Source organism: Anarhichas minor, unplaced genomic scaffold (genome assembly GCF_050575085.1).
Source record: "Anarhichas minor isolate MPS153535 unplaced genomic scaffold, ASM5057508v1 ptg000025l, whole genome shotgun sequence".
Taxonomy (NCBI): Eukaryota; Metazoa; Chordata; class Actinopteri; order Perciformes; family Anarhichadidae; genus Anarhichas; species Anarhichas minor.
In genome coordinates, this window is record NW_027466471.1 from 9,605,712 (window position 1) to 9,749,890 (window position 144,179).

At 41.0% G+C, this 144,179-nt stretch overlaps 4 protein-coding genes across 12 annotated transcripts in view; 2 read left to right on the forward strand and 2 right to left on the reverse strand.

The window, feature by feature from the left end:
* Positions 1–4,825: 4,825 nt before the first annotated feature.
* ntrk2a (neurotrophic tyrosine kinase, receptor, type 2a) lies at positions 4,826–80,104 on the forward strand. Its single transcript, XM_076099583.1, has 21 exons — positions 4,826–5,079; positions 9,075–9,149; positions 10,744–10,815; positions 11,303–11,371; positions 12,168–12,316; positions 19,688–19,821; positions 20,675–20,807; positions 21,040–21,111; positions 21,292–21,522; positions 22,414–22,440; positions 22,652–22,660; positions 22,995–23,006; positions 23,876–23,913; positions 24,207–24,306; positions 57,763–57,948; positions 64,007–64,137; positions 68,644–68,816; positions 69,093–69,248; positions 69,880–69,970; positions 77,348–77,506; positions 79,919–80,104. The coding sequence occupies exons 1-21, from the start codon at positions 4,826–4,828 to the stop codon at positions 80,102–80,104; spliced, it is 2,457 nt and encodes an 818-aa protein (XP_075955698.1).
* Positions 80,105–104,695: 24,591 nt separating this feature from the next.
* agtpbp1 (ATP/GTP binding carboxypeptidase 1) lies at positions 104,696–131,574 on the reverse strand. 5 transcript variants are annotated; one of them, XM_076099686.1, is made up of 27 exons: positions 131,310–131,572; positions 129,917–129,975; positions 128,557–128,687; positions 125,037–125,104; positions 124,427–124,490; positions 123,904–124,050; positions 123,178–123,309; positions 122,916–123,009; positions 122,729–122,766; positions 122,253–122,461; positions 121,950–122,127; positions 121,675–121,716; positions 120,360–120,460; positions 119,677–119,793; positions 118,498–119,249; positions 117,895–117,978; positions 117,667–117,756; positions 117,323–117,471; positions 117,033–117,120; positions 115,858–116,002; positions 115,190–115,340; positions 114,201–114,381; positions 113,854–113,983; positions 113,174–113,305; positions 112,123–112,299; positions 110,734–110,885; positions 104,696–106,828 (listed from the first exon to the last, which is right to left on the reverse strand). In XM_076099686.1, the coding sequence occupies exons 2-27, from the start codon at positions 129,946–129,948 to the stop codon at positions 106,648–106,650; spliced, it is 3,765 nt and encodes a 1,254-aa protein (XP_075955801.1). In that variant the 5' UTR covers positions 129,949–129,975; positions 131,310–131,572; the 3' UTR covers positions 104,696–106,647. The 5 variants fall into 5 exon arrangements, with proteins under 5 accessions (XP_075955801.1, XP_075955802.1, XP_075955803.1 ...); XM_076099691.1 differs by lacking the exon at positions 104,696–106,828 and adding an exon at positions 108,890–109,987 and having other exon boundaries at positions 131,310–131,574; XM_076099687.1 differs by lacking the exon at positions 121,675–121,716 and having other exon boundaries at positions 131,310–131,570.
* Positions 131,575–131,646: 72 nt separating this feature from the next.
* On the forward strand, positions 131,647–140,341 carry naa35 (N-alpha-acetyltransferase 35, NatC auxiliary subunit). Of its 2 annotated transcripts, none has more exons than XM_076099692.1 (23): positions 131,647–131,754; positions 132,699–132,827; positions 132,932–132,965; positions 133,314–133,428; positions 133,517–133,591; positions 134,099–134,266; positions 134,469–134,535; positions 134,658–134,701; positions 134,811–134,861; positions 135,336–135,419; positions 135,589–135,703; positions 136,464–136,642; positions 136,837–136,896; positions 137,082–137,188; positions 137,333–137,399; positions 137,640–137,738; positions 137,927–138,105; positions 138,227–138,363; positions 138,485–138,552; positions 138,645–138,785; positions 138,915–139,037; positions 139,345–139,425; positions 139,562–140,341. In XM_076099692.1, the coding sequence occupies exons 2-23, from the start codon at positions 132,707–132,709 to the stop codon at positions 139,619–139,621; spliced, it is 2,175 nt and encodes a 724-aa protein (XP_075955807.1). In that variant the 5' UTR covers positions 131,647–131,754; positions 132,699–132,706; the 3' UTR covers positions 139,622–140,341. The 2 variants fall into 2 exon arrangements, with proteins under 2 accessions (XP_075955807.1, XP_075955808.1); XM_076099693.1 differs by having other exon boundaries at positions 131,688–131,754; positions 132,702–132,827.
* A 1,350-nt stretch (positions 140,342–141,691) lies between these two features.
* The window catches only part of golm1 (golgi membrane protein 1), an 8,483-nt gene continuing 5,995 nt past the window's right edge, over positions 141,692–144,179 (reverse strand). For all 4 annotated transcript variants that reach the window (XR_012956154.1, XR_012956153.1, XM_076099697.1 and 1 more), the window contains one exon: positions 141,692–144,179. This exon is cut by the window's right edge and continues 681 nt beyond it. The gene's annotated coding sequence lies outside the window, so the exon portion shown is untranslated.

Sequence of the window (144,179 nt, forward strand, 5' to 3'; positions counted from 1 at the left end):
AAGGTAATCCAAGAAAATGCTAAATTGAACCAACCTTTATTATAATGTTTGCATTACTAAAATGTATGAATTGATTCAACAAGATACTTAGTTTAAACAGCTATATTATATTTTCATGTTTCTACAACAAGTTTGTTGGTTTAACTAGTTTTTCAATGTTGCCTCAACTAGGATTAAGGTTTATACAACTTAAAATGTCTTGTTGGTATCACTAAAAAACTTGTAGGTTAAATTTAAAGTATAAAGTGGATGGAACTATTTTATCAGCTTCACCTTTGTCACCTCAACTATTTATTCTAAGTTAAAGGAACTAAAGCTCATAGGTAGAAAAACAAGATTGAAACAAGTACAATAAATATGTAATCACACAGTAAAGGTATAATAAATAAGTAAAAAATGTAAAAAAAACAACAAAAGCTAAAATATGATAGAGTCGGAATGAATGGTTGTTAATATTGCATAGTGGATACATTGGATTTATATTGCACATGAATTAATAAATGAAAGGAATTGTCAGTTTTTGGTATGTGTGGTTTACTGGGAGCGGTGTTGGTTGTGCAGTCTGACAGCGGCAGGAAGGAAGGACCTGTGGTATCTCTCCTGGCAGAGTGTTTGCAATCGAGTCAATTGTTCTCACCCTGTCTCTTTGACAGGGTGAGGTTTCCTGAATTGAATTATTTTTACAGAAAAACTCCCTGGTAATATTGTATTGTTTATTTATAAATGTAGCTTGTGCAAATGACACACTGCAGTCAGAGTTCTTAAGTATCACAGCAGCCACTAGAGAGCACTAGTGTATCATTTCTTAGGGCCTCTTATACGCATGGCTGGTATGTAGAGGTTAGAATAGGTTCATATGAGTCCACATAACAATATTTATTTATATTGGGTGACACATTGGGAGCTATTCAAAGCTAAACACATAACAAATAAGTATCGGAAATTAAACAAAACATTACATCAAATTGCGGTAGAATATAACCTTGGTAATGAAGAACACTTCGCAAAGATTTCTGTAATTTGACGTGCTTGTGTATAAAAGCGTAACATTCTGTGACGCGATCCTGTGAAAAGAAAATAAGCTGTAATAATTAGATATTACTCCCTTTTAGTTGCAAAAGGCCAGGCATCTGTCTTGCATTTTGTCGGCCGGATTTCCAAAAAAAACAAGAGCACAGCATGGAAGTGGTTCCTTTCAACTGAGGTTTGTTTATTCATACGCAATGTGCCAAAAGCCCTCAGAGCTAGAAAAGGAGGAAAAACACTGCACAGTGGAAGATAGCGGTGCAACGGATCATAAAACTCACGGTTCGGACCGTATCACGTATCAGAGTCACAGATCAGATCACAGATCAGGACAAAAGAAAAAAAGGGAGGAAATATGACTTTTAGAGATCCCTAATCAAATTTCTTTGCCGCCGACACTAATTGCAGATGATTGATGATCCATATTGGCAGATACAGATCCCTTTGTTGTTTGATTATAGCAGCCGGTCTACAAGGCTCCAAAGTAGTATTATTTTTTTGCCACCATCCAAAAAATCATTTAAACTGCTCTGACGTCAGTGTAAACCACCAAAGATTCTAAATGTTATCCTTTACTTTGTTATAGTAATTTATTTCAAGTTTCTCACCAACACTACAGTTTACGAGATTACATAGGAAACACATCATGATACGTTATAATACCTTTGCCCGATACTCATTTTCAATGAACAGAGCCTGAACGCATCATAAGGTAAGTGAATGTAACCTTCGTTCGTTGGCCGTTAGCAGTGCTGCCATCGTTATTACCTCTCCTGTCAATTTAAATACGGATTGGTTGTTTACAATGTAACATTATAAGAGATCGGGGACTAGAAAAGCATAAATACCAAAGTCCTGATTGCATATTGTAGTGAATATTTGCGGATAACGATGGTCAGTAAAACTTTATTTCACACTTGGATTGTTAACGTTAAACTGTGTAATTAGTTCACACGCTTGCCGAACCGTGAGGGGGATTCGTACTGATCACGGATCGACAATGATCCGTTACACCACTAGAAGAGCTAATGTGTTTTCTGCACATACTTGTATCTACTCAGGATGTCTTGTGTCCCAATCATGACCCCATCTCTCTGTTACTCATAGCCTTGGGATAAAGCAGGATATAAGCTCCTTTGTGTATTTTTAGGGGCCCACATGAATAAATTACAAAAGTATTCAATAAATGTTTGAACTTGAAAAAGAAAATCTTTTCTTTTTCTTTACCTTGTGTGAACCTGAATCAAGTACTATTAATAAACACAGTATTTGCTAATTTGATGCTGCTATGATCCAACAAAAGTAGATTGTGATGCAACAAACGTTGAATGTGATGCAACTAATCCATTTGTAGTGATAATATTGTTCATCTCAGATAGTAATTGTGATCTGTTTTCATCCAGTAACAAATTCTTGAGCTGCTCCATATAGATGATTGACTCTTACAGGAAACAGGGAAGGGTCTGGTGCTGTGATTTTTGAGGAGCCATCGTTTATGTATGCAGATGCTGACGTTGTACAAACCCGTCCACATATGACAATCATTAAAACGTTGTCTAACTCCAGATATACATGACAATAAACAATGGACTTTGGTTGCTAAGCCAGTAAACAAAAATAAAAAAAGAAGAAAATAAATTCTCAGTATGGACACATTACCATATTTGAATCTCGTCAGTGACAGCAATGCATCCATTGTATGTATGTACAGTATAAATAAAAAACACGAGAAGCTAAATATGCATGGCACACTATAATATGCTCACAGTGTTGGATATAACCCATCCTGACTGATGCTTTGTCTGTAAATGACAGATGGTTCACGAGGGTGATTGCATGTTTAAAAAGTCAAAGACCTTTAACACAGGTTACAACCTCTGTCAAATTTAAAAGGTTACGTGAGAGTAATTGGAATATTCAGTTTGTGAGATGTTTTAATTGGTACGCCCACACTGTTCGGTGCTGAATGCGTACACCCTGATTTCTGAGGGAGGCATCCACCAGATTGGTTCAGACACAGGCAGGGCTCCATAATTAAACTCCTCTATTCAGCAGCTCTGCCCGTGCGTCAGCACAAACGTCATTTTAGAGCTGGGGACAGGGTATTGGAGAGGAGAAAAGAGGAGAGGAGAGGACTCCTCACAGCTGTGATGTGTTGGGGCTGTTGCTGCTCACAGGCAGATATGCTGTCATTTTCTGTCTCTCACATACAAGGTGAAAGATTGAGGAGAAGAAGAGGCTCCGCTCTGTTCTTCAAAGGCTGTACAGCGTGAAAAGACAGATCTACTCTTTTGTTAGAAATGCACCCAGCAGTGGGCAACCGTGGGAGATCTACAGCGGCAGAGTGACTGGCATGCAGCCGTATAGCCTCCACTCTGAGACAACAGATTATTGATTCAGGTCTGGTTTGGCTGGGAGCCTCGTATGATTATGAAATATGGCCGAATGATTTAATAAGGTGACGCTTGGCCTAGTACATGCCAGCTAAACACTTGATGATTGGTGATTGGTCCCTCTTTCTCTCATTCTCTCTCATGTGACGTTTTAGACATTACATCCACCTCTTGTCCTGGGTATTTTGGAAGAACCCATCAGCTCAGCTGCTATTAAAAAAGGCCCGTAGGGCAATTATATATGCTAACACACGCTGTTTAATATGAAATAGCATGCTGTTTTCTTATTCCAATGTATAAGACTGTAAATGCGACGGCACTTCGAAGGACTACCTAAATTCAAAATAAGACCTCCTCCAGACAGCTTTGTTTTCCACTGATTAACTGCACACAGGTGCACTTATGAAACACCCAGCATACCAACAAGATGATAATGATGATTAATAATTCTTAGGACAATTAGAGCTGGTTAATTGATAGCTCCTTATATCTTATTTACGCACATCATCTCAAGCCAGCTATAGATACATTAACATAGAAACCTTTTCAACCTGACCTCTCCCCAGACTCTCTCGCTCTGTTAGCCAAGGACTCTCTGTTCACAACTCAAGGCAAGGCCGGTGAAGCCTGTCACAAAGTCCGAAAGGAACCCTCACCCCTGACTGCGCAAAAGTTTAAACAGATGCTTAACGGTTGATGACCAGAAAAACACAAGTTCAGCAAAACGCCTGGCTACAGTGCCCTTAGCAAGAAACCTCCATCATTTCACTAAAGGGGATCGATACGGTATCGCAATATAAGCATGATATGCTTTGGTGCTGGTACGCGTCCTTCTCTCCTCATACCAGCCTTCATCCCCGCGCGGGAACAGCGGTGAGCACAGCACGGCTATCCCGTCCTGAACTGACATTTGCTCCGTAGTCCACCCACACAACCAGTACCAGCACCAGTCTCTCTCTCCCCCTCTCTCCCTCTATCGAGAATCATTCACACACAGAGAACATTGTGTCGAGGGGGCTCCGGTCGGTGCGTGTCAGCTGAGCAGCTGAGAGAGCGAGCGACCGAGAGAGAGAGAGAGCGAGAGAGAGAGAGAGAGAGAGAGAGAGATCCTCCTTGGCACACACCCGTCAGTGTGGCAGTGTGATTTTGACTGACTAGCGGACTGACGGGGATTCTGGAGGAGACACAGGAAAGGGACGGCACACTCTCCGGTTCTTTTTTCGTTTCTGTCATCGCATAGTCACGACAGATGTTTTTCTAGCCGCGCCGCCTGCATCCACCCCAGACATCGGATTTTGCTTAATTTCTCCTCTCCTTGATTGGCTGAACCGGGACTGAACCCAGCCAACCTGGGCCGGGCAGTGGGGGCTGTTCAGCGAGCCTATTAGCTGAAGTTGGCACCCGAGATGAGCGCCTGGAGACACGGGAGCGGGGCTCTCTCTTCACCGGGCAGAGGGTCTGGGTCGTGGCGGTGCTGGTGGTGGTGGGTTGGGGTTATCGGGGTGTCAGTGAGCTCTGGAGATCCGTGGCTGTCCGCGGAGGCATGCCCGCCCTCTTGTTCTTGCAGCAGCACCAGGATCTCCTGCGTGGATCCGGAGCGGGGTATCAATGCTTTCCCCGTCCTGCAGAGCGAGGCAGAGATGGAGAACATCACCGACATGTGAGTGTGTCTCTCTCATAAACGTCAGATTTAGAAGGGACATGTCGGATTCATAAGTGGTCCTTTTCATATTCATCCCGCTTTTATCAAGTTTGGCTGTATTTTCCAACACTTTCCAAATAAAGGAATGCCATGTCCTCTAACTATCATAGTTGTGTCTGGAGCTGACTGACACGGTCCACAAGGGAAGAGCCAGAACCGGTCCAGATTTTTTTTTTTTGCACTTAATCTTAATCTCATGTATGAATCTAAAGCGAATTTACAGATTTGCCAGTTTGGATATAAATCTAAGACATATTCATTTATTCGGCACGGGTTCGGCTGAGACACGCATCATGTGTAACCTACACTGCATAACAGACTCATTGCCATCATATCATCATATCATACCTGTCATCGCTGGCGTGGAATTAGCTCAAAAAAAAGAAAAAAAAAGCAGTTGAGGTTTATAGACTTTATCTTAGACAAAGCCCTATCTGTGTGGGGGCGCGTGCATGTGCCTACGTGTGTGTGTAAAACGAGACACGCACACAAGACACCACCGTCCAAATATTTGTACAGACACTTCCCAAGATGGCTTATGAGTGTATTTAAATGAACCACAGAAGCTGAGAAAAATCGATGTTCAAGAAAAAAAAAAAAAGGAAACATTTTTCTAGTCGAGTCAACATTTGGCTTGTATTTGAAGACTGGACCCTCCTCCTCGGAACGCTGGCTGATAATACATGCAGCATCTCAGTGTGCATTTGAAATGTATAGGCTACTGGACCCTCTTTTCATAAAACGTCATAGAAATAAATCCAGAATTTATATCCGAGAGCAATTAAAAGAGGAGATTGAAATATTGAATTGCAGCAATATATTTCTTGGCAACAATAAACGGCCTTGTTGATAACGACTTGTCAGAGATGAACTTGGGAGAAGCCTTGGGCGATGTTTCAATGAGCCAGCAGTCTGGTGAATTCATTCATCTAGTGCTTGTCTAATGTAAACAGACAAATTACTGATGCCCATCTAATTCCAGAACGACCTTGCCAAAAACAACACAAAACATGGAAATATAAGTTATCGCATTCTCTGCCTGTGTTAATTGGTTATATACATCCTTATTTTGTAACATCTGCCCACACAGAATACAATTGGCTTTCAATGTCAGTGTGAATTCCTAAATGGATGTGAAAACTCACACACAGCGGTTTGTGTTGATGTGTCATCTCTCTTGTATGGACGTGTTTGGTATAAAAGGTGAGTCAAACAAATCATAATCCCATCTGCTAAAATCCTTCAGTATAGACACACATTAGGAGGTGCTGAATGATATAGATCAATATTCACTCTTTTTTGGGAGGGGTGTTGGCTCTTTCATAACTATTAACACAATACAAACAACAAAGGAAGTTGTTTCATAGATAATACCTTTAATAATGAGGAAATGTATCACAATACTCATCCACAGGCAATCATAGTTCATTAAGTGCAGATGGACACCTAGTGTAAAAACTCAACTCATAACTCCTTCCTGCATACTAAGACAAACATGAAGTGAATTGTACATCAAACCTGATGAAAAACCAGTGATGGATAAACAGTATATGCGCACGCTCTTTGTAGAGAGTGCTGCAGGATTGAGTCCTAAAACCCAGAAATGAGTTAGCAATTTTGCACTTCCGGTATCCACGTCTGGAAGTCAATGGGTTTTTTGAATGTGCTTTTGGTTCGATGCCTGCAATAAGATCCGTGGTTAACTAAAGCTTCAGAGATTTAATTTTGTTCTACGATATAAAATACATCTCTATACCCCTCTCGTGGATTTTTAAGCTTTTATTTGTCTTAAAATAGGCGGTTGCTAACAAGTGGCTAAATGACAAAATGCCATCAAGAAAAATAGTCTGCCTTCACAGCCTTGTTGTTTATACATGCGCTCATGCGACAGTGATATAGTTCGTACATAGACTAATGCTAGCTATTTACTTCTGGCGATTGCATTTTCCCGTGACATAAATCATAAAATTGGGGCTCATTTGTGAAGATTGTCTCGCTGAACAAAACATGCAAGTATCATATACTTGTGTCCAAAAAAAAAAAATGGAAAAATCCCATTGGCTTTTTTTCGAGGGAACCAGTGCGATGCTAACTTCCGTGGTTGGCCTACAAAAATACGCCCTCCCTACAGCACTCTATTTGGGATTGGCATTATTATTCAGCAGTCTTACTTGAACTGGAACATTGCCTGTCTGCCTTTGACTTTATGGCTGATTTAGAGATACTTTGCTGCTACTGTTGAAGCTGTAATTGGCGATTTATTGTAGATTACAAATACATTTTGTGCCTGACAAACATTTAGTCAGAATTTAATTTAGTTGTTATAGTAAGGCAATTCGACTCTTCCGTGAAAGTCATTTTATCCAAGAGTGTGTTGAAGATGCTCCTTTTCAAAGAATGTGTTTAATTCATCAGTGTGCACTGTAAAAATGCTGACATTCTGGGTCAGCTTCTTCAATTATTGAAGGCACATATCAAATGTTATCACTATTTTTTCAACTTCCTTTTTTCCAGGCTTTTTTTTTTTTTTACATTATGCGATAGTGACGGCGGAGGTTTGACAGGAAATGAGGGGAGACAGAGAGGAGAGGTGACGAGCATCAAAAGTCTCCTGCCAGACTCGAAGCGGGGACGTTGTAATTAGTGTGGTGTGGTACAGCATCTTGGAGCCCAATAGGCCACCAGGACACCCCTATTAAATGTTTTAGGGTTAGGTGTTGTGTTTTCAATTCTCATGTATCCATCGTCATGCAGTGACAAAAATGTAATTATTTTGGTAATAATTTAGAGCAGGGGACTATATATATTGTATAAAATTGTGTTTTATATTAAATGGGCCTAGTACAGTGTATACCTCTTTATTGTGCATTCAATACTAAGCTATTCAAATAATACACAGGTTCATATATTCATGTTTTTATTTTAAACATGTGCAAGGTACAGTGAGTAGGGTGGCCGTGCCACTGCCATTCATAAACATACCTTTTCAGCTGATACCAATGCCAATATCAACATTGTCAATTGCATGATAATCATGCACACAAGCTATTCAAATTGATGTTTTCATTTTAAACATAAATATGGAAACAAAAATGAGTAATGGCCTATTAGTGCCACTGCCATGCATAAAGATACCTGTTATCTTGCATACAATACTGAACTCTTAAAATAATGGACAGATTCATGTTTAGAGAAAAAATAAATTACATAAAAAAAAAAAAATGTAATTGTCTTATCAACCAAAAATTTCACAGGCCCCCTGCAGTACCTCCTGCAGGTTAAAGACCTCTGATTTAGAGACTTGGGAGAGGTAAAATACAGCATATCGTATCAAATAATCATCAACAAAAACAAATCTTAGATTGAAGGCCCTTCACTACCGCCAGGTAATGATCTTGGAAATCAATGCATCTAATTAGAGATGTTTTTTTTGTTCCCAGTCTGACCACATGAAAAGATTATTCAATGACCTTGTGATTTAGCTAAACAATGCGTGCAACAGTGAGACTGAAGGTTTTTCTGCTGTGACGGTAGCATGTTCCCTCTGTAGGGGACATTACCCTGGTTTTCTTTATCTCTAAATGTCCTCAGACATGTGGACCCAGAGCTGTGACATTTGAAAAGTACACATATTGTTTTTCAGAATCCGTTCTCACAGTTTTACTCATTCACACGAGGGAGTTTCCCACAATCATCTTCTGTTTGCCCTTGAACGGGTCAAGTGCCTTCCTCCAGTGCAGCTGAGGGAAAAAGGGAGGAGAGTTGTGCCTGTTTCTCAACTTTTACAAACTACCAGTTCCCCTCGTGTGCCATTGATCAGCCGCAGTTCATTTTTTAACTTTGAACTCTAATTATATGGGCTTGTTATGTCCTTTTGTCTTGTTGAAATGCTCCTGTTTATGCCTCCCTCCGTTAACAAATGAGCCTGCTGACACACTTGTATTCCCTGACAGTTACATCGCCAACCAGGGCAGCTTCTCCTCCATCAACGACAAAGACCTGCACTACTACAAGAATCTCAGGAACCTGTAAGTTTCTTTATGGCTTATAGTAACAAGACAAACACTTTGGCCCAAAGCAAATATACATTGTCAATAAGCACATTTGCTAATAAATGATTACATACTGTGTTTTTATGTTACATATTTTGATATTCTGTGGCTGTCATCACACATCACATGTTCCTGTTATACACAATCGTAGGGCCCAATATAAATGCAGCATTTTAGGGCAGAATGAAGAACAATTTCCCTACATTTGACTTATTTGGCTTGTTATAATCCTTTGCCTTTACTGATGATTCTCCTGCTGTGGTTAAGGCAGTCTGTTTGGTTAATCGCATGATTTTGTATTTACTGTGTTTTGCTACGCATCTGTGTCTCATTTTATTTCTTAATCTAAAAAATTGAATTGTCTACCAAGCAGCACTTTCTTACAGTATAACGTGGACACTACCTAATTTCCCCAGCCAATATTCCATTTGGTAGACCGATTAGTAAGCAAGTTATTGCAAGTGCATGCTTTTAATTGTGGTCAGACCCAGTGGGAACAGAACGAGCGCTGTGTTTGAGCCACAATCGCAGACAACAGTCCCATACAGGAATACTTTACACACAGTCACACTCTGTCTTGATACAAATAAGATACTCTTGATGTTTTGACAGTAACATATTGGTGTGTCATGTGTTAAAAATGGGGAAATGAAAATCTGTGCTAATGTCAGATGAGATGAATCAGTTTCAAAACATCTGCCAGACCAACTCTTTCATATCAGATGGTGATGTCTGCATCTGGTTTTACCAGTGCTGAGTAATGGACAGTGTGTAGGGATATTGAAGGCACCTGACTCTTGTAGAAAGAAGCTTTCTATTGAGACATCTGGTAAATTTATGGATTAGTGGGGTGAAATCATTGTTTTGTATGATTCATTCATTTTTGTATTTCTCAAAACAGATTACAGTGTTGTATTCAATGCTTAAATTGTTCCTGAAAGATGATCTGTTGATGTTTGGTACAAACCTCAATTTAGTATTACTTTTACGTTCGGGTTCCGGCAGGTTCACTGGAGAAATAACACTTTGTTTGTTATGTTAAATATGTTCATCTGTGAAAAATGTTTCACCAATGCAGCAGTATTTCATGGTGTCTCATAAGTCCATGTGACACAAATAATAAATGAATCCCAAATGTATCCATAAGATGTACATTATCTTCAGATGGAGAGCTTTTGTTGGCATCATTAGTCTTAAGGTCAGCTAACCAAATCGACTGATAATTGGTTTATTTCAATGTGAACAAAAAACTCTTTTTGTCTCTTTCACAGTTATAACCACACACCATTGACCTACACTTATATAACGATGCTAATATCTGCCTATGTCGGTATTCAGATGCTACATTTAGGATTAGTGATAAGGCAATAATAAGAGCAGAATTTGGGTTTCCTGTGTGTATCCTACTGCATGACCTGTTAGAAAATCCACTGTTCTAAATTGATCGGGAACCTGAAATCCTGTTTTCGCTGTTGCTGATGTTGCAGTTCTTATTAATAATTAATAATTAATAATCGTTTTATTCATGACGGCGACGGCAATGACGCTGTTGTATTTGTTTTTGTGTCAGAACGGTGACCAACAGCAGGCTAACATACGTATCGAAGCTGGCCTTTCAAAACAACATCAAGATACAGTACCTGTGAGTCCATGCTTTCGATTGACTTGACAGCCACAGTGCAGATTTATTTATCACTTTTAGTGAGTGAGTTGTTTGACTTTGTTGAAGACGAACCTGTTAAAAATGTCTCATCTTTTAAAATGTACAGCTATGTTTCAATTTCATTAATTTGTCGGATTATTCATTGTTGAAAATGATGAACAGGAAATGAATATCCAAAGGTGAAAATGTATTTGTGATATTATCAAAATAAAGTTAAACAGGAAGAAAAGAAACAAACTGTGACAGGATCAGGTTCCGACTGAACAGGATTTATAAACGATCAACATGATTAAAGTTTGGTACCTATTATATTGATCAAATGCACCAATTAATTTTAATGACAAAAATAATTCAGGATCATTGGTGCATGTAAAATGAGTTGTTAGTTTCTGAAACAGCAATCTAATATTTTGATGTGGTTCTACAAACGCAAATCTCCTTCCCTGATGTTCAACTTCATTTCCAGGAATCTGAAAGATAACAACCTGTCATCGCTGTCCTGGAGGATATTCAAACACCTCAACATGTCTTATCTGTGAGTTCAGTTCAGCCTTCTCTATCAGTCTGCCCATCTCTGTGTCTGTCTGTCAGTTGATCGGTTCCTGGCTCTCTTTCTGTGGTTTACCTCCCATTTATCATCACAGTATGTAGATAAACTATTGGATCTGTGATGTCACCTATATATATCTGATGGGATACAGCTGCCTGCAATCTTGAGATTTCCTGGAGCCAGAAAAATATTATTATCATTATTTAGTTTTAGATGGCAACAGGGTGAAGACTGAGATTAGCTGAAGTGGGCAAGATGCAATTAACCCCCACAGCGTTGTAAATGTGTGATTGGCTATGACACCATATCGATAAAAGCAAACTTGCTCCACCAGCTAGCCTGGCTCTCTCCATAGTTAACTAAACTAAACAGCACCACCTTGTTTAATCGCTACTATGAACAGAAGAGTAAAAAAGACATTTACACAAATAATATTTAATATGTTAATCAGTGAGCTTTAGACGTGCTTGTTGGTGGATTCTGTTTAGTTTGTTCGTTGTTCTTTTAACAGAGCCAACTATTTCACCCGGTTTCCAGTATTTACGCAAAGCTGAGCTAACTTGCTGCTGTTGGAAGCTTCATATCTAACAAACAGACATAAGTTATATCTGTTTATTGCAGAAAATATGCACATTTCTCTAAATGTTGAACTATTCCTTTAAGTCACTTTGACACTAGCACAATTCAATTGAGCTATTGCTTTGTCATTTCAAATTTACTACTCGCTGTTCTCGACGATTCTTGACTTTGTGTGTGTGTGTGTGTGTGTGTGTGTGTGTAGGATCCTGACAGGGAACCCTCTGCATTGCTCTTGTGAGAACATGTGGATCAAGCTGTGGTTAGGAGAGGAAGCAGACACTCAGGAGCTGCGCTGCATTGAGGATGGAGGAAGACGCAAGCTGCTGTCCAGACTGATACTACCTAACTGTGGTGAGGACACACACACACACACACACACACACACACACACACACACACACACACACACACACACACACACACACACACACTGAGTAACAAGCTGGAAAAGACATTCACAGGCTGTAGCAGAGTGCAAAATGTTGAAGTACCTGGAGGAAAACAGTAATCCTAATGGTTTCCTGTAGAAGGATTTTCCCAAATCTTTATTTTGATTATGCGTTCTCTCATATGTTTTGCATGTGTCTGGCACATCTGTTTTCATGTATGTGTCTGCATAAACGTGTTTGTGTTTGAGTGCAGGATATATACTGTTTAGAACTTGTTCTTGCAGGTGTGCTAAGTGTTTGGTTGGTTCTCACAGGAGGAGTGTGGGGAATGAACAACTGGAAACAGTTTGTTGTTACTGTAAAACCTATGAGAATAGCTGTGAAAGAATATAATCCATGCAATAACTACAGCCATGGCAGTAATCAGCAGCAGCTGGTATATGTCAACTTCAACAGGCTACAGTGAGGATGCTGCACACACTGTATTTCACTTACGCAGTACTCTGCTTAGCCTGTATATTGTAATTTCTCTCGACACCGCGCAGTGCAACGAGCTACAATGTCTTACACATGAGCAAGCAAACAAATGTCCAAATGAACGCTTGCATGCACACACACTTCATAGAGCCCTGCTTTTATAGAGGGCTTAAAAATGTAGTTGGGTTTCTGCGGGGTGTCGTTAAAAGGCCGCCGACACCAAACAGGCTGACGTTATCTGTGTGCTGTAGGGAGTTTTCTCATATGATGTATAGATTAGCCGACAGTTGGACGAGCGCGACATATGTGACCTACAGAGTAGTGTTTCTTTGCACTGTGTGAGAGGTTATGTCATCTTCTAGACTATAGTTACAGTCATAACCAGACATCATTTGCTCGTAGATGTAGAAAGGTCACTGTACAGAACATTAAAGAAGCAGGAAGATGTTTTATCGAGAGGGAGCGTTTGTGTGAACCAACACACAGACGCTGAGTGGAGAAATATCGCTGCATGTATGACAATAAAATGAAGTGTTATAAAGACCATCTGCACTGTGTCCTATGGCACCAGGGACCTGCAGCAGATTTAATTTCCTTTTTCTCTGAATCATCATGTTTCGGTCGTTAGTGAAGGAATTCTTTCTGGACCCAAGGAAAGCTGCAATACTCAACTGCAACAGCAATAATCACCTTTTTACGAGCAATAAAAGACATTTCCTTCAGATTCAATTGCGAAAACTTAATGAGAATATGTTGCATCTTTGTTTAAGTTGCAAATAAACAATATTTATTATTCTCTTAAGGAATAATGTGTTTACAAACCAGAAAATTCTATTTCCAGTAGCAGTGCATACAGTTATTTACAATGTCAAGTTAAGCAGCACGCTTACCGTCACTCCCAGACAGACTTCCACAGACCACAATCCTTTTATGTACTTGCTTATGGGAGTGTTTATCAAGCTTGACTGTATAAATGTCAGCAGTAAATTGATGCTTTAGTCTTCCTCCCTTAGTTTGTCATGAATCTCTCTATTTTGGACTCTCCTCTTTTCATGAACAGAGTCAGATTTCACCTTGAGCCATCAGACTGTCCAAAACAAAGGTCCAAAACAAACAGTGTCATTTAGTAATAATTTAGAGCTTGAGCAAGCCAATGAAACGCAGATAGTTCCAGCCTTCGGGGCAATAAGTTCAGTCAGATCCCGTATGTTACTGTAAAGCGAGAATATAAAAGATTTTAATTTAGAAAACATACAATAAGTAATAAGTCAGAAAAGCTTAATAGGCATCAGTTGAAATGCAATCATCAAATGTTCTCTCTAATAACAACATGGATCTGAAAGTATTTTTGTCATCTGGTCAAAAATAGCTCATAGCATAGGACACAAGCAATAAGTTAGCATGCAGGCAGCTAACAATGTCATTGATAACTCCTATTGATCCGTCCCCTCTGCCTCCCTTCCATTAGTGAAGGTTATTTTTGGCATTAGCACAGTTACAGCAGGGTCCCTGGAGAGGTGGGCAGGGGACCCCCTGGCAGTGTGACATATGAGGAGGAGGACCTGGTGGTGCAGGGGTGTCAGATGATGCCCCAGGGCTAACAGTGATGCACCAAAAGTCCCAACTGCTGCCCTTTTTCTCCCTATCTCCTGCCTCCCCCTCTCTCAGGCTGTCTTTCCTCCTCTTTATTACTCATTTTCCATCTCTCGGTCGGTGGCATGTATGACTGTCTGTCCCTCTGTCTGTCTGAACATTTCTGAATGACATATGAGGAAGGCACAAAGCAGAGGAAGTGCCCAACGATGCCCTCGGGCTGACACTGATCTCTCAGGCCACCCGCATATGTCTCTCTGCCTGTTTCTCTCTGTGGACTGTTCACTGCTGGAGCTCCACTCTGAAAGGCTGGCAAACACATGCTGTTCCCACTGCTGACCCAAACAAAACTTCACTATTACCGCAGTCCAATGTAGGTGGACTGTTTGGGGTTCAAACAGCTGCAGGTAGTATAAACACTCCCAGTCAGTTCTTTGTTGATACAATGATTAAAACAATAAATTAAAAAAACGTTAATGTCAACGTTAATGTCAAGAAATGTAAGCTTTTTTCTACCATCATACTCATTACACTTTACACGTATGTGGCTTAATCTGATTTTTGTTAAATGATCTAAAGATATATAACAGCTTTATTTGAAACCAGTCGTTCAGAGGAAATGTGCCGTGGAAATGACATCCAGCAGATGGATTACCAGACCTCTGCTGGTCACATCACAGCACTGGTGCCCTCTGGATTCATCTGTCTCCCTCCCTCTCTGTCTTTCTGTCTATTTGTTTGGCTGGAATGACTGTCTATCACGTTTCATGTCCCTTTCTCATCCTTTTTTCTTTTGATTATTCTTAAAGACATTTCCTCTGCTCTCATGCTTCCTTCTCTTACTTCCGCCTCCTTTTCTTATGCATTGATATACTGTACAGTGTATCTAGTATACTTGCAAATCTGTCCATGTGTCAAACATTCTGTATCTCTCTGCTCCTTCCTTTTGTGTAGTGTGCTCTTACAGCTGCATATATGAAACACAAATGCAGGCCACAGACTCGAGCTGTAATATGCCAGTAAAGTCCGACCAAAAAGGCCAGATGGCTTCTGTGTCTGTGGGCAGCAGATGCTTTCACATGTGTGAATTTCCTATAGGACTCACCTACTTATTAGATAACAAGGAATTTAACAACAAGACACAAAAGCTGTATAACTAAACCTTTAATCAACACAGAAGGTAAGCAGCACAAAGGAAATCGGCACAGTGCAGATTGACAGAAACAAATTAAGATGGTATTCATGTCTGGCAGTCCTGATGTTTTCTGGGGACTTGTAAAAGGTAATTGACATGACGTTTAGTTTCTGCAGTTCCTTTTAGGCCATGCTGCTGTCATTTAGCAGTGAGGTTTTGCAAAGAGAAGGATTCAGGAGGGTGTAAAACAGACAACAGCTTCAAAAACAGAAGAGCATAGCTGGTCAAAACCATTCAGTAAATCATCTCTCTGGGAAAGGGAAGAAAGTAATTGCAAAGAATTTGAAAGATGTGTACACAAGTTGATGTGTAAAGATGGAATACTGTGCCCTTTTATTTTATTGATTCAACAGTGGTCCTTCATATGACAAGAATGATGCATAGCTGAGCCAGCTCAGCATCATGAGGAATTATGTCAACGTAAGACGGTTATGCGCCTCAAGATTTACGCTCAATGTAAATGCAGGAAGCAGTCTGTCCGTTAGAGGTGGAGTGAAAGGGTGTCGAGGTTGCGGTGATGGATGAGCGTATCTGCCCTTCATGCAGGAGACCAAAGTTTCACTTTTTTATTACCTTAACCAGGTTTTTTATTAACCTAAACATCACCGTATACTGACCCTTAATTAATTTGCCTTAAAAACTATATTTCCCAACCCTAACCACAATAGTTGCCAAGTTGTGCTATAAGTGAGAATTAAAAAAATGATGGAACTGGACATAAAAAAACAGTAAAAGACAGACACAGACAAGGCAGGTGTTGACGGAGTTTGAGGGAAATTTAATCTTTAAAATGATCTGAAGTCATACAGTCAACAGGTGTCAGTTTTTGGGTTTCAAACCTGCTCAGCCAGTCCTGACTCTCATTCTCCTTCCTATTTCCCTGCCATCTTTGAACAGAAATCACTTTGTGAATGCCTCTCATGAAATGAACAGTGAAATTCAGCACATGCTTCTTAACCTTTTACTGTCTAAACTAATTATAATTATGAATTAAATATTCAATTCTTATTGATGTGCGTTATAAAGGCAAACTCACACGTGTGCGAGCTGCAGCAGTTCAGCGGTGTGATCCAGGCCAAAGATCTCTCTCTCTCTCTCTCTCTCTCTCTCTCTCTCTCTCTCTCTCTCTCTCTCTCTCTCTCTCTCTCTCTCTCTCTCTCACTCTCTCTCACTCTCTCTCTGGCCCACATCTCTGTGGTGTGGAAAGGCAGAAGCCGTACATTATAGATGTGAACACTTCTCTAAACACCGATGCGGATGCACCTATTGTGGCCCATAACAAGAGCTGACAACAATGACACCTCCAACAATGAGGCTGAAGTGTGCTGTGGTGTATTGTGCAGAGCTTTTCAATCCAGACCGGATGTTTTGCTTTCAAATATGGTCTGCGAGCAGCTATTCAGCTCCACATCACCAGGGCATGTCGCCGATGCTGTGCTTGTAATTCACAGCGCATTCATAGCACATCCTCATGAAGGTAGTCTAAATTCAATGAGAGCCAAGGACTGGCATATACTCAGTGTCATGTCATAGAATGGTGAAAAAAAAACATCCACCAGGAGGCAGATATATGGGCTAACTTTGACTTAATGAATAAATGAACTAAATAAATAAGTCATGAAATAAATTTCATGACTTCCCAATTGAAATGCCCCCCCCCCCATCTTAGCATAAAGTACAGAGCCACATGGATCTGTAAATACAGATCTAGAGTGACAGTGCTTCACTAAGACAGTGCATATTGGATTTTCCTTTGTCATCTTTCTGTACTGTTCTCCTGTTAATGCAGGTGAACATTAACTGAGCAAATATAGAAAAAATACTGAAAATATGTTGACATGTGAGATCGGAAGTTGTTATGATTTCAACCATTGTCCACGTTGTCCCAGTCCCAGTGAAACGGTAGTTTGAGCGTCTTCAGCTTCCGATGTGGACAACAATGACGACAGAAGCAAGATGATTGGATTTTGATATACAAATACGAAGAAATAGATTTATTTTTACATATTTTTGCATATATTGTTAAATATCTGCACAATATGACTGGGGAAGTGATCTAACAGGGTTAAAAAAGCACTTTTAATTTAATCTTGACTTAAATCATGAAACATAATTCTTTGAATTCTTTGAAAACAATAGTCTGGCAAAACAATTCAAAGCCAAGTTCTGACATTTTTATGAGATTTCTTTTATTTTAAGTGTCATTCAAGCTACTAAACTGGAGTCAACAAATCCAACTCAATGACAACAGGGCACATTCATACATGGTAAAGACATCTGAACGCTAGTAAGCGGGCCTTGAGTTGGGATCATTTTGTCAAAAAACATACATTTTTTACAGCATAGCCTCCTCTCACTTGTCATGGATGTTCTGCATGAGTTGGCTCACCCTCTGCAGACACTCGACTGCCAGTATTTTCCATATGTTTACAACTGGCTGAAGGTGGGTTGTAGCACGGGCCGAACGCTGAAGCACATAATAAAGAAATCTTTTCACGTAGTGGCTCATGTGTCGTCACAGACGCCGGCTGGTCTGCCATGCTAATCACGGTAAATTCCTCTTCGATCCCACTTGTTGAGTCTGAACACATCCTGAAAGATTACAATCACACAGGGTGTCATGGCTGGTTTGACTACCAAAGCTGCGCGCGGGACTAATCTTACATGGAATTTTCTACGTACTAACAGGTCATGACAACTGCACTCACATCAAAACAGACGTTTTATTGTGATCACGGCGCTGTGGGGTGTAGCTTTGTGTGTGTGTGTGTGTGTGTGTGTGTGTGTGTGTGTGTGTGTGTGTGTGTGACCTGCAGATGGCTGTAGAGTCAGGAGAAAGCTGATTTACTGAGAGCCTGTTGTGATATGTGGTCCTGATATGGCAGCTGGCCGGCCACCACTGAAATCACTGGTTTTTAGTGCGTCTCGCAGTGATTGAGTGGGTTGCCGTAGTGATAAGTGGGTTGCCCTGGTGATAAGCATTCTGCCGAAGGACAGAAGAGGTGGAGGAGGAGAGGGAGGGGAGAAGGGGAGAGGAGAGGGTTCGATAAGGAATCTGTCCAGTTTTATCTGCAGTAGCTGTCGACACCCATCTCTTTTTGTCCTCCTTTTCTCTTTCGCCTCTTCTTTCGGTTCTCATCTTATATCCTGCTCTGTTCTTCTCCTCTCTTTATTTTTTTTCTTGTTTTCTCTTCTTCTCTCCTCTTGGTTCTAGTCTGCTTACTTTTTCTTTTTCGTCTCATTGTTCTTTCTCTTCTTTTTGTCTCGTTTTCTCTTCTATTCTCCTCTTCTCTCCTCTTCTCTCCTCGTCTTCTCTTTGTTCTCGTCTCTTCTCCCCTTGTGTCTTCTATTCTTCTTCACTTCTCTCGTTTGCCATCTTGTATTCTCTTTTATTCTCTTCTTTTTGTTCTTGTTTTCTCATCTCTTCTTCTCTCGGTTCTCGTCTTGTTTCCTCATCTTTTCTGTTTTTTCCTCTTTGTTCTAGTCTCTTCTCTTCTTTTTGCTCATTGTCTCTGGTCTTCTCCTCTTCTCTTGGACCTCGTCTGGTCTCTCGTCGTCTATTCTTTTCGTTTTGTCCTCTTCCCTTCTTTCTTCATCAGGGATGCTATTGGACAGGGGATGAGGGTGGCAAGCTTCTGATTGAGTCTGATTGGTCATACCCAGGACACCTCCTGGCCAGCACCAGTGTCTTTGCTTTTGACTGAGGCTTCAGACTGTGTCCAATCAATTTAGTACTTGGGCTGCTGAAGACACGCACTAGTAATCAGTGTAACCATCACTGTGTTTGAACTCTGTCTCTTTGTCTGACTGTTTGATTGGGGTGAGTGTGCTTAAATGAAAGCAAGAGAGAGAGAGAGAGAGAGATTGAATTTGGGGTCTGGGGTAGTTTGTGTGTGTGTGTGTGTGTTTGCCTGCTCTTCCACTCTTATTGTGGAGGTTGTTACGTGCCTTGTGTTTTAACTGAAAATACAAGAGTTGGCCATGAATCCTAAGTTTGCTTCCTCCCTTTTCTCTCTACCTTGGCACCCTCCTCTTCTGCCTCTCCTCCCACCCCCTGGTTGTATGTAGAGGTTCCCATGGCAACGTTGAGCCCATCCAGCGTGACACTGATGGAGGGGAGGCACGTGGATCTGTCCTGTGCCACCTCCGGGGTGCCCTCACCTGAGCTGATATGGAACATGGCGTTGGTCTCCAACTATGAGGTCAGGTCACAGACACGGACACACAAACTCAGATATGTTTGGATTACGCATGTCATATTACATTACACTTCTCTTACATATTTGACAGAAAAATAGTATTAATTGTTAATGTTAATTGTTCCAGTCATTTATTTAACATAAATGTCAAAGGTTTGCTGGTTCATGCCTCTCAGATGTGAGGTGTTCGGGCATTTCTTTGTCATACATGATAGTAAACGGAAGACCTAGGGTTCTTATAGTGCTGACAAAACATGCCAGCTGAAGAAGTCACCTTGGGCTCCGGAAGATTATACTTCTCCTATTTATTTCAGACGTAAAAAAGTTTAAAAAAAGAAAGAGATTTGCAGTCCTAAATGCCTCACTGTTCCTTGATCCCATAGACATTTGGAACCTGAGCTCAGCTATGTCGTCAGTACAAAAGCAAACTCACATGCAAACTTTGGATAATGTAATGAAAATAGTAAAAAGAGAGGGGGGAGAGCTGGCTGAGGGACAGCGAGTGTGATTACTGACAGTGGCAGCGAGTCTTGGTCCAACGAGATTTGGACGAAGCCTTAACGTTGAGTCCTACCTTCTATATAAAGTGCCATGAATGTGATTTCACTTGGTAAATCAGCTGAATCCAACACTTCGTCACCGATCCAAAACATATTTAACTTGTAAATGATCTGCTTACAGCTGATCAAACCATGAGGGATTATTTCTCATGGCAGTTTCACGTAACATCCCCATGACAAATACAATATCTCTGTAATCAAAAGTTATGTGACTATGCGTTAAAAAAAAATCCTTGTATGTGTTGAGAAAATAGCCAAATCTTCATGCTGATGTATGGATGTGTTTACCCGCTCAGATCGAGACATCAGGCCAGGTTTCGGTGCTACGACTGTCCAACCTGTCCTCGCTGGACCACAACAGCAAGATCAGCTGCACAGCTGAGAACATCGTTGGAGAGAAAGAGTCCTCGCTGCTGCTGGATATACTTTGTACGTTTGCCCTCTGACAGGCAGTCCTAATTCAATGTAGATTATTGTGTCAAAGCGTTTGTCAGTGCAGTCTTTAAAACAGAGAATTAAATGATAAAGGAGACAACTGTGTTTTGCATGCTTCGACAGTTTTACGTCTGAATTGCTCTTCGGTCTTATCTTATTTTCAGTCTGAACTGTTTGTACCTCACACTGTTGCTCCTAAACTCTCTATTCTCTCTACTACACTCAGTCCCTCCCAAAATCACTAAACTGACTGATGCAATCCCTGACCATCACTGGTGCATCCCCTTCAGCATGTCAGGTAAGACAGACATCCACATCATGTCCTTAGGCATGAAATTAATCTAAATCTTGAATAGTGTCAGAGTATATAGGAATCACAGCAATGACTACTTCAGCAAAGAAGACAGACTTATAATATAAGAATCTGAAAAATTAAAAAATCATAAAGTCTCTTGTATTGTCTTCATTGCCTTGCCAGGAAATCCAGAGCCGAAGCTACAGTGGTTTCTGGACGATAAAGCGGTGACAGAGGGGAACTTCATCATGACCATGATTCATGACGTCACAGAAAGGGAGTACCACGGCTGCCTGCAGCTGGACAGCCCCACACACCTCAACAATGGGCGCTACAAGCTCTTGGCCAAAAACAAATTTGGGTCGGACGAAAAGGAGGTGGAAGCTCACTTCATGCTCAAGCCCGTATGGGATGGTGAGGAGCTCATTGTTGTTTGTAGAAAATCAAGCTTTTACTTTCTTCAAAAACGTACAGAGCTGAAACAATTATTCAATAACTGCCAGTCGTAGCATATGGATTATTGAGTTAAGGTGACATTAACCTTTGACCCCCACAATCAAATCAGTTCAAGATTAAGTGCAACTGGACATTTGTAGAAGTTCCCTCCAGGCGTTTCTGAGATATCCCGCTCACAAGAATGGACTGGACGGTCGGACAGTCCGAAAACACACCTCAGGCCACGGCTGTAGCCGGCCTGTAATCACTTTTACAGTCACTGTTCCAGGTCTTTTGTGCTGTTCTCAATCGCTCTCTCTTTGCAGCTTTGTTCCTCATTCTTTATGCCAGGATTGTGAATTTGTTACAGAGTCACTCTCGCACAATTACGTTCAGTAAATGGGGAGCAGCTTTTGTCCCACAGCTTGATTATGACAGACTACTTTTTTGCCAAAAATGGGATGCCATACTGGCAGTTTTGTATGAGCAATTAGAGGTAGTCACCAGATTTAAAGAAGGAGCTTTTATAATTATTATTAATTGATTGAACACAGAATGTGGTGGATTTTTGCATATTACATTATGGAGCGTACAGATGATGATAATAAAAGTAAGACATGTGACTTGCAAGACATTCATTGGCATGAAATCATTTGTTGAAGATGCAGATGTTTGTGTGAAGAATCAGTATCAATACAGGTACAAATCTAGAGTATCTGCATATTGCAATAAAATGCCAACAACGTTTCTACCCCCTTGGGTATATCAGGCAAATGGCTAACGTGTCAGAATCGAAAAAACAGCTCGAATCAAGAGTGTGGATACTGTCCAAGAAGTGTTTGATCTAAGTGTTCGTTGTTGTATGTGCAGGAACGGAGAAGGAGCCGTACTATTATGGTGAGTGAAATAAATATTCATTGCTACAAGTGTTTTTAACAAATGTAAAAGTGTTAAATCCAACAAATCCAGTTAAGATGCATTGTGTGTTCATAGTGCCACTGTTCTCAGATCAATGTTTCTTTCTGTTTAACATCTCATCATTTTCATCCTCATCAATTAACACAAATTACATTTTAGAAATCTTTCTCTTTCTCTTTTTTCTTTCAAGTTGCTGAGGGTGCGTTACATACCTACACATCCTTGCAGCTAGGGATTAGGGTTGTTGTTTGTCTTTTCCCCACACTGTGTCCCCCGATGTTATTTGTTTCTTTTTTTCTGATGTTGTGCATGTTAAATATAAGTTGTTTGTTGGTTTGTGTATTTTGTTTGAGTAATGAATATGTTTTTTAAACAAGCTCAGAGAACAGGCATGACTGACAACATTATTTGTGGAGTGCATGTCAAATAATATACACTTTAAGAATATTGATTTGTTTGGGACCTAATTTGTCTCTATTGTCTCTTTTCTCTCTGGCTGCTTCTTCCACACCGCCCCTCCCCCCCTTCTGCAGATCTAACCACAGGTACTGCCACGCCTTTTATTTGCTCACTCCTAATCACAAACATCGCTAAGCCCTGCCCCCTTAAATTACCATTGATATGCCTATCAAGTTTCCGTTCCCGCATAACACATATGCAGTTCACAATGATAATGGTGGCAGATATACCTTGATTTTAGACAGAGGCAGACAAAAGCATCTTCTCATTTCTAGCCGGTGAACATGCTGTAACTAATCCAACGTTAGCCCCTTAAGTTGGTTGAAAACAGATTTTTGAATGCTTCTGATTAAAATGAGAACACTGTAAAATGCTTTTAAATACATTATATTGTTCCAAAGCCCTTAGGCTAAAGCTTTACGTCCCAGGCAATAACTTGATGAAAACATGTAAATAAAGAAACAGAAATGTTGCAGTGTAGAGCTAGTTAGTCCTAATACCGTGGATAACCCTGATTAGCTGCTAATACTTTTACATTTTTTAATTAATTCTGAATTCTTTGTATGTTTAAACATCGTGTTTTACTTTTTAACATTAGAAAAGAAGAGCCTTTGAGGATGAGGGCCAACCAAAGTGTTTGGCACCTCAGATAACAAGGCTGAGGTTGTGGGAACTAAAGGAAATAGCCAGAGCTGCTAACGTTAGCCTTGCCTACACTGTAGCATTCAGGAATGGCTCTCACACATGGCTCTGTCAATTAACAAAGTGAAAAATACTAACCGCCTTGAACTAAATTCACCCGCTGAACAAGCTGTTCAGTGTGAACAGAAGCAGATGACCAACTGATCATATTTAATCAAGAAAGCATACTATTATATTGTCCTTTACTCTAGCTGCAAATCACTTCTCGAGTGACTCTCTCTCTCTCTCTCTCTCTCTCTCTCTCCATCAACAGAGGGCCCCCCTGTAGACCCCCCTGAAGACAGAGTCGCTGTAAGTCACGTATTACTGTTGTACTCTGTCTCTATTTCTTTGCTGATGGCCTCAGTAAGCCATTGACTGTTTGTGCCTGTTTTCTTCTGTATATTTGTGTGACCTGTCTAGAAACACCTGAGATGCATCTTTTTTTTAATGTTTGAAGTAATTGAATGAATCCAGCACGATAAAAAGATGTAGCAGTACTTCAGAAAATCTGCCTGTGGTTTGCACCTTCTGCTGCGGAGTTTATTATGTGTGATTGTCTCTTCAGCATAGGAGATTTATAAGTCTGTTTTCTCATTTTGCAGGTGTACGTGGTGGTGGGCATTGCTGCTGTCGCCTTCACCGGTTTCCTTCTAATGTTGGTTATTCTGAAGTTTGGAGGGAACTCCAAGTTTGGCATCAAAGGTAAGACTCCTGAGTATTGGTGGCTTCCATCTTTTGGGTTGACTAAATGAATAAACTGAATTAATGTCCCAAAGAATGATGGCGATTTGTTGTTTGTGGACATTGATGGCTTCATGGATACATCAAAAACACATTTTAAGATTAATCCAAAATCACATGCGATTGCTTCCAAATTGTCTTTTACGGAGGCTAGCAAGAGACTACCAAAGATAAGTTGTTAATGTTTAACAGCCTTGACGGGCAGATACATTTTTTAGCTTTAGCTAAGCCATAGCCTTGAAGCACGTATCCCATTAATGCAGGAGTATGAATCCAGCTTCAGTCTCACTTATGGGACACCTGGTCATACTTGCTCACATTACGAGGGATATATTGGACAATTTCCTTGCGGTGGCTATTTCAGCTCAACAGGTAATAATCTAGGACCAAAGTCTAACATGGAATAGCTTCATGTATTATGATCAGACAGGTTATGATGACAAAGGAAAAATTATAATTTCTGGGACTCAAAATTTGTGTTTGTGGTTGCACAATAAATCCCATTGAATATGCAGACCATCATGTGTCCATGGATCCATCCCGTTCAGGTGGAAACAGCTGCTGTTTGAAGGAGGTTCATCGGGTGATTAACATGCATGTCGACTAAACTGAGCTCCTGTAGTCTTCGTCATGTTGACGTTAAACTACTGTGGTGACTTCTGCAATGGCTACAAGTGCAATTAATCTATTTTCTCTTCTTTATCATACTGACCTACTGATAACTGATTTGTCTTTGTTTCGCTCATTTTGACGCTTTGTTGAAATGTCCTCATACTTTGTGCACTAACAACACCTCCATCACCCCTTCCTTGTCTACATACAAAACGATGGTAATGCTGTTTTTTCAAACGTAGACGTGTTCGTCGTGCAGCTAAAGAACTGCAAGCATACTGACGATCATCTTTATTTATCACTGGCTCATTTTTGATTGTAAAAGGGATTCAAGTTGAAACTCAGTTTCGAGAAAATCCCAGATACATAAGCTTGGTGTGGGAACTGTTTTCTGTGCCTTCTATTCAGTTGACTTTTGAGTTGCGGAGTTTTGTTAAAAAAAGCATAATGCATTCATGATAAGCAACCCAAGAAATCAACATTCTGAGGATTCATCTTGTGCGGTTTAAACAGTTTCTTTAGGAATAAATAACCGCTTGAACCAATGGCATTTGATGCAGTGAAGGTCCACATGCGCCTGTACCTGTGTGTTGGTGTGTGTTTGTGTGTGTGACTCTTGTTTGCACTGTTGAAGTGCAGTATTTTGGCATTGATTGATTTATGACCCCCCAGAGAGGACGGGTGCAAGACAGATGAAGCAGCTAGCACATACATTGTGTGTGTGTGTGTTTGTATTTATGGTCTTATGTGCGGTTTCTTCTTTCTCCAGGAGAGGTGAATGAGGTTGCTCGGAAGGAAATAATCTCTCTAATGCCTCTCTGCGTCCCCCTATATATCAGTATTTGTGTTTAAGTGTGTTTTCTTGTACGTTTAAGCATTTTTGCACGTGTGTGTGCTTCTCTTCGTGTGTAGGATGTTGGGTCACATTACAGTTTTGCCCTTCTGATTGCTCCCCTCGAGTCTTCATCCTTCTCTTTTTCCACTGTCGACTTCCTCCTCCCATGCCGTCCTGTCCTCATGCTCCGTGCACAGACATCCAGATGTATGTGCCATGCAGCATGTTGACATTGAGTGTGTGGAGAGAGAGGGACTACGACAGCGTATTAAGGCTGAGGGAGGGGGTCATTTGCAGAGAAAAAAAATAACCTTTTGTGATTAAAGTAATATATAAACCATGAGGGAAAAAACCCCAAATAACAGTGGAGTAAAGAACTGTGTTGATGAAAAACCTTTGAGTAATTTTGAGTAATCACATGGCATCACTTTGCAAGGTTGGATGAACCTCATCACACCACAGATGCCACCGTTAAACACTGAGTGCAAAATATATTGTACTGTATCGGACTCTCCATCCATCCATTCTCATCCACTTATCCGTGGCTTGGTCATAGGAGCAGCAGACTAAGCAGAAGAAAAGAAAGAAGATGTTTGTCTCTTCTTTGCTGTAACTTTTACAATATTAGTATTTATTTATGTTGATAAAAGAACACAGAAAGAACATCAAAGAAAACGTGAATAAGTGTCTTTCAGTACATCGTTACCATAATAACACTACATTAGGAGCAACAGAAATTAGACGGATGGTGTTACCACGGTTTTGCACTCCACTTAGTTTTTACTCATAAATGTATGACTTTATAATCTTGCAAATTTGTGAAGTTTTCACATAAATTTACGACTTTAATTTTGGAAAAGTTTTTTGTCTGTATATGCTGCCCTCCCAAGGCTCCATAAGTATTACTTTTTTTTTTTTACTATGCAATAGCCGTATTATTATGTTAGTAGAGATAGTGGTGTCGCAGAGTCAGATGCCGAGAGAGCTGTGAGTAATCCTCAGCATCGGCTGTACCCGCACTGTTTGAAACCTCCACATGTTTCCTATACTGGACCACTGACCAAAATTCATCAACAGAAAAATATATATTTATACATAGTCGCAGATGTCAGCACACTACCAGCGCTAATCAAATCTAACATTCACCCCTTCACACAGCGAAGGCTCAGCCTTCAGGAGCAACGTGGTTCAGTATCTTGTAAAAGGACACTTGAACGTCTGGAGGAGTCAGGGTTTGAGCCCGACGACACGCTCTACGTCTGAGCCACAACTGTGGAGAGAGTGCATGAGAGAGGCACAACTCGCCTCACTGACTCTGGAGGAGTCGCTGCCCGTCTCTCTCTGCCAGTCGAGTAAAAAGCTGTCGCTGGTTTACATTATTTATGTTGACTGCATTATTATGCTCCTCTCTCATCAATAACACATGGGCAACATTTTGTACAGGTTGCGTCTCACGAACTCCTCGCTGCTTCTTGACACTCACAGGATGGATATACTGTATAGTTCTGTGTGTTCTTGGGTTGGCAGATGTAAGATTAACCATGTGGGTATAGCGATGGTGTTCAATGGGGAGTCAGTGTAGCTGAAATGCTGTAAATCTTGTTTGTCTTTGCTCTTGACATGTTAAACCGTTCGTGTCACAGTAACCGCAATATTGCATTACTGTCCTATTGGACCGCAGGGGATGACAAACAACCACCAAAACAGCTCTGTTCACGTATTTTCTTTTTTTAAATTCTTTCTAATGGGAGCGCTACTTATTCACACTTTGCTACAAATGGCAGCAGCGTGACGAGGCGCTGAGCATCTATTCTGCACTGTGCGCTGCTCATTTTGTGTTTTGTTTTCTGGTCGCCAGTTGAAAAATCATACATTTTATCCAAAGAGTACTCTACCATGTGCAGACATTTTTAGTACTGCGGACACCCAAACGCAACAATACCGTATAACACGCAGTTCAGCCAATCAATATCACCGCAGGGGAAATTCCTCGCAACACCCCCTACCAAAGCGTAGGGGTGGGTAAAGTAGCCAAACAATATACACAACTAAGAGTACTGCTACTTTGCAAAAAGAGTTCTCAAGTAGAAGTAAAAGTAGTCATAAAAATAACTACTCGAGTAAGAAAACAAAAGTATTTACTAAAAACAAATACTCTAGTGGAGAGTAACTTAAGAGAATTGATAAAAACAAACAAAAATCCCTTCAGAATACCACATTGAGACATCAATACCTTGAGGAAGGCCTGAGAAACCCCCTTTATGTCAATATACCTTGGAAAGCTACATCTGCTGAATACCCATGTCTCTAGTTTTTGTTATTAAAGGTTCATGAAATTCATCATTTTTAGAATAAGTGAAAATAACAGATTTATACGTTATGTAAACAAGTGCATGCTTTTTGCCCTAAACATTTTGCCCTAAACTTTCTGAAGGGGAACCAGTTTTCATTCACATATCTTGAATAGAGAGGTCAAGGGACCCTTCTCAATATTGCAATGCCAGTTTTCTTTCGCCAAGATTTAGCCTAATTTCGGAGCATTTTTCAGGCCCTTTTTCTGACAAGCTAGCATGATGTGGTTGGTACCGAAGGATCCATTAGGTAGTCTAGTTTCCCGAAACTATGGTATGTCCCGGTCACTCTGGACAAGCCTAGGATCCTGCTGTGAACTATTTGTCGTGGGTACTTTTAAATAATACGAATAAAAAGCAGTGTGTTATCTGGAGTAATGGGGGCATCGTTTCTGGGCAGATGTGTGGCTTGAATCAATGTACACTGCACAGCCAATAAGACCACAAACCACACAATTGATTAGTTGCTTAAAAGTTAAAAAGGTATTATAGTATTTGGATATAAACATGAGAGACTTGAAACAGAAATTCCTCCCATGCTTTATAGTGGGTGGGACGTCAGTATCGTTCATCGTCCAACTTGCTCACAAATTAGGCTAAAACTATCTATACAACCTTCCATTCAGAAGGAGGAATCAACTACACCGCCCGAGTCTTGGCCTAAAATACCACACTAAGGCTGCATTTCACCAAACAAAATGTGGGCTTGTATCCTGGATGAGTCCCATTTGCCACAAATTGGCTGACAATGAAGGGAATCTTTTGAAGTATTTACACTGCCGTGTGTGAACAAGTGAAAGATTATAGCTAAGTTGTATTTATTCAGGAAGTAATCTTGAAATGAAAAACATTTATTTTGTCAGAGAGAAGTACGAATTCTGTGCGATTGTTGAATGCTGCAAAAATGAGAATGATTTGGACTCTGAGAAACATAAAAGGTGATAGCAGGCTGGCTTAAGTTAAAAAGGCCTGTTGGAAAGCTTGACAGTTTCCACAAAATTACACATAACAACCCGCTCAAAGTGACAGCAGCTTCCTGGAAGACAAAACAGATCAGACAGTGAAGGCTGAGAGGGAAGGAGTTACCTCAGCAGCATCTATATGTGTTCATGCCCCTCGAAGCACCTGCAAGGAGGGAAGCGTCAACATAAACCTGAGTTCTGATGCTCGAACAAGACGGAAATGTCAAGACAGGGGGGGGGGGGGGGGGGAGGAGTGATTGAAAGTGAAACAGTAAATGTGAAGTGGAGAATGCTAAAATTGACATTTGACAAGAGAGCAAGAAAAACAGAGAAATCCAGCGAGGGAGTGAGAGAGGAAGAGATGTAAAGAAAGCATAGAGGAGAAAAGAGATGGAGAGAGAAGAGCTAGAAAGAAGATGTTAGAAACTAAGAGAGCAAGACAAAAAGGAAAATAAAACTGAGAAGAAAAGAGAGACTGAAGAAAGTTCTCCCTTGTCCACTTATCAATGATCCATTAGTGCAGGTTTCAGTTTTTATCCTTGTTTGGCGGAGTTACACGCCTCCATCGCCTCCCTCTCTCTCACATGCACAAACAGCTCTTCACTGCTGATCGATCAATATGACACCCTCAAGGTCAGCAGGGCTTCCTTCTGGGGGCCGACCGAGCATGCTCAGCGTACCCACCACCTCCTCCTACTCCTCCTCACCCTCCTCCCTTTCTTCTCCCTCTCCCTGCTGAAAAGCAGCTTTTGCCTCCAGCTCTTGAAGTTTGTTTCGAAGAAAGCTGCTCACCCGCAAAACTTTTGAAAAAGGAAACGAAAGCTGAATGAGTTGAACCACAAACTGAAGAGGCTATTCTATGATCCTGTATTTAGACTTGAGCCGAGTGTCGAACCTCAATGCTTGCAGAGCACTGACCGAAATGTGTCGGCACAACTGTAGAATCAGCATCTGGTCGGATTCTTAGTCTTACTCTTTGATCAAATATGTCTTCATTTAAATCACAATATTGGTCATTTTAGACTGTATTTTATGCAGGCAAAGTTCCTGTGTGGCTGCTTTGTGTTTATTGATACATTCGGCTAAGTTTGACTCATGAAAAGTTATTAGGCCCAGTGGCGCCAGTTTGTCGGGGGGCCTGGTAACCTGACAGCGACAGACTGATAACAGCATTTGAAATATGACTACGTAATGTGTTGTTATAAGTGAGTCATTTATTTAACTATAACAGAGTCTTACAAAGAATCTGACAAAGTAAAGTCTTGGCATGCTGTAATGCTGCACCAACAACAATAAAGAAATTTGTATTTAATTCAAATAAATGACATCAAAGTTTTTGCACTGATTGGCTACTGTGCTAAAAACAACCAGAAGATTCAAACTTGGGAAAAACGGCACTTGATGTCTTAAAATTGTGTCCTCTCTTTCATGAGCACTTTGCGAAAAGACTGGATAGGTGAAAGCAGGCAAAGTAGTGTTTCTATCATGTTGCATTAAACTCTCCATCCTTTCTGGTAGTCCATCTCAGCCACAGGGGATCCATTTTGATCTGCATACAAGCAGGCTTTTCTCTGAGATCTGTCTTGATCTATTGAGGAATAATTACATAAGTACAGTCATTGCAAATTAAAATTGAGCAACAAAAAACGTAACTTTGAAAAGTGCATACCTACATAAACTGCTTAAAGACTAACGGGTGAAAACGTGATAATCACAGCATGTGTTACCCTCTTCAGAAGTCTCTCTCACAGTTCACACGGAGAGCGGAGATCACGTTAAGCTCAGTATTTGGTTTAAATATACTAGCTCGACTTAAAAGCAAACACTTCTTACCTGTCATCACAGCGGCACTGCCTCTCCCCAAACAAAATATACAAGCCGTTGGTGTCGCTTTGGTTTCGATTTCCTCACGGATGGCTTCAGTGCAGGAGTCAGCCCTCCAATTACTGGCTCCATGTCAGGAAACTGACCACAAGGTTCCCCTTCTCTCTACCTAAAACATTCAAAACATGCATATATTTCATACAGTATACCCAGCTCGAAGTCAGATTTATATTATTCAACTATAAAATTAAAGTACCTGATGATCCAGCTGCTTGGTTAGTGACACATACCCAGGTGTGGACTCGCATAACTTGGTCTGATGACTTGAATCTTATGACTCAAACTCGACTTGACTTTAACACCACTCCTGACCTCACTTGGACTTTAGTCTTTTGACTTGAAATGACATGATATCACCCATAAGCCCAAACAGTAAGTTATATTTTAAGAAAAACAAAGCAGCGAATCAGCTCCTAAGTTTCCTGGCAACGAATGTATTATGACTCAATCTGACAGCAGCAATGATGGAGAAGGGAAGTACTATACTCAAGTACAGTATTGAGGTACTTGTCCTATTCTTGAATATTTCTATTTAATGTTAAGTTATACTTCGACTCACGTACTTTTAAAAGCGAAATATTGAACTTTTTAATCGCACTATATTTCTTCTAAAGTTGCAGCAAAAAAATCGCCTAAATGTTCTTTTAATTTGTCAACCATCTATGGTTCTTTAAAGTGTCTCGATTATGCAAAACTTGCAAAATCAATTCAACAGGCACCATAGAAATGTTCAGAAAATAGGTTTAACAATGAACAAAATGTAAAAAAAACAACAACAAAAAACACCACTCACTGCACGGTCATCGGTCTTTAACTTCAGGTTGTAGAACTGGAGAAATTGTTTTGTAAATGTCACATTTCTGCAGTAATTGGGTTCTAAATAAATGGAACTAAGTTCTGTTGAGAAATAACTCGCTTTAATGGTGATTTTCTGTTATTTTTAGAGGCTGCAGAAGCACCCGTGTGTAAAACCAGACAGAGAGAATAATCCGAGAGAACTGGTTTATTTTGAAGAGGGAAAGTGTTGGTGGTCAGAGTCAGAGAACATGAACATAGTGACCATGAGATTGTCTCTCTCTTCTCATCTTTGCCAGGCGAGTCCACAGTGCTGCCATACATTATCTCCTGTCTTGTATTGGTCAGCTTGACCCTTACAAAAGGGTCAGAGTTGTGAGAAATTGGATAGTTGAAACTGGGAGTGCCGTGTGGGAACAGGACATTTTGTATAGGAACAGTTTGTGCAGGGCAAAGATGAAAATGATTACAGAGCAGCTGTAGTTAAAAATAGTTTCCATTTTGAAATACAAGAGCTTTTTTCAATTTAATTCTCTGCTTCGAAAAAGAAAGCACTTTGAAATGTTCAGTGTGACCTCGTTTGATTCTCCCGTTGACAACCCCGCATGCTTATCAGAGAACATAAATGGACTTTCAATGGTCATACAAGGAAACCAGGGGGCCTTGAGGCTTACTCAAAACATGCACTAACTTCATATTTATTTACATATTTAGGAGATTACAGATACCAAAGTCTGGGATGTGAGGTTTTCTGGCGGCATGCTGTAATTTATTAATGGACATCCTTTTACCTTAATGTTATTTTCAGATGGCTGAACATGGATCAATGGTTTGACTGTCATGTGATTGCTACATAAACAGCGCTCATATTTAATTGTTGGAAAGTATTCTATAAAAAAAAAACATCACTGTGACTGTTTCTCAAGTGTACCCTGAGATTCTCTTGGCAGCACAGCTAAAACAACCGGTGCCGGTGTTTCCTCTAAACACCACTCAACCCACCAAAGCAAAAAAAAGGATTTCATATGTGAGAAGAGAAAAATGACATGAAAAAAAGATTCTGCCATTGTAACAAAACATACTCTGCAAATCCCTCACTATAAAATGTACTCTGTATGGAAGCATTTGAGTTGTTAGTCACAAGTAAGTCTTGTGGTTTGGCTTTGAAGTCCCAAGTGCAAGTCCTAAACTTCGTGTTTCAAGTCCTGAAAACGTCATGCCTTCACCAAATGTAATGGTATTTCTAATTTAAATTTGGTAACATTTCAAATTAACATGATTTGGTGTGCCTTGGAGTTTGACAAAATGCTATTAAATGTGAATCTAGTTTTGAATCCCCGAGTGAATCTATTTTTCTTTGGCTTTCAACATTTGCAACAAAAGATAAATGTAAAAAAAAATGCAAAGATTCACATGAGATCCATAGTTTTTGTTGCTGAAAAGTCAGAACTGCACTTTATAGTGGGTAGGTATTTATTTTTTTTTTGATTAACCTGAAAATAAGATGATATTTTGTTCTCGAGTACACACCTGTACAGTTGAGTGACAGCCTCTTTCACAGTTGTCACGGTCTGTCCACAGACATCAAAACACCTGGCAGAGTACTCTAGTGCAGAACAAAGTTCAATATTTCGCTTTGAAAAGTACTTGAGTCGAAGTATAACTTAACATTAAATAGAAATATTCAAGAATAGGACAAGTACCTCAATACTGTACTTGAGTATAGTACTTGAGTATAGTACTTGAGTGTAGTACTTCCCTTCTCCATCATTGCTGCTGTCAGATTGAGTCATAATACATTCGTTGCCAGGAAACTTAGGAGCTGATTCGCTGCTTTGTTTTTCTTAAAATATAACTTACTGTTTGGGCTTATGGGTGATATCATGTCATTTCAAGTCAAAAGAATAAAGTCCAAGTGAGGTCAGGAGTGGTGTTAAAGTCAAAGTCAAGTTTGAGTCTAAAGTCATAAGATTCAAGACATCAGACCAAGTTATGCGAGTCCACACCTGTTTGTGTATGCAGACATTCATACTGCGTTTTCGTGTAGATCACATCAGTGTGATTTTTTCCCCCTCAGACAGTATGACAGTGTGTTGTTGTTCAAGGCCCTGCTGCTCGCTCGGTAAATGCCACTGCTGCCAGAAAGTGTGTACATGCTGCATCAATGTGGCTTTTTCTTGGCAGTCCAGTGAATGTCTTTATGATAGGGTCTATGTTAATGAGGCTTTAGATATCGATCAACACCTAGTCCTGCTGCAGTCAGGCAGATACTCAACCGACCAAGAGACAAACACACAACCACACGCACACACACACACACACACACACACACACACACACACACACACACATAAGTCCCCAGTTTTCCTGAATATGTATGAGAGTTGGCAAAGATGCATGCCAATATCATTTACTGTGTCTGGCTGCTTTTGTGTTGTATATTTGTAGAGCTTTTTCTGCACAGCAGGGAAGGAGATAAAAGAGAGGCGGGGGAGAGAAAGAGAGGGGGGAGAAAAAGAGAGAGCAGCAGTATTGAGCAATTGGGAGCAGCACTATAACAGATAGAGGTTTATTGATTGATCAATTGATCGTTTGCCTCTCCAGACTTCCCATCACTGCCTAATGCTAAGTTCAGCAGCTCTGGTGTGTGTGTGTGTGTGTGTGTGTGTGTGTGTATGTGTTGCATCCAAACAAAAAATGGATGCAAGAGATGTAGGGAGAAAAAGGTGCAAAATAGAAAGAAAGCAAGTCCTCCGTGAATAAATGTGTGTCCTTCTTTTCTCTGACACATAAATATGTTCATACCTGCATGTCTGGCAAAGTCTTTTACTCTTCAACCAAATCCTCATTATTCTAACATGTGCTTGAAGCTCCGGAGACACATCCAACCAGTTACATTCATCACTGGTTCTTGAAACCCAGTCCGCACTCTCAACCTAATCTGAAGCTGACATGCCGAGAAAAAAAATATCCAGCATATTTCCTGAGAACATGCTAATAAAACAGATGTTACACGCAATACAGTCAAAATGATGACAAAAAGGTGTGTATGTAATAATTGCAGATTCAGAAGGTGTCGCATCACACAAATTGATTTGAAGACGAGATATTTACGTGACCATGATCCAAGACCGTGGACTTTATGTCCGACAGAAGATCAAGTACAGGATTAGTCCAAGTACTGTCGAATTACAAAATGATCACACAGAGTCGGACAATCTTGGGAAGTTTGTCAAAAACGATAGCGGCAAGTGTGCTTGTTTGTTCATTTTGCATTTCTGCTTTTCAATTATTGAGCAATAAGCGTCACCGTTTATTTCACTGTTTACAAAAGAAAGTTCAAAAGAAAAGTAGAAGTCACATTAAATATTAAAGATGATGTATTAAAGATTGTATTGAAGATCTTATGAATGTTTAACAACGTATCTAAGTGGCAGGATCACTGTAAGGTGATTATCTTTTTTTAATCATAGAGTATTCCTCATCAAGCAGGTTACTGGAAATTGTTTATTTCCTCAAAGGAAAACAGAGACATTTGAAGTTCACCAACTAGACGTATACTGGGTCTGAGTTCTGCTTGTTTGTATGTTACTTTATTAGAGGAAATGTTTCTATGAAAACCCTGTAGAAGATCAGAACCATCTGAAGTGGTTTGTTGGGACAGCTGCTTTATTTCATAAGTAGTTTTCATGAGAATTTGAGTGAAAAGGATTCCAATTTGAAATTCATTACACTGGCAGGACATGCTTGTGTGTGAGGGGCGAGCAAGAGGGTGAATCTTGGTGTGTGAAGAATGGAGAAAAAACAACATGTATGTGACAGACAGTGAAAGAACATGTGAAAAGCAGAGAGCAAAGCCTTTCATTTCTCCGTGTTTGTGCCTGAAAGAGAACGACCAAACCAGCCAATGCAGAAACAGATACTACAGCAAATGCAGTATGTTAGGAGCCTCGGAGAGGATTTATTACTGTGTTTCTTAAAGTCCAGTCCATGGCCCAGTGCCAAGACGTACCATTTTGCTGAGCTGTCCGTGGGTTTCTTAGCTGACATAAGACAACTGATGAAAAATACTCCCAACCAAGGAAGAAGCAGTCTGGAGCTGACATGTACAGAGAAGCAACCGTATGTCCTGAGAAAATGCAGTTTAAACAGACAGATGGTGCTCAGACTGCAGTCACAACAATAAGGAGAAATATGTGTTGTATATGTAAGCATGAGTAATCTTTATTGCTCAATACAAGTGAAAAAAAACCACATTTCAGAAGGGGCTGTATCACACAAACGGATTTAGTAAAATCCATATTGAAATCAGTTGGTTTGTGCAAATTAGGGCTGCAACTAGTAATTATTTTCATTATCAATCCATCTTTCCATTATTTTCTTGATTAATTGATCCATTATTTGATTTATGAAATGCCTGAAAATAGTCCCAGAGCCCAAGGCAACATTTTTTCAAATAGTTTATTAAAAGATATTTAGAAAACCAGCAAATATCCACAGTTGAGATGCTGGAACCAGAGAACATTTGTCATTTTACTAACATAGACTTTAACAAATGAGAAATAACTTAACAAAAGTATATATATAATAAATAGCAATCATTCAATTATGAAAATTGTTGCCAATTAATCCTCTGTCAATCGAAATATTGTTTCAGCTCTAAGGCATATGAATATTCTAAAATGCATTGATTGTTTTATAAGAAATAAAATATCGCAACAAACGATGATTTCTGTAATTCTCACAGCTTCAACGTCTCCTTAAGCCAGTCAGTTGTTTAAAAAAAATGCAGGACTACAATGATGAGATGCATAATTCACCAAAGGTTTGTCAAAGCCTCATCACTGTTGTCAAACAAGATGAGTGAAGGAAAAACACCAAAGAAGGGAAGTTTGTTAAGTCAGTAGATTTTTGTTGAAATGAGTAAGGTTGAAATGGAAATGTTCAGTGTAGCATGTCGGCACCGTGTGAGGACCAATAGTCTGTCGTTGCTTGTAATGCATGGAGCCCTGTGGGATGTGTGTGAGTGTGTGTGTGTGTGTGTGTGTGTGTGCGTGAGTGTGAGTGTGTGTTTGTGTGCGTGAGTGTGAGTGTGTGTTTGTGTTTAGAGAAAAAGTGAGAGACAACAAATGAATCTGTGTGAGAGATGCAGACAGAAAATGCGTACAGTGTGTGTGTGTGTGTGTGTAAGTGTGTGTGTGTGTGTGTGTGTGTGTGTGTGTGTGTGTGAGTGTGAGTAGTTGTCAGAAGGTCTGTAGTGTGACATGGGGCGACATCCGTTGCCCATTGAATGCCGTAGCCATGGCAACCTGCGTCATTGCCAACCTGCGCTGCTCCAAAACTAAATCACGATCACTCGCCAGAGTCTGGGAAGAGGAGTGAATCACTACCTTCAGACACGCGCTCACAAACACACACATGCGGAGACACGGGTGCAACACCTGGGACCAACTAAAGCCAGCAGACTGAGAAGTGAGCAGACAACCGACGTCAAATCGTAAACCATGGGTTTATTACTGCAGCACAACAATAGAGAGATTGTTTGCCCCATTTACTGGCTTTGTTTAGGAAGTGAGTCATAGGATGAAAAACATTTTCTTTAACTCCTCCCACACTGACGGTGATTGGCTGCCAAAACGTGACATTGACACGGATTCTCGAGGTTGATGATGTAACATTGAGTTCGGGTGGTGTGTTGCTTTGAGATGCTGAGCATCAAGGACGTGTCACATAAGCGATAGAACAGGTGCTGGTTTATAAATAGAGATATGAAGGAAAATATGCCTGCACACATTGTGACGAATACAACTGTACAGTTGATGTTATTTCATGTCTGACGCCACTACATTTACACAACACAACACATAAACAATCATGATTTGATATATTTGTATTAGGGCAGTGATATATATTTGTGTTTGCTTATTCCTTCTGAATTTACAATAATAAAACAATGAATATGTGGTAAAATAGCTGACTTTCAGGTTTAATTTGAGGATGTTTGCATCTATATCAGACCAGCTGTGTAGGAACTGTAGTACCTTCTCATATATAACATCCCATCTTTGGGTGACATAATTAGACAGGTTAATTAATAAACAAATAAAGTCATCATATAAGTGAATACACTTTTGTATCTTCTGTGGTGATGCTGTGTCATGCCAGTGCTACAGCCATCATCATTTCTTGCCTGTTTGGGGGCTTTATTCATTGTTACTGGTGTCATCTTTCTGTAACGTTTCTGGGCTGATCGAGGTGTTTTTGCAGTTGAGAAGTTCAGCCCTGACCCCTTTCTATCTTTTGCTAGACGCACAAACCATCACGTGGAAACCTTCTGCGATACCAATAAACCTCTTTGATGTAACATTCCTCTGTCCCGGGTTTGTTAATCTACTAAACTTCCACTGCGCACCTCCACAAGTATTCAGCTGACTCGTTGTATCGTAGTGTTGGGGTACAAATTAAAGCCTAAAGTGTCTCTGGCGGACTGTTATTAGGTCACTGCGTGACTCTCAAGGAACGTTCCTCAAGGGGGACATCATATTGTTTTGTCTTTGTGGTCACTGCTTAGTGGTAGTAAAGTGAGTGTTACTGACAGGTTTTTTTTTTTTCTTACTCTGCAAATCTCAACATTTCTCTCTAGATATTACACGGAACAGAAATGACTATTGCAGCATAAGGGGGAAAGCAGGTTGTTGTTTTTGGCTCGTCTCACCCCGTCCTTTATCATAAAGTGTCAGCTGAACCTTGAATGGTTTTCTCCTTTACATTCCCGTCCCGACAGACGCCTCAGCCATTACTTGCCTGGTCTGACTTTATTTCTTCTGCACGAGCTCCCTAATTACACATCCTTCTTCCTCAGACCGGCTGCAGTGGTGGAGATATTGTTTTGGCACAGGACATATCAAGCAGCTATACTGTCCTCAGTATTGTGTGTTTATTCACTAGTGCTGTTTTTCAGTTTTAATAAGCAAACAGAGATGCTAACAGAGGATGAGTATCGCCTCTATTCCAGACTGTCTTAACCTCCGGCCCTCATTAGTTTTGTGATAGAAGCTACAGGAGTTACACTGTAGCTCCTACACTAATTATTTGAGTCCAGGGAGCACATGCAGATTTGCATCCATAGATTAAATCTGCATTTTAAGATTTACAAGTGATCTTAACATCCAGTGCCCATGGAGGAAGCAAGAGAGTGTGGTCTTTATGTAGCCAGACAGAAAGTAAAGGAGTGGTGTTGGTTGGTGGTCTGAATTTCATGCAGGAGACTGGAGTCTGTGTCCCGTCCCGATGTGGGAACGTCTTTTAGAAGGGCTCAGGAAAATAGCATTTTGATGCAAAAACATACGTACTTCAACCAAAATAGGAATTTTCGGATTACAATACGTAAGAACCACCACTGAGAAGCTACAGAATGATATGAAAAGTTAAAAAAAAAAGGAAAAAACAGGTCCCGCTCTTAAACTCTCTTGTTTGACAAAACGGTTTCCTCTTTTGAGAGGGACATGCCACGAGTACAAGGAAAAATGACCTCCATTGTTCAACTAAATGTTAAAATCTCAATAGCTCCATGAGTTGGCATATATCCCCTCTAAAACACAGCGGGAGGCCAAACAAGGTAGTAGTCCAGCAGCAGGAAATCAAAAGAAATGTAACTAAGACCCCGAGAACATAAAGCTGCTGCATGAAATTAAATCGAAACCACGGCTGTGACACAACTGGAATTTGACTCTTCTTCTCTCTTTTTTTTTTTACCTCATCTCTATCTCTCTCTGCTCATCTGTCTGATGTTTCACGAGACATGACTCACCTACCTACAACCGTCTACTAACACACAAACTCTGGCTGCAGGTGTTTTGGTGACATTTCTCATTTTTCTCTCAGATATTCGGAATGCATTTAAACCTTAATGCCACATCCAGCAGAGAGGTTTTATTTATTTTGGCTGGCTCAGCCTCTGTCGTAAACTGACAGGTTGGTAAACGTGCACACACATAATCCTCCAACAAAGATAAGGCTGTTATGTTTGGCTGGCACAGACTCCCCCAGTGACATGCCAGGTGTTGGTATCAGTCCGTGGCTTTGACTGTGAAACATGCAGGAGATTATCGTTTGTGTGTGTCTTGCAAAGATGTGACACAAAGATGTGACACAAAGTTAAAACAGTTGGATTGTGCTCACTGGTACGAGGTAGGAAAGTAGGTGTGAGCGTGTCCATTGATCTGGGAGCAGTGGGAAGGTCGAGGGCTATTAAGTGAAGCTCAGATGCGTGTAGGATCGATACGTTTATTGTTCAGGTTTTGGTAAAAGGTCACTTCATCTCTACTGTGAGTACTTTTTTTTTTTAAACAAATACACACTTTACTGGGAAGCTGCTCTTTGTGGATCTGTGTAAAATGTCACAGTGGCTGTGACCTTTACTGCCTAATTGATAAATAAATCCACTCAGCATCATCACACACAGAGACGATGAGGCCTGTGTACCAGTTACACTGTTGGCTTATCTTTGTACCTTATGAGTAAGGTAAAGCTGTTCAACCCTTATTGAAAAAAATCTATCTTGAACTTTCTCTTACTCCCTCAATAATTACCCTTTATAAGATAAGACAAGACATACTTTATTGTCCCACAGGGAGATTTGTCTTGGGCTCCAAGCCGCTGCATCACACAACACACTTGTCATCAACCTCACAATGCACATACACACCTAGAACACAGATCGTACATCCATAATTGTGTCATCAAAGCGTTGAATAAATCGTCATCTTTCAAACACTGTCACCGTCTAACCAAACAGATCTACACATGATGATCCTGAAAGTGCCGTCCAACTGCCCCATTGACTCCATTGTTTCTGTTTCGCCAGTCGATGACGGGAGGTTTGGTCTGTTGTTGAGTGCTCCTTTGTTTCCCACCGTGTGCTCTCTCGCACTAGTCGAGTGTCGGTTTGTGCGTTCAGTTCCTGCACTAATATTTGCACTGCTGCAATTGGTCGCCCTGGTTGGAGATTACTTCTGAGGCCTACTCAAAGTATACCGTGTGCATGCTTAGCCAGGATTTCATTAGACTAAAGTATAGATATCAGAAATGCTAGATTGTATTTCCAAGTACACTGACTACAAGAAGTTCTGGTGCCGCTCTGTTGTGAATAACATTAGCCTAATTTACTAAACCTCTGCTCTAATACCAGATTCAATTAACCTAGAAGATTCTTTACTCACAGTACGTGTAGCTATATGAAGGGTGGAAAAACAACACAAGGATGTCGATATATAGCTCCATTTGAAAGATTGGCATTAAACCTCAAAAAAAGTTGCTTTCCTAAGCAATAAATGACTGAATGATGGTTATTTTCATGTGCAGAAGCCTTGTGTACTTTCTCCATCCTAAAGTGCAATAATACAGAAACAACTTTTTTAACAAATACTAAGCAAAAAAACTTGTTGTGGTTCTGACACCAGCAACTACGCCTCTCTTGCAAAAGCTGTTTGTTGTTATTATTTATTGCCATCATCATCATTATTATTATTATTTTACAGTTGTGTTGTTTTCTTTTGTTACCGTTGTTTTGTTTTTGTTATTGTTTATGTTTTCTGTCTTTCCCTTCAGGCTGTGCGTTGTTTCAGAACATCCCAGTGGAGTTGGTCTCACGCTAACGGAGACGGACACACAAGAGACTAAAAGCAAGGGCGAAAGATTGTTTGTGTCCGTGTGTATTTGTGTGTCTCAGAGAGCGTTTGTGGGAAATGGGAGAAGCTAAAGAAGAGGGGCATCCACATATCCAACCAACAAAACAAAAAACTATGTATAAAAAATGAAGGGAGTGGTCGGGGGTTACGGGGTTGTGCAAACACACACACACACACACACACACACACACACACACACACACACACACACACACACACACACACACACACACACACACACACAGCGGTCAGGTGGATAGTGTCCATTATCAACTTCTAAAGGTAGAGGAACCAGGTAGAGCTCTGGGATGCAGCAGCCTGATCAACCAATCAGAGAGAGCCGTCAGAGACGCATAAAAGCCTCCCATTGGATGAATTATTCAGATCAGAGGGACAGAGACAGCCATTAACCTACATCTTCCCCCAAAACACACATGCCTTCCACCTCTACACACACACATACACACACACACACACACACATACACACACACACACACACACACACACAGACACACTGCTGCAGATTTAAGCTACAGATTTTGGACATTACCACTCAGCCCCTTAGTGCTGATATATACCAGCTCAATATTTATTTATGCACACTACAAAAGCCCATCTTATGTACATCCAATCCTAACTTTGTAAACAATGTCTTTATTACATCGTATAACAACACCAAATCCAAACACCCAAGACATTCAGCCCCTCTACTGGCTCTTGTTGATGCTGCCAAACAGTTTGAAGAAGTTTTGAGGTTCACTAAACTAAGTAACCAAAACCACTTTGCAGAATGGGGAAGAAAAAGAGGCTTTGAAGAGAGCGAGAGCGAGAGAAAATAAGTGATTTTGTTTGAATTCGGCAGCAGCTTCCCGTTAGTGTAGCCGGCGCTGCTGCAAGTCACAGTTAGAACAAGCAATAAAAGTGATAAGAGGAATGGAAAGGCATTCGAGAGAAAATGGCTTCACTTCCATTTGCCTCGCTCTTGCGTGCTATAAATGCTAAAAAGCATAACTATGTGACGAGTTGGGCAGGCTTCTGAAAGTCTTTACCGTTAACACCAGGAGTGGCAGAGCACACTACCTGACTGTTTGGGAGGCACTCTGCACTCAAACTGCTGCGTAACCGTCGAATTAGTTTTGCAGGTATTCAGCACACCTGTCAAAACATCCAGCACATCCGCAGAAAAACTGATTTCTTTTCCACCCCCGCTTCGTACCGACAGTGCAGTTATATTGGAAAATCAGTAGCTCTATAAATCAAACAATGTCGGTCGTGGTTTCTTTGGGGGGGGGAATATTTTTACAGTGAAGGATGTTTAAGATGTTACAAGCCTTGTATGTAATTCACCAGGGAAGACGCACCTCGTCAGTTTCCAACACTGACACACACTCGATCATAAATTGAGGTCTCTGTTAAATGAATCATAGGTTGCCTTCCACCAACCTTTCCTCTCTGAGAGACAGATGCAGTCACGCATGCACATCTGTCCATAATTGTACCCACGTGCACACATACAGGCCCACATAGAAAACCACAACAGTTTGGGCTACATTGGACTTTTTAATGCACTTTTCTGTCTTACATGCTCATTTTGGATACATGGAAGGATACAATGCTGCACGTCTCACTTACATTGTGGAGACAGATAAATGCTTATATTCACAGTTGCAGACATGAATTATTAATTACGTGTGCATGTCAAGTGCTTAGGTGCCTCCCATATGCACATGTAGGTAGCATTTTACTTTATACAGTCCGCCATCTGTGCACATGTCAAGTCAGTATGTGGGATGACTCTCTCTCTCTCTCACACACACACACACACACACACACACAGAGAGGCAGTGCTGGCTGAGATTGAGGTCAGGGGAGACGCATGGGGAATATTTGATTAAGAGGGCTACAGGGTTAAGAAACACAGACACTTTCTGCTGGTGTGGGAGAAGGTTGTTTTTTTTCGAGGGAATCACACTTTAATAGAGTACAACGTTGTTTATCCAAAATCCCAGACAGCCAAACTGGTCAGCAAATCTAATCCGAAGAAGACAAAAACACACACACCGTATTGTGTTTCAGGATAGCTGATGTTTTTAAATCACATTATGTTAAGAGTGTGCACTTGAACAGCCTCTGCATCCATTAATAAGACAAAAAAAGGGGCGGTGCACTTTAACTTATGTGTGAAAAGTCACATTCCAAGTGGTGTGGTAAGCTAGCTGCTAAACTGCACTTAGTGTTTATACTTTATATATACTTCAGTTTAAGGGTTCACCTCTTTGCTGTTAGAGTGATTTTGAAAGTGCCGTGGTTATGGTTTGTATTTTAGAAATCAGTGCCATAAACTACCAGCACACTCTTAAAGCTTTCTCAAGCTTTTACAGTGTGAGAATGATTGAATCAAATATGCAAATTAGGGGGCATTTGTTTGGTTGAACCTTCACAGTCAGTTTAGTCTGTAGGTTTAATTCACTTGTTATTCGTAGAAAAAAGATGAATATGCTCATAATGAGAAGAAGGTCCCGCATTACAATCCCTTTGGAGCTTCGAAATAGAGAGAATTAATCAATCTGCCAAAGTGCTAATTAGGCGTCAATAACTAAAAGAAATAAAAAAAACACATCAGAGTGAAGAATGTTTAAAAATGCAACAAAATGAATAAATAAAAACAAAAGGTTAATAATATTAATTTTTAAAAAAGCCCTGAAGCGACAAATGATGAAAGTGAATGGAGTGGGAAGATTGGGCAGAGTGGGTGTGTCTTTTTGTGTGTCTGCGGTTACTGAGGGTGTGTTTGTGGACGCATGGTGTGTGTTTATAAGAAAGTGAGACAGACTGATAGAGAAAGAAAGATTGTTTCAATTATGGAGGGAAAACTTCAACCGGACACATTATCAGTCTGTTTCTGCAGCTCCATCAGCAACATGAATGTAACGTGTTGTGTCTGTTGCTATTAGTGTGAACTTGCATTTAAACTTAAGCAATGTGTTTTTGTTTTTTACATAAAAGTATAGTATATATATTACAATCTGATGAATTTACAGTCAGTTTTTTTATGCATTCATTACTGTTTAGTGCAAAGTGCAGTTGTATCAACCGTCAAGCCATATCAGTAGAACAGTTGGATAAAACCAACTTCCAAAAGTGACATGACCAGTAAACTTCACTGCTGGAAATAGAGAATGGACTGAACATTGGCATTATAACACCTTTCAATAGTTCAACAGTTTGTGAGATACCCTTTGTATTTTGCACAGATTAAACCATCGATATGCAACATGTTAATTCGGTGCTGGTAGGAGGGTTTTGTTACTCAGTCTCTGTGCTGAGGTAAGCTAACCGGCTGCTGGCTGTTTGTATAAAGGACAGACATCGAGTGTGGTATCGATCTTCTCGTCCAACTCTCCGCTAGAGAACAAATAAGCATATTTCCCAAAATGTCAAACTATTCATTTTTAAAAAAGGGAACAAAAACAAGGGTGAGGCTGATTCCTGTTGAGGCAGAATTTGCTCCAAATCCACATTTAGAGCAAACTTTGGTCTAGAATTGACTTGTATTTCAACAAGCTGAACATTTCAGGCAATCTTCATTCTTCAACTTGGGATTTTGATCGCCAAGATTCCTCTGTATTATTATCATTATTATTATTATTATTATTATTAATAAACAGAATATATAAAGTGCATTGCCGTTCAGAAGCTATATTTTTAAGAAACTGACTTTGTTCGTTTCTTTTATAAACCGGACGCTATAGGCTCATTTTAAGTTGAATTGCTTTGATTTTTTTGCACATAATTGGACATATTTTATGTTTGATCATTCTAAATTGCATATTTACGGTTTTCTTGAAATTGTTAAAGATGTTTAAGCTAAAAATTGACGAAATGCTAACACTGGGAAATATGACAGTATAGTATAGTAGGTTTTGAACTGGAAGTGAATGTTATTTTATGTTTTGTCTTTATTGTATTTGTCCTTTTTATTTCCTTTGTACATACACAATAGTCTTGTTTTATAACTGAAGAAGAGCCTGTTTTAACTTCATGTGTTTGTGACAGACATTACCGTACCTAATGTTTCATGGGTCTCCATCAGCAATGGCATGTCCTCTAACTGCAGCACAGTGCCTAAAACCTTTCGGTAATTGCACAATGGTAACCTTTTTACCTCTCCATCGTTAGCATACAAAAAAATGTCAATTCATGTCATATTTAGCACAAAGGCAAAGCTGAAGAAAAAAAGTGACAAAGTCTTTTTGGTTATTGATCCTCTTCCATAAACTGTTGTTGTGGCATTAAAGCTGCGTTCAAGAGGCTAATTGCTTAAAAGGCTCATTTGAAAACGATATTTCATACTTCAGAGGACAGAAAAGGTTTTTTTTCTTTTCAATAAAATAAATCATTTATCGGTGTCCTTTGTGTGTAAATGTGTCTTTTTCATCCAAAAATGCAAGAGCTTTTAGGTGTGCATCTGTGCATATTTATTCCTGTGTGTTCCCCTTTATCAGTACAAAAGGCTCAGTCAGACACAATTCATGAAACATAATGTATCTGGGACCATTCTGGCTTTGAAATCAATGCCACATTCAACTCTTTTATTGTACTTCCTCTTTTCTGTAAATGTATTTGACTCGGTCCATCTCTGAACTGAAGGCATCAACAATGTTTCAAGTCATCAATGCTTTTCCTTTTGTACTGCAAGACTGTGAGGATTGTCAACAGCCCCACTGTCCCAGACTAATTACAATGCAGACTTTTTAAAACACTTTTATTCATGGAGTTAAAAGTTTTAATATGGTGTGTTGGCTTAAGCTTGAAAACGTATTCAGATCCTTTACTCGCGTAAAAATAACAATACCACAATGCAAAAATACCTCATTACATGTAAGGGTCCTGCACGGAAGCTGTTCCTTAAGTAAAAGCAAGTATGTAGTAAAAGTATCAATAGTAAAAGTAATTCAGAAAGAGTGTAAGCGTTGGGTTATGCTTGAAAGGAACTAAAGTTTGTACGATTTGTCATCAGAAGATGTTGGACGGCCAAAGAGTTCCATAGCTGTTCGGAGGGCTCACACTCCGAGGTGAAAGGGGTGAGCTGCAATGATCGTTTAAACGGTGCACTGTCTCAAGCACTCCCTTCTGGAAGGCATACATGACGTTGCCACTCGTTTGTTCATATGAAAAGTGACAGTCTAGTTGTGCAAAGGGAAGAGGGAAATAAGAAAGAGAAAGAGAAGTTTAAACCCTGACTGCTTCCTAACCTCTGCACACCTGGCCGAGTGCTGCGTGATGTGGGCATGAATGTCAGATTGTAGACAGAGGTGGATTTAACTAAGTACATTAACTAAAGCACTTTACTGAAGCCTACAATTGAGGTACAGTATGGGTACTTCCATTTTATGCTACTTCTATTTCACTACATTTCAGAGGGAAATATTTGCCTTTTTATTCCTCTAATTGTATTTGACAGCTAAAGTTACTATTTGTATTTCATAGTAAGAATTTACATTAAAACATGCTCAAGGCCCTAAGAGTTCAAATTGCCCAATATTGCATGAAATTCAAAGATAAGAGAAAAAGTAAGTAAAAACAAAAACTGCTGCTTAAAAGGTGATGAATGAGTATTAGCAACCTGATTATGGATAAGATCATCTTGGGTTTTGTGTTTGGATTCAGAAGTAAAGCGCCATAAAATGGAAATACTTAAGTAAAAGAACGTCACATTTGTACTTATTTAACTATATGTACTTTGCGACTTTCCACCACAGTGGGTGTGATTGATTGAAAATAGCGAGATCTAAGGTGTATTAAGATTTACTTCTTATTTACCGTTCATTTCAGCATTAACAGGTTAAAGACAAGTTTGTTAATGTAAGATGGAAAAGAAAGGTTGAGATGTTTCTCTTTTGTATGTTCTAATGTGGACATTTTGATATTTGAAGAATCTTTCTCCGTAGTGAACAAGTGCCTGGTGCTATGATGGCCTGATATTACAGAACCGGAAACACAACAACACACAGTCCTTAGTCACACTTTAATTCCTCTCACCTCCTTCCCTGCTTCTTCGTTTTCACATCTCTGACCACCTCAGAGTGCCTTCAGTAGGAGGAACTGGTCTTCCAGTGTGTCATATAAGAAGGTGAATGTGGGTTGAATATTAAAAATAGAAAAGATCAGACTGAGGCTGCTACAAGGAAGGAAGAGAGAGAGAGAGAGAGAGAGAGAGAGAGAGAGAGAGAGAGAGAAGAGGATGTAGGAAAAAAACAAGATGACAAAAAAAAGCGGGGTGGTAGACACACTCATGGAGATGAGAGAGGAGATACGTGACGCGAGACAGACGCAGGAAGACAGAGAGAGACGAGGAAATGTCTATTTTTACCGGTGGTTGGTACAGAGAAGAGGGGAATGTGATAGGCCTCTGCATTAGGCCAAAGAGGAGGATTTTACGCTTGTACAGGCAGATTCGTACCGACATTTACTGAACTGCAACGCAGAGGAAATTCTACCCGTCTACTGAATCCATCCCACTAACTCTCTGCCCTCTCTTCTTTGTTGGCCCTTCTTCCACATTAATGTGATTTCTCTGTCTGTGTTTCCATTGTTTCTCTTTTTAATAACTTTCTGTTTTATGTATAACCTTATATATTAAAATAATTACACATTTATTTCAAATCTATTTACTATCACAAGCTGCCATTTACCCCTGAAATCAAACACACATGCCGATACCTATACAATAGGTAAAACGTACTAATAAACTACTGTGTAATAACATTTAAAGTGAATCGATTCATCGATTAGGTTGACAGAAAAATAACCGTCATCAATTTAGATCATTTATTGATTTTTTTTTCTTCATTCTTGAAGCAAACAAATGGCAAACATGTTCTGGTTACAGATTCTCACATGTGGATTTGCTGCTTATCTTTGTTTTATATCATTGAAAAGTGAATATTTTGTTTTTTTCTGAGTGTTGGTCAAACAAAACAAGACATCTAAAGACGTCAACTTGTGATCTGGGAAGTCATGATTGCCCTTTTTGCCACTATTGTCTTATGTTTCACACACTAAATGATTAATCAATAATGATAATGATTGTTGTTGTTGCAGCTCTAATACATGTGATGAATGCTGTTGGATAAACCCTTTATATCTTTCAACAATTCATCATGTTTTAATCTTATGGAAAAAAATTCCAAAAGCTCCGGGGAGAATTGTATGCCCCCTTAAAAACCTGGTTCAAAATCTGTAGTTTTCTATAACATTAAATAAAAAATTTGAATTAAAATATATACAATATAGAATTGCATGGCCGGTAACAATAACTAATAACTATCAGTTTGTTGTGGCAGATACCGATATAATGGATAATATTAATCTTACAAATGTAAAAACGTTAAGAGAACAATAAAGACCAAAAACATTTGTAAATGAATAACTATATTAGCGATAAGCGAGACAAGCAGAGACCCTTTCAACTTTTTGATGACTAAATAAGCAATAATCTGTTATATTTTGGTAAAAACATCCTTAGTTATTACTTATGAACTCTAAAAACTGCTTCATCAGGACTGTGTGTGGGTGATTAGATCAGATTTGATTGACCTGGAAACTTAGGCAAACAATCCCACAACTGTCATCACAGTTAGATTCAACTAAATCCTGATTGGTGCATGTGTGACATGACCCCTGCCTTACTTTAAACCAGTGAAATACAAAATATGAAATCTCCGTGCCAAATAACCTAAACTGTAGTACCTTTGGCAGACTGTATTTATGTAGAACCTTATTGCTCAGAGAAAGAACCTCATTAGCCAAAATTGTTTTCAGGCTCTAAAAATCTAAAATGTCATCTGCATATTTCTTCTTTCCCTGCATTACTTTGACTCTATTTGTCCCCCGTCTCTCTGCCAGGCACTCAGTGAATCTGCATCTCTGTACGCTCTTCTTTACTCCCCTTTCTGCTGTCTCTCCTCTGTCTGTCTCTCTCCTCTGCATCCTCCATCCCCCTTCCTCCCGGATCGATAGATTACTTCCTGTGTTCAGCAGTGTGACAGCACAGTTTAGAGACCACGGAGTTCAGGTTACCAGTCATCTGTGAGTGTGTGTTTCTACGTATTGTGATGGGCGTAAGGGGTCAGCGAGACCTTTGGGGTCAACAGTGACAGCAGTCCTGTGTTTTTGCCCTGAAGCCTGCGTGACTGCTCCACTGACGTGCTTGGATAAAACGCCCATCAGAGACAAATAGGGAGTTTACATGCATGGGAATTTCTTGTCTTTTTAATTCGTAGTCAATTATTCTTCATCGAGAGGCAAAATGATTATATGGCAGCCAGAGGATCTGCATTTGTGACTGTGAAATTGTCAAGAATACCTCAGTTTCTGCTCTGGTACATGCTATTTACTCAGCAGCTTTAGAGCCAAAAGGGTTGAAGTAAATATACTAAATGGCTTCAACTGCAGAGAGCAAACTAGAGTAGATGGCTTGCCTGTTAAATTTGTTATTTTTGTCAACTTGTACCTGATATCTAGGCTGTCCATCACTACCTATGAAGTGCATCTGAACCCTATATTTCAACCAATTTGTGCTCTGACCTCACTGACTACCGAAAATAATCTCAAATCATAAAATCCACTATTATCTGCTAACAACTGCTCCTTCTGTTGCTATCTGGGCACAAGACAACCAAGCTGTTTTAACAGACTCACTGACAGGCCCTGATGTCCTTAAATCCCATAATAGCCTCTATGCATCCATCGCCCTGGGCAACAAGCAGCGGTAAATGGCTTCAGGTTGTCTGAGGTGTACCCAGAGAGCCTAAGATAGATCAATGCAGTCACTCACAGTCATCGTTTTCACTCCACTCCAGCGTACGCTCCTGCCATAAAACTCCTGCTCAACTCCAGATCCCCAAACCCTCGGGCTCCCACAGCAGCGCCGGTGTCACAGCAGCAACTTAGAGAGCTAAAGAATGGACTGTCCAGGTGGAGTAGCTGTGTAACATTGAGTGTGACTCACAACCATTGGGGAGGGCTGGGTATCGATACTCGAAACCTTTAAGGTATCAACCGAAATAATAACCCACTACCAAGTAGTATCAACACTTCTGCATTCAAATCATACCTGCAATGGATCCTTTTTGTGCCCAGATCTAGAAAAAAAAATGAAATTACTATTTGTAGGCTACGGTTTTACTTGCAGCCAAACACCGCAGGCGTTCTTTGATTTCATGCGACGTGATTGGCCCACGACCGCAGCAGCTACTACCCATACAGCCGGGATTTCCTGCCTGCACATGGCTCTGAACACGGAGATGTCTGAGCCGCCGGCAAGCAGTTAACACTGCGAACACTTTACCTGAGGGGTAACCAGAGGGTGGGCACAATGGTTACGCGACAACGCAGTCCTAACATCAGGAGTCGGGGGACGGCGCTATCAGCGGAAACCGTTTATAATGTTCACATTCAAAATATTATTATTATTATTATTATTATTATTATTATTATTAATAACTCACAGAAACAACTTATCTTCCCCTCTCTGTCACTCTCTCTCAGACACACACACACAGCTGTGCTCAGTTTTCAGTCCAGAATCAAAATTTACAAAAATAAATTATTTCTAAAATTTACAACCTGTTTTATCTATCAACATATTTGTCTTTAATCCATATTTCTTGGCGTTTCACCTTTCAAAAACAAATTTTCACTGCAGTGAAAAACGTTTTGCTCCCGTTTGCCGCACACAAAGAGAGGACGCACCTGTATTAACGGGGCGGGCTAGCAGCAATGTAACAGCACCGTAAATTACATTCATATTACCACAATAACGTATACATGTAACCTAAATTATATTTCCCCCATTTTTTAGGGTGATGACATCGTAAAAGATGATGACAGACAGTTGAAGCTTCATTCAAAAACCTCAATAGAAGCTGAATTTGAATGTAACAGACTGACATTTGGTACACCCCTTTCAACTGATTTCCTTGCACTGCATTTTAGGAAAGAATTTAGCAATTGTAACACAGTAAACACAATCTGATCCTTTGTTGCCAATTAGGAAATCTCTAGACTCCCTTATCTCTAAGAGCAGAATAGAAGGTAACCTAACCAGAGCCGAGTCTACTTCAGCCGTCTAGCTATCTTATGCATAAAAACAAAAAAGCTTCAGCATAATATTTTCACGGCCTGATCATCAGGATATGGTCATATGATAATAATCATTACAAGAAGGCTGTGCTCTATGCAGTAAACCACTCCAGCTTCTACCTGGTACTAACAGTATCACTTTATGGGAACTGGTATTGGTTCTGGCATCGTCACCACGCCCTATTGGTGAGTTGCATCTGTAGCTCATGTAGCTCCACCATCACCCCTTTTCCTTCCAATAACTGTGACATCTCTGAATTTGGATGCTTTATTATAGCTGAATTACAGTTGATTTAATACCCAGCACTCATTTCTCTTCTGTAAATCAGAAACAACTGTAGAAACAAGACGGGTGTCATAAAAATGTCAACGCCTGTTCATTTTTATTTTCACAGTGCAGCACTTAAGTTTCTATCATCCCCTGCACATTCAAAGTGGGGGGATTTCCTTCTATCTTGACAAGGTTGTATAATATTGTATGTCGATGAAACACATCTACTCAGTTTCACCAAGCGTCTAATTTCCAGCACTCTACATAAACCTCTACTGAAGCCCGTGTGGACTAGAGGTCATTCATTTAACAATGTCACTGTTCATCTCTGATTGGACGGCAGTATTGCCCAACCTCCCTCGACAGAAACAGCTGTTGAACTAGACACAGGGACAAACGCATGAAGAATCAGACCTACAGTAACAGCAGTCATCGAATGCCTCCATCAATGATGACGTGTGATGAGTAGCAATATATTTTCATAGTTTAGATCGTCATTCCAGTTGTTAATAGTAACATTGTACCCATCAAGTACAGTCCTCGGAACAAAGCAACATCACGGAGAGTTGGTAGGTGGTGTGACTTTATTGAAGGCCAATGCAAAGTGGCAAAGACCGATGCAGGTGGTCGCAGATGGGTGCTACAAAATGAGCTGAGGGGGAAGTTTCCCACAAAAATCAACAATTTGTAACCCACTTTAACTTCAACACGTTCATTCCATTTCACTGAAGTATCAAACACCTGACGATCACAACACAGTGCCATACCTGTTATTTAAAATGACAAACAGACTTAAAAACAATGACATAATTGGTATTGTTAGTGCTCATCCTTTTGCCACCCACCTCTCAGTCATGACCTGAGCTTTGAAGGCAAGGCGATGTGTGTTATTGACTGTTAACCCGACCTGCTCCTCGCCAGACTGCGAGGAGCTCCAGTCTCCACCAGTTTAAACATCGGTTCCATGTCTATTAACAGTGTTGGGTCGTGACCTGACCCCACTTATACCTTCACCTCTCCTGTCCATCTCTCTCTTCCTCCCTCCACCTCCCCCCACTTTACATCTTTTCATCCCCTTTTACCAGGTCACTCCCTGTGGACCCTCTACCACCTCGCCTTCTCATACACGCACACACACACACACACACTCATACACACACACACACACACACACACACACACACATAGACACACATACCCCCTCAGCTCAACGGTATTTATAACGATCTGACCCTGGGACCTCTCTGCGTTAATGATCTTCAGCCCCTCCCAACACAAACACACACATGCTGACAGACAATAACCTGCGCTCTCATGAGCAGCATGTTTTTCTTCTTCCCTTTAATACGTTGAGATAGTCTCAGATCGGTAAACGTTGCAAGTAATTAGACAACTCGAACTGCCCAAAACCAACAGCTTCATCATTTGAATGCAAAATTTCTCCAATGAAAGAAATTTGGAAACCACGCCCTTTTCGGACAGCCAGCTGTTTGGTACTGGCAGCTGTAACATGCAAAATGTCCGTCTCTCATTTAGTAACGCTGAAATAGTCTCAATTTAAGGGGAAACAAAAGTATTCCTCCATTTAAGAACATGAATAAAATACACAACTCTTACAGTATTTACATTAGCAGCAGCTGTTTTGACGTTTTGAGTGAAATCGAGTTTTAATTGAAACCGATCAAACCAAAAACAATTATCTCTTCATCTGGTGATCTGCATGTTTTCAGAGAAACCGAATGATTAAATGTGCCGTCATGGGTTGACAGTTTCCATCCTCATTTTAGGATTGAAAAATAGAAATATCTAGAATCATCCAGAAAATCTGCATTGTCAGAAAGTTTAAAACAAAGCTGTTTAACTTTCTTCTTTATTGCCCCTTCCACACACAAAAAAGATTGATACAATATATTACAAAATACAAGGAGAGAAATCCACATTATACTATTATACTACCACTAAAACTGATAATACAAATAATATTGTACTGTTTTGTTAAAAGCATGACAAGTTGACATTTTGGAGCGAGGTTGACATGATTTTCCTACGGTAGCAATTATTTGTAATGTGTGAAAACAATTGTGAGTTACATCTGAAAATTGCAAAGAGTTTAATTAATTCACCCCACAACTTGGTATTCATCGTTCGCTCGCCGTTCATTACTCTTTAGGGTCCATTCATTGAAAGTGACACATTAGTATACATGTCTGATCCTGGACACAGAAAGATGCTGCAGGAAGACACTACAGCTAGACACACAAACACACACTTAGAGTAAGCAAGCACATCCCCACACACACAAAAACTAACTATTGTGCTCTCGCTCTCTCCCTCTCAAGGCCTTTTCAATCCTCACGAGTCACCAACACACACACACAGACACCAACACACACACACACACACTCTCACATACACTCACACACACACATCGTCGCACAAAAACAATCCTCTCAATCAAGCCCTGTCAGCGGCACTAGAGCCTGATATGAGGCCAGGGACAGAGGAAAAGAACGATGTCAACCACTCTTATAATTCAGCACAACCCACCACATACACCTACTGTACTTTGAGCTCATGGGAAATCAATCTCAACTCATGATACAATGTTTTCTGTTCACTAATGCTTCGTGTCTTGAAGAGGTCTGGAGAAGGAGGTGTGTTCAGTCCGAGTGTGTGTAATTCGGAATAATGCTTCCTGGTCGATGGGTCCCATGCTCTAACTTGTCTTTAGTGTTATTTTTTATTTCTACTGACACACGGTGAAGAGCTGATGAAAAACCAAGACTAGATGGAAGCATCCAATTATGCTCTTTAAAAGAGCCTTATGCACACACACACACACACAGACACACACACACACACACACACACACACACACACACAGACACTCGCTTTCTCTCGTTCACACCCCTAGATCAGTGAAGAATGCATAAATTAGTTGGAGGCATGAAAGAGACCATCACTCACAAGCTCTTATTACAGTACTTGTAGGACAATGTACTGAAAAGCAGTAATTTGCTAACCCCTCCATGTACCTGAGTGATTACGATGATTTACAAGTGTTGCCGGTTGTCATTAAGTTATTTCGTGTGTTAGCACTGGAAGCTCTTTCTACTGTGATTTCAGTTTGCATACGGGCATGTGGATCTTGTTTAGAGACAAAAAAAAGTGAAAATATCCTGTAAGGTTGTAAGTTTTAAGCATACACATTAGGGGTTAAAGGTCACAGAAGAAGTGTTAAGCAGCATTGTTCTGTGTGTTGTGCTGTGTTTATTCGTATGCGCGAGAGTGGGTGTCAGTATGCACTTGCAAACGTAGTTACTATTTAGTGCTGGTATTGTTTTCTTTGGCACTCAACCTAATGACACAGAATATTAGCTGCAATGCCATGAAAGTGTGCTGTAACCAACACACTTGTCGAGATGGAACCAGCCTCATGGACCGTGCTCACTGTCTTAATTAAAAACTAATAACACCTCCGTTCTGTTGCCAAAACACAGTATTTATCTGTAAAACGGTTGGGCTCAGTGTCTGACTCTTCTATTTCACCTCTCTTCTGTTTCCAGATCCGTGCCTCATGTTGTTCCAAACTGTCTGTTGTATGAAACATGGATTTTAATATTCATGTGGGCTGAACGATTAATCTAAATCAGACCTTTAAAATGGGAAATTAGGAATAAAACGTAAATAAGTATACATCATGCATGGAATACAGCTGCATTGCTTTTATTTTGAAGGCAACTGTTGCTGTTTTTTTTTCTCAATTTACGTACGTGAGTACATTCGTGAATGTGTGCGATGGATATTACAAAGGTATATTGTTTGGATCATTATTCCTGCTGTAGATGTTTAAGGTGGAGCTTATTTTAACAACTTTATACTCTGTTGTTCAGTTTGGATAGTTAGGAATGGTTTGAAAAAATTGCAATGTGCCAAGTAACTAAAGCTGCCAGACAAATGTAGTGGAGTAAAAAGTACAATATTTCCCTCTGAGATGTAGTGGAGCGGAGGTACAAAGTTGAATAAAATGGAAATACTCAGGTAAAGTACCTTGAATTTGTACTTATGTACAGTACTTAAGCAAATATACTTGTTATATTCCACCACTGATCATAACATTTACTCTTACCACTTGCAGTTTATCAAAATCATACAATTTACTACTTTTTATAAAGAGGTGGAATAATATTGAGCAGGATTGAGTTCAGACTATTGGTCCGGCCCTCCACAACACATAATCTACAGACTTCAGAAAACATATTTGTTTGGTACAAATTCCTGCAACAATTTAATCATTTAAATATGTTTTTCAATGAAAATTTGAATATTGATGCAGATCATTCCCTCTAATAATCAGCAGTCAATTATAATCGCAATTAGATCATTTCTCGAAATCGTTCAGCCCTAACATTCAGTGTTTTCTGACTGAAAAAGTGACAGAAATCTAAGTTTTGATAGAGAAAAGCTTATTCTCCAGAGATCTTTTCTCCACCGGGTTCCTAGATTACATGCCTTCGTCTTTGAGGACATACATTAATTCCCTCGGTTACCCAGCTTTGGAGAAATACTCTTTCATTGCCCTCTTTCCTTGACTTCATCATTAAATGCTGCAGAGTTTGACCTAAACAAAACAATAACCCAGCACTCAAACAACCACTGTTGACAAAGTACCTCGTGCTTTTCTACAGGCCTAGCCCTCTAATAGGACTGTCACAGGCGTAGTCACTTGTTTTCCACACACGTAAACTTGCAAATGTGTTCTCATCCAAACAAGATGAACCAAGTCAGCAGTATGGGAGCTGCTACCTCCTCATCCACATATCCTATCAACAGGAGTCTAACTTTGTCTTATGCAATTGTCGGTCCTCCTCTGACTTCTTGCAGTGCTGTTGCACATTAAGATGTGTGTGTTGGCCAGTGCTGTGTGGCTCATGTGGTCAGCCCCAGGATGTACTTCCCTCCACCTTCTGCATAGCAAGAAGGTTAGGTGTGGTGAAAGTGGGTGTCCAGCCAGCACTGCTTTCAGCAATGTAAGGAGCTGTGTTGTTGAGCAACGGTGAAACAGGAAATAAGATCCAGTTAGTTCAGTTGGAGTGACAGATCCATGAGTTTGATGCCTCATGACCACTAAAAACACTGCAACACAGTGCAGTGTCACAAAGTAGGAAACTAGGAATGTACATTGGCCAACACAGCACTCTTGTTAAATGATAAAGGTGACAAAGATGAGCCAGGTTTCCCTTTTTGCACCATAACTCTGCATTTGTTTTGCACTATGCATCCTCCTCAAATTGGTGGTTTCGGAACGTGACAGAAATTCCCCCCAATCCCGACACTGTAAAGGACTTGTGAGAGGGTGTCAGACACTGCTCAACCGTCAGACAAGCAATAAGCGCTTGCTCTCTGCATACGGAGCTCTTATAGCCCTATTTGAGGGTGAAGCCTGTGTTCGATTTAATGATAGTAACAAACTGTACTTGACTCTACTTCTATGATCACAATTGAAGCTTTGTAATGCGACTCATTTCAAAAGTCACTGAAATCTTAGGGGGTGATTAGTGTTGCTAAAAACACATGAATATAAATGTGCAGGTCCGTTTTGTAGCTTACACACTCTAATGTTATGAATATAACTGATGTGTCTCTCTCCTCTTAGATGTCTACTGTGATCAATATTAACAGCTTAACCTCCCCGCTTTATGATCGCATCTCTTCAATCTCTGCTAATAACAGCTTAACCACTGAATTCATTCTCTTGTGTCTTTACACCATTAACAGGGCTGCTGCTACGTGTACTGACACGTTCCGTCTCACACGCAGGACCTCATTGTCAAGATAACTGAGAACTCCCTCTTTCTCTGCCCTCTCAGGACCATCTTCGGTGATCAGTAACGACGACGACTCGGCCTCTCCTCTTCATCACGTCTCCAACGGCAGCAACACTCCCTCGTCCTCAGAGATGGGCCCTGACGCGGTAATGATCGGCATGACCAAGATCCCGGTGATAGAAAACCCTCAGTACTTCAGGAGCACAAACAGCCTCAAGACCGACACGTGTGAGTAAAAACCTCACTTATCTGTCACGCGCGACCCAAATGAACTGTGTTAAACAAACGCTTATCGACCCATTATGAGCAATCTGCTGCGAAGCAGACGAGGCGTGGGGTTACCATGGCAACATCTTTCCGGCTGTCATGGCGATGACCTTGGAGCGGCTGATGATAAGCTGTGGATTGTGAGAGAGAAGTTGAATATAGAAAGTCTATTTATACGTGTGTGCGCCCCGGCATAGGTTGAGCATGAATCTATTCATAAATGTGAGACGTCCATGTGGGACTCATGCACACGCGTCACCAGAGCTGAAGGAAGACCAAACGTACAAGAGTCTGAGTTTTTTTAACAGCGCAACAGGTACATACATGCATGGTGGCGCAAAAATCAACAAAACAAGAGACAAAAAGGGCAAAGAGAAAGTGGAAAGGAGAAAGAGACGAACAGAAACAGAACAAAAGAGAAACGTGAGGAGAACAGAAGGAGACAACAGACAAATAGATGGACAGAGAGCACACACCGATAGTGACCTGGTCCATCAACATGACATTAGCATTATTGGCAAGTAATAAAAGCTTCTCCAGGCTTTGGCCTTGCGTTGCAGTAAATTATGAAACCACGTGTGTGTGTGTGTGTGCTCTTATTTTTGAGGCCACAGTTGAAGGAGATATAATAATGGGAGGGATTTGAGGATGACCTTTTTGGTTGTGCGTTATTACCAAAAGACAGACTGGGATTTACAGCCGAGAGACAAGAACGAAAGGGCTGAGGATCAATGAACGTCAATAGCATACCGCTGCGTATGAGTGCGTGTTTTTAATACACTGCAGCCATTACAACTATTACTCTGTATGCTTCTTTGACTCGCAGAGAGGCGGCATAAATACTGAAAGTATCGGACCAATTATTTGGCTCTCTTTCTTTTTTCGACCCGAGCAACAGCTTTTGATGGAGACAGTTTGGCAAAATGGCACTCAGTTGCATGCCAGGGACTGAACTCTTTTTAAACATTGGTCTTAACCAAGCTTGTGGCCAGTAATATTGAATACAAGCTTTGACTTTAAAAGATGGCACAGGCCTCTTCCTGGCAGCAATAAAGCAACAATTACTCAGCAGAGATGATGGATCCGTGTGTAATTACGGGATCTGTTAGCGGTGTTGCAGAGCTTCAGTTGTGCAGCTTACCTCTGAAGTTAACACCTCATTAACAATAATTACCTCAGAGGAGCGAGCGTGGTTGGAGAGTGTGTTGCAAGCATTTTGAAAGACTGACAGTAAAACCCATATGGACTCGCATAGGTTGGAACTACTGTGTGTATGTTTCTGTAACCCCACATAACCGTATTCATTGTATGTATACAGAATGTCAGTGTGTCAAGCAATTGAAGCACGGATGTAGTGAAGATTTTAGAAATACTGAGGTCATAAATTCAATTCCCAACAACAATCCCAGCCGGAAACCCAAATAAAAGGGTCTTATTTTAGTATTTGTATTTTTCAAGTTATATTTAATGGATTTGTTGAGGACATTCAGCAACTCCTTAAACTGAACTCTGACTAGAATAACTGCCACTATTTTCCCTATACTTAGTATCAGATTACATACCTCTCAGGAAATTATTTGGAAATTCGGACCCAGTTTGACATTTTGGAAATAAGCTTATTTGCTTTCTTGATGAGAATTAGAAGAATGACACCACTATCATGTCGGGAGTTGTGTGCAGGACTATTTCTTGGGCAGGCACATGCAACTTCCTGGAGGCTAGCTGTTTCCCCCATTCACTGTCTTTGTGCTAAGTTAAGCTAACTGGCTCGAGCTACACATCCTGTCATCCAACTATGGCATGAAAGGAAACACTGATATTTCACAGAAAGTCAAAACTCCTTCCAGGAGTCAAATCATAATGTAATGCTAAAACTCAGAGAGGAGAAAATACAGAGGACTTGACCTCAGTGTCCTCAGTAGCAGCTTCAGCCCTGAACTGAAGGAGAGATTTATCTTCATCTTTGTGAAGTTACACCTTCCTCTTGGCTTTGTCTACAGTATCTCTCAATTTGTTCCACCGTTTCCATCCCAGCAAATCCTCTGGGGTTTGTATTTTATCGTATCTAGGGAATGAGGATTAACACTGTTCTGGGAAATGTTATTCACAAGTCAACACGTGCGTACAGTAAATGACAACACCCATTCACACACACACACACACACACACACACATACACACTAAGCTTATGAAAATTGGTCACAATTAGCTGCACCTGATAGAACGGCATGTAGTTGGCAGTGTAATGAAAAGGAACTATATGAGTCATGACATGAACTGCATGAGGAATTTGACAGTGAAAAGGGTTGCAGTCTCTGCTGGCCCTGTTTTTAAAGCATCTGTCAAACATGGTTGTCTCTTTGACACATCACGTTGCTTGGTTCAAATTACAAAAACACATAATTTCCAAACTGTTTTATGTCAGCATCCAGGGTCATGGAAAGATTTTTGGGCTGTGAGGGAAGGAGGAAGGGAAGAAGAGGCAGATGGGAAAAGGTGGAATAATTATGTCCCGAGACATTCATTTATTTGGTTGTTCATAAGATGCTGATTAAGGAGGATAGGTATGAGAGGTGGCTCCTTTGGGAGATGTGGAGCGATTGGACGACCAAGGGAAAGGACAGATGGAAAAATATGGGAGGAGGAGGTGGCTGATGGGAAATATTATTCCTCTTGATGTTAAATGTTGTCGGCGCCGTCATAAACAAGTGATGGAAAAAGAGCGATGGAGCAACAGAATGGGGGAAGAACGTGTGCTTGGATGTTAATGTTTAGAGGATGCTGATTAAAAAGTGATAAGTTCAGCAGATGAAGGGAAACGAGAATAGGGAGAAATAAATGATGGAGAGAGAGAGAGTAAGATAATGAGACTGGATGGAGGGATGCTAAATGAGGGAAAACGGGTGCTAATTAAGAAAAACATCAGAGAGGGAGAGTGTAAAGTTTGGTAAATGGGGAATAATATTTCTGTAGATCTTAATTAAGGATACTGATTGAGGAGAAGAGGGGTGATGTGTAGCACTGCACAAAGAGATGCAATGTAATAATGAAAGCAGGGTGGAAGGAGTGTAAAATTGGCAAAGGCAGACAGCTGGAAAGCAGAATTCATGAGCAATATGAGGCCATAAAAAATAAAATAACTTGATTTTGAAAGTTCTTGATTGCTGTGCGAAGCAATTATGGAAAATTCTTGAATATATGAATGCAAAATTAGTTGCAATGACACATTATGAATGTCACAATAAAGACAAATTTAAAAAGAAAAAAAAAACAGCAGGAAAGGCTGTGAGAACAACACCACATCTTCCTGCCAAAGAAAGAAAAGCGATAGGGGAAGCATTGGTCTGCACACATTCATTTATTTCCTATTTCAGGGTGTTAATTAAGGAGAAGCGGTGCGAGGCGTTTTCATGGGTGAACGCTTATTCACAACCTCAGTAGGAAATGGTGCGGTGAGGTAATTAGCTGGTTAAATAGGGTATAGTTGGCTTGTGGGTAAATGAGTGTATTGTGTGCTGCCACTGCAGAGGGAATTGTGTGCTACTGCTGTTTTTTTATGTATGTAATGTATATTAAACATATGTTTATACAAAAACACTGATGTATAGCCACAGTGATAACTCTACTTACCTTTCTTCTTTAACCATTATGTTTAGCCTATATAGTTTGCACATATCTTCAAATTGTTGAGTGACTTCATGTGTTTTCCTTACATCTGCTGTAGCTCAAGGTTCCTTTGAAGACATTTTACTCATGAACAAGTAAAAGTACTTGTGTAACAATGTTCTTAGATGAAAGTAAAAAGTAGGTCAGTCAAAATGGAATTTTTGGGATATTTAAAAACACCTCTTACATTAACGACCAAAATAAAGTGCATGTCATACATGTCCAAACCAGCAATATATTCCTGTTCTAAAGAGGGCACGTTGTAGCTTGTGCACACAACTGATGATCAATTACACAACAAGCCTTCCTCAGTGTAACATTACTAGAATTAACTAGAAAAGAGGCCAAACGTAGACAATCAAACAAATGTGACGAACAATTAATAAAAAAGATGTATGGACACCGCGGCGGGTGTAACAAAGATCAAGGCACATAAATGAAATAACATGACACTTCTCATAGAATCAACAGCAGAATAAAACAGCACCAGAGATGCATCAGCATTTTAAAAAAAAAACTCCACAGCAGCCACAAACACACGAACCAATTGAGCTTCACATTTTCACACACCGTGTAATGCACGCCCATTAGTCCTCCGAAAATCTGGTTCAATTTCTCTGCTCGTCTCACCGTCACACATGCGCTCCTGTACGTTTGAGCTGAATGAGGCTTTGCAGTCACATCGAGGATTATTGTGACAAACAGCAGAAAGGCCTCACACACCTCACTGAAGGTACAACTTCCTCAGTCACCTGGAGAATCAACCGAGAGCATTTGAGCGTTTAAGCAGATCGAGCATGCACCTGTGTGTCTGATTTGAACCACTCACTGCCATTACATTACAGTCATTTAGCAGACGCTTTTATCCAAAGCAACTTAAAATTCAGTCTATCACATTTCTACACCGTAGGCACAGCTACGGGAGCAATTTTGGGGTTAAGTGTCTTGCTCAAGGACACATCGACATGCGACTAGCAGAGCCGGAGACGGGGATTGAACCGCCGACCCTCTGATTGAAAGACGGCCCTGCTATCCACTTAGCCACAGTCGCCCTTGCCGAGGGACAAACATGCTAATCTTCAGATAATCTTCTTTAAACAACACCAATACGGCAAAACTGTGTACCCCAACTTCGGGCTCACTTGTCGTTTACAGCAGACTCCCGTGGCTCTGAGACTGTTACACTCACACCTGTCCTCCGCAATACAACGGCAGGTAGGAACCGAAATTACTTTAGTAGGCGAATGGGGCACGAAATAGCAACTCAAATGTTACACGTGTAAATATATAAATACAATAATCGTTCAAGTGTTGTTGCTTCAAATAGTAATGGAATAATTATTGTACATAATTATCAAATTTAATTTTGCAACAACATATATATTTATTACTTGTGTATATATACATTTACTACATTTGAAAAGGTGCATTTGGCAAAACAAAATAGTTGGCATAATTTGTAGGAGACATGTGTATACTGTGCAAAGCCTACAAACACACACACACACACACACACACACACGTATTGGATGGTGTGTGTTCTCCTCCATCACAATCTTAGATGCTTTTGAATCTCTCTCTCTCTCTCTCTCTCTCTCTCTCTCTCTCTCTCTCTCTACCATATTGGGTTATGGTGGACCTCGGTAGCTCACAGTGTAGATCGATGCAGCTTCTGGGAGTCTAGCTGGGCTTTAATGTGATATTCTGAGTGGACAGCTTTTCTTCAAATGCACCTCTTAATCACATCACAGATAAATCTCAGCTCTTGGTGTCCTCTGTGTGTGTGTGTGTGTGTGTGTGTGTGTGTGTGTGTGTGTGTGTTCAAGAAGTACCCAAGTGCATGTGTTATCGGATAATATGTGTTTCCTTGCATGCAGACAATTGCACATGTGGCCTGCAGTCAAAAAGACGGGGCTTAGCGATGTTGTAGTAAGGGCACCTTGAAAGTATCATCGGCATGTTAAAATGCAACATTTTCAAAGAAATCAGCTGGCGTGTAGTCGGGAGTTATTTAGCAACAGAGAGCAGGTCTGTCGACACGACATGAAACAGAGAGACGCACATTTTTAAGATTTACATTATAGTAAAAATTGGATCAAATTAGTGTATGACAAGAACAGAGAAACATTTCAAAACATGTATAAAAGCAATCACATGAAAGCTCACCTTGCAGCTATAGAAGATCAATCATGATATTTCCTTTTATATTCTTATACTTTGACAAATGTTGTCTTGCTGTGGTAAAATCACACAGATAGACATGAAAAACACACAATTAAAATGACGTTCCAAAATTCAATAATTTACATATATTTCTATATTTTCTTACTCTCTGTCTTTCCTCTTCTTCCAGTCGTCCAGCATATTAAGAGACACAACATCGTGCTGAAGAGAGAGCTGGGAGAGGGAGCCTTCGGAAAAGTCTTCCTGGCCGAGTGTTACAACCTTTCACCTGACCAGGAGAAGATACTGGTGGCTGTCAAGGTAATCTGAGGGCCTGCTGGTCTTATTTTCACTTTCTTTTCTGCAAGAAACAGTTCAAAAGTAGAGAAAACAATTGCGTATGTTCCTACTGTTAAAGTGTTATAGTTCCTTCCTAGAATTGCATGAATATATTCTATGTTTCCTACAGTAAAGACAGTCGCAGACCTCCAGAATTTGTTTTCATGGTCTATTTTATGTTGCCCTATTGTCCTTAAAATGTGAGATTATTAGTGCAAGTGAACAAAACACAAAGTTGGACATGGAAGGACCGATTGTCTCTGCCAAAACAAATGAAACACCATCCAGTCTGCGTTACAAAGAAGGTGTTTAAAATGATGCCGGGTCGAGTTTCAAAATGAGATACTTTGAAGACCCCCGACCCTACAGAATGATTGGTGGCACCAAAATAACAATGTTGATATTTTAGCTGAAGTTATTGGCTTCTCTACTAGCTGCCGAGCCTGAATATCACCGTGGGCTTTGCTGTGTACATGTGTGACAATAAATTGGATTTACATTTTCTTCTAATATATATTTACAGTTTGCATCAGATAATCTTATGTTTCTGAAATGGACACGTTAGACATCTCCATGTTTACCATCTCCTCATCTCCATTTCCTCTGCTACTGTGAGAAGGTCGTCTTTAAAGAGTTTCTCTTTAAGGGAAAGGTGGAATGACACTCAAACCGCTGACTTCCGGGGTCAAATTGAATGGTTTACATGGGAGCATCCTCCCATCACATCTTTCCGTTCATGCATCTCTCCATCAAGGATGCTTTCTCTCCTGGTCTGCGGTGAAACACGATCTTATTGGTGGAGATCTTCTCATTAACAATACATGACCTGTGAGGGACCCCCCCTCCCTCTCTTTCTGTCCCCACTTCCTCTGTCTTCCATGCCTCACCTCTAACTCACTCACACCTGCAGTACTTTTCCTTTCTCCTCTGCAGCCGCTCTTCTTACTACTTTCCTCTCCTCAAATCCTCCACCTTCTTTTTCTCTAAACCGCCTGCTGGCCCGCTGATGTTTGCTGCCGGCTTAGCTTCAGCTCAGTCTGAGCTCTCTGTAAAATATGCACCTGAAAAACCCACAGAAGTGCAGTTCTTTATTGTAGAGCAAGATGCTGTGTGTTGCTGTACAGCATGTCAAATCTGGTAAAACATTATATAATCATGCAGTCAACTTACACTGAAAATAAAGTGCCATAGGTGTGGTTGCATGTATATGAATCATTTAGTCATTAGAGTAACTTCATTGATTTAACTCTACCAATTCATTGTAATTTTTTCCAATTAGCTAATGTACCACCTGCTTACAGCACGATCTTCCTGCTCGTTTCGTCCTCGTCCTTTTGTCAACTGGTATGACTCACCGTTTCTCTCCAGTTGTCTTTTCCTCCTCCTTGTGGCTGCATCAACAAAGAGGAGACGTGATGAAAGCTGGTGGAAACACATTTTTTTCGATTAAATGATGGCATTGTCATTGACTTCTTCTTGCTTAAAAGAGTGGTTCATCCAAATTACAAAACAAGCTACAAGAGGGCATTTCTTTGGTAGAATGTACAGTAATTCAGCTGTTCAAAGTGAGGTCTTTTTTAAATGCTGGGAGCACCACAAACAAAACAAATAAAAGCAGATATCTCAGAGGCAGATTGCTTAAAACCTGGATAACTAAAACGAAATGTTTGAGTATATATTACAATGAAGTCGCTCTCCCTCTGTGCGTGCTGTTATCCGAGCTTCTCGTCGCTTCGTTGACAAAGCCGAGCTGGCCGCGAGTGTTTTTAGTGCATGTGAGCGCGTTTCACTGGTTCGCTCACGGCTGCCGCTCTTCACTGCTCTCATACGGCGGTTACAGCTGACGACTCCTTCCCAACCTACAGCGTAGTAACGTAAGCGGAGCAACCACCCTCCGGTCCCCCTTGGTAATCACTGTTAGCTCTTTCAGCACGTTTGCCATCGTATGCAAAGACAGCACTGTTTGCACTGTTAGCTGCAAACAGCGTAGTCGTCACCATGTTGAGAGCCGTTGAGAGGCAATCGAAATGCTCCCAGTCTAGCACTTTTAAAGTAATATAAATGCCATATTATAATCAGCACAGTTAGCATAGGGCACTGGAATATATAAAACATCTTACTGGCACTTTGGATTATGAAAGTTTGCAACACACTGATTTGTTTCTTCTTTTGCCAACTTTCTGCAATTTCACTTACAATTCTAACATTTCAATGGATTTACATACCATTAATGGACATAAAGCAGCTCTAAGATTTGTCAGTGCATTCAGTCATCATTACTCATCATTTCTCCACCTTTCAGCGTAAAGAGAGCATGTTCAGCTCCTCTCATAAGTACCTTCCTCATGCACATGCTGTACTTATCTTGCACTCTGTCATGCATGCTACATTAGAGAAACATGTACACAACATCAAAATAACCTACACTCACTAATAGGCCTTAATGGTTCTGGTTTAAGAGTCGGCTATCAATCAGCCAGTCAGCCATATTACAGAAGCGAGTTTCACTGTGACTGTATATCACATACTGAGGGCCCATCGACCACAGGCACCCTTTAACACATGCAGATACACAGAGAAATATGTATGCGCCTATGCACGCTTACACTTCTGCATGCCATCAATCATGAGCACCTAGCACTCTCCGTGATGTTGCCTTCGCACATGTAAATGTGAGTCACTACATTCCTGTGCGAGAGGTTGTTGATTGCTTCTTATTTGTCCAGGGACCTGAATGTGCGCAGACTGGATGACTAACAGTGCAATATTATGGCTTCTAGCCTGGGAATCAACGCAGCATTGAGTTCAGAGACTTGATGCGTGAAGGCGTGATAGTTCATAGCTTTGGCTCACAGGAAAGTCTCTGAATTCAACGTTAAAAATGGTTTGCTCGTTATTTGTTACCGTGGTCATTTGATCAATTGAGCAGTTTGCATGCGTTTGTTCTGTAGACCATCCATCGGTCAAATGTGGATATTAAAAAGTTGTCATGCTTATGACCCATATCATTTTAGTGCTCCTGTTAATAGGTCACTTTTTGTAAAGGTTTAAAAGTTGTAAATAGCTTGATTAACAGTTATTAAATAATTCCTCGATAAGAACAAAGGTTGCTAGATTGTGGTTGGTGTTTTTCCTCCTTCTAGAAACTTGCTTTGTCATTTTTAGCTTCCTTATTTATCAAGAAGATGCCAGCAATTGATCATTTGACCTCTTATCATCTGGGCATTGATCTGTGTTCTTAGTTATACATATTACTACATTTGGTGGCTTCTTAGAGAGTTAGAAACTTATTTATGTGTCTATTAATACATAACAAAGATGTATAACTGCATTATTACAACAAGTCATGAATACTGATCAAATATCGTAAATACCGTAAATAAAGCAATCAATTAGAATTTCTAAACTCTTTATGAAAGTGGTATCATCTCTTTGTAATCAGGGGGGGTTCTCCTACTTTTTGAGAACCCCAAAAACAGATTTAGTCACATAAACCGAAACTGAAAGGTCTAACTAAGACAGGATTTTAGAGAAAAGCCAACCCAGTTGTCCTATACACGTCCAACGTCACATTTCAAACTGAGATTGGAGTGTAGGCTTTCATAAAGTATCCATACTGTACGAATCCACCATCATCATGTAGTATCACATTACAGCCTGTAATGTACATGACCAAGCCGTTGTTTGATCACGATACAGGATTTGTTGAATATATAGGTGGGTGGAGTTACAGTTTGTCTCATTTTCCGGTATCTCAGCGTTTCAGCTGAAAGGTCGGGGGTCATTTCCGTCTCCTTGAGATTTCTTAGTGACTCCTCCTTGTCCTTTAATCCGATATTTGTAATCGGAGCTTCTATCTGTGATGTTAGTACACAGACAGACACACACACGCACACACACACCTAAGGTGGAAAGCGAACATATATCCATGTCATATACTGTAGGAAGACAATCAATTATTCATGTAGGACAAGATGAGTTTTCTATATTATTATTCTTTTGATGTGAAATGCATACAGACCCTGTATCACTTTCATTTTCCCTCTCTCTCTCTCTCTCTCTCTCTCTCTCTCTCTCTTTCACGCAAGCTTTTATGTTTCTTACACAGATGATTGCATTAGAGAACCTCCCTGACAGATTTCCTGATTCACGGGAGAGAGAAAGGATTAGTTTCAAAGGGAATGTAATAAATGTAAACAGCGTTGTACATTGTAATGGCTTACATTAATATAGAATTTGTTCCTGCTCTGCCATTGTCATCAGTCCTTACTCTGTGTCGTGAATTTTACACTCTGTGTGCCGAGTTGCTGTAGCTCACTTTTACAAGGCAACACATTCACTTTTCCTTTCTAGTGGACATCGGCCAAAAAAATTGGAGCGCACTGGGCGTACTGTGAAGATGACTAATTGGCAATAGTGTACGTGGCACAATATGTGACTTTTTCATTTGTCAGTGTATTAAAATGTCACTTCTGTGTGTGTGTGCAGACACTTAAAGAGGCCAGTGAAAATGCCAGGAAGGATTTCCACCGTGAGGCTGAGCTGCTGACCAACCTTCAACATGAACACATTGTCACATTCTACGGGGTCTGCGTGGAGAGCGACCCTCTCATCATGGTGTTTGAGTACATGAAACATGGAGACCTCAACAAGTTCCTCAGGCACGGTTCTTTTCTTCATTACATCAGAATGTCACCAAGATTGTTTCTAAAATGTCATCGTGACAACAGAGGGATCAATAGACAAAGCATATTGGACAATAGAGGTTTCCTTGCTATTTTGAAAGAGTCCATCTCAGACTTTTCTCTGAGAGGGTTATGCAGTATTTTACATGGTTAAATACAGGCTGATAGTTGGCAACACTGCACAGGACACAATATGACTCCGACCTACAATAACTCGGCTCACGTGACAACTTTCCATCTGTTTCCTCGCAGGGCTCATGGTCCGGATGCAGTTCTGATGGCAGAGGGCCTGACCACCAGACCTGTGGAGCTGACCCAGTCTCAGATGCTGCACATCGCCCAGCAGATAGCGTCTGGCATGGTCTACCTGGCCTCACAGCACTTTGTGCATCGCGACCTGGCCACTAGGTTGGTCACTTACTCATTTCCTTCATTTGCTTCTCACCGCTAATTTGTATGGCCTCAAATGAACACTAAACATCCATCATACAGGGAAATGTATTCAGACCCTTCTTCAAGGACTAACAGATAATGACTAAGTGACAATACACTTTTTTCAACAAATTGCCAATGTAATGAAATATAAATACCTGTTAATGAATCATATTTCCTCTGGTTGTCCTTTCAGATTCATGTATATGGTTAAACTACACTTGACATATTTAGTCATTTGGACATCATTTATGAAACTAGTATAGAAAACATGAACGGATATTCTGTAAAACAGCAGCTGTCAGTCGTCTATGATCGACCGATGAATTCATTTCCACGTTGAGTGAGTAAATGCTTGAATGATTCTCGTGTGGTGAAACAACACCGCAACAAAAAGTATTTGAACCGACCAATGATTACTATTCAAAAATGAATAACGATAAAAATCAATTCTGACTTCTGAACTTTTGTCGGGTATAAACATATATGGTAGAGAGTTAACATCCTGTAAGTCAAGCTATGTAAAACATCCACATTAATCTCACCACAACATCTTGCTGTTATTATTCTGTACCAAGTTTGTTTGGTTATGTCTGTTGTCCAACAGGAACTGCCTGGTGGGCGAGAACCTGCTGGTAAAGATTGGAGACTTTGGCATGTCCAGAGATGTCTACAGCACTGACTACTACAGGGTAGGTGTATGTGTCGATATCTTTTTATGGCCTTCTAGCCTCACTCTTCCCTGCTGCATGGGCCCCTCTCTACTCCTCCCCTGCATGGGCATGACTGACGGACTCTGGTGGAGTTACAGTGATAAGCTTGCAGAGCAGTGATATTAAACTTGACATGTAGCTCACTGTGATGCCGTATGTAGTTAAATATAAGGGGAGGGAGGTTAAGTTGCATGCTTTGTTAGGTCTTTGTGTAAAATAAGGGCAGTTTGTTTGGATAAATACTGCAGCATTTTCTGCCACTGAGGGCTGATATGCACCATTTGTTGTAAATTTGTTTTACAATATAATTGATTCTCTATTCTTTTATTAAGCAGGTGTTCATGTTATGTAGCTGCTGTTCACCAGAGACCGGCAGAGCCAACAACTGCATTGCAAGCACCAATATATTTGAATACACTCCTCTCATGAAAACTATTTATCACAATGAAAAGGAAAGAATAGAATAGAAAGAAAAAGTCAGAACCTGCCCTAAAGAAGCCATATTTGTCCTATGTGATGCTTTTTGATTAGCCAATTAGCCAAGAATATTATGCATATAAAATATTACATATAAGCAATTATATTCATGTTAAGTGAATACTTTCAATCATATTTAATAAACTGTAAAAAAACAAAACACTAAGATATAACACAAGGATGGGTTGTATTTTCACTGCCATACTTGTGTATCCTAATTTCTTTACTGTGGACTTTGTCAATGAAATATTAAAGATTAACCTGGAGACAAGACAAAAAAAAATAATCTGCGGATTTGCTTTTGAAAAGCTTAGTTTGTGACATTGAAATAAGCACCTCTAACTCTACTGTATCTCTTTTCAGAAATGTATGAAGCATCACATAATGTCATACTTATACAATGAAACAAACACGGAAATGTATCTACAAACTGCACAGCCTGGTTAGTCAAAAACATTTGACACCGCACCTATATATACAGATCCTTTCACACTGCAGGAAGTGCAGGTCAGTGGGCTGTAACACTGACCTGCAGACCAATCGGTGTAGATAGGGCTGCTCTGCAACAAGCAAAGGGATAGGACATGCAGCCACAATTAAAACAATGATATTTCATTGCACATTTTGTGAATGAGTATGTTTTTGTGTGCGTGTTGCAGGAAATTCAGCTCCACTATGAGTGTCAAGATAACTCAGGGGTATGAGAGACAGCTGAGAGGTGTGTGGGTTTTTCCCCCTACGCCGTACAGCAATCTGTCACCTTTCCAAAAGGCCAAAATCTAATAAATTGTACAGATGGATTGGTAGTGACTCCATTTTTCCTGCCCTTTGCCGTCCAATGTGACAAACTGACTGTGACAATGACAGACAACTCTGAGAAGGAGGAAAAACAGAGAAAGCTCATAAACTTAACAACACAATTCTGTAAAATAACAGTGATCTGTAGGCCATTTGATGGATGTGTAATTCAGTAATGGTTTTGATCGAAATTCAGTAATGTTTTTGATCGTATTTTCTATGTAGAAATCTATCCAGTGAATCACCACCTTGAGGTGGGTGAGGGGTTTGTTTGCTCTAGTAACCCTGGGAGCTGTGTTGTTGAGGGCAATAGCTCTTGGTAGTGTCTCCCGAGGCAAAGTGGTCCCAGGGAAGGGGCTAGACCAAAAGTGATTCACTGAAACCTATATAAGAGTTGTAGCACCTCGCATGGAAAAGGTAAACCGGGGCCCCCTGCTGGGGCCAGACCTGGGAGGGGAGCTTGCAGGCAAGCATCTGGTGGCTGGGTCTTGACACATGGTGCTCGGCCGGGCACAGCCTGAAAAATCACCATGGAGCCGCTTTTCTGTGGGCCCACCAATCGCAGGGAAAGGCATTGAGGTCAGGGCGCATTGTGAGCCATGCTCCTTCCATCTACAGAAGAAGTCGGGATGAGAGTCAGTACCATCTGTTTGTACAGATGGGGTTCAAGCATCTCGAGGTCTTGTTCATGAGTGAGGATAAAAGCAAGCGTCAGCACTGATGCAGTCATCGTACCGGACCATTGTGGTGAAGATGGAGCTGAGCCGGAAGGCAAAATTCTTGCTTTACCAGTTAATCTATGTACAGACCCTCACCTTTGGTCATGAGCTTTGGGTTGTGACCAAACGAATGAGATTGCAGATACAAGCGGACAAAATTAGCTTCCTTCGTAGGGTGGCTGGGCTCAGCCATAGAGAATGAGTGAGGAGCTCAGACATCCGTAGGGAGCTCGGAGTAGAGACACTGCTCCTTCCCATCGAAAGGGGCCAGCTGAGGTGCCTCGGGTATGTGATCAGGGTGCCTGCAGGTAAGCCTGCTGCCCCGTGACCCGGCCCCGGATAAGTGGAAAATTATGGATGGATGGATGGATGGATGAATGGAAAAGCACTATAACAGTCTGGAAAAAATGCTCAGCGTAGTAGAAATACTGAAAGAAATCATTTGTAGTCTGTTAGGTAAAGAAGTTTAGTCTAGAATAAATTTACATATTCCAATTTGCTAATCATATTTCACTTAGTGCCCCCACAAAGTCTTTCACGACCGAAGCCACAATGTTGAAAAGGTCAAAAACACAAGATCCACATGGTCACAATCAGTCTGTATTCCAAGCACATGGAAAATTGACATTTCTTTGGTCTTTTTTTTAACACTGTGGAGATTCAATTTTAAATAACTAGTCCATTTGGCATCAAATTAAAGATGTAAAAAAAGATAATGGTCCCTCCACTTTAGTACTATTCCTATGTGAAGACACACAGCACCCCCCCCTCCTCCTTTCACTCCTCAATAAAGCTAAGCGCCGAGGCTGTAGTCATGGCAACGGGCTAAGGCAGTGGCGGCGAGCCTCGGAGTTGTATTCAACGCTTCTCAGGAAGAAAAGTAATCAGAGAACTTCTGTTTAGTATGCTGAGGCAGTACTAGAGAAAAATGGGGGTGGGGGTGGGGGTAGATGGAATTGTGGGAGACGGAGGCAGGAGGGAGGGTGGCAACGAGATGAAAGGAGAGAAAGAACTGGAAAAGAGAGAGAGAGAAAGGGTGGGAGGCCAGGGAGGGAGAAAACAAGACAGACATAAATACACAAAAGGAGAAAAGGCAGTAATAGAGCTGTCAAGCAACATACACATGCTGAGGTGGCAGAGGAGGGGTCTGCAGGTAAGGCAGCCTGTATACAGTAGAAGACAACAACACAATACTGCAGCTTTGAGACAGAGAATCAGCAAGAGATGTCAAAGAAGGACAGAAATGTAGATAGACAGGAAGAAAACAGCAGAGAAAAAGAGAGGTACAGCATGGTGGGAGGTAAAATATATGGATCCAGCCTTGTTTCTGCATCCAGGAGAGACAGAGGTGTGTGTGTGTGAGTGTGTGTGTGAGTGAGTGAGTGTGTGTGGTGGGGTGGGTAGTGTAGAGACCCAGTCATGCTCTTGCGTCAGAGAGGAGCAAAGATGAGTCACAGAGGAATTGGACCCCCGTTATGTGTGTGTGCGTGCGTCTCTGTGTAGGGAAATAGAAGCAGAGGCACTGAACTGTCGGGGCTGTGGTGACGTCATTGAATCCCTTGTTACACAATGAACCTGACAGGCGCTTCAGAAGACAGACAGAATGCCTCGATTCAAACCTTGAGCCTCTCCTCGCAGCCTTCTCTCAGTGTGTGTGTGTGTGTGTGTGTGTGTGTGTGTGTGTGTGTGTGTGTGTGTGTGTGCGTGGATTTGTAGTTGGGGAGGGATGTTGCTGACACAAACTGTAGGAAAACACTGGCAACAAAGCCGAGCTAAACAATCTCTGCAGAGTAATTTGGCTTGTGTGTTTTTTTTTTTCTTTCTTAAAACCCATCTCTGAGACACGACCAACACAGACAAACAGCATCCTAATGGGGCACCTGGAGGGGCCATACTGAAGCGGTTATCTTGTGTAGGAGTGAGTGTGCATGTGGAAAAACACAACACAGATACACAACAATGCTAGGATGATACTGTACTGTCCATGTGTCCACAATCACATTAAGACACACATAAACCCACCATATTATACGGATTGTAAATCTGTATAAAAGTGGACAGAAAAACAAGCAAACAAACAAAATCTTAAGCTTTTAAAGTTGGAAATATGAACGAGGAAAACCACTTCCTCGTTTATAACATGATAGTCGAAGTAGTGTCACTAACACTATGAGGTTCCCTCATCCGTCCTTACTCCTCTTGAGACAGTTACTTCGATGGCAGCTTGATCGTTGTCCGATGCAAAGCTCATGTTCCAGTTCTGCTTTTAAATGATCCGATTCATAGTCCTCATCATTATCCACATCAAGCCAAGTCCTATAAACCTTAATATATAGATAGATAGATAGATAGATAGATAGATAGATAGATAGATAGATAGATAGATAGATAGATATGTAGATATCACGGAATTGAGTCCAGCAGCAATTGTAGGAATTCATCTTGTTATTAATTTGAAATTGCTGAAAACTGTATATATATATATATATATATATATATATACATATATATATATACTATGTACACATTTTTTGGGGGGACTTGAGTGACAGCATCACTAAAATAAACCGCAGCATGTTAAATATACCTGTCAGTCATTTCACAGTTTCTGGGCCAGGCCAGGAGAGTAAGCGCTTTTCTCCAGGGAAAAAAATAAAACCAACACACACACACACCAAAACACACACCAACACACACACACACACACACACACACCAACACACCAGCATTCTTGGAAATAGTTTTTGCTTCCATAGCAACACAGAGGGCAATTAAGGTATAGGGTTCCTGAATAACAAAGAGTGGGCGGGGTTAGTCACATAAGCCCCTCCTACACCACATCCCATAATGCTTTCTTTTTTAAACGGTCCAGTTGTCATGGATACCCCAGCCTCCAGGAGGTCAGTACAGAGAGCCCACAGCCCTCCTCTGCTTTATTTATCCTCCTTTTTTGAGGCTTTCCTGGAACACTCAGTGGCCGTGGTCTATAGCTGAAATGATGCATATTTATAAGACATAGAGGGAGAGAGACAGACAGGCGGGCTTAGAAACGGTGAGGGAAGGTGAGAACGAGGGAGAGACATTGAGGGGGAGAGAGAGAGAGAGGGCAACAGCAAAAGAGACAAAGACTGACGACGAAGCTACTGACAGCAAAGAGGAAACAGAGAAAGAGCTGATGACAGAGTGAGATGCGCTGTCTATACTTCAGTGAAGATCTCTGAAAGTGTTCGGTCTATAGCTCCTTTTCTTTATATTTGATGGCAATGACAAGAAGATTTAACTCTGAGGCTTTCCCTTCCTGCTCCTTCATTTGTTTTCTTTCCTCTGTTGTCTCTTTCAATCCCGCTTCGTTCGAGCTTTTTGAGAAGGCTGCCCTTCTCTCCCTCATACACACTCAGTCAGATGAACATAAGAGAAACGTAGCCCTGCGGTTCAAGAGCCCAATATTAATATTTCAGACCTTCAGGGCAAATGATCAGCCACGATGAATTAAACAAAAAGACAAATGTATGTGAGAAGGTTCAGACACATGAGTGAATAAATGATGTCAGGATGTAGAATAGAATAAAATAGAAACAACAATGTCTGTCTCTGACACTTTCACTATTTTTAATCTAATATTGATCAATTTACTATGTAGTGCACGACATCTATCGTTTATTTCTTTCAGTTTACAGCAGCTATTGGCAAATCCATCACTACGTTTGTGTGTTCAGTCCTTCTGGAGATCTTATTAACTATAACTACCATCTATTTTCAAGTGATTTATTAAATCAGGTTGGTCGAAGCTTGTGAAGACTTTAGTTATGTGCAAAGAATGCCAACATTTTTTTCCTGGCATCTGGGCTGTGAGAGCATAGCATTGTTATTCTGATTGAGGATATCCAAAGATTGACAAAAATGTGCATGTTGTAGTATAAAAAGCATGTGTTGTAGTGTATGTGTAATGTGTAAACCATTTATGTCTTTTTCTGATTGTATTCTGGATAATGATTCTTACACCATAACCCTTCTACTAGACTGCTTACTGTACTTCATAATGGCCTGCCTATAAAGCACAATGGACTTTGACAGAGACAGAGAGAGAAATGCAAATAAGATCCAGACAAACCAGCAGCAAAAAACAAGGACCCGGTGATGAAGAGCTAAGGGCTGCATATATGTTTCCCAGTGAACCTGATGGCTATCTATGTGACTGTGCACATTTTATTACTCCATTAAATAACCCGCTGACTAACAAAGAAACACGCCAAGTGTGGGTACCAAGCTATTAATAACAGGCATAAACCTCAGAAAATGGATTGCTCTATCTGTGTGGAGCAATGCAGTGCAGATGGGTCGGTAGATTCATGTTCGGAGGAGAAGTGAGGTGAGGCTCAATATATGGAGTCAGTCCACAGGGTTGGGTTTGATTCACTTTCTCTTTGAGCAGGTTAGGAGTTGAAGCACTGGCGTATCTAACATGCATATCTAACAGTTTTCAGGCCCCAACCTCAGCCCAGTAGATTAACTTGGTTTCAGCCTCCAGAGTCTGGAGGTCTCAACTGAAATTAATATTTATTTATGTCATATTTATGGAAAGTGGAAACAACAATCAAACAGGCTCAGTTCAGATTAGAGTTGAAATGACCAAATGAAATGACCAAATGTCTCTCAGAGTGCCCGTGACTTCCCGCTTGGGATTAACTGTTGATTTATGCTTAATGACAATCGCTGGAACTCACTCTGATGTTTGACTGCTAACGTTCTGCCGACTCACACAAATTGGCTCACATATTTCCTATCATACATTTGACTGTTAATCCAGAAATGTTACTTTTTTCATCAGTTGGTGGTTGATCACTGTATAATGAATATTCGGTGGCCAATTAATTAGTGCGTTATTTGTGAGCTTACGTATAAATTCTTTGTCTGAGGCAATATAAAGCAATGCTTGCTCACCGGTGTACCCTTCAGTTAAATCAAATGGTACACTGATCAGGAGCGAGGTGTGCCACAGTCACGGAGATGATGCAGTCTGCAGTGCCCATACCATCAAACGTAGCTCACTGCCTCGTTTTAATGCCTCAGGCAGCGGTTTTGAGGAGTGAAATGTTTGCAGCGCTACTTTAAAATGTATTGAAATTCCTCGTGTGATCCTTGTGAGAAGTGTGAAAAGCTGCGTGACCATGCATTCAAAATGCATGATGTTGCAGAATAGAAAAGAATAGAACTGGATGTAGAGAATGAGAGGACACTATTAGAAATTTCCTAAATCTTTCTTACGCTCACTCGACACGATACTGACTTTATTCTCTCTCTCTTTCTGTGTGTGTGTGTGTGTGTGTGTGTGTGTGTGTGTGTGTGTGTGTGTGTGTTGTGTTCAAAGGTCGGAGGTCACACCATGCTGCCAATCCGCTGGATGCCCCCTGAAAGCATCATGTACAGAAAGTTCACCACAGAGAGTGATGTTTGGAGTCTAGGAGTTGTTCTCTGGGAGATCTTCACCTATGGAAAACAGCCTTGGTACCAGCTCTCCAATAATGAGGTACGGCACGAAGTCACGGTCACTTATCCGTCACAATGGTCGTATGTGTAAACTGAACAAAAAGAAGAATATGTAACATAATGTCAATGTTACCAGGAAGTTTACCTTCATCTTAATAAGTGATGGCAAACAAGATGTTGCAGCCCCAAGATATGAGAAAGCAGCCCAGTTAAAAACGAGACTAAATATCTGATCAGTTTTGTGCGAAAGCTTCTCATCGGCAAACATCGTGAGAATCATTTGGCCTGAATCATCTTTCATTTGGTGTTGTGAGGTATTGTGCGACACAGAGCTGAGGAGCTTAGAGCAAGCTACTGAACAAAAAGCTTTTCTCTGGGTCGCTGGTTTTGCTCGGCTCACGCTTCAGTGCGGCTGAAGGGAAGGTGCTGTTGTCAGGCAGTTTGAGTGGAAATCATTTTTTAAACCCTGTTTTTCAAAAGGGCTCTCAAAATGTCCCTTTTTTGTCACTGATTACATTGAATTTTGTGGTCTGGTGACACTGAAGAGACAAAATGTCCTGTTCTTTCGGATTCAAACCCTGTTCCATAAGTATTTTTTACAAACATTTTTTTGCATCTGCCCTGACTTTAGAAATACAATTGACTTGACATTCAGCATACAGTGACACAGCCACTAAAATTAGGATTTCTTCTAAATATTCAACACTATGGCTGCAACCAACCATTACTTTTGTTATCGATTAGTCTGATGATGATCTTCTTGATTAAATATACAAAGATGACGTCTCCAGATGGTTTGTTTTGTCCAACAAACAGACCCAAACTAAAGACATTCAATTTACAACGATACAAAGAGAAAAGCTGCTAAACATCACATTTGAGAAGCTGGGACCAGTGAATGTTTAGCATATTTACTTGATAAATGAGGTTCATCGGGATTGCCATTTAAACCCTTTAACAAGCAGCGGCCTGCTTGTGGATTAGTCGAACAGACTCATGAAGCAAAACATCCAACATCCACATCCAAAATACAGTGGAGATCACGTCACTGATCACGTCAGGCGGAACCCTGGGGATATGAATTATGCACAATATATCTACAATATTTTAAATGAGTGTTGCAGCCATAAAAATACATAGATTCCTGGAAAATGGAAGATTTCACTCGATGTAAACATCATATAGCCTCACTGAAGAGCTGGAACAAGCTAATATACTGAAACTATAATTTTTTTTAACTATTTTAAAACTATGAAAGGCAGAAATAAGCGAACATTTTAAAAGACTTATTTTCTGTTGATTGACTAAACGCCCCAAAATTCTCATCAGCAAGAAAAATTAATATTAAAACAAATGAATAAATAAGTAACAATTGGCTGTTTCTTCTGAACTCTCACAAATTGTCCCTTCACCACACTCAGGGTCTTGACCCAGTTTCCCAAAAACAAAGCTGTACCAGAGCCCTCCAACCCTTCACCTTCACCTCAACCCTATGATGTCCTCAACTCTGGTTACAGCTTTCTAACCATGACAGCAGTCCCGTCTTTTATCCTGATTCACTCAGGTTACATCCAAAATAAATCTATTAAGTCTTCCTTGATTCACAGTTCACTCACCTCCTGACCCAAATCTGGTGCTCAGATATCTTTTAGACAGGATACGGAGTTTTGTTCCAAAAAGAGATATTCATTACTCATCTACTCTAACAAACTGATAACAATCACAGAACGAGGAGTAAGTAGCTGCTTAATTAGCAAAATGATGATTACAAACAGTATTCTTGATCATTTAGAGATCTTGAATGTTAATCTTCAGGTATTACATTTTTTTATGTATTGCAATTTGGAAGACACAACTGGCTTTTGGAGCTAAATAGAAACCAGTTAATGGTATTAATTCCACACTCAAAGCAGGGGGTATTTAATGGATGAGGAAATTATTCAAAGCTTAATTATAGCACAATATAGGTATTTTACAAAGCGCTCTCAGAGAATGATACACACTCTTTGTACCAGAGAGCTCCCTTCTGTATATAGTAGTTTGAGTTTCAAAAAGTCCCCTCTCCTTGATCCACACATCCTCACCCTAAAGTCGTTTTAGAGCTAAAATCTGTTGTGTTTAAAGTAATATACGTCTTTGAGTGTGTTAAAACACTACATTTCCTCTCACGCGGCGATTGACGGATTGGATTTGATTTGTCTGGTTGACTGCTCCAGTGTCGTCCAACTTCATCATTCCAGTAAATCATTTATTCCCAGTGACATTTTCCCCGTATGCCACTGCAATGAGGTGAAACTTCCTCACCGAGCAGATGCTCCATCATCTTATACATGCAGAAAGTTGCGACTTTCAGCTTGAAGTGTTGAGGAATGTTCCTGTTTTTTGTTTGCTTTGTAACAGAAGACTATCGCTAACATTAAGCTGGATGTCATCTTTCTTTCTTCCTCTGTAGGTAATAGAGTGTATAACCCAGGGCAGGGTGCTGCAGCGCCCCAGGACCTGTGCTAAAGAAGTATATGACCTGATGCTGGGCTGCTGGCAGAGAGAGCCGCACATGAGACTCAACATCAAAGAAATCCACTGTCTGCTCCTCAATCTGGCCAAAGCCTCACCTGTATACCTGGATATACTGGGCTGAACACAGGCGGACGATAGAGGATGTGTGGATGTGTGGGTGTGTGGGTGGGGATGATTACTGTATCTTACTGTGTCTGTGCATTTGAGGTTGCGTGCGTGCGTGAGTGAGTGTGTGTGTGTGTGTGCGCGCTAGGGTGGACGCAGTGACACCTGTGGATGAAATGAAGTGTGTGACGCTCTTGCAAGTGTACAGGTATAGCTGTACAGGATGTGAGCTATTATCAAACTTTTGAAGGCAATCAAAAAAAATCCTCAACTCATCCCCAACCGTGTCTTTCCTCCCCGACAATTTCCTCTCCTTTGTGCATCTCCACTCTTTCCCTCCTTCCTTCCCGGAGAGACATTTACTCAGAGTAATTTAACTTTGGATGGGGGAAAAAAAAGGCTTCTTTTGAAATGCTTTAAAATGACTGGGGCTAAATTGATGAAAACCTGATTAACAGGACTTTAAATTAATTGACTCATCCCTCGCTGCCTGTCAGACAACCGGAAATTTCAAAGAGGCGCAACGTTGGGAGGATTCCCGGAAGCTTCAATCCTTTTGCGTGTAAATATGAGACTGTGCGACGGTGAGACATTTCAGAGGAAATTGCTCTGTGCTATGTCGAGCCATAAAGACACTGTGGTTTCCCCTCTCTGTTTGTCTGTCTGTCTGTCTGTCTGTCCGTCCCTCAGAACTGTACATTATTAAGTCAGCAATCATCCAACATGGCCAGAGGAAATGACTACACAATTGCTGATTTACACACTGTAAACATACAGCAGACTGACTGTAACAGGAAGAATGACCAGGAGAAGTAAACACAATCTGGTTTTCTGCCCGTCAGATAAAATCAGGAGTTGAGATAATAAAGGAGGATTTCTGGTTGGCCAATTTCACTGAAACAAAAAAAATCCAGTGCCTACTGAAGCTGAACTGAACTGCTGGTGAAAAAAGCTGAGGTATTCTACTATACTGTAATTATGAATACTAGAAATGTAGAAAAAAAACTATCTGGCACTGATCTATAATATCTCCTCATGCAACAGTCTGATATACATGATTATAAGGATATATGCACTCGTATCTGCATACTGTTTTCTGTTACATACTTTGCTCAGGCCGGGACTGCACTGTCATACAGCACAGGGTAACATAATGACTACTTCTCTTTTCTCCCCCGAAGTGACAGATGCTTCGCTTGTGATGTCAAGTGCTCGTGTCGTAGGTCAATTGATTAATTTGTCCGCAGCTGTCCGATTATCGGGAGGTCGTGGTTGTTGGGGGTGGGGTAGGGGGGGGTTGTAAAAGTTGCTAAGGGATGCTGAGTTTTGAGTGGTCGGATCACGGTCAGATGTGTGGGTGACGGCGCTGTTAAAGGTGTGGTTCATTTGGTCAACCCATATTAAATCATCAAGGCTCTCAGCACTCAGACATCCTTGAAAACCACATCTGTGCTAGAGGGGATGCACATGGGAACACACACACACACACACACACACTGTGTACCTTATCCTGTCATCCCTGCATCTCCACACACACACACACACACACAGTGAAAGACACTCAAAACGGGACGAGAAGGAAATTGAATTGTGCATGTTTTATTATTTGAGCGGTGCAGTGCTTTAGCCAGGCCCCGTCCAGTGTAATGGTGTAATGTATATTTCATTACAGCCTAATGGGCCCCATTAGCACAGTCTCCTCACAGACATTCAAGACTTATTGTTTTATGGCTGAGAAGGAAGGATGGAGAGGAGAGGTGAAGGAGAAGAAAACAAAGAGAGAGAGAGGGGGGGGGGCTGGAATGAGGAGCAGTGGAGAGGAGAAATAAGAGGAGAGGTAATAATGCATATTGGGGAAAGAATATGGAGAGGAAGGGAGAGACTTCAGAAAGGAAGCAATGGGGTAGAAAGGAGAAGACGGTCGGAAGGTAGGAACAGGTCATGTGGAGAAAGATGGAGGAAGAGGAGATGGAAGAGTGAGAAGGGAGGAAGAGCGGGGGAGAGGAGGTGTGAATGTCCTCAGGGAGGAAAGTGAAAGCGAACATCCATCATTGCCACGGCCTGCAGATGTTCTGTAAAGCCACAACTTCAACCTCATGCTCCCATCACATTCCTACGTCTGGCCTCAACCACACACACACACACGCAAACACACTTCACACACGCACACACACATCTTACTGGCAATCCACAAACGAGCTCAATAATGCACCACACATCCCCATTATTGAGAACCACTTCACTCACTTACAGTACAGCTCACATACAGTATGTGGTCGAAACGCTCACAGACACTCTGTATATACAACCGCTCACATGCATGGAAACACATTTTGTTTTTGCATTTTACTGGGACCTATTTTACTCTTTGCAGACATTGAAAAGTCACAATCACTGCGGTTTCACGACAGCCATTTGAACTAGCTGTAAAAACATCAATCTGGAATTATAAATCCGATTTGTTTATTAACAGCAGCACTTGATGGTATTGATGTTTGTGAACTTGAAAATGTTGATTTGACTGATGTATAGTATTATTTATAAATGAAGGAGAATTTTGTACATTTCTTTCTATATCTAATTTTGCCTTTTGCAACAAACTGAAATTGATCACTGGTTTAACTGATTATGTTTTAGCTAATGTGTAAGTAACCTTGAGTGTATATGTATTTGTATGTCGGGCTCCCTCCTAACAGCAGCCTGTCCTCATGAACAGCGAACTCTACAACAGGGGTGGATGTCTCGCCAGTTGCCACGTTTGTAGATTTAGCTCGACACATTGCTAAATGATTGTCTCCTGTCACAGCACGAGGGCGGGGTGGTTAAAGGCTGCCGTGTTGCCAAGGCAAGCTATCAAGGTCCTCAGAATCCATCCCTGCTGTATAGTCGAGTACCCAACAGTCAAAAGACTTGCCACACAATAACTCTGTGCAATAACAGAGGGCAGGGTGCGTGAGGGCCTCTGTGAGAAAACAAACGCAGTGCATACGAACGCCTCCGATGTCAAAAGAGTGGAGTTCGTCGATGCAACGTCTCAGCTGGCTGCACCGTGTGGGTTTTTTCTGAAAATGAACTGTGTCTAGTTGGACGGCGGGGTTGTTTTTGACAGTTGGCCTTTAGAAAGACGCTGTGAGAGGGATGTTTGTTTTGATGAAGACTTGTCGGCACAACGCAGGAGCGTTCTGAGAAACTTTAACCACGGCTGAAGACGGGCTGTCTTTGCATCGATGCCTCAGATGATAAGATATTGGTTTAACAGAGAAAAGAGAAAAAAAGGAGGAAAAACAACAACTGCTGTATGAATGGAAAAAGGAGACACTGACAATCACAGACTTCTCTCTTTCTCGCTCTACTTCAAGTGGCCTACTGTAAAATAGACTTCTCAACCAACGTTCCTCTTCTATGCTGCCTATACTGTACGTGATAGTCTTAAACTTTGGTCTCTAGAAGTGCTACTTTTTCTTTCTTTGTTTTTTGTACAACAAAATAACAGCGAGAGGAATGAACAAAAATACGTGTACAAAATGTGAATAAGCTGCTGAAAGAAATATGCGTTGCTAACTGCTGTGTCCGAGACTGTGTCAAGTATGTAGATTGTACCGTCTTCTTCTTTTGTCTTAGAAATGAGGGCAGAGAAATTGCGTAGCTGCGTGGGAACTCACAAATACACAAAATGACATGCAGCAGCCCCCGGGGATGGAGATTGCGAATGCTCATTCTACCGGTGGTGTGTGTGTGTGTGTGTGTGTGTCAATGTGTGTTTGTGTGTGTGTGTGTGTGGAGAAGACTGATTGATGCAAGAGTGAGTCAGGAGGGATCCGTAGGCCGGGTCCCGACTCCAGCCAAATCCTAGTTCAAATGCAAAGAGATTCAACTGAGGAATCAGGAATTGATTTGTTGTCGCTGTTCACCAATTCATGATAAATGACTTTACTCGGTCTTCTTGGTATTATGGCAGCTAAGATTCATGGAATCACTCAATTGCTTTATTTATGACTTCAAAATCGGCCTTCTTCTCCACACAGCTCACTAAAGCCTGGGGTTCACAGGAGTATTTCAGCAATATTAATGGTTGCGTTCTTTCACCTATCGACTCACTATAACAGAAATATCGGGCTGAATTTGGGCTTAACCATGTGACTCAGCGAGCATATTCCTCATGCAGATACACATCCCAATTTTGAGTGTATTATGATCCATCTCTCTCTCTCTCTCTCTCTCTCTCTCTCTCTCTCTCTCTCTCTCTCTCTCTCTCTCCCTCACACATCACAGTCTGAGCTAATAGAGCTGAACTATCACAAAGGTCATCTTTAAGATTACCCTTGTGCTCGGATGCTTCTGGAGCCCCTACGCCCTGAAGAATGTAATACCACGAAAACTGCTTAACTGCTGCAAAAAAAAGAAAAATGAAACTGTGATTTGCTATATGCAGTATCTCTGTTTTTCAGTATTTTTGGTTCTGTGTTATTTGTCTCTGTTTAGAGGGTTTCGCAGCTGCCACTATGGTAGGAAAAAAAAGAAAAGGGTTATTTTGGTGGATGTTAGGACTGTAAGAGGCTTATAATAGGTCAGAGGACAAAACACTGTAATGTTTCCTTATGAAAGAGATGTTCAAATGTTATTTCTATGCCTAAAACTGCTCCTCGAAGTGAAAGAAACATCTGTACTGCAGTGCACACAATTTACAGCTGGTCTGATGCAGCTAATGTCTGTCTTTGCAAGCTGGCTGTTGTTCGGTAAAGCGAAATTTCTGACGCCACTCATTTGTGCTCTGTGGGGAACACGCACACACACACACACACACACACACACACACACACACACACACACACACACAGAATCACACACCAGAGGGAACTTGTACAGTCATACAGTTGTGCGTGGTGGAAATGATCACAGTGAGTCATGATGGTAATGATGATGACGATGATGATTTCTCCCCGAACATGGACCAGTCTGTCGTGATACAATGTCATTAATAAAAAGTGTTATGTCACATCAAAGCTTCCGCAAGTGAATACTGAAAAGTTAAGTGTATGTGTGTGTGTGTGTGTGTGTGTGTGTGTGTTTGTGTTAGAGAGGGAGAGAGAGAGGGAGAGGGAGAGAGAGAGACACACACCCAGCAAGAACGGAGGCAAAGGGAAAATAAAGCGAGGGGCTTTGTAAGAAACAGAGGAAGTACTCCGGCATGCTCGGGGCGGTGTGAGAGAAACAGAAAATATACTAAATTGAATTCAGTGATAGAGCTGGAGTGTTTGAGTGATGCCAAATCTCTCCCATTCTATGAATCCCATATTAATCCCAATATAAATCCTGTGTCTTTTAAGAAAAAAGAAACTTGCTTGGCTTGAAGATTAGGAGCAGGCTGGGGACCGTTGCAGGAAATTGTACAAGCAAATTGGACAGGAGAGTGCGTCTAAATCCCTGATGCAATTAAGCAACTGCTGAATTAATATGTTCTTTCTACACAGAGTTCTGTCTACTATTTATCTTTTAATAAAAACATCATTGGAAAGGAAATGAGAAATGCACAAGGCGGCACAAAATTCACCTCGGTGTTGGAAGGGAAAGTACCTAGACTCAGCATACTGTATGTGTGTGTATGTCTGTGCATGAGTGGTAAGCAAGTGGTAGTAGTGCTCTCCTTGGTGTACAGTGGAGAATCCCTGCACTCAGCACTTCAACCTCATAAATAACACTTTTAATCAACACACACACACACACACACACACCAAGTAGTGAGGATGAGAGAGGCCGATCTATTGTATATCTTGGAAAGACAAACTCAGTTGCAGAAATTATACATCATGTAACCAAAATGCCCTGAGTGTTAATTAAATCCAGCTAAACATCTTTGTCACAGCCCCTCCCCTTCTTTCTGCCTGAAGACAGTATTACTACAGCCTTGATCTCAATTAATTCATGCTTAACCTCAATAAGTCTGGTCTAAACTGGTTCTTCTTGAAGGTACAGTAGGCGAGACAAAAGGACTCCACAAGAGTATAGAAGTTATTTCCTTTAGGTATTTGAATTTGGTAAAATTGATTGGCTTTAAGTAGGTATTATACTAATTTGCTTTTTGGCAGATTGTTGTTTTAGCAGCCTGTAAAGGCTGAGGTTTGTGTATCTTATTTTATCTTATCTTACTACAATTCTTAATCTATAAATATGCAAAAACATGTAAGTTGCATATTAAACCATGATTGGCTAATCGTACTCATACGTTCACGTCTTAAAGTGAGATTAAACGTGAGAGCACAGAGAAACTTCACCCCCTCCGACAGATGAACGTGAAAACAGTCTTCTAGTGTTGAAGTCTTCACAGTGAAGCTCAAACATCCGAGAGAAGAAGTAATAAAACAAAACACATTTTTGAGTGGAAGAGGACTTGAAGTTAACACCTGAAACTCAAACCTCACTACAAGTCATCAACATCAATGTACAATGCATATCATTTAAAACATATACCATCCGCCTCTGTCTCTGTTCTACTCTGGTGATAAACACAAAAAAAACACAAACAAACAACAACATTGCCCCCCCCCCCCCCCATTGACTCACCGCCTTTTCTTAATTGCATCTGTTTGGAAGTCAAGTAAAATTATATTGTGAAGCACTTAATCATTAAAGTGTCAAACGGCTGCACAATACCAACGCATAAATTATAAGTGTTTTTGACAACCCAAACTAATGAGAGAAGTTCCTCCGAAACACAAAGAGAGACTTTGCAAAGGGCTTCACTGACAGGGAGCCCAGCTTCAGGATGGTCAGGCATGCCTACAGCAGGTTATCGAAGAATAAACACTGATATCTAAATGGAACATAAACAGCACAGACAGAATAAACACAATCACGATGCTCAGCTGAGCTGCATCAAAGTCAACATCGTCATTCTCGTCAACAAGGTCATGGCAGGGAGGTGGGAGGAGGGGATGCTTGGAGCTTAAACGCAGCCGGAGTTGATGGACAATGTTTCCCCTGATGTCAAATTTCTAATGCTAAGGTGCCGTCCATGTTATCTGTCCAGATAATTCATCAGTGTTTTCGTTGCTGCTGATGCAAATTCAAAAAAACACACTTTTTTCACAAAAATGAGCCTTGACAGCCGGTGCAGAGACAGTAGTCGGGAGGGAAGCTGTCGCTGCCCAGTCCAATAGTCAGCATTACATCGACCACAAACAATGGGAATTAGGATTGACTGCAGCAAGCAAAGAAAACAAAGCTCAACTAAATGTTGTGATGCTCTTTCAAGTCAATATGTGCATTAATAAACCGCAATGAGTTTCAGCAAAATGCGACGGGTGACAGCCAGGGTATTTGTCCACGACATACACTAAATGATGAGGAGAAAACACAACCTTTCATGATCTTAATAGTGGGGGAACATTTGGGAGAAAGTTTTTTCACAGAAATGTAAGAGTTGTTTCAATGGACTTTGTATTTTAACAGCAGAAAAGCTTCCACTACTTGAAAATTGTACCTGACAAACATTCAAGATGGAGTTCAAAGCCTGACAAAGCCTCTTAAATGTGAAGTGAAACATCCGATATTATACCTGACCCGAGTGACTGATACCCCACAAAAACAAAGTTTCAGTACATTTCAACCTTTTCCAGCCTAGGAAATAATGGCCGCCAAGCCAGGGCTTAGTGTCTCCGTCAAGCGTGCTGTACATCAAAGCTTTAGTAATTCTGCCTGTGCCTTAATACCATACTATTAGATGTAGTCTCATCCCAGAAGATCTAAAACGCAGCAGGGAAGAGCAACTGTAGCTCGGGGGGAAATGTGTCATTATTACAGAAATATAGGCTGAGAGAGGAAACACACAACAGAACAATGGTTCAGCGGAGACAAAGACGAGCCAAAGCTGCCTCTTAATGACGGGGACCAATTAGAGATATTTAAGGGAATGACAGGCAGTCATTATAGTGGTTAATCCCTCGCTGCTGCACCTGCGTGATGACATCATGGACACCACAGGGACGAGTGTGTATATGCGTTTCTCTACCAATGTCTGTTTGTATGTGATTTATGGGTGTTCCCTGCTGCAAATAGCAATATAAAGCATAATGAATGTGTTTTTGAATATTATTTAGTTTTAACTGTATTCAGCTGAAAATATCCTGACTGTGTTCAGAAGAAGCGTATTTCGGCTCTCCCCCCCCTGCTGTTGTACCCCCCTACCGAGAGCGTATTTTGTGTTTTCACGACAATATACACTCATAGACACTGAAGCATGAGCAAAATGTTGTTTATATGTTGAGGCATTTCATGTCTCTGGAAATTTGAAGAAAAAAAAAAAAGGCAAAATATTGCAAAAAAATATTTTCCCGCTTGGCTGAGGTGGAAAAGTTGGTGTATCAATAAAAACAAAAATACAACAAAGTGCAATTCAAACAGAGATTTATAAATAAACTACGTGAAGCATGGTTTTCAAACATCCACTCAAGCTTCAACTACACCGGAGGAATTTAATATTTTCACAGAAGAAAACATGAGATGGAGGAGACTGTAACAATCCTCAAAATTGATATGAAACAAAGATGTAGCCAGCAAACTGACTCAAGTCGAGTCCATTTAGAGCCCAATATCACAAATAGGTCTCAAGTGGCTTTACAACCTGTACAGTATACCACATCCTCTGTCTTTAGACCCTCAATAATGATCAGTCGTGTCAGTTAAACAACAATATCTTATGTTTCCTGAGTGTATTGAGCTGGGTACGGTGTGCGTCTTACGATTTTGTAGTTCAACTCTTCTAATCTAAGAGGAGAATCATTGTTCTGAAACTTTCTACTGAATACTGAAAAAGTCAACACGACATGTTTTACATTGTATTAATATTAAATCAAAGCCCAAATCTTTCCCATTTGTTGCCTGAATCTAATCACATGCAGAACCTCAATCTCCTCCCTTTGACTTGGTTGCAGTACAAACACATATGAGTTTCCTTTACTTGGAAAAAAACTTCTTGCAACTGAACATAATCGTGACAGAAACAACATTTCCTGCTAAACAAAGTAATATGAATGTAATTTCAAGGAGACAGGTTTGATTTCTGTTCCCCTGCCAGTCTCCCGGGGCCATAAGAGAGAGAAACGTTCCTCTTCACAGGTTTCCTGTTGGATTGTTTAATTATTACCAGCAAACGCATGAGGTGGCTGGAAAACGATTAGAAGTAATTGATCACTTAAAACAAAAAACAAAAAACAGATGGATTGGATACAGACACAAATATTAGGGTGACTAAACAAATATATGATGATATGACAGATATGATTAGGAACCACACCTCTGCAGAACCCTCCAGTGACTTCAACACACAAGCATGCTCTGTCCCAGAGGACACCATCAAAATGGAAAACACAGAAAAACAGGACAACCTCATGAACGAGGGCCATTCCTCATCCTCTGTCTCCTCTTGCTCCTGCAAGAGTTTCCTGTTCCAACAAAACAGAACAGCCGGTGGCTTTATCAAGATGTATGAGCTAAATCATCATTGGAAATATAAGACACTTGTTGTGGCACAGGGGGAGACGGGGGGGAGAGAGAGGAGGAGGAGATGGTGCCGGCTGGAGCAGACAAGGAAAAAAAGGGAGAAAGAGGAGACAGAGTGGGAGAAAACCCAGCAGAGAAAGAGATGAAAGGAGAAAGACAAACAGAGGGAGATAGCGAGGATTTTGGTAAGAACAGATGTCTGGACTTGATCTAAAAAACATCTTCAGTGCCATCTTTAATGCTCCTGCGGTTTTTCCCTCGAAATGACATCCCATTCGAAAGCTGTTATCAAGTTAAACAGTCAAACACTAAAAACAAGCTGAGATGCAGAATAGATAAAGGACTGAATAGACCGCAGACAAATGGAACATGAGGTGAATCTCAAAGTCTATCAGCCACGGCTGTTATATTACACGACCCCAACTGGTGATGCACTGATTCTTCTCACTTCAGGTTTGTTTTATTCCTCAGGACAACAACAATGACACACACATGGTAGACAGAGAGCTGAGACAAAAACAACACTCGCAGGTGTTCGCAGGATCGCAGGTCAAAATCTCATGTGTGAGCGTTCTTGAGTTCAGAGCTGAAGACAGGAGGCATTTAGCTTAGCTTAGCATAAAGACAGCAAAAGACAGTGCTAATGCTGATTTTAGGGGGAGGTTCATGTTGGAGCCCCTTCCTGACAGTGTATAGGTCACAACATTTGACAAATCTCACCCCACGTCACGATTCAGGAAATGCAGGACGCACGAATCACGAGGCAGGCAACGGTCGAAACCGGGAAACTTTGACAAACTGGCAGGGAATGATTGAAAGAGGCCGATGGCTGAAGGACTGATGAGGAAAGTGTGAACAGGTGTGTCGATGGGTGGGGCAGCCAGGCGATGTGGTCTGAGGGCAGCTGGGGGGGATGGATGGAAAATGTCAACGAAGGGGCCAGAGACAAAGGGAATGTGGCTGGAGAGGAGGGACAGACTGTGAAGTTTCATTTATTATGACTTATTATACATGATCTTCATTATTAGATGGAGTTTGCTCACTTGTTGTCAGATTGCAGATGTCAAAATGTCTGTATTTATTTCATCCATGTTGGCTTAAAAGTGTGAGTGTTACCATATTGATTATGAACCAGACACAACGTTTTCTTTATTACAGTGCACCAATCAGTGATGCCCGGTGTGGTCAGAGGTGCAAACAGACATGAGCATATTTCCCAAAATGTTAAGCTATCTCCTTTAATGTCATGTGCACAACAAAGTAACAATTATATCAAGCCCAGTCAACTAACACAACTCATTTTGTCTCATTTGTCACTGCACACCTTTGTTGGGGAAGTGTCATCTGTTTTCTGATCTACTTGTTTACACCTAACCCATCTGTTCCGCAGTGATCTGCTGAATATTCAATTGCACCGATGTGAAAAAAAACAACTTTAATCAAAATTCAAAGAGTGAGGTGCTTGATAAATGTCAGCCCTCATTATTTTGCCACGTGTGCCTCCTTTAATGAGCTTAGCGTCTGTCCACTGAACAATACGACACTCTACAATGACTGCTGAGCAACGCCTTTCTGCAAATGTAATCAAGTGTGTCTGCAAGTGCCTGATTTTCATATGATTGACTAATAAATTGATGTAAGTGACACAAACCAAACTAAATCAGCCTAATTTGCCCGTTCTGAGATTTGAATGATAACTGCTTGAATATTTCCTGTTGTACGCCGAGACGTCTGAAGGAAAAAAGAGAAAGAAACACAATGTGAAGAGAGATTGAAACTGAAATACTGGAAACAAAAGATTGTTTGATGATAGGTTACAATAAATACAAAAAAAAGGAGGAAGCAACAAAGAGTGGGAAAAATAATCAATGGACTAAATGACAAATAGCAAGAGAGCAATAATAAGCAAAACAAAAAATCGGACTGAATTCAAACCAGGTGCAGACAGAGCAATCAAGCATCAGGAGCCAGCAAGAGAAAACACCGGGGAGCCTGATGCAGGGGGAGAACGGCGGAGCAAGCAACAGAGGAGAGCCATTGAACGAGGGATGGGCTTTTGATGGACTCTCATCTGGAGTGTTTATGACGAGGCAGCGCCAGCAACGTAATGAGTTGACTGATCAATCTTTCCTCCTTGCCGCGCTGGATCAATAGCGCTGTTTTGACATCCTACATTAAGCTCTAACTAATTGCCAGATTGCTAAATGCTTTTAAGAAGGAAGAAAAAAAACAAAAACATATCCAGGGCAATCAATAATGCAATCACACCAGTGACTCTCCTGTACTGCCCCGAGAGGAGGGATGTGCCGGTGTGTGTCTGTTTGTGGGAGTGTGGTGAGTGTTATGAGCCAAACCGTTACCTGGTTCATGAATTATATGACTTATGGATGCATGTTATTTAAGTGTGAGTGGTGTTGGGGCAGCTGGGAGTTGTGGTCATGGGAGGAGAGCGGAGCAGAGCGCTAGTGTGTTTGGGGTTTGAACCTCGGCAGCCTCAGTGGGACAGTTTGTTGACTTGGCTCACAGCTCCGTGGCTAAACCACCAAGACTTTAAAACGGCACTCAATGACAGGGGAAATCAGCCCCTGTATGAATACTGAACAATCCTTAAAAACAACAAAAAACACACACACTGTACACGACCTGCTCAACACCAAACAGCAGACAGACACAGTTAGAGACTAGGTGAACATTGGGAGCGTTTAGCAGCTACCGGCAAAAATAGGTTTAAAAGAGAGTAAACAAGCAGCCAACAAGTTCCTCATACGGAAACAATAATTGCAGGTTTAAAAGTTGAGCTCGACAGATCATTATCGACCTTGAAAACAGCAGCTGACAAAACAAGTCCTCCAATTGGAACAATAGATTCCGTCACGTAATGCCCTGTTGAGAGGTCGGTGTCATTGCACATATTTCTGTGCGATCACGTTGGTGGAGATTGCCTTGTCATCTGCTGATGGTCGCGAATAAACCGTATCCCTATTTGACTCAATTTCTCTTCCAAAATGATTTGGAAAAGGCAGGTTAACTGCATGCTAACTCTTGAACTCTTTGGGGATGCTGTCTTGTTCTGAAATTCCAGCAATGTGCTGAATACGATGTTATCATTACCAAAACTATTACTTTGAAAATCAGGCCCAAGTTATAATAACACAAATGTATTCTATAAGTGTCTCCCTTGCTTTCTGTTTTTGTTTTGAGGATAAGCACCTGAGGAGTTGACAGCCTAGAGACAGAACAATAGTTGAATAGGCATGTGTGTGTGTGTGTGTGTGTGTGTGTGTGTGTGTGTGTGTGTGTGTGTGTGTGTGTGTGTGTGTGCACTTAGAGGCCAACATGTTATTGTCACAGGGTCAAGGATGCACCAGTTGACAAGATCAGACAGCATTCTCCTCCTCTTCTCCTCCTCCACAAAACAAGTGGGGGATAAAAACCCTTTTTCATGAATTTTTCACACAAGCGGTGCTTCTCAGGCTGAAGAGTTTCTCCTCCACAGTCTCTTCATGCATTTTTAACAAGGAGAAACACACCGGACCAAATGCCACGGATTTAAAGTGCAGGCGTAAGGGTCGCTGACTTAGTGTCTTACTATTTCCACAATTCACACAATTCTTCTCACCAAGCCGAATGAGTTGGTGAAGAATCATGACAAAAATGAAAACGAAAGACGAGCATCGAGGACCAAACGGAGAGGGAGACGATGCGTCTGGAGAAGTATTGAGCAGATATTGATATCTAACTATAATTCAGGAAGGGAGTAGACCACATAAGTGATATATTTCTTGTAGCATTTCCACAGCAGTAACAGGTATCCAAGGTGTTTACGTTACTGCACAGAAGAAGAGATGTCTGTGTTAGAGACATTTCAGGGTGTTTAGGATGGAGGGAATTTGTCGCAGGCAGTTCTCTTAACCCACATTCCCTGAGCAGGGAGTAAGGAGTACTGTTTAAGCCCACTGGGGAACAGAACACAGTAGGCACATGCACAGCATCTGTAAAGATTGAATGAATACATTTCAGGGTACTGATTGTTGCTGAAGCTGATTGCATGAAGAGGATCTCATGATGGCAGTGCGATTAGGCTCTAATTGCTAAGCAACTTAGATTATTTTTATTTTTATTTTTATTTTTAATATCACTAATGAACCAAATCCAGAGTGTGCACCTGTGGAAGTATTTAGAGCAATTGAACAATCAGTTCTTCGTCAAAGTTTCATACATACATACGTTCATACGCTATGTGGCAGCAGGAATTTAAAAAAAGGAAAAGTTATTTGCACAAGGGACCACCAACAAAAGACGCTGAAGGAAAGATGTGAATTTCTCTTTCATTTTCTCCATCAGAGGTCTCAGTCTGGGATTTATTTCAGTGTCCACAGACTCATTACATTCAGCTCATCTTTAGCCCCCCCCCCCCCCCATCATTTAACGGCTCTCCTGTTTTTCTTCCTTTCCTTTTTCCATCACGTCTTCTCCATTTGTCCCCTATCTCCTCTTCCTCCTCCTCTTCCTCTGGTTCCACCCCTGTCCCTGACTCTTCATCTTCCCCCCTGCTTCCATATCGCTGCTATTAAAACAACTAAATTATTAAACCTATAGTGATAATCAATCAATAACACTCTTTCTTAGAAGGTTAGACAGCTTAATTGACTAAGGGGACCTCTGCCCCCAGTGAGTATACGAGTGTGTGTATGTGTGTGTGCGTGGGTGCGTTTGTGTGTGTGCATACGGCCCCTTGGAAGTGCCCAGCCATTTGCATTTTTGTGCACCTGCATGAGCTTATTGTTTTCTTTTGATTGAGGCGAGTGTTATTGAGGTAGACTGGCTCTGATGAGGGTCATAGAGGACTAATTAAACCCTTAACTATCGTTCCTAGAGACGGAGAAAAAGAGTGCCCTCAGTGGATGTAATTAGAATGACTGAGCTGCAGGTGCAAAAGAGTAAACAAGCACATTGCATGCTACGTCACATGACCAACTCATTTATGGTGATTCATACATCTTTAAACCTTTTACCTCTCCGTACATATCTCAGCCTCTAAAGTGAGATTGTCTCAATTCAACCTGTTTGTCTGGAAAAAGAAACGTGACCTACTTACAAAACAATGATCTGTCCAAGCACTGAAGCCAAACACTACAGATCCTGTTCTGTGAATTCCTGATAAGGTCTTGGACGCAAGTAAGATGAATCTATTGTGTGTAATTAAATGTTTTCATTTTACAGTCACTGATTGTATTATTTGGTTTTATTGTTTGGCTTCTACTTTGTAGCGATGGAGAATATTTGTAATTTACAAGTGAGCTCTACGCTGCAGCGCTTCCCTTTAAAGCTGCACTAATCAATACCTCTATATTAACAATGAGAAAAAGATTATATGTAAAGTGTTGCTCGTAGAGAATTATCACCCATCTGAAGTTCCCTATTAGCTCTACAGTGTTTTAGCATCTTTATCGTATCCGTATTGTATCTGTATTTGCCATGTCATGTCAGTGTTGTGATTAACTTCTGCCCCAAAGTGGCCCTATTAATTAATTCATTTAGTTAATTATAAGTAGATTGTCACGATGCAGTGAATACAGGGAGCAGAGATAAGAATCTAGATGCAGATGAAGTGGGCAGACAGGATCAGCTCAGTGATTTATTCAAAGTATGTAAAGGCTTACTGGCAGGTGCAGATAGGCAGGCTCAGGTTCTGGGTCCGTGTAAGCAAAGACATGTTAAGTTAAGGTAAGTCTGCCCAGCAGAGCTGTCTCAGCCTATATAGTGTTGGCTGCCCACTCCAAGTCAACTGTTGTTTTCCCAAGAAATAGGTAACTTCCCATAAAACCACAACTTGTCCTCTTTACAGTACTTTTGTATTTCAAACTTTGAAAATAACCAGGCTAACCGTCTCCCTACGTTTTCAGTCTTTATGCTAAGCTAAGCTAATCACCTCCTGGCCCCAGCTCTACACATAACTTTGTAGAGATTTAGATCTTCTTTTCCCACTCTTGGAAAGAGAGGTACATATATCGTGTTCAGTGGAGCTTGTTGTATTGTACACACACTCTGATGTATTGTGCCTCCTGTGGGTCTTTGCTCTTAACATACCAAAGTGCTTTGAAGCTCTTTCAGTCAGGAATTCACCCCTCATCCCATCCCTGCCTTCCGCATCGATAACAACTCTCCTGTCAATTGCTGCAGTCGAGTACTGGCTGCCTGCCCCGATCCTTAAATTACCTCCTAAATCTTGGAGGACGGTCACACAGCTGCTTTTTCTCTCTGATGGGATTGGAAGCTACCTATTACTTTGACAGTCACTCAGTCAAGCATTGGGGTCGCTTAGGAGGTCACATATTTAAGACTTTGGTGGATTACAGATGTTTTGATTGCCAGCTAAGGGGAGAAGACAGACCAAATTATGTCATCTATCCCCATTATTTTAAGAAAAAACACTGGAGGAAACCTTAATTCACTACCTGATATCTTCAGTCATGTTAAATCTAAAATAGGTTCGTGTTTATACTTGTTTTTGATTGATCGGTCAGGTCAGGGGGGCTCAGGTCTTAAACAACCTATCTGTTACCTGTCACACACCTAAATTCCCTCCTTGTTGCTGCTGAGTGATCGTCTGTTTAAGATTCCTCCAATCATCATTCTCTCCTTTGGCAATTACCCCTGTCAATTAAAAAGGAAGATACAAACACATGCACGTACAGATAAAGGATGTTGTAAAATCTGTCTTTGAATAATTTATACTGTTTGCACTTTTACATTAACAGTTTAGATGCATGCAAAGAGTAAAGGTCGGTTGCCCTGAAAGCACATCGCACTGCAGTAGTTTTAAGGAAACACGTGCAAATAGACGAAACACCAGCAAATGAAGAAAACATCTTCACCAATTCAACATTTGAGGCATAGAAAACGTGCCACAATAAGAGACAACATAAGAAATACAGACTTTTACTGACGTTGACTACCTGTCAGTGGTTGTGAAATTAGCAAATTGATTTTGTTTATTTCAGATTTAACATCCTGAATAGATTAATCAGATATTACTGCAGATATCTGCTGTAGACTCAATTTATAGTAAGTAAACGTAGGCAAACATAACATTTGGACAGTTCGGTAAAAAAATCTCAGGGAAGTGGCTTTTTTAACGGAGGTGGGCCAGTTAACCAGACGTACATTTGCCAAATCAGTTAGTCTTCAACGTTGAAGTCTTTTCTCTGGCACAACTGAAAAAGGGAGTAAAAAACACTTCAGATAAGGTGTTTATCTCACCCTTGTATTGCCAGTTGTAGTTTGTTTTTGAGTGTGGAATGTACCTTTTGGCCCTTTGGGGACAAAAGCACCCACTATACACCCACAGTTCTCAGCAATTGCCATGCCAGCGGGTGTTTACTGCCTTCCGGTCTCAGGCAGCGATATTGCGCCTGTTACTGCTTCGTACACCCCAGTAAGGCGAATGAGACGCTGCACTAGAAAACTTACTTTGACAAGAGACACAAATATCAGATTTATGGTTCATCTGAAGTGTTTTCAACCCAAGAGATAAGACTTTAACAATTTGGGCAAAAGTAAGCCTGGTTAACAACCCCACCTCCATTAGCGCACAGTTGCTTCAATGTGCTTTTCTGCGGGATTTACAGAGACTAACAACCTAATTCATTTAAGTCATGGAGTGATTGCAAATGGAGAAAGTAACTCCATGAGCCTCAACTGGGGCAACATCTGTTTTTAGTGGCTTTTTTTTTTGTTTTTTTGTAATTATGTTTTGTTCTGTGCAACTTGAAGCATTTTGCATTTGCTTGTGCTCTTCATATTTGGTCTGAATATGCAGCCTGTTTATGTATTTGGCTGTGTTTTCTATATCAACAGTACATTTTGTGATGCTCCATTATGTGTTGTCAAATTGGTGAAGGTTCTTTAGTTGCATTAAGCTCTCAGGACCAAGGTCGTGAACAAAAAAAGAATACGTGGGCATAGAGAGCAGGACGCAGAGAGATCGCTGCACTCATATCTATAGCAGACGTACTTTAACTTACATATATATTACACTCCTGAGACAATGTGTGTCTGTCTCTCTCTGGATCCATCATCACCAGCCACTCTCTGTTCCACCACGTTCATTAGTCTTATGTGTACCTTGCTGTCTCTGCCCCGGCGTCCCATGAACTTACCGTGCTTTATGCTTTACGTTAAGTGTGTCTGTGTGTTTTATGCATACATGTGCACAGTGTGTTTAGTGTGTTTATAGTAAATCCTCGTGTTAACATGAAGGTTACGGCTGTTGACCTTGCTGGCGTCCGTCCATCGACGACCCCTCGCCGCCATGGTCTGGGGTCTGGACGCTGACTCAGGACTATCAGAGTTTGCTGTCTCTTCGTCTTTTCTTTCACCATCTCCATCTCTCTTTGACAGAAAGCTGACACAAGTAGTAGAGCTGTCCCTTCTTTTCTTCTCACATTCTCAGCATCTTTTTCTTCCTGTTGTTTACTCCTATCCAAATGCCTGAACCTCTTTCCTGTCTACATTTCCCCCCAACTTTACAACAAGATTCCTCTCTGCAAACTTTGCCTTGTGTGTAAGTATGATGCAGGTCCCCTGTTTGATGTTAGAGTAAAAACGTTCATGTTAAATAAAAGTTCTGAGTTAAGTCTTCCGTAAATTCCTCCATGAGAAGACTACACTTGTGTAGCAGTGAGCCAATCACCAACGTGGACGAGACACTCCACTGCTAAACATAACAACACATAATGAGAACTATGTTCCTCTCGACACGTGCGGTCTAATTTATTGAAAGCAAGCTGATCCTGAATGACACTGGATTATTTTATATATATTTCCATGCTGCACAGAATACTTTGTTTTGTCTTTCTTCCCACCTGTGTTCTTCTGAATCTGTCCATAATTGATGTGCTGCTCTGGAGCTTCGACATACTTTTCCCTTTTTGCAAAAAGACACTCATGCTACAAAACAGCAGGGTGATTTGATGTAGAAGTGTCTCTCTCTCTCTCTCTGTGTGTGTGTTATTATTGTATCTCCAGAGTTTGTCCATAGAGCGATACTTCCTGTTTCCTGCTTTGCTGGCCAATGATAACCTGATACACCCTGGAGAGCGCTGTGGGGTCGCCGAGGGGGGAAGTGGAGGAAAAGAGGCAAAGGATGAGATAGAAACAGAAGTGGAAGGGGATGCGCAATAAAGCAATGCTGCATTGGGGGTTGTAAGTTAAAAAAGGATTCAAAGTGTACAGATGAAATGATTAAATCAGTCTCCATTGTGCCGATAAAACAGGCAGGAGCTTTTTGAATTGATATCATACAGACTTTTTAACTGCTCAGATGTTGTGTCAGTGGGTCTGAGCCACTACATCTGAGCACACAATGCTGTTCGTTATTCAATCCGCTTTAATTGGTTTCAAGTCTGCCTCATTTGCATATGCATGCTAAGGGGGCATCTTATTGGAACAGAGGTGGGAATGGAAATGGGTTGAAAAGCACCCAGAGAGAGAGAGAGAGAGAGAGAGAGAGAGAGAGAGAGAGAGAGGGAGAGAGAGAGAGTTGCATAAAGAAAGGCTAAAAGGAGGAATGAATGAACAAACAAAGTGAATAACAGACGGGATGTGAGTAAGTGCTTCTAGAAAAATCAGTCTCTCTGGTTACCACGGCAACGAGAGTTGCAAGTTGGCTCTGCTCCCGACGTAACCAATTATGTCTGTGTGTGAGTGAGCGTGTGCATATCTACTATCTCGGGCTATTCATATGCAAAAGAGGAAAAAGTGGGTCCATGTGAATGTCTGTGATAATGTTTGCAGGGCATTTGATTTTAACGCATGTTGTTTGCGTCTGCCATCTATGTCAAGCTGTCTTCTGTCGGTTTATCACCAGCCGTGATTACTGTCCTCCACACACACACACACACACACACACACACACACACACACACACACACACACACACACACACACACGAACCAAATCCACCATGTTTGTTCTGTTGTGTTCGAAGGCTGTTTACAAAAAGCTGCACATAAGGAATTGCAGCTTTACTAGGAAACAGTTAGTAGTGTCTCCACCTAGTGAGAGATGCTATCTAAGACACAGCGGTCTCAATCGCTAGTGTTCTTCAATACAGCATGATGCTCATTTGGTAAATTAGGATCCCAACTAGAGTAAAATAGACGATAAAGCAGGATATGACCGGGCGACCTTGTGAGTGACAGGTCACTACCACGGCTTCGTACGGTCTGGGAGTCGTCTGTGTATTTGTCTGAAATCATTTCAGTGTTTTCAGTTCATGAAAGATAACTGTAACATTTTGGTTGCTTAAAAAAAGTATTGTTCAGCATTTGGTTGTACTTAGCTCCACCCCTTTGTGTACTTCTGGTTACAAAAAAACAAGATGGCAATGGACAAAATGCTGAACTGGCGGCTTCAAAACAGCAATCCACAAACCAATGGGTGGCGTCATGGTGATTACGTTCACATATATACAGTTCAGAGTCTTTTGCGAGTGCCCCAGCTTTATGGAAGTGCAGTATTATATTTGTATATCTATGGAGTCATATTGAGAACAAGAGAGAGAAGCTTCTTCACATTAGTTTCCAGTAGCTTTTAGAATTGATTTTCAGGTTTTACATATTACTTTTAAAGCACTCCATGGTCTGGCTCCAATATATTGTGCATTAGTCAGCGGTGCCGGTACCTCAGTTCCAGCAACACAACTCTGTTTGCAATTCCCCAATATAGATTTAAAAGTAAATAAGATTGTGTATTCAGGGTGAGGAGCTCTAACTCTGAAACAGCCTCTTTGTGGAAATTTGTTTTGGCAGTCTGTAGTTCTGGACCCACACGCAGACACAGACAGGGGGAGCAAAATAAGTTAAAGGTTTATTTCAGGGATAATGGTTGATGAGAATGGCAAGAGGTTGAGATGGAACAGCGGAGACCGAGGGTGAGAGGGCCATGGTGGATGAGTGAGCCGAGCGAGGCAGGGCAGGCAGAGCGGAGTGTGAGCGAGGCAGACTGGGGAACCGGAGAGGATGGTCCTGGAGGTACAGGGTAAGTACAGGCAAGCAATAACATGAGGAATAAAGGGCCAAGCAGGACTAACTACCACTGTGGACCTGGCCTGTTTATGTTTGTATTCATTTCTCTTGTGAAAGTGATCTCTATGAGACTTTTACAGGGTTACATAAAGAGGACAATATATAATTTATATATATATATATATATATATATATATATAAATATATATAAATAAATGGAAAAGCCACACAGCAGGGGATTCGATGGGAAAAAATACTGTGGTTGGTGTTAAGCTGAATCACTGTGCGTACTGGTTTTGAATTTCGTGTTATTGGCACCATTTTTATCCATTCAGCCATCTTCAAAAGCACTTCTCTTTTCGTAATGTGTAACAGCTTATAATGTTTAACTCTTTAGTGAGGACTTCTGATGCTGAATTACAATGAGATCCCACACACACACACACACACACACGCACACAGAGTATTTCTAGTCTTGTGTGCTGCTGTGACATGCAGCCTATACACACACGTCTTTGTCAGGTCGTTCTTTGTGGACTTGTACCTTTTCACTGGAGCTATTCTGTCCCTCAGTGGGACCACCAGTGAGTTGGAGAAGCAGCCAAGTCGGACACTGGCACTAATTGGCTACGCTATTAGGGGCCCACGGAGCCACACTTAGACTACAGAAATGAGCTCGTCAGTGTGAGGGTGGAGGCTGTGCATGGTGCCTGCGTGAATGCAGACAGAGGGAGAGAGAGAGAGATTTGTAAATGGGGGTCTCTGATGAACATGAGAATCCTCCACCCTGCAACACACACACACACACACACACACACACACACACACACACACACACACACACACACACACACACACACACACACACACACACACGCACTCTTTCGGTCCTCTGACCAGAGTAGTTAATTGGTTGGTTGGTGCTGCTGTTTGTGGTGGTGGTTGGAGGATATGGGTGGGTGGGGGGGGATCTTTTGTCTGATGCACTTCAGCTGCTCTGATTGACAGCAGGGACAGGAAGTGAGGGCGTGGGGCTTAGAGAGGAAAAGAGCTTTTCTCTCCCTGCTGCCTTCCTCAGATTAACATTCTCGTCCACCTCTCCAAATTCCTCTCGTCCTCTCTGCTTTTGTCCTCTCTCTCGCAATCTCTCGCTCTGCCATGTTTTACTTTCCACCTCCTCCGCATCCTTCTGTCCATTTATATCTATTCAGCATCATACAATGCTTCTTTTGAAGACATGTGCTTTTGCTGGCTTTTTGTTACTTTCTTCTCTCCTTGTTCATTTCCTCAGAAGCAAAATATTAGGTTACTCGGGGGCACTTAAGCAGCGGAGGTACATTGCTAAACAAATGCTTATACAACTGTGCCAGTGACATGCAGTGATTGAGTGTCTACTTATGCTCTATTAGCCCAGAAATAAATCAACTCAAACCAAACCCAGACAGAAGCTTTGTAGACAACTACCGGTGATGTTACGCGTTTCAGAGGTTAATTGTCAGGTTCATGTCGTAGTTTTGAAATAAACTACAAAAAGACAGTTTTACCACTGATGGCTTCTGTGGATAAATAAAATCATTTTCTATAGCCCTCAACACTGAACTGAGAGCTGCTGCGCACTAGAAGGTTGATTGAGGACAAACCATTACATCATCAGATTTTTGAAGCTCTTCTTTATAGATTTAACTGCTGCATCTGCCTGGAAACAAAAACATTATCGCTTTATTACCCGCAAAATTACCATCTACATAATGAGGAATAATTTCCCCTTCTGTCTCTGCAGAGAACAGATCGATAGATAAATATCTATATCTATATGTATGCATACCTATCTGAGGAGACGAAAGGGGAAATTATTCCTCTTGCAGTACATACAGTTGTGTGAAAAAGTGTTTGCCCCCTTCCTGATTTCTTTGCATGTTTGTCACACTTAAATGTTTCAGATCATCAAACAAATTTAAATATTAGACAAAGATAACACAAGTAAACACAAAATGCAGTTTTTAAATGAAGGTTTTTATTATTAAGGGGAAAAAAAAATCCAAACCTACATGGCCCTGTGTGAAAAAGTGATTGCCCCCTAAACCTATTAACTGGTTGGGCCACCCTTAGCAGCAACAACTGCAATCAAGCGTTTGCGATAACTGGCAATGAGTCTTTTACAGCGCTGTAGAGGAATTTTGGCCCACTCATCTTTGCAGAATTGTTGTAATTCAGCCACATTGGAGGGTTTTCGAGCATGAACCGCCTTTTTAAGGTCATGCCACAGCATCTCAATCGGATTCAGGTCGGGACTTTGACTAGGCCACTCCAAAGTCTTCATTTTGTTTTTCTTAAGCCATTCAGAGGTGGACTTGCTGGTGTGTTTTGGATCATTGTCCTGCTGCAGAACCCAAGTGCGCTTCAGCTTGAGGTCACGAACAGATGGCCGGACATTCTCCGTCAGGATTTTTTGGTAGACAGCAGAATTCATGGTTCCATTTACCACAGCAAGTCTTCCAGGTCCTGAAGCAGCAAAACAGCCCCAGACCATCACACTACCACCACCATATTTTACTGTTGGTATGATGTTCCTTTTCTGAAATGCCGTGTTACTTTTACGCCAGATGTAATGGGACATACACCTTCCAAAAAGTTCAACTTTTGTCTCGTCAGTCCACAGAGTATTTTCCCAAAAGTCTTGGGGATCATCAAGATGTTTTCTGGCAAAACTGAGACGAGCCTTTATGTTCTTTTTGCTCAGCAGTGGTTTTCGTCTTGGAACTCTGCCATGCAGGCTATTTTTGCCCAGTCTCTTTCTTATGGTGGAGTCATGAACACTGACCTTAATTGAGGCAAGTGAGGCCTGCAGTTCTTTGGATGTTGTTCTGGGGTCTTTTGTGACCTCTTGGATGAGTCGTCGCTGCGCTCTTGGGGTAATTTTGGTCGGCCGGCCACTCCTGGGAAGGTTCACCACTGTTCCATGTTTTCGCCATTTGTGGATAATGGCTCTCACTGTGGTTCGCTGGAGTCCCACAGCTTTAGAAATGGCTTTGTAACCTTTTCCAGACTGATAGATCTCAATTACTTTGTTTCTCATTTGTTCCGGAATTTCTTTGGATCGCAGCATGATGTCTAGCTTTTGAGGATCTTTTGGTCTACCTCACTTTGTCAGGCAGGTCCTATTTAAGTGATTTCTTGATTGAGAACAGGTGTGGCAGTAATCAGGCCTGGGTGTGGCTAGAGAAATTGAACTCAGCTTTACAAAGATGTGATAAACCACAGTTAATTTATGTTTTAACAGGGGGGGGCAATCACTTTTTCCACACAGGGCCATGTAGGTTTGGATTTTTTTCCCCCCTTAATAATAAAAACCTTCATTTAAAAACTGCATTTTGTGTTTACTTGTGTTATCTTTGTCTAATATTAAAATTTGTTTGATGATCTGAAACATTTAAGTGTGACAAACATGCAAAAAAATAAGAAATCAGGAAGGGGGCAAACACTTTCACACAACTGAATATAGATCTATAGATAGATCTCGATCTATACCAACAGTGCCTGAAATGTACATGTGAGTTACAAAGTCCATGATTTGTAAAACTACAACACGAATCCCCTTTAACATTTATATCTTTAAAACAATAAATTCAATACTTCAGCCATCACAATACTTAATACTGTATCTAAACATAACCATACTCCCTATACACCTAAACTAAATGTATTAGTAAATCCTCATTTATCCCAGATATGTGAACACGTTTCTCACCAGGTAACGGCAGAGAAACGGCTGCAATGCTCCGCAGCCTTACCAGGGAGTGGACGAGGTATTGAAAACATGAGAGGCCGTTTAATAAAGTCCAGTTTCACCAAATGATCCAAACCAACGTCAGAGGGTGAAACTAAAAGGTGAAAGCAAAACTATTAAAATAAGACCCAGATTGTAATAACATTTTTTTCCCTGTTAAAGTTTTAGTTACTGCTCTTTCTTCCCATAACCTGGTCAGAATCCATTTACAGTTATTTTTACCAAGTTTGAGAGAAAGATCGACATGGGCACAAATGTGTGACATTTAAGAATAATAAAATACAGCAGACAGTTTACGACATTCACATTTTATTTCCCATATCTTCATTTTCTGTGTTACGATCGACTTTAAATGAATCGCTATCACTGCTCGTTTCCCTCAAAACAAACATAAAACAAAAGAAGCCTGACGTAAACTGCAAAGGACAAACATAAATATAACAGCATACACAATCCTCATAGGGACGTTCATTCACATTATTTACATCCCATAGACGCACCCGCGAGCCAGGAACAGTTACCTCCCTGGGTTTGTAAGTTGTTGAGTGAAATCTGAAAGTAAGTAGAGCCAAGCGAAGGATAGAAAACGAGGGAACGAGGGAGGTCAGAGGGGAGGAGAGAGAACATGTTTGAAGGAGAGTACGAGGGGAAAGTCAAAGTGAAAGAAGAAACACACTGTAAGAGCATTAGCTGGGCTGAATAGTGGAATAACTTTAACTCCTGCACACACACTTGCACTCCTACACTTAAAAAGCCTCATATACAAACAGGTTTGCATCCCAGAAAACAATACTTAATAAATTACAGAACTAAAGTAACAGAAAAATAGCCATGCGCTCGCTGTACAAATGCAACAGAAAAGTACCTCATGTCCGTGGACAAATACAGAAAAAAAATCAAACAAAGTCTCAATACAAAGCACCATCTGTGTTAATGCATGGGTCTCCACAAAATGTACACATAGATCTCAGGAACGGATAAAAAGGAAACTAAATTCCAGTATAATTTTAAAAACATCACAGCAATGTTACCACGAGCTTTGGACTGGACTCTGAGCACTTCAAAGTAAAGAGGTGACTGAGGCTGAGGTTTGCAAACTGTGACGTGTTGTAAAGTGATTCACTTTGTTTCTCTTTGTGTTGCGCGCGCGTGTGTAGTGTCTATCCAAAGTGCAAAAGGTTTTTTTTTGCTCTCTGAAGCTCATGCGCCTTGTTCATTACTGTTTTTTTCAGTTTAATACTGTCTAATATTAAAAACAATGAAAACACTGTGCATGTGGAAGTTTTACATTCCATCTTCATGTTATTAATGCTGTACGTGAGCCTAGAATCTCAAACCAGGCCTGTTAGTTAGTTTGTGGTTTCTATCTGCATTTCTTTTATAGCACGAGGTTTGTCTTGATAAAGACGTGAACATTCTACATTTGAGTAATATAAATAGTTTCAGTTCTGGATGAAGCAAGGCAAACAGCACATAGATAATCCCACCACAAGCATTGCGGCCCAAGAGGGAGGGGTGAAGGGAGGACGTGTGGTCACAGCTCAAGTGTAGTTACATCGAAGTAGGTTTTTCTTCACGAGACACTCGGGATGACGGACGTCGACCTGCAGCTACGATAGAGCTGCTTGGTCACCCCTGCATCCCGTTTAGACACCACTGCCTTGTCAGAAAAATATGGAAGGAAGGAGGCAAGCAAGGAAGGACACAAGGAAGTCCCGGGTGAGACTAAAGAAAGGAACTAAGTATGGCAGGGTGATTGGATCTTTAAGCTGGTCAGCGAGGGAGATCCAGGTTCCTCCCATCACCAGGAGTTTTTAACCAAACACAGAGTGATGTGTGAGAGGAGACTCAAAAACAGTACCTGTAAGAAGCCACTGGCTCTATTAGCAAGTGGACAAGGGTTCCAGTTAAGGATCGGCGGTGCCTGCTGTTTGCTGCTCTGGCTAGCTATAAGTGAATCTCAGAGGCTATATGGTGTCTGAGGTCAGGGGTTACAGTCCATGAAGGTTATAGTACGACGGTGAAAGGTGAGAACATTCATTGAGCAACACAGTTGGGTCCAGTGGGCCAACAAAATCAATCCATCTGGGCAAGGAGCACCTCAATGTAGCCTACGTAGCAGCGTAAAGTGTCTATATGGAGGTGTAAATCTAAGCTATTTATTCACAAAGTGAGAAGTGTGTTGTGAATATTTCACCTTAGAAGCTCAAATTGCCAGGGATCTACGAGATTATCACCTCAGCGTCAGTCCCTGCGATTCGTCTCGCAGTCGGACAGTTGATCGAGGTGGATGGGGTTCTCTTGGACTTCGATGGCGTGCTCGTTTTCAGGCTCGGCGTCCTCATCGTTGCTCTCTGCGCTGTAGTCTATCGCCTCCAGAAAGGACGGCTCATCCTCCTCCATCACGTAGGTGGTGGGGCTGCTGCTGCAGGACAAAATAAAAAGTGTCATTAACTTCCCTCTGTGAGTTAACGATGTGAATAACCCCGTCACGGTCATATTCCTCACCTTCACCTTGTCAGGATCCATCTCATATGGATATTTTAAATTACAAAATGTTTTTCTGCATGCACTATTTCTGAGAAAATATACAACAAATGATAAACATTTGCATAGCACGTCTTGAAAACAAATACATATCTTGACTCACATATATAGTAGTGTAGTATATGACCGGAGACTAAGAGCTCTCTGATTTCACAGAGTAAACACTCGTCTGAAATGGGTTTCATGGCCCTTGAAAATGTACTGTTGAGAAGCTCATTTCTTAAAAGCACAAATCAAACGCATACAAAACATAAGATTATCAATATGCCAGTTTATTTGGAGAAATGTGATCTTTGCTTAGGTAGAAATATAATTGACGCCTGTAATCTTAGAGTGTGCCATTATATTCTAAATTCTGCCCGAAGATCTCATAGCATTCCGACAATCATCTGAAAATTGATGATTTTATAATGAATTAATAAATGATTTGGTTTAGAAAATGTGACAAAAGCCGATCACATTGGGCTCCTGGGAGTTTGTGATGAAGCGGCCAATCCTCAATTTAGATAAGCTGGAACCAGAGAATGTTGTTAAATGACTTGAACGATTATTCGATGAATTTTCTGTATGCCGCCTAATCAAGCAACTGTTTCAGCTCTATAGCTAAACGAATATATTGATAAGTAAAAATATTGTGAAAAAACGTTCCAAACAACAGACACTGAATCTACAACAATATTTTACATATTAAAATGTTTCTTAAAATCTCAGTGTGCTCTGACTGGGGAGGCTGTTATTTTCCCAGTGGGTCTTAATGGTTAAATGGTTGCTGGTTCTTTGAGGTTTTAGTGGCTTTAGTGGGTTTTTAATGGTGTTAATGGTCTGAAATGTGATCCCAGGGAGACAGTCGATCCGAGGGGCTCAGACAATGATCTCCCACCAAGCTCACCAGTGTGTGAGTGCAGCAGAGAGAGAGTCTGAGCAATTGTGCATCAGTATATGTACAGTAAATGTGTATGTATCATGTGTGTGTGTGTGTGTGTGTGTGTGTGTGTGTGTGTGTGTGTGTAAAATGATGTGGATGGACAGAATGTTGTCCAAACAGATAATGAGGGTTGTGAGTCAACCATTACAGGCCATTATAGAAATACCAAACCCAATCTCTCCTTTCTTTGGGTTACATGTTCTGTATCAGTCAATTGCAGCCATCTCTATAGACAGTCCATCTCGATATACAGAACAGTGTATGTGCGTTAAAATCCCTAATTACCTTCATTCACGTGGATAAATCTCCACATCTCCAAACACTTAAATGAGTACATCTCTTCCTGTGTTCCTTACACTCACACAAAAACACACCCATGCCCGTATCCACCCATTTACTCATTCTGAGACACCCACTTATTTGCAGACGCTTCCCAATGGCCACGATATCATTGTTATGATGACCTATTAAATGGTAAGTGGTACCATACCAAGCCCCACGCATAAAAACCATAAACCCGGGATGAGAGCAACCAATCCCAAAGGACACTCACGCAAACACACGAGCGCACAAAAACACTTTTGGAGTCCCTTAATGATCAGACACATAAATGATGAATGAATATATCAATATTAGAGTAGAGCAGGAGAGAGGGAGGCTGGGAGACACAGAGAGATGGAGAGACGTGAGCATTAAGTGGTTTTGAGTTGAAAGCCATTCTTTCAAATCAACTGCTTTAACAAATCTGTGGAGGAGCGATTGCTGACATTAAAAAAAAAAAGAAATAAGAAATTAAGATAACCTTGGTGGTCACAGCTTGGGTTTGGCCAAGTTTAATAATGTATTTGCAGTGCTGAACTGAAGTACAGTTTGATCCGTGTGGACCTCACATTTCAATAGAGTTGATTGACATACAGTTAAGCTATGTGGTCATTTGTTAGGATGTACATGGGTAACACTGACTCACGATTGTTTGAAGACATTTCCTAAAATATGGATGAAGACTCAAGAAACTTTAGTGCAACTGACATTTTTTATTATTATTATTTTAGAGTTCAAATGTAATTTTCCTCATTTAACTTTAACTCTTGTGTTTTGGGTCGTCCAAGGCCCTCTTTAAAAAAGCTTTAAAAGAAACATACTTAACATCGGTTTGTCAACATGATATGTTTCTTCGTTTTATCAAGCGCACTGTTTGACGTCGATATTGATATTGATGAGGTTTTAATAGTAAGAAGAAACATATTTGAAGTAGGACTGCAGGTAACAATTCATTTCAGTATTTAATCACCCATCTACTATTTCATCAAATAATTGATTCATTAATTAGATTAGAAATGTATAAAATACTGAATATGAATAAATACAAAATTACAAAATATAAATAAATACAAATATTTGATATAACATAAAAAAATACTTTTTATTTGAGAAGTCTATACTTTGTAATTGCCAACATAGAGAAGAGAGAAACAGAGGCCAGAACTCAAAGACAATAATCAAGATGAACTCTTCCAGAAAGCAAACGCGTTGTGACAAGAGTAATCAACAATGTGAAGATATACTGTAATACACTGTACTGATATAATACACTGTACTGATATAATACACTGTACTGATATAATACACTGTACTGGACGCACTGGCACCTTATTGGATGAGGACATGCTCTGATACTGCTCACTTAAATATATATTTTTCTTTCCTACTTATATATTCCAGCTACAAGCGACTGTGCAAGAAGGCCGTGTAGGCTACTCATCTGCATGTTCCATGTGCATTTACATCCACACTGTACCATCGTGTTCACTGTGGCCCCAGCCAACCTCACTGTGTAGGTGTGAAGGGTTTAATTAAAATAAAAATGGCTGTTATACTCTCCCTCTTAGAGGAGAATCGGTTAGAATAATTGTCAGCAATATCATTATTTCTCTCACTCTGGAGTTGTCATTAAATTCCTCACACATGATCATTGATAGAATTTCAATGATGCTCACAGCACCCCTGCATAAATGCATGCCTTCATCCGTTTCTTGAGTAGTGCTTCAGAGGTGATCCGGGGTGACAGTCACACCGTTGAGTGTCAGTGCCAACGGGGGAACGTGTCTGGCACTAAAGAGGGGGATTTGTGCAGATAAATGGAAAACAGTCTGTAAACACTTTACTGCTTTCCAGGTAGAATTTTTGGCAGCAGAAAATACTTCTCATCCGAGATACACTCTTAGAAATAAGGGTTCCAAAAGGGTTCTTCCTGAAGGGCTAGGGTTCTACCCAGAACCTTTAGCTTCTGAAGAATGCTTTTTTGAAGAAAGAGTTTTTTACAAAACCTTTTTGTAATTAAATAAAAATTCCCAGTAGAACCTGGATAGAACCTCCAAAGAGGGTCCTGTGTGGTCCATTACACCAAAGAAGGGTTCTTTGTACAACCTCTCATATGGGGTTCTGGATGGAACCTTTCACAGTGAGCTCTAGGTACAACCCTTTATGTTGGGTTCTAGGTGCAACCCTCTGAACGAGTTCCAGGTGGAACCTATATAAAAGGTTCTACCAGGAACCAAAAAGGGTTTTCCTATGGAGACAAGCCATAGAACCCTATATGGCTCTAGGTAGCACATTTATTTCAAAGTTTGTATCTTGGGAAGGTTACAATGCTTGGAAAAAAAAGTTGAAAAAGCCTGTCATCTGTAGTGTGAACCTGCCTTCTTGTTCCTATTGGATCACAGACTATATTCCTTGACTGTGTGTTGTGTGTGTGAGTTTCTAACCTTTAAAGCAACACTCTAAACCGCCTCACAGCATCTGTGTGCACCTGCATGGTCTGTGCGTGTGACTTTGCAGCATGATAGATTACTACTAACCTGACCACTTTCGTCTGTGTCCCAATGATGTCGCTCTCTAAATCCAGCAGGTGTTGGTGATTGCGGATCCCCGTCAGCCTCTTCAGCCTCAGCAGGGCCACACAGAACTGAGCTCCCATCTCCTCCAGCTCTCTGGTGCCGATCTGAAGACCCTGAAGAGAACATGTGCACATCAGAGACCATGTATACCAACAGATAGATACTAAAATGTGTCACACACAAACAAAGATGCCACATTCCAAAAAACTTGCACACACACAGTATGTGCACACTTCCAACATATAGCTAAATAAAAAAAAAAATTCCAAGAGTCCAACGGAAATCTATTTTAAAATGGCTGCTGTAGTTTTTTTTAGCTGCTCTGGAGCCGGGGGATGAAGCTGTTGTCCATCTTCAAACGTCCCAATTCTCAATGCTGGAAAGCAGTTGCTGAGGAAACTTTTCATGTAGAAACATGATAATATATTCCATTTGCAGGAAGCACACATTCAAAAGCATATGCACTCACACCGGCAACCCTAACAAAGTCTTCCCAGTGCTGTACAATCATACCAGTAAATGAATACTCACTCGGGGAGACACACACACAGAGCTAACCCCCGACTCAACCAAAAAACTTTCATGTTCCCATTTCCCAAGAGCAGAGCTACGGACATCAAAACTTGGCGTGGCCACAGAGATATGCAGCTACAATTCAGTAGACATTAGTTCCTGCACATCTGGACAAACACTTGCAGATACACCGGTGGGGGTGCTAATCAGTGCCAAAATGGCATCCCTAGACATTGGCAGAATTCAGTAGGAAGGAAATCAGCTGGGGTGGAAAGACAGTGAGAGAGAAGAAAGGAAGCTAAAGGGGTCAAAAGGAGGATAAAACAGAGAGGTGAAGCAAAGAAAAAGTGGAAAAAAAGGATTGCAGCTCCACCTGCTGGACGTTGCATTAGATTTATCGAGGCACCTCCCTTTCACTTACAGAGGGTGGACACAACAAAACACATCTACAATGCAATAAAACCAGACACATTAGCCAGGCAATTCATTCTGTGCATAATGTTTAACTTTTTTTGTTAAAGTTTTGTCAGAAAGGAAAATAGCTCTGGCTAATTTGCCTCCTGTGGCCCATTCATTTGCATATATGCAAAGATATGCAAACAAATGTCCAGGCTGCCCTGGTATCCAAAGGGTTAAGCCGACCATGAACGGCAATGTCCCCGGTTTGAGTCTAACCAGGGACCTTTGTTGCGTGTCCCCATGTCTCTCATTTCCTGTCTTTTCTCTCCACTGTCTCTCTAATAAAGTCACAAAAGAGAGTATTTCACTGCAGAGTTATTGTATTAAACTACATAAAACATAAACACTTCATTGAAACTAAATCAAATTCACGCTTACCTTATATTTTCCCTGGTCACAGCCACACAGCGTGCTCTCCATGGTGTAGCTGCGCTGCACTCCTATCTCTCTCCATACAACAACACGGGCCGTTGACTCTTTGGAGCGCTCCACAACAAAACTACAGCTGGTCATGCTGAAGGCCGGGGCGATCTGGGACAGGATCTTAGGAAGCGCCTGAAAAACACATGAAACTGTTTGAGTGTTTTCGTGTCGGTATGGGTGCGTGAGTACATCGGGGGGGGGCAGATGGTAAAGTACATTTTGGAGTAGAATAACTGTGTCCAACATAGACTGGCTTATCTACCGAGCAGTTGCTTGGGAAAGCAGAAGTATTGACTGCTGCTACCCACAATGTTTGCTGTGGGTTTGTAGCCCCAAGTGACTCGTCCACTCCAAAACTATGTCTTGAACTGGCATCTTTATTCACATTCTGCTGAATTAAAAATATTTTTTGCATTCCATAATGCAAAAGAGAAACAACAAACGGATGTTGGCCTGACCAGCTTCCCCGCTGCACAGTGAAATTCAAGGTGAATTATTAAAATGACCAAAGTAAAAGCAATCGGAGTATGTTTGTCAGATAACAGCTGGTGTCGAAACACATGTCAATGACTAAATAGACAGTAGACTAATAGATATGGGATTTCAATTGAAGAGAAAAAGGAAATCCATTGCAATGACACAGAGGGAGAGATAAACAGGAAGCAAAGTAATGTAATATGGTGCGACAATTTGTTCTTTAGTGAGGGACACAGGATTGTATTTCAGTGCATACACTATAACGAACAGACATGTGCCGATATGTAAATATAAGCTGCTCTGATACCATCTCTTTTCTGTAAAACTCAATACAGGTGATCTCTTTGTACCGAGTTCAATGCAATTATCATGCAGCGATGTGAGAACAGTAATGTGAAAACAGAGGGGAAGAGTGAGATTGTGGTACTGTAAGGATGAGGCACAGCTCATTTGCATGTGTGGTGTGTGTGTGTGTGTGTGTGTGTGTGTGTGTGTGTGTGTGTGTGTGTGTGTGTGTGTGTGTGCTCACTCTGTATCCAAGGTCCTCTTGTAAGTCACTGGACGTAGCACTGATATTGGATTGCCAGACTGTCTCCTTCACGCTGCAGCCGTACATGAATACATTCTTCTTCCTGGAATGACCGTGGTAGTCGCAGAATACCTGTGCATAAATGTGGATGTACACAGGATTAATACAAAACTACAAATCATCAGAGACAGATACAACAGCTAACATTAATTCACTGTATCATCGTCAAATGCACGGTGATACTGTGTTATAGTAGCTGTAAATGCACAGTGATACTGTGTTATAGTAGCTGTAAATGTCAGTGGTACTGCTCATATTTCTCAAAAGACATTTTCTCAGATCTATTTCCAGAGGACAAACAGCGGCCTCACCTTGCTCTGTGTTGTTAAGTCATCACCCTTTGTACAGTAAACAAATCTCCGATAAAAGCAATATCCCATTATATCCAACCTGCCGACGCACAGTGTATTAAAGAGGGCTATTGAGGCTGCTGTGTATGGTAACTGCATTAATTAATGTCTCAAAACCAATGTGGTGATTTATTGATGTGAAATTTAGTGGACATGCAGCTAAACAGGAGGAATGGCACCAACATTAACAAGACATTAGAAGAGGCTCTTTATGCATCGCAAATGAAAGATGATGCGGCAAAGTGCAAAATACCCCTGAAGAGGTCATACCAGTGGTGCCCTTTGTATGTGTGCAAGGTACTGCAGCAGGCTCTTAGTGTGGTAGATGGTGGGGTGGAGCTCAGCATTGGGGTTCTGCCACTGGCGATTCAAATCCTCTCCACTCAGAGAACAACGATGACTACAGCAGAAAGGAGATGGCAGAAGACGGGGAGGACACAGAGTGAAGGAGGACAGAGCAACAGCTGGAGAATCCTTCAAGACAAGATCGTGTGTGTGTTAACGGTAAATAAAGCTGTGACCAACGTGCAGGCCCAGGCTCGGCAGGTGTATGCATCTTCAGTGTGTATATTTGAAAGCTGTGAATGCGTGTTCATTTCTAGACTCATTTTACTCACTTTCCATTTACAACTCCATCTGGGTTGAGCATGGGGACTATCTTGAAGATGTAGGCATCTCTCAGGCTGGCTGCCAGGTGGCTGGTGCCCATCAGGAACTCCAGCGTGCCCTTCATTACCCAGCTGGCGTTGGTCTCTCCAGGGTGCACTCTGGCCGACAGGAAGATCAATGGACGATTCCCTGAAGAGAGAGAAAGAGGGAGAGTACAGCACAAACACAAATAGACGAATGAGGGGAAAAAGAAACAGATTCTTCAATTTAAAGTTTTCACAGCTGAGGAGAAGCATCAGTGAACTACATTGGACAGAAAACCTACTTGGGAACACTGGCATGCCCTGCTACCCCAGGGCTGTTCTAATGTAATACACAGTAGTGATGCAGTAAAATGTTCTGGCAAGGATTGGTTTTTAATTAGTTCAGCATTAGAAAGGAACATTTCTGTCACTTACTAGTGAATTTCTTAGAGGACATTTTGGAGAGCTGGAGCCGAGCATGAGGAAGTTGGACCTTTAAGCTTAAATTATTTTGTCACACAGATTTTCTGAAAGGATGAGAATCAACTTCTATCACCAAAATGACTAGATTAGATTTGTCAGAAAGGTTTGTTAATCGGCAACACACCAGTCATTAAATGTTTAGATATTATGGCTCATTACCAATCTCTTCAGGACATCTGGAAAAGATACATTTTGGACACCCACGTCAGTTTACCAATGCGAACTTGATTTTGTTGCATATTGAACATTTTTCCAGATCAACTCATTGATTTCTTTGCTATTTATTTTTTTAACATCGAGGATTTTATTTCACCAGGAAAATGAACTCAGTCTCAGAGAATGTGAGTTCTGGGAACAAACAATAAAGGCTGCTGAGGCTACAAAGGTTTTTCCAGTTTTTTACAGGACACATAGAAATTGTTCTGCTCAGGAATGGGAGTGATGGTGAGCAAATAAAAAAAAAAACAATAGACCTACGGTGATTTACTTACTAAACTGACAGATGTGGTCATTAGAGTTGGATTCTGGCATGGCAGTGATGGTGAGAAGGGGGCAGCTGTTTCCCCCCAGAGTTTCACAGAGGACGTCCTGTCTCAGGTAGATCTCGGGGGTCCTCAAAGCCTCCAGTTTGGACAGGTGCATCTGAGGATACAATGACAGGATTACATTTTTTACATTTCAGTCACTAACATTATATACAACTTCCATTTGAGCCCCCCCCCCCCCCCCCCATCCCTCACACATTTTACTGTTGTATTGTTGCACTGGCTGTTTATTGGGACATGTGTGATTATGCGTTTCAGATTGGGCTTCTCTATTGTTGCTTGTTTTATTAGCAATTCTGCTGAGTCACTCTAAATGTAACTATACAACATAACTATTGGCATAATGAGTGTACGGTACTTTGAGAGCACAGTAGCTATCCGAGCTCAGATTTGAACGGCAAATAAATGATACAAAGAAAACAAAACAGTTGACTCCATCATGAGGCTGCATCTGGGGTCCCACTGGGGGTCTGGGAGGTTTAGCAGGGAGCAAAACTCTTACAACTAGACAATATGGACAAGACGGGGTGAGGGTTGTTAGTGCTCAGAGATATGTACACTACTAAATGCTAGTGCTCTCTATATTACAGCAAACAGTGGTATTGTAATACTACCTTAAGAGTGGAGTAGGTGTACGGGTAATGATAGGCAAAGTAGCAGACATCGTCCTTATGGCTGAAGCTTGTGCTGAAGGTCATTGTATAATAGGACTTTCCTTTCTGACCACCCGCTGCAATGGAACTCCTGGCAAAGTGATTCCTAAGGAGAAGATGAGTCATGACTAAATGTTGCACGATACAGCACTCACAACACACTCAATGGCTTCTTTATTAGGTACACCTGTATAATCTACTGCAATTCAATACAACAGCTGTTCCATACACTCTGCCTAGTTTATAATGTTGGACTATTATCTCTGTAAATTGCACATTATCTTTATACTTCATACTGTGAACTTTCACAGTCCCGGGGGAAATGCACAAATTGTACAACTCTGTCATTTAAAAACAGATATGTTGCGCATATTTTAGTATCTGTTTTCATATTGTTATTGTAATTTCTTTTATTCTATATTTTCATGTTTCTTGACTTTTGCAGTACTTGCTTTTTATCTGTATTTTCTCTTGCTATGTTTATTGTTATGCACGAAAAACAATTAAGGCAATTTCCATATACGTGAAAAACTACTTGGCAATAAACCTAATTCTGAAAAATTCAGAGATGTGTAAAATAAAATGATGTGTATATTACTGAGGTAATAGTTTATGGTGATGTAGTTCTGGACTACATTATATTGAGATGCGTTTCCTCCCTGATGTTCGCTAATAGGGAGGACTCTGTGACAATGACAAAATAAACCCTAACGCCCTAAACATTGTGGGAAATCATAAAAATACTTTATGGCAGGACAGTTGTATTGAATTACATTAATTGATTGTAAAGTTGCATCTCAAAAATAAATATGTGGTGCAATTTGTGACAAAAGGGTGCGTCTCCCTTTTCCTTCTAAAGAATGCTTTTCAAAAATGTTGCAGTACTAAGTACATTAATACCAGCTCATAATAACTTCGACAGTGTAGCAAGCAATAAAGTAGTCGAGAGAGCTTTATAGCTACTGTATATAAAATACATAAATATACAAGGTGATCAATAAACACCAGCACGTTGTCTGCAGTATGGAAAAATTGGTATGCTGCATAAAAACTTTGCACTTGCTCCATTTTACTGTAACACTTATTAAAAAGATAGTTTTTTTTTTATTTCCCTCTCCCCCTCTGAGTGCACCTACTTGTAGTAACAGATGTCCGTTCCTGTTCTGACCCAGCGAGGCCTGCCACTGATCGCCTCCTGCACAGAGTACATCAGCACCTGCATGCCTGCACACACACACACACACACACACACACACAGACACACACACAAGAAACATAAACACACAAACATTTAGAATATGTGCGGTCTGATGCTCAAGCCTCATATTGACTGAACTGTATGTCAAAAAAGAAAAATTTAAATCTTCTGTAGGTCAGATGAGAATGACCAACTGTTGGGTGTTTGACACGTCGTTATGCATCTCACCGTAGTTGAACTGGCTGTTTGACTTCTCAGAGTTGATGATGTTGAAGCGGTAGGTGGTTCCAACGCGCATGCCGCTCGCCTCAAAGTAGAACCACTGGTGGTAGTGATTACTGTTGATGTCTGAATTCAGCACAAGGTCATACTCATTTCTGGAGAAACACCACAACAGAATCTGTAAATTTGGACCTAAACATCGTCAACTATTAACAATACTGATCTCCAATACTTCTTTTGTTTTCAATCTAACTTCTGTAAAACTGTTGTGAAAGTAGGTTGTAGGTTGAATATAGTCAAAGTTGACCACAGCTTGAAATGTTATCATTATATTAAAAGGTGACACTTACTTCCTAATTTGAACTGCCTTCCTGAGGTTGCCAGACTCAAACTGAGAGTTGAACTTCAGCGACTCGCCATTGTCTTCAATCACAGGGCAACTGAAACACAACAAAATGTGGACGACAGATTGAGCTCATCTGCTTTGTGGATGTCACAGCTCTCAACATGATCCAAAACAGGAGAAACTGTAGCTGTTTAAATGCTTATTGTCAGCACAATCAGTAGGAAGGACTTACCTGGGAATGTCCAAGTCGTAGACTACTTTATCCACGATATCATTGGGATGAATTAACCTCTCAATGTCCTGGAATATTTTAGACCTGCAGGATTAGACCCAAAACCAAACTCATGATTAACACAATGGGGGGACAAATATGTTCTCCATTAACAAATATTGTTTATTAATGAGGATGAGTCCAATAAGCTATAGGAAATGCATTTTCCCGCCACCATAACCTTACATTCACAGCAAAGTTTAAAGGGCAAACTGTAGCTCAAATTCAGACTAAAGAGTCCATTTGGATTGACATGCAACCCCAGAATTTAATCACATGATTGCATGTAACTTTTTGCGAATTGTGCCTGGAAATTACAACTTGCATCACAAAAACATCACTATTACTGAGGCTACAAAAGGGCTGCCTGGAGCCCCATAAGTCAGCACGAGGTCATGCTCAAATATGTAGCATAAATGAAAGACTGAAAAACTTAATAAACTTGATAAATCTTTCTGGCATTGAAAACACTACAGTACGCTTAGTTCTTATAACCTGTATACCCTCTTCCATTTGTATGCTTAGCTATTTCTGCAAACCACAGTGTGAATAAAAATGTCTCACCTCTGTACACCATATACTCTCTCCTGAAGGGGTTCTTTAAATGTTGGGGCAATGTGGCCAAAGTAGTCCGGGTAAGCTACTTCAGCGTACTGGGGTACGGACTGCGTTCCCTTCACCATCTCCACGTAAAGGTCGGGGTCATGAAGCGGGAGGAGCAGCGCCGTGTCTGGCACCTCCAGAACTGCTCCCTCATCCTCGGCTCCCTCTGAGCCACAATCTGAACCCCAGTTACTGCCTCCTCCTCCTCCCACACGACGAGTAGCGATGCCCCCCAGGAGCAGTGGAGACTGTATGTGCCTTGTGGCATTGACTGGGGATCCTTCTTGCTTGACTCCCCTTTCTACTTCTTCTCCTGTGTTCAGAGCCCCCTCCGCTTCTAGAGAGACACACTCCAACACATGTGCCAGATCCTGCTCTATCATCTGCGCTTGAGAAGGAGGCCTGGTGAGGGAGGACAATGTTGTATGTGTGTCGGGGGAAGGAATGTGGGCCTCCTCTTGTCTGTTTTGGTCCTTGGTGAGGTGGATGGTGTCCAGTTCTAGCGGTGTTAGAGGAGCAGGAGTGGGCACAGATGGAGACGGCGGGGTGTGTTTTCTTTTGGTAGGGTTGCAATCCTCCTGACAGCTCATTATGGGGACGTGCTTTGGGGACAGGGCTTGAGCTGTTGGCACTATGATTGGCCGAGTGGATCGAGTTGAGGAGAAAGATGATGATGTGGTAGAGGCACTCTTTGACGGTTCAAAGTTACAACCCTGCAGGAATAACGTATACCGATCAGAAAAAAGGCAGATATTTGTGGTAGGCCGCATGACATTAAATACAATAAAATATCGAAAAAAGATTATCATAGAATTAAAAAAGGAGAGGCAAGATACTGTGATGTCTTGACAAGATATTTCTATGTGACCATGTTGTAGAAAACATTTATCTCATACTAATTCATTTTGACACAGAAGAGTGCTGACATTGAGCTAATAAGATAAGATTTTACTAGTACATGTTAAAATACACCAACCTGACTGAGTGTAGTGTGCCAACACATTGTTTAACTCTGTCACATACGTATGGATTAATAAACCAATTCAGCTATTATACATGTTGGTATAAATGTATAGGGTTTTTTTTGTCATTTTTTTCACCTTGAAATCTCGTCAACATGGGCAAACATTAATGACTGACCTGGAAGTCTTCAGAAAGCTCCAAGAAGAACCTCTCATAGACCCTCAACTCCTCGAATGGACGTCCGGGGTTCTTTTTTGGATGCAGCTTGTTTAGGTCCGTCTCTATGTCATCGTTCTGATCAAAAGGACACAAAGAGAGAAAACACTCATATCTCACTGTGTGCCATCTGGCTGCATTTCGGCTATTGCTCAAGTATGTTGCTATCTATGGAATATGAGATGGACAAAACAAGGGGAAAAAAGAACTACAGATAATAAAAAAAATTACAAAAGAGACACAATTTTCTTTTAACTTATTTTGAGTTAAATTTTAGGGTGATTTTATAGTGTTTGGACATTTTGAGTTCCTCTCTGGATTGTTTAGTCACATCCTGAAAGAGCAGAACAATGTTTTGATTAAATCAGTAATTGCAAATGTATATCAGAAATGATTGGCATGTTTGACAAAGTGACATGAGAGCGTTAGGCACTGGTGAGTTGTGACTACCCTCTGCTGGAAATTTAGAAGACTTTATCAACATCAGTAAAAAAACTCTGACACAGCTCTACGATACTCCGTCCTCAAATGACTCAATCTGTAGAGATTCAGTTTAATACAATGAACAAGACCCCAAATATCAACAATGGCACATAATGTTGCCATGTGAAATATGGTGTGTGCCTCCGAGTGCTGAATGTTACCGCAGTGTGTTGGTCCTTCTCGTCCTCTTCGTTCTCAGTATCGTTCTCCGTGTCTGCGTCTGTCTCCTCGTTATCGTCACTTTCATCCACCACATCATCCACTGGGTACACACACACAGATATGCATTATGAGGTGACTGTCCTTAATTCGAGCAAGGTGTTTATTATTTAGTGTGTATCAGCATTGGCACATAAACAGACTGGTAGAACTCAAGTGTTTCTGGACACTGAGTTTAATTACTATGACAAGAACAGAGAAAATGTAAAGCAAAAAAAAAAAAAAAAACCTGATGTGAGCAGCCATGATTCAGAGATGAGTGAGAGATTTAGAGGACAGAAAAAATCATGATTATATTTCTTAAAATACAGTGAGCTGGTGATCTCAATGACAAGTCAATGTAATAGCAGTAGCTTGTTATGTTACACCGTTCTCCATGGTTGGTTTACTGACATCGCTGACATGTTTTTGGGAATATAGAGGCGTCAACACAATGTAGCGCTAAGACTGAGGCAATTACTCGGGCTGCCGTTGCTAATTAGGGCTGTCAAAACGGTGGTGTTAATCATTGTTTTATGGACTTCTTGTTTGACTTTGCCCTCTCTAGGAAATTAACTAAAGTGTGAGGACATGTACATCATCAAGCAGAATCAATTAAGCAAATTGCTACACGAGTAATATTTTGACAAGACATGTTTTGTCTTAGATCAGTTTAAGGGTGCTAAATTCGAAATTCTACGAATTAATATAACATAGCAGCAAACAACTATTTTCTAAGTAAAGGTATAGTAGAGTAATGTTTACTTAGCCAGTCCAGCCGCACATGTATGTAAGTTCCTGTGTGGGTGCCCAACTGCTTAGCTAATTGTCGCTTATATGGCGGTTACAGCTGATAACGCCGTCCTGACCCACAGCGTCGTCGGGGAAGCGAAGCTCCCACCTTCTGGCTCCCACCCAGGTTAACACTGTTAGCTCTGTCAGCACTGTCACCGTTGTTTGCCCTGTTTGTGGTGCGAGCACCGTTACAATTTAGCACCTTTTAAGGGAAGAGCAAAGTGGGTCAAATATTCCATCAAAAAGCCTGTGGATGCAAGGAGGCAAATTAATTGAGTCCAGTGTAAGTGCATAAGTCTACTGGTGAGCATGCAACCACTAAGCATTGTGCACGAAGCATCTTTATTACATGTGTATTACTAACACATGTCATGTGTTAGTTTAGTGTAGTTAGAGCATGACGTGAGGTGAATAAAAAAAAAAAGCAGCAGTGAGTGAGTCTATGTATTCTGAGGATGGAGTTCTTTCTTACGTATGTCTTACCCTTCTTTAAGGGCCTGTCGCAGAGCTGTTGAATTTTTCTTCCTGCAAGTGTGCAGCAGTGTTGCCATTAACAATTTATGCGGTCAAAGATGCAAGCATTATTTGTGTGTGTGTGTGTGTCTGTGTATTACGTACGGCTGAATATAGGAGCCATGACTGCGATAAAAAAAGGTGTCCGTCTGTACGACATTATCATCAATGAAAGGCATGCGCATACACTGATATGCAGGTGCACGCTCTAGTGAAGTGTGTGTGCGTGAGTCCTGTGTTCTCACCCCCAGGTGGCTGGCTGTACAGCTGCGCCACAGGCCCTGCAGCAGGTACATGTGGCAGCTGGTAATGGAAGGCTGATTTGATGGTGGGCAGAGGCAGACGGTTCTTAGGGAAACACTTCCTCATGATGAGACTCGAAGTGTTGATAAGTGGATCCAGAGTCCGCACCGGGAGACACTCCTTGAAATGAAATCACACAGAAAGTAGAGAGTAGGCCAGATGGAGTGTGTGTGTGTGTGTGTGTGTGTGTAGTACGTGTTGCATGCTTTAATTGTTGGCCAAGCGCATGTCACATTCTCACTCACAGTGGACGAGTTGTAGAGGATCCTCATGCCATCAGCGTCGATGAATGCTTTCCTGCCGAGCTTGATGTTGGTGATGTTCCTGAGGCAGACCAGCAGCCCTTTGCGAATGAGCATGTGGCGATGCCGCGTGTCATTGTGATGCCAGTCCTGGTACAGAGCCAGCAAGACATGCACATGTTCACCATCTACTGCACGGCGAGCATTCGTCTCTGCAGGGGGAAGTGGTAGAGGGAGACGATAAACATGAAGAGAAGGGTGGGAGGAGTAAGAGGGGTACATTTGGGGATGAGGTAACTTGAAATCTATGTTGAATGATCATTAACTGTGTTCGCGACAGCGGGAAACAGAAAAACATTCAAGTACAGGCAAAGGGTTAACGATGGTGGAGGTGAGAGAGGCAAAAGGAACCAGCACCAATTAAGGCTCACTACACTACTGAAGAGTCAAAACTCAGTGCCACAAAGAAAATGACTCACTGGATTTAAGCAGAGCTCCCAGGGCATCCAGAGCTACCCTGTTGATTTAGAAACAAGGCAAATTACACAGTTACATGGTTACTGCTGAACAAACGCCAATGACACATTAGAAAATGGCCTGTGGATGTCACTAGTTTGTTATAACACAGCATTCATGCTGGCTCATTCATCACAATCGACTGCTTACTTAAGCAGGCTGGTGTTCTTCTTGCTGTACGGCGCGACAATCTTGAACATGAGCTCCACCACTCCGTTCTTACCCAAAGAAACAGCGTTCACCGCTTCACAAAAACAAACGCATGAAGAGGACACAGCATTCAAAAGTAGATAAAGACTTCAAATACCATTGAAACTTCGTCAGTTTAAGATTCTGTGGTATTTCTTGGCACTTGAATTCCAACAGAACATAACATTTTGAGCTGTGAAGTTCAAAGTTAAAGGTAACTTACAGTTGGTGGAGTAAACCCTGAGAACCTGCAGGCAGGGCAGAAGCAGTTTGGTGTTCTGTAGGTTCTGTTTCGTTAAGTTGACTGTGGCGTTCAGCGCTCCGCTCAAACGCGCTTTCACTCCAAACTTCCTGTCTGAACACACATGATCATGCAAAGAAAACATCACTAAATGCTTTCTGCAAAATACTAAATAACAAGTCTTCACAGCCCCCTGTAGAGTTTGACCACTAGTAGACTAGAGAGCAATGTTTTGTTTGTATTGCGTACACACAAGGACAAACATGCATGCACTACACGGGTAGTTTGATTCACATGCTAGTCCGCTGATTGAGTGGCAGTAACGCACCAAGAAATGGAGCAATGCGCCAACAAGGGCAAGGATGTAAACTATTTAAAAAATGTACTTTGCTAATGTTTTATGAGGAAAGAAATGCACTCCACAAGTTTGTTAGACCTCAACACACAATGTGTTTTGCCGAGAAATACGGAATGTTAACATAATTTTAATTTGTTTACAATAAAACTGAACAGCACCTTTAACAGCGCTGACTAGACTTTAGATGACTTAAGCGACATGACATTTTGGACATGAAACAAAGACACACAAGATGAACAGAGACAAATGCAAACTCAACAAAATGTCAAAGAAAACAAACATGAGTTGTTCCCTGATAAATATAGGTGGACTGTGTGTTTGATTGAGTTAAACTGTGACATTAAAACCACCTTTTGGGCCAACCTTGGCGAGCAGTGAGTGAAGCTGCAGCATGAGTTCTTCACTGGGAGGCAACTCTTTACTTGCAGTGATCAGAATCTGGAATAAGATTCCTGTTCCTCCTTTACACACAAACACTCCGACCCTGCGACCTCTGCCTGAAGACAGAAAACAACAATAAAGCATCATTAGATGTGAAAAAACAGAATTCATGATGGGAATATGCAGTCGAAATCCGGGGAAGCACAAACCTTAAAACATTACTACTTTATTGATCCCAGAGCCATTTAACTTTTACTTACATTTTACCATTTATTAGTGTGGCTCAAGGAATTGTTTATGCTTTTAGAATATGTTTACTACTCACATGAAAAAGTACTTTACCCCCAAATATCATTTTCCTAAATTGTAAATGACAGTTAAATTGCCCACTAAGTGATTATCCAGTAAATGTTATTAGCTCTCAAAATCAGGGCATAAACTGCTCATAAATTTTTGGGTAAAAAAAACAAAAAGAGAGATCAGTCTACGCACCCACAGTCAGCAGCTCACTGAGAATGTACAAGATGTTCAGAGTGGTCTGGACATCCCTGGTGTTCTGTCGAAGCCACACAGGGACACTTATTAAACAACATGCAGGTGAATATCCTGAATTAGTCGTGCAGCCTAATCTATAAATCAAACGATGCATCGATGTGTCACCTGCAGCGAGGTTTCCCACAGCTGTTCATATAAAGCCAGTGATGCATTTCTTACGTCTCTGCATGCAATGATTTAAACAGTGAGCTTATTCTGACAAAGCTCACATCGTGGATGTCCATTAGTTTTAAGAAGAATGTTACAAAGTGAGGGAAATACACCTTAAAAGAAATAGTTTGACATTTTGGGAAATAGCATATTCGCTTTATCGCTAGTTAGATGAGAGGATTGATACCACTCTGGTACTGTAAATATGGAGCTACCACTAGCAACCAGTTAGCTTAGCTTAGCACAAAGACAAATAAGTCTTTAGTAGTCAAATTTAGGAAATCACCACTCTATCCATTTGTGCAAACAGAAGTAAGAACTACAGGGTAAGCTTAAGTGTTGAAGTGCTGTCATGTTCTGAGCTGCTGTCTCCAGTTGTGTTGATGAGTGAGCTGACCTCCAGTGAAGCCAGAATCACCTCCATGCCACTGGAGCCTTTGGACATCACCTCTTTCCCGCTCTTCTCTGCAACACACAACAAAATAAAAAAGGATCAGAAATGTGAAGATAAACAGTTCTGCACTTGTGCGAAGCAACCGAGGGGCAAAGGGGGCGCTGTTATTCCAAGTACAGCGGGTTGTCCTGTAAATGTTGAATCGACCATTCAAGACAAGTCACAAGTCACAAAATGAACGTGGAACATGTGAAGACCACGGTTACTTTTAGTTACAAATATTCTGCCGCATTACACAATAGATATATACAACAAATCATGATTTAACATGTGTCAAATATTAGCTGAGACATGAGCTCAACAGGATGTGAAAAGAACTGGTTTGCTACGCTGGAGAATGAGCATTATCTGCTGTCACTAACTAGGAATGCATCATAACAGCAGGTGAATATGGAAATGAACGGTGTCAAGCATGCGGCTTTCATGGTTGATGACACACACAAACACACTTTCTAAAACACACTTTCCACACTTACACAACTATGTGCATAGCTGAGCGTGTCAACAAAGTAAACAGACTAGCATGCACACGCTTCAGTGACTTGTAGCGGTGACCTCTTAAAACATTTCTGTCATACCAGACTTTTTAACGCTATTCAAAATAAACTAGCATCTCGACACTAATCCTACTAAAAAAATAAAATAATACACACACACACACACAGGATTACGCATACTACCATCCCTGGGACAAAATAATACTCATAATAATCATACTTACAATGATTTGATGCAATTTGTCTATTTACTATATTTTCCAATCCCAATGATTTTATTCTTTGTGTAAAAATGTGTTCTAATAAGAACTAACCAACCTTTATGATGCCACTTAAAAGTAAAATAGATAGCCATCTAATTGTGATCTGCACAACTACCTGTAGATGTTGACCTTTAATTAATTTAACTCAATACCCATCATGTATGTCTTTCTCAGTGACTGTAGATACTAGTCAGCCACGGCTGCACATGAATGTGGAGGCTGTAGAAGTCAGACTGTTTTTTGTAATCTCACCTAACCTGAGCAAAGTGAAATATTTAACATATTTGTAACACAAATAGATAATGCTATTGTGAAAACCTGTATGCATCATTGGAGGATTTTTTAAGAGTCTGAGTCAAAATACCTGAAACAGTTTCATCATTCTGGACCCTAGCTGGTGGGTCCGGGGAGACCACAGAGGGAAAGTATCTCCTGGTGTAGCGGTACTCCATTTCAAAACAAAGGTCTCAAAGTTCACCAAAGCTGCGGGTGAAAAGATGTATTGCAAAATCCCAGGTTCACTGCCTCTGGAGTCCTACAAGTTGTGCAAGTCTGCTGTGAATCAAACACCTAAGAGTGTGACAGTCTATATAAAGGCCCGTAGAAACTTCTGCAGGTATTTCACTATCCCTCTAAGGCTAGAGGTGAACTGCTCCTCTGGTCAAAACACTAAGCTTAGGGAAAGGACACTATGCAATCAGCACCCCCCCCCCCCCCCTTGCACACTACCAGAAACTAAACCACCAATTGCTCCTACTATATAGGATTGCTGACTGGTCTGTGGAGCAATTTAATCTTTATTTTTATCAGATGTATGAGTTTCTGACCCCACTTTCAACTCCTAGCTGTCCCTTCTCCCTATCATCCTTGTTATGTTTCTTGGTATCTCTTGACTGCCTTCTGCTCCAAAAACATGAGACAAGAGTACAGCAAAGTCCTTCTTGAGGTGTATAGTTACTGTGAACAGGGTCACGGACCCCCTCCTTCCCCCTAACCATCGTCTCGCTCATGCACATTTCAAGTCGGGAACTGTAGGCAGGGTGTGACAGACAGCCAAGCAGGAGATGAAAGAGGAACAGCTGAGGTATCATGATTGACGGGGTCACAGACGGAAGCCTTCCCACTGTGCACAACAGTCATGATGGATTAACTTCAAGCTTACTTTGAAGTGGGAGGAAGGAAGCAATGAATTATGGGAGGAGGAAAGACGAAATTCACGAACAGCAATAGTGAAGACGTTCATAGTACCAGCAGGCTCAAAAGTAGGTGATGATTTAGCTGAATTCTTCACTTTCACACAAAAGGCTCCATTCAAGTTGACTCAAGTGATTACAAGTTGTTCTCACTCAAAAAATCCACGATAAAAAAAAATGACATTGACTGAAAACTACTAGCTGCGGGGAAAAAATATGAAATCTTAAACAGTTCAAATATGTAGTATTGTGGTACACTTTTATTAATCTTTTTTAAAGTAATGGCTGCCAGTAATCAACTATTTTCATAATTGATTAATCTGTCGTCAATATTTAATGCTTTTTTCAATTACCGGATTAATCATTTAGTCTATTTAATGTGTCAAAGTAGTACAAAATACACATGACAATTTCAAAGAGCCCAAGATTATATCTTCAGATCGCTGGTATTATTTTTACAATGAGATCAAATTGAGAAAAGCAGCAACTCCTAACATTTGAAGGGTGGTTAGTTGGCACTTTTGCTTGATAAATGACATTAACAGTTACTGTTTAAATTATTGTCAGTTTGACAAATACATGAATCAACTATTTGTTAAAGCACTAGAGCAACGATGCTTACATCAGAGATTTCTATTACTTCCGGCTCCTTGGAGAGGCAGAGAGGCCCCCCTGCTAACAGAGACACACTCGTGTTTCAGTCTGTTCTCCACAGCGACACCGCACAGCGGCTTCTTCTGCTGTCAGATCTTCTTCTCTACTCTCCTTTTAAAAGAGTAATCAGAGAACCAGATCTGGAGACACTGCAACAATCCATCCACACTTTGACTACCGGTGCACTAACCCATCTCTATTTACACGACAGTGGCACTGAACACATTTTGAAGCGGAAAAGTGCAGTAGAGTGCATATCTCTGCCAGGTGTGTCTCCCTCTCGCCTCCCGAACAAAGAAGAGTTGAATATCACTCAATTGTCCCTTCCAGCTCCCTTTACAGTCAAGATGGCGGCAAAGATAACAAAAACAGCCTTTTATTCATCTTGTATTGTGCCTAACTTTAATGGATCATAATATATTGGGTATGGGATTAATCTGAAGATGCTCCGGTTCAAAATGAGACAAACCTTTTCTGTGGATGTCAGTTTTTGAGCCTCGACAAAGGCCAAATGTGGCTTTTGCTACTGAAGCAGTTGTTGATCCCTATCGACCGGTTAAGAGGAGTGAGGAGTCAGTAGTCAATGGCGGTCAATAAACAGTCAATAAAATGTTGTTTCCTAAAGTGTGAATCACCGTAACCACAAGAGGTGAACAAACAATATGTGGCTGATCGGTCCAGCAGTACGTGAGATTATCCGTGGACAGACAGACAGATACACAAACACCAATATAAACACATTGCTTGTCTCTGAAAAAACACTAAAATACATGGAAAATGCTGGATTTTGTCTTGTTTTCAGTTAGAGTACAGTGGATTGCATCGTTATTCTGTTTCTGTGCGCGTTTGCTCTCACCCTGCGTCTGTATGAGATGAAATATCTTTGCAGTGACCTGTCTTGCCGTTTCGACATCCCTCGCCATGGCCTCTCCATTCATCCTCTCCAGCTGGCCCAGGAGCATCAGTACTCTGGAGTTACTGGGAACGCTGGAGACACACACACATTTCTACCTTTAGGAGGAACATATATGTAGCGGGCTAGCTTTATTCAGACATTCACTCCTGTATAGGCATTTGGAGAAAGGATGAAAAAAGAAAAATATATACATTATTAAAATCCATCTGGAAAGGGCAGAGATCAGTGTAAGCATCACACACAGCGTGATGCATCACGATGATGCATTTACACGGAAAGTGGATACTTTAATACGTAAGCATGTGCTTAAAGATAAATCTGCCATGGTTTCCTGCTTCATGTCTAGGATTAGAAGGATTAGAATGATGGATCGGTTTCAGTTTATCCAGCACTGGGCGGCACAGGAGAACAAGCATAAAGCAGCCCCTCGTATGTGCAAGTGCCCTAATATGACCACAGTGAGTCAAATGTCTCCAAAATAACAGCCTACGGAAATAGCTCTTTCTGTAATGCAATGTAATGGTGAAAAAATAACAAATTGGCAAGCCATGTTTAATTATCGACTTGCATTTCATTCGTTTCACTGAAGTTGATTGGCGGACTCCCATCGCTTCACCATTTCTGGGATCATGACCCATCCCCCATTTATAATCTTAGCTCAGTGCCGCTCAGCTGGAAACACAAGGTCAGCGACGGCAAACATGGGAGAGAAAATCTAAACTCTGTGATTGTACCCAGCGGACCAGAGTTTCTTATATGTCCTTATAAAGACAGAGACGGAGACTGTGTGTGTGTGTGTGTGTGTGTGTGTGTGTGTGTGTGTGTGTGTGGGGGGGGGGGGGGTGTGTTGGAGACAGAAAAGAAAAAAAAATGGAAAAATTGAAAGAATGATGAAAAAATTACGTAAGTCTGGACAAAGGAAAACATGCTGAAGCAGCAGTAAAGCCTAAATAAACACATTGCACAAGTCACATAATGGACAAATGAACACAGATGAACTAGAGAATGAACAGATTATACATATTTAAACTTAATCAGGACAAATACACTGAAAGGTTTATTCCAAAGAGGTTTCCTCTGCATTAATGATGAGTGTTATTTTCAGTAATAATGACAAATACACTTGGAAGGTTCAAGCAAGGCCAACGAATCATCTGCTGTGTTGCACAAACAAGCTCTCTATCAGACACAGACAGTGCAACACAGAGAGAGAGAAGAGAGCGAGAATATGTGAACAGATAGTAACTTTACACAATCGTAATATCACAGCCTGTATGTCTGTTTGTGTAAAGCGACTCACCCCTTCTCTGTGGCCATTTTGGGTTTGTTCATTTTTACCACTTCAACATGTCATGTCGTCTGCAAGAGAAATAAAATAAAGACTTCACGGACAAAAAAAAAAAAAAGACAAGCATACACATACAGTACAATTTTAGCAAAGAGCATAATAAACCTTTTCCCATTCAATTAAAGAGATCCCTCTGTTGTGATCTCAGGCTGTAGCCGGCTCTGCAACTATGCAAAACCCAGATGACAAGCAACCTAAAATACCTACTGTAGCTGTGAATGTGTTGAACTGTACATACGAGTTATCTCTGTAACAAGCTAGTGACCTGTCCAGGATGTGCTGGGACAACCTACAGCTGCAGAGAGATGGCTCACATCGACTTTACCAGGACAGACTTAATATCAGATATACAGAAGCGCCTGACTGATTTTACACAAAACAAAGAGGCTGCCCTACATGCTGCAGATCTCAAATGACTGGAGACAATAGACCCGTAGATCAGGTAATTTGAACACAATGTCTGAGAGAAGCAATACAGTGCTAGTGTTCTGCTGCCTTACATCAAACCACTACATTTATTTCAAAACAGAAAAGTCGAGGAAATGACTCCAGCATTGGTAACGTGAGTTCCCACAGGTCTCTGAAGAGTCCCAGATCAGATCAGGTCACACAGTGAATACAGGAGCATTTATGGGCTGAGATAAGATGAGTCATAAATAACGCTATTAAATGTAAAGCTATCAGTTAACACTAGGGTTAGATAAAGACAATGGTTTTATTACATGGGTCTTTACAATGTTATAAGGTGCTTAAAATACAATATAATGCAGTTAAAAGAAAGAAAATACAAGAAATATGACCAGGCTTGCAGAGTCAAACTGCAAAAGTCCACCAGCTGTTTTACTAGACAGGTAACATCACAGACGACCACACCTGAGGATCTCAGGTCAGTTGACCAGCGGCTGAGGAGGAGCAGCTAGATCAGATCACCTATTTGAAGCTTTCTCCAGAGCAATCGTAACACTGACATGTTTTGGAGGCCAGCTCACACAGGACAGATGGTGGCCTGACCACTATAACAGCACAGGGCTGCCTCCTTCCACAAACCCAACAATCCAAAATCCATTTTAAAAACAACATGACACGCTACCGTCATACCACCAGCCCACGGGGACATTTGGGTTATTCACTGTTATTAGGCTATTGTTTCACAAGATGCTAAGATGACCTAGCTGTGGCTCTGAGGCTGCAGTCCGCTGCACCTGCTGGACTAGTCACTCATTAACGGCCGCCTGTCTGTGGCAGCAGGCGAGCTAACGGTATGCTAACAATAAAGCGCACACAGGCGATTCTAGCAAGAGCAATAGACCTGCATATTACTAACAACAACGAGGGTTTTACGAACCTGTCTGGAAAAGGAGCTGCTGTCCAATGCAGGGTGGACCAATACCGAGATAAGTGGGACCGCTGCTGGTCGCCTGCGCGTTGCCTGAAACGCCCTGATGGTGTTGTGATGAGACCCGTCCCAACTGTCAGAGCGGCTGTCGGTGAACCACGCGAGAGTACGTTTCTCTGGGTGGTTGTAGGCGCAGTTAGGAAGAGGATGGAAAGCTCCCTAATGAGCCAAATGCGTCATTACCTTCCCCAAAATATAACATTTATTTAGTTGTATACCTGAACTGACCGGGTTTCAAACTACAAACTGTTCATTGAGGGCTTGAGCGCCATCCTGACATATAAGGACTACATTTCCCATATCGACAGTGGCCTGTGACGTTTAATTTATGCGTCGATTTTTACAGTCATTGAAGAGATTTTTATTAGCTACATGGTTAATACAAAATACTAAGGTACGTGCACATTTACAACGACTACATTGACGTCTAATAACAGTGCTATTGTTTTGTTTTGAAGATACTCCATCTTTGTTCATAGGAAACATCCACAGTGGGCAACATTAGCTTGTTAGCACACGGTATTACAAGCTACTTTGACGTTGGTGATAGTTAGCAAACATGTCCTATGCGTCTCACGTCTTTCGATACTTGGAAAAACCTGAAATGCATTTTTGTAACGTACGTCGGTTTTGTAAACATTACAAATGTAGGGTTAGTCATTACACATGTGTAGATGATGGAGCCAAAATAGCCCAATAAGCTGACACACTGTTATGTTGTTCGATTCACATGTTAGCTAGCTACGTTGATTTAGACTGAAGGAAATGTATCGATATCTTCTTTGACCTAAAGTCAGATGAAATCGATTTCAGTGCGTTCATATGACACACATATCACGTCACTGGCTGCAATTGTAGCCTCTCTACTCAATAAGTCTCCATAGAAGTCTATCTCCGAATATCTGATAAGATGTGCTTGAAATATGATCATGTAAATATACCATCATTAATCAGTCATACAGAAATGGGAACGCTTTCTTTAAACTCCCGTCACAGTACTGACATGTTCTTGGTGTAAAAGGCTGAGACTTTCCAGTGCACTCATGCTTACAATGTACTCCTTTTTAGGCTCTAATTAAAGTTTCACAAGTCAGTCCACAGAGATGTTAATCCTCTCCTTTTGCCTGAGATCATAATATACCTTTTGTTCAGCTTTGCCGGGGTAGAGGTTAATTATTCATTCATTTTTTTGGTTATATTGTTCATGCTGGCTCACTGGCACGACTTACTGTAACACTCAAATTGATGAAAGCCATCATTATCGTTTTAGATATTAGTTAAAGCAATGCTTGTAATATCTGACATTTTGTAATATTTATCCTTTGTGTTTCTCTTTAGTAGTCACGATGGTGATGAAGTCAGCAGTTGATGATGATGATGCTGGCTGGGGGCTGGGCATCCCAGAAAAGATGAGGAACAATGCCAACTGGGTTGATATTACGCATGAATTCAAGGGCGCATGCAAAGGTACAGGCTCGGCAAGTGGTTTGCGTGAGTGTGTCGTATGGGTGCAGTTATGACAGGTACTGACGTGTTCTTTCTTTTCTTGTCCTCATCCTTAATTCATGCAGAGTTGAACCTTGGAGAGTTGCTTCATGACAAACTGTGAGTAGGACAAAGTGAATTTTGCAAGCTCCGACTTAAAAGAGACAGTTTGCTCCAATTAAAAAACAATAAACACTTTCAATAGTCAGCCTGCTTACACTCCCAAAAAATTGAGCTGAGCGTTTTTATGCCCCAATTGTCTAAACACGGTTTCAGAGACTTCATAGCACTGAAAAGACTGAGTAATTACAATGAAACATTGAATTCTTGTATTTTCTTATTGCATAAACATATTGGAATTTAACCATGCTGGTATGTGAATCAGCTGTATCAGTAGGATTTGTTGAACCTTTGTAAACGCGCATACAAAACAAAACTTAACACTTAATCGCTCCGCTATGGTGGCAGGTTTGGCCTATTTGAGGCCATGTCCGCCATAGAGATGATGGATCCTAAGATGGACGCAGGAATGATTGGAAACCAGGTCAACAGGAAAGTACTCAACTTTGAACAAGCTATCAAGGTACAGTACCGCTGCCATACAATGACAATAGTCAATTGTTAGGAATTAAGACTAAGCCTAAATCATTTGTATTACTGTATCGTTTTAGGAAGGTGCCATTAAGGTGAAAGACCTTAGTCTTCCTGAACTAATTGGGATCATCGACACAAGTTTCTGCTGTTTGGTGAGTTCTCACTTTCTCATACTGTAAACGGTTTTGTGAGTAATATGAATGTAGAGGTTTGCATTGTACTGACCCACAAATGGCACATTTTCTCTTGTGAGTAGCTCCCCTCCACAGTGAGATGAAAAACGAGTGGGGACAGAGTTAGTCTGTTATTCAAGATCGCTGGTCAAGTACTTCCCACTGGTCAAAGATGTTCTGCAATCGTGTTGAATTTGGAGAGATGTAGAGCAGACAGAAAACATTTGATGAATTCTCTTTATAGTCACAGAGAACTTAAGATGTTTGCCATTTTACAAGAACATACCAAAAATGGCAATCCAACGTGTAGTGTAAACTTCACTATTTTATTTTTTTCTGAAATAACTACCAATAAAAAAAAAAAATAATAATTTAAAAAGTCATGAAGGTGTTTGAAGTTCTAGTGATTGAATCCCATTGAATTTTAGATCAGCACCACTGTGGGAAACGCAGCACTCATGTGTGCGTGTTTGTGTGTATCCGTAGATCACATGGCTGGAGGGCCACTCCCTGGCGCAGACTGTGTTTACCTGTCTCTACGTCCATAACCCCGACCTGATTGAAGAGCCGGCCCTCAAAGCCTTTGCCCTGGGCATCCTGAAGGTGTGCGACATCGCCCGAGAGAAAGTGAACAAGGCTGCTGTGTTCGAGGAGGTGAGCAACTTCCTACATTTGAGCTTTTGCCAAAGCTGTTCCAGTCCGTGGTGGTCTGGGAATATTTTTAATAATTTTACTGGTGTTCCTGGCTTGCCCACTGGTATTTACATTTATTTAAGTTAATATTACAATTGCCCATTGATGACTTAGTGTCGTATTTATATGTGGAAATGCTGATTTACCGCATATTTTTCCGTAGGAGGATTTCCAGGCCATGACCTATGGCTTCAAGATGGCCAATAATGTGTCAGACCTGCGGGTGACAGGTACAAGTACTGTGTTCAGTAGATCATTGCGTCTACGGCTTCACTTTAATACTGAGTCATACTGTTGTTTCAGAGAAACAAAGCTGAGGTAATCTCTTTCTCTCATTTGCTCTTCCTACCAGGAATGCTGAAAGATGTGGAGGATGAGTTACAGAGGAAAGTTAAGGTATTTGTTCCCGGCCAGTTTAAGCCACAGTCTTTGCCATTTCAATAAAACCCCACTGATAAGAATATTACATTTGGTTATGTATTGTTTTTGTCTCCCGCTTCCTCAGAGCACGCGCAGTCGACAGGGTGAGCAGCGAGACCCAGAGATGGAGCAGGAGGTACGTCGGGTCGTTCCTCCGTGTTGATGGAGTTTTGTTAAAGGCGTGTTCTTGGAATAGCAGTCAGATCATCTGAAAGCTGAACAATCGTTGATTCTGACTGACGTGATGCAGTTTCAACATAAAATAACATCAGCTTGTGTCACTGGTCTTTATTAATTTAGTGAGCATCCCAACATTTCAGCCACAGAGTAAACCTCTGAACCCTCCTCAGTCTCTGCCTGGTGTAATTAGTTTCCCAGCTGCTGTCTATCTGAGTGTGAGGCTCATATGAACTCTGGAGACTCTTTCATTACAGTAATAATAATAATAATAATGAAGGAAGGAAAATCAGATCCAAAAATGGACTTTGTCTGGGTGGCTTGTTATTTATCGTGCCTTGTAAAGCTTGAAAGACAAATAAGGAAATATATGTATTAATAGCTTTGCATGTACACATGATCCTGTTAAATGTTCTCATTTATTTTTTTTCAGCATCAGCAGTATTTGGCACTTTTCAATAGAATCAAGTTCACACGCCTTCTACTCACTGCACTGATCACCTTTACCAAGAAAGAGGTAACACACACACAAACACACACAGTTACTACGACCACGTGGATTTAAACATGTTCTGCTTATAACGAGCAGTGAAGAGGGTTTTATTAAAGTGTACTTGCAGGCACCTCTATGTCATCTTCTTCTTTGTTGTTGTGTTTGTGTTTGTTAACGGTTTTCTCTTCATCAGACCAGCTCGGTGGGTGAGGCCCAGAAGCTGGTGGTTCAGGCTGCTGACCTCCTATCGGCCATGCATTCCAGTATTCAGCACGGCATCCAGTCACAGAATGACACCACTAAAGGAGGTAACGTACACGCTCGCATTAAAACTCAGCGTTAATGTTTCTTATTCACTTGCCCCACGTCCCGGAATTGACTTGCCCATACACAGAATGTTTTATTCATTAGCGGCTATCAATTAACAATAACAACAAAGTCTAATGACTAACTTAATTGTCATTGTTTCCATTGAAATGCTCATTTGCACTTCAGTTCATGAACTTTGTCTTTAGCCATTTTGATGAGAAGGAAGCGAGATGCTCACTCCGTAGCTACTTCATTCATCAGCTCTGCTATTCTTTTTTTAGCACTTGATTTTAGATTTACTCGCCCATTGTGGCATTTTACTTGTCCTGGGCAATAATTTTGCTTTTTAGAGGGAATCTATTGGCAGAAATGGAACATATTATTCATAAGTTTGTTCTTTTTAATGTATAATCATCTGTAAATAAGAATTGTTGTGTTTTTGATACCTTGTTTATATCTACAAAGGAAGCGTTCTTCTTCACGGAGTCCGCTCTGTTGCACCGCCATGTTTCTACAGTAGCCCAGAATGGACAAACCAAACACTGGCTCTAGATCGGGCCACCGTAGAGCTCCTACACCCTTGGCACACGGGAGAAGTTTCAGTTGGTTGCAATCTGCAACCTCACTGCTAGATGCCACTAAATCGTACACACTGGCCCTTTAAGTAGTCGTCATGCTGAGGCCGCCTCGTAGGGAAGATGACTTTATATGTGACCTGTGTTAAACGTTTGTGTTCTTTATTCTCTGTGACTGCTGCAGACCACCCCATCATGATGGGCTTTGAGCCGCTGGTAAACCAGAGGCTGCTGCCTCCTACCTTTCCTCGCTACGCCAAGATCATCAAGAGGGAGGACATGGTGGCTTACTTCAGCAAACTTATAGAACGCATCAAGACTGTGTGTGATGTGATCAACACCACCAACCTGCATGGCATACTGGTAAACGCATGTCCACGTCTTACTCTGCTGTCTGAACCCGTAGCCTTTTCTCTGTTTGTTGGATTGCTTAGTTCAAAATTACTTTTTCTGAAGTGGTCATCTCCCCCATACATACGCATGCTTTCTAGGTCATTATACATGATAAAAGCATATGAATTGAAACATTATGAAGAGTGTGTTTGTGTTTTTTTCAGGACTTCTTCTGTGAGTTCAGTGAGCAGTCTCCCTGTGTCCTCTCCAGATCTCTACTCCAGGTGAGTTAATAATTGATTCTGAAGAGTCGCTGCTTTTTCCCTCTGATGCCTACAGAGTAGGTGGTTTGTATACATGTAACAACGAATAACACCTTCAGATGACATCATATAATCTCATAATTAAAAACGTATCCGTGTAGCACCAGGTGTGTGAGAACTAAAAGGACTTGTTTTCCTAAATCCAGACGACGTTCCTGATCGATAATAAGAAAGTGTTTGGGACCCACCTGATGCAGGACATGATTAAAGATGCTCTGAGATACTTCGTCAGCCCACCGGTCCTCTCCTACAAGTAAGACTCATTTAATGCTCATTCACATTTTTAAGGTATTTAAAGGGTGTGTTTGAGCTCATTGTGTCTCGATCAGCTGTCTCAAGCTCATTGTGTGTGTGTGTGTGTGTGTGTGTGTGTGTCTGCGCACCTGTGTCCCTCCAGGTGTTGTCTGTTCAACAACCACCAGGCCAAGGATTACAGTGACTCCTTTGTTACGCACTGCTCCAGGGTATGTTACCGTCACTGCTCAAAGTTCTAGTCTGGTGCGTGTGGTTCGCTTTGTGAACTTTATGGGATGTTTTCAGTTTGTTTGAGTAGTAGAATTATAAGTGAATAGCTGAGGTGGAGAGCTGTGGAGTGGAATTTGGGTGGAACACTGAAAGGCTTGTCTATCATTAGCCCCCGACATGAATAGACAAGTGGGAGCTGTGTGTTTTATTTGTTTGCGTCTTGTCACTTCTCCCTGCAGCCGTTCTGCAGTCTGATCCAGATCCACGGACACAACCGAGCTCGACAGAGAGACAAGCTGGGTCACATTCTTGAAGAGTTCGCCACACTGCAGGACGAGGTGAAGCGCAGCTGTTTCCTCTGTCGTATTCCTCCTTTTTTTTTCTTTCTGATACTCAAACACAACACCACTGTTTTTTGCATCATTGCACCACACAAGTTAGGCAGAAATATGTCACCTACTCTGAGGACAGGTGTGGTTCTATAATTCATAAACCAACTGCTAAATTCTTCTTGTGTGCTCTGCAGGCGGAGAAGGTGGATGCAGCCCTGCATAGCTTGCTGATGAAGCTTGAGCCTCAGCGACAGCATCTAGCCTGTCTTGGCACCTGGATCCTCTACCATAACCTGAGGATCATGATCCAGTACCTGCTGAGCGGCTTTGAACTAGAGCTGTACAGCATGCACGAGTACTACTACATCTACTGGTGAGAGCAGACACACACACACACACACACACGCTGGTTTGTTTGTTCCTGGTAACTCTAAATCTCAGCGTGCTCCCTTCTACTCATCTGTGAATGAACACCTGTTTGTTTCCGACTGCAGGTACCTGTCTGAGTTCCTCTACGCGTGGCTGATGTCCACTCTGAGCCGAGCCGACTCCTCTCAGATGGCAGAGGAGCGCATCACGGAGGAGCAGGTGAAAGGACGCAGCAGCAAAAAGACCAAGAAGAAGAAAAAAGGTACGCTCTATCGTAGCCTCTGTGGCTGAGGTGAGAGCATGACCACGAATGAAGAGGGAGATCCTCCTGTACGGTGGGTGCTCGTCCTAATAATGATGTGATGTTCGGGTTTCTTCTGCAGTTCGTCCTCTCAGCAAGGAGATCACCATGAGCCAAGCATACCAGAATATGTGTGCTGGCATGTACAAGGTAGGAACACCAGCACAGACACACTTTGGAGCCCTCTCCTCTCCTATTGGACACACACTGCTGTAGCATCGATCCTCTGTGTCTCTCCTCAGACTATGGTAGCTTTGGATATGGACGGGAAGGTGCGTAAGCCTCAGTTTGAGTTGGACAGCGAGCAGGTTCGCTACGAGCATCGCTTCGCTCCCTTCAACAGCGTGGTCACGCCCCCACCTGTGCACTACATCCAGTTCAAGGTGCTGTTCATTATTCTTGTCCTTTCTCCCCTTTTCCTCATCACATTCCCGTCACCTTTCCTTTTCAAATTGTTTCCTTTTGTTGGATGTTCCTCTCCTCTCTGACTTTGCCCTTCTTGCCCTCTCCAGGAGATGTCCGATCTAAGGAAGTACAATCCTCCGCCAGGCTCCGCTGACCTGTACATGGCCGCCAGCAAACACTTCCAGCAGGCCAAGCTCATCCTAGAAAATGTGCCCTGTCCAGACCCCGAGGTAAGGAAAATTAACTCTTTTTTTAATAAATGCCTACTGTGAAAGGAAATGTTGCGTATTGTTCTATTTTCAGTGTCCTCAGCTCCAAAATCTATTCTTGAAAAGATTTTCTCACCTAGACCTTTGCTACTTTTTGGTAAATCATTTGGGACGACAGCATTTCAAACCATTCAATCATTCAAAAGCATAGCCTCAGTTTTATGGGCTCAGTATTTTTCTGCTGTATTGCTCTAAACTGAGTTAAATGGTTTGTTTTGTAGTTTTTGCCTTTTCTCAACTATCACTAACAGTTAATGATTGAAAACAGGTGAACCGTATACTGAAGGTGGCCAAACCCAACATCGTAGTCACGAAGCTCCTGGCTGGAGGCCACAAGAAGGAGACCAAGGTAACACGACACACACAATGCACGGATTATCATTTGGTTCTGTGGTGTTAGTGGATTGTGATTTTTATGTTTATCTTGGTTAATGTTCCATGTTGTGAACACTTTGTTGACATACTTTACTTTTCTGCATCTCTAGGTGCTCCCAGAATTTGACTTCTCAGCTCACAAGTACTTTCCTGTGGTCAAGATTATCTGATGCTGCTCGGGGGTTGATTATTGTGATTATTATGTCATCATAACGACCATCAGCCGCAAAGACCACACCCTCACCTGAACAAGTGTGCGATGGCCCTGGCCCGGTGTGTGTCTGTGTGTGTGAGAGATACAGCGAACGGTTAAGTTGTGTAAAGGAGTGTTTGATACGCCCGATTCTGTTCTTCACCCGAACGAGAGATGAAACCAGACCAGAGAACTCACACCTGGACCTAAATGACTGACAATATCCACATCTGTGAAAATGTGTGTGTGTGTGTGTGTGTGTGTGTGTGTGTACACGAGAGTCGGACACAAGTCGATTGTTTCTAAGCTGCCCCCTGAACTGTTTTGTGAAGGCTTTAAAAGAGGAGCTGTAATAATAATGAGTGCATATCATTCAATCATATGGAACGTTTCTATGTATTTATGTGCTTATTTGAATGAAAGTGTTGAGCGTGGGAGGACTACGGCATCTTGTTTTACTTCAGCACCAGTTTCATCTGCATCCGTCTATTGTGAACCCGAGACGGGACAATCTGTGAGAACAACCGCGCACAATGTGAATTATCTTGTGCAGAGGAAAAACACACGTAAGAGATTAAAAATACACAACAAACAGCAGTGGTGGAGATACTTTACAGGCCAAGGAGCCTTCTGCACTGCTTCCTCAAACCAACTGTCACACATATCATAATAAAACATGTCTTTACTTCTTCTGTCATTTAAGTCCTCGCTCTCTCTCTAGTTCTAATTGTGTTTAGACATCTAGCAAAGTGAGCGACCTCATGAACAAATTGATATAGATGTGCAATTTCTGAAATTCACTCACTAATAAACGGGTTATGTAAATTTCTCTTAAGTCTAAATAAGGTATTATTGTGTTGCATTCATAAGTGAAGCATTGAGATATGCACCAATATTATGTTATAGTTTATTTGTTATAGGATGCTATAACAATTAAGGGAGTGTACCCTGAAGTAGTGACTAGCAGTGGAATAGTGTCTTCACAGACATTAGATATTCAGATATACTGAAGAGATAACAGATGAACTCTGGATGGTTTTATTCATAGATAGCACAGTGCTCCTAAATACACTTTGTTCGTCTCAGTAAAGAAAAGTTTATTTTACCTTCTCATTGTTCATTACAAAAATAACCGTAACGATACTTTAAATTGATCACACCTTTAATCTCTCCAGTTTAATTCCAAAGTGAACTACTTCAACATGAAATTAAATTCATACAGCAGGTGATTATGAAAGGATATCTGACATCTGTGAGGTTTACTCAACCCACTTCCTGTAGTTGGCCCACTTACAGAGATGCTGACATTACACATGAGACATTGTTATAATCCACAGCTGAGCCTGCATCACATCAGAGGTGAGATTAGAACGAAATAATTAAGAAAATGATTTTGATGATTGAAAAGTATTTGACTTTCTACACCAGCTTTAAAGGCACATGTTGCGGTTCCATCACTGTGGTGATCTCTACCAGGTTCATCATTCTCACCACGTGTGTCACCTCAGATTGCCGGTGGTTTTGGCTTCTGAGGGTTTAAAACAATAAATTATGAAAGTGACTTCTATTTTCAGAAACTGAATCACGTATCTTTGTATTGCTCGGCGTTAGGCCTTGTTTATAGAGATCAATATATAGTGTGAAGGAAGCAAAATACCGCAACAACGTTTCGCTTTCTCTCGAGTTTTCCCTCTTTTGCTTCTTTCTATCTGTACTCTTTTCTTTCTCTCCCTTTCTACGCCCCTGGCCTTTGAACCTCTTGAATGAGTGCATGAACTAGCTGACACTAAGAGACAAGTGTATGTCACATAAAATCATTTTAAAATGTCTCCCGGTCTATTATGAGCATTTGGAAATGCATGGATTAACAAACAGACCTGTAAGACCAAGTCATCATTTTTACTATTATTTTGTATTCTAAGTAATAGTTTTCACTTCATTGTTTTAAAATATTCTACTACTTTTCTTTGTCATAAAAACTCTGACACTAAATAAAGCTTCCTTGCATTGGTACAACCACACGTTGAAATCAATCCCACATGAAACCTTGTCTTGATAGTGGTAATAAAACGTGTTTTATTCTCTATCATCAATAAAACTAATGATCATTTCAACATTTTACACATTTGTTCCACATTGTAGAATGAAATAAAATTACAAAAAACAAATCAAACAAATTAAATCAAGAAAAAAAAGTGAATCAAATTTAGAAATATCAAAAAACATTTTCTCTACACGCACAGACACAGAAAAAGGTACTTCTTACACAGAAAAGCTTTCTGACAAAAAGCAGTTGTTTACATTTTGCAGTGTCAGACAACAGTCAACATCACCAATAACAGCAACTTTGCAAATAAAATGACAATAAAAATCTCAAACCACATTTGTCCTGAAAGATTTACCAAAGAGACAAAAGACACTTTGACACGAATGAGTTTGAGCTTCATTAGTTGAAACAAAAGTGCTGATTTGCGACTTGTTTGAACCCCTTTGTGTGTCATCAGAACTCCAATCCTGTATTTGTACGGTTACTTAGAAACATGATGGCCGGGCCCGGATTTAATAAAATAATCATGATTAAAAAATACAAAAATAAGTTAACAAAATTGACGCTACTTCAGGTGTGAAATTATCTTTGAAATGATAATAAGAACGCTTACTGGAAAAAGTTTGTAATCATAAATCACACATTTCTTTCAATTTGTGTTCCTCAAAGAAAAAGTTACCTTCATGCTGTCAACAATCTTTAATATATATTCTGTAGCTCAAATATGTCATTATTAAGATAAAATGGCTGAACTTTTACATGAAAGGGGAAACTGTAGGAAATTTGGGTTTAGAACTATGTTTTAGGAAATTATAATAGAAGTGTTTAATGATTAATAAATAAGAAATCATAATTAGAAGTGTCTTGGAATACATAATTAGAAGATTCATAATTGTAGAAGTGTTTTAGAATTTGTAGTTTCAAGTGATTTGTAGTTAGAAGTGTATCTTAGAATTTGTAGCACCTTTAGCCCTATGCTTGTGAAACATGTGAAGGTTTTTGCCAAAAGTTGCAAATCTTTATCTTTATATAGAATGTTTACCATAGAAGTGTTAAGCCATAAAAGACAGTCATTGAATGTTTTAAACTGTAAAGAATAGTATGTTGGGAGTAAGGGACAGATATATTTCTAGACAGGCAATTACAGGTCATACCCGTGCGAGGGTCCTGCGAGGAGGAGGAGCCAACTGGATTTAGCCAATAGGAACTACGGACATTATGGGAGGTTTTTTGAACTATGTAAGGCGGCGGATAAAGAAATTCCGGCCTCTTGCTCCTGTACCACTGGGTGGGTGGTAACGACTATTGGGGTGAGCAGGTCATATTCGGTGTAACTGTAAATGATGTACTCCACTATGCAATTGTTTTAGCATGAGAGGTATTAAATGCTTTGTTTATAATTGAAACCGGTTCTCTTTGTGTAAGAGGCTGGATTACATGCGGTTTCCACACAGTCTAGAGGTTCCATGAACCTAACAAAACTAAGTCTCGTGCATTTTATTATTGTAGATAGTTTGCTAGAATTTAGCACATGTTGGGAAAACTCATGTTTGCTCGTATATGAAGTGAGATTTAGCTCCAGCCTTAGCTCGACACAGCGGTGATGAAGGTGTTGGAAAAAATACATGATTCATGAACAGACTGTCGATGTTAAGTCAAAGCATTATGGAAATGATGGCAATTAAAACCACAACAAGTTGAGTAACTGTGGGTATTCTGTCAAAGTCACCAATTATAAATAAAGTACGGGGAAAGATAAAGTAAAATCATCTGTCCTGTATAAAACACAAGGCAACAAAAGATCCCGCCACAACATTTCATCACCTGTTTGTCATTTTTAATGCCTAATATCAGTCTGCGTTTGCACTCACCCACACAATGTTCGCCCTAAAGCACAACACAATACTGAAATCAGCAGACCAGAGGCAGTATCCACAAAGTAAAAGGTCCAAAATCAGTACGCATGTACCACCACGGCCCCACAATCCACCTCCAATGTGTCAGAAGCAGCCGACCGCAGCGGTGGTGTACACAGAATCAATAAGACATACAAATGAGATTCATGACGCACTAATATCATCAAGGAGTTCCAAACTATTCCCTTCATTATAACCTGAAACTGTACCTTCTGTTTTACTGATCCCAGATGTTGAGCACATTCATACATGCTGAGAAGAAAAGCCATGCTGCCGTTAAAATGCTACTCTTCAGAAAACATCGCTCAAAAATGTGAAGTTACAGCGATTATAATACGGTATGTTTACTTACTTTTCACAGCACTTCTGGCTACGTGGGAATCAAAAGAAGCTTCTGTTTTCATTTTCCCGGTTGACTGGGACACAATTCCTTAATTTGTTGCAGTTATGGAAGGCCTCATCTGTGTTCACTGTCAGACTGACCACTGAGCCAAAGTCAGTATCCTTTCTACGAGCGACAGGAGGAACTTAAGGCGTTGTTTGAGATGCTGTTGAGCCTGTACTGCAGAGTT

Bases quoted from the DNA above. Each gene is read 5' to 3' on its own strand.
- ntrk2a (XM_076099583.1), top strand. From the start codon at position 4,826: ATGAGCGCCTGGAGACACGGGAGCGGGGCTCTCTCTTCACCGGGCAGA. The intron at 5,080-9,074 runs GTGAGTGTGTCT...ATTCCCTGACAG, and splicing joins ATGGAGAACATCACCGACAT to TTACATCGCCAACCAGGGCA. The intron at 10,816-11,302 runs GTGAGTCCATGC...CTTCATTTCCAG, and splicing joins AACATCAAGATACAGTACCT to GAATCTGAAAGATAACAACC.
- agtpbp1 (XM_076099686.1), bottom strand. From the start codon at position 129,948: ATGAACAAACCCAAAATGGCCACAGAGAAGGG. The intron at 125,105-128,556 runs GTGAGAGCAAAC...TGTGTGTTGCAG, and splicing joins TCATCTCATACAGACGCAGG to AGAAGAGCGGGAAAGAGGTG. The intron at 119,250-119,676 runs GTCAGTCATTAA...TTATTCCTGCAG, and splicing joins AGCTTTCTGAAGACTTCCAG to GGTTGTAACTTTGAACCGTC.
- naa35 (XM_076099692.1), top strand. From the start codon at position 132,707: ATGGTGATGAAGTCAGCAGTTGATGATGATGATGCTGGCTGGGGGCTG. The intron at 134,267-134,468 runs GTGAGCAACTTC...ATTTTTCCGTAG, and splicing joins AGGCTGCTGTGTTCGAGGAG to GAGGATTTCCAGGCCATGAC. The intron at 137,739-137,926 runs GTGAAGCGCAGC...TGTGCTCTGCAG, and splicing joins TCGCCACACTGCAGGACGAG to GCGGAGAAGGTGGATGCAGC.